At 43.3% G+C, this 144,179-nt stretch overlaps 6 protein-coding genes and 1 long non-coding RNA gene across 10 annotated transcripts in view; 3 read left to right on the forward strand and 4 right to left on the reverse strand.

The window, feature by feature from the left end:
• Positions 1 to 18,771: 18,771 nt before the first annotated feature.
• Positions 18,772 to 26,987, reverse strand: gmppaa (GDP-mannose pyrophosphorylase Aa). Its single transcript, XM_035604405.2, has 12 exons — positions 26,832 to 26,987; positions 25,708 to 25,805; positions 25,301 to 25,404; positions 24,952 to 25,144; positions 24,717 to 24,776; positions 24,487 to 24,617; positions 21,604 to 21,738; positions 21,224 to 21,321; positions 21,070 to 21,116; positions 20,788 to 20,880; positions 19,813 to 19,981; positions 18,772 to 19,360 (listed from the first exon to the last, which is right to left on the reverse strand). Exons 1-12 carry the CDS (start codon positions 26,869 to 26,871, stop codon positions 19,260 to 19,262), a joined length of 1,269 nt encoding a protein of 422 aa, XP_035460298.1. The 5' UTR covers positions 26,872 to 26,987; the 3' UTR covers positions 18,772 to 19,259.
• Positions 26,988 to 28,510: 1,523 nt separating this feature from the next.
• On the reverse strand, positions 28,511 to 37,011 carry pnkd (PNKD metallo-beta-lactamase domain containing). The gene is made up of 9 exons (XM_035651519.2): positions 36,832 to 37,011; positions 35,620 to 35,735; positions 35,217 to 35,329; positions 34,251 to 34,309; positions 33,871 to 33,963; positions 33,274 to 33,437; positions 32,341 to 32,427; positions 31,985 to 32,100; positions 28,511 to 30,416 (listed from the first exon to the last, which is right to left on the reverse strand). The coding sequence occupies exons 1-9, from the start codon at positions 36,984 to 36,986 to the stop codon at positions 30,243 to 30,245; spliced, it is 1,077 nt and encodes a 358-aa protein (XP_035507412.2). The 5' UTR covers positions 36,987 to 37,011; the 3' UTR covers positions 28,511 to 30,242.
• A 67-nt stretch (positions 37,012 to 37,078) lies between these two features.
• LOC118320584 (protein lifeguard 3-like) lies at positions 37,079 to 42,888 on the forward strand. Of its 3 annotated transcripts, XM_035651522.2 has the most exons (12): positions 37,079 to 37,975; positions 38,597 to 38,876; positions 38,995 to 39,062; positions 39,212 to 39,276; positions 39,377 to 39,430; positions 39,582 to 39,632; positions 39,753 to 39,792; positions 39,991 to 40,028; positions 40,174 to 40,261; positions 40,631 to 40,726; positions 40,852 to 40,905; positions 41,873 to 42,888. In XM_035651522.2, the coding sequence occupies exons 2-12, from the start codon at positions 38,603 to 38,605 to the stop codon at positions 42,020 to 42,022; spliced, it is 978 nt and encodes a 325-aa protein (XP_035507415.1). In that variant the 5' UTR covers positions 37,079 to 37,975; positions 38,597 to 38,602; the 3' UTR covers positions 42,023 to 42,888. The 3 variants fall into 3 exon arrangements, with proteins under 3 accessions (XP_035507415.1, XP_035507413.1, XP_035507414.1); XM_035651520.2 differs by having other exon boundaries at positions 40,631 to 40,905; XM_035651521.2 differs by lacking the exon at positions 37,079 to 37,975 and having other exon boundaries at positions 38,391 to 38,876; positions 40,631 to 40,905.
• Positions 42,889 to 70,501, reverse strand: dars1 (aspartyl-tRNA synthetase 1). Its single transcript, XM_035651517.1, has 18 exons — positions 70,345 to 70,501; positions 67,593 to 67,695; positions 65,095 to 65,124; positions 64,786 to 64,843; positions 62,905 to 62,997; positions 61,701 to 61,803; positions 57,383 to 57,485; positions 56,726 to 56,806; positions 54,426 to 54,485; positions 51,514 to 51,625; positions 49,315 to 49,449; positions 47,923 to 48,070; positions 45,314 to 45,460; positions 44,968 to 45,010; positions 44,432 to 44,512; positions 43,922 to 44,033; positions 43,692 to 43,763; positions 42,889 to 43,510 (listed from the first exon to the last, which is right to left on the reverse strand). The coding sequence occupies exons 1-18, from the start codon at positions 70,365 to 70,367 to the stop codon at positions 43,419 to 43,421; spliced, it is 1,596 nt and encodes a 531-aa protein (XP_035507410.1). The 5' UTR covers positions 70,368 to 70,501; the 3' UTR covers positions 42,889 to 43,418.
• A 3,292-nt stretch (positions 70,502 to 73,793) lies between these two features.
• LOC118282861 (C-X-C chemokine receptor type 4) lies at positions 73,794 to 75,937 on the reverse strand. Its single transcript, XM_035604359.2, has 2 exons — positions 75,775 to 75,937; positions 73,794 to 75,500 (listed from the first exon to the last, which is right to left on the reverse strand). The coding sequence occupies exons 1-2, from the start codon at positions 75,778 to 75,780 to the stop codon at positions 74,388 to 74,390; spliced, it is 1,119 nt and encodes a 372-aa protein (XP_035460252.1). The 5' UTR covers positions 75,781 to 75,937; the 3' UTR covers positions 73,794 to 74,387.
• A 21,274-nt stretch (positions 75,938 to 97,211) lies between these two features.
• On the forward strand, positions 97,212 to 108,360 carry LOC118283157. Its single transcript, XR_004784439.2, has 3 exons — positions 97,212 to 97,384; positions 97,702 to 97,834; positions 107,693 to 108,360. It is a non-coding gene; the product is annotated as an uncharacterized LOC118283157 (long non-coding RNA).
• A 22,670-nt stretch (positions 108,361 to 131,030) lies between these two features.
• Positions 131,031 to 144,179, forward strand: part of thsd7ba (thrombospondin, type I, domain containing 7Ba) — a 165,477-nt gene continuing 152,328 nt past the window's right edge. Inside the window, exon 1 of one of the 2 annotated variants that reach the window (XM_047337196.1) lies at positions 131,031 to 131,646. The gene's annotated coding sequence lies outside the window, so the exon portion shown is untranslated. Of the gene's footprint in view, positions 131,647 to 138,385; positions 138,633 to 144,179 lie in introns of those variants that run through there. The other variant, XM_035603676.2, reaches the window with a different exon arrangement.

Raw genomic sequence — 144,179 nt, forward strand, 5'->3', positions numbered from 1 at the left:
AAATACCACGGAATAATCCACCCGACCCTTGTAGCGAAGAGTAAGGTGACTTCCGGAGTTTACACAAAGATAAAGAGGACAAGTTGACAATATTTGGACAAATTTATCATGGTATGTTTTCGAAAATAATATTCTAAGACCATACAGTTCTTTCTCCGAGTTGTGCTTTCAAGCTACTCGTTATTGATGTTATTTTGCACTTTTCTTACTGTTATTGACATTAAATTACATTACATATTTCATACACACATACTTATTGGAGAAAAAAATATATTATTCAATATGCTCTATATTAAAGGTCATAATTGTTGTACTTTGAAGTCATTAGCAACACGTATGATCCGGTCTCTACTGAACCAAATATGTTAAATACCCTAATGTTATTTAACAAGTGACCACTAGTCAAAAATGCAATGAACTACACAAATACTGTAGTTATAGCATCAAGGTTCTTGTTCTGATGTATAGTAACTGTCTTCACAGATAAAATTGTATAATAGTAGTCCAAAAATGAGGCAATGTGCATACACTCTATACTGGAGGAAAGGAGTTATATGAAAAATATATATATAAATAAACTCAATTGTCCATGTCCTATGAAACCAATCACACTCTGAAAACAGGTATAAAAGTCAGGGGGGAGAAGTCTTTGATTTTTCAATGCACTGTGGTTTGTATGCATATTTCCTGGTTTATTCACATCGCCCATAGAACTGCGAGAGCCTTAAGGCCAAAACCTCGGCTGAAAGGATTAAGTTCAAAGGCAAGCGAGAAAATGACTCTCAGACTCAAAGTCTTCAGCCGTGCAGCGCGCCTTTCTTAAAGCGACAAGACCTCGCCGTGTCCCACATGGGGTGAGCCGAGCGGTCAGACAGCCTTTTCCTGTCAAACTGGCCACAGCGTGGAGGCTATGCCTTGGTCTCATTGACATGTAGCAAAACTTTTCCGTATTCACCTCACACACAGGACGGGTTCTGTGGACGCTCTGCGCGCACAAGTCGGATCTCCCTCCGGCGGTCTATGTCACAGACAGCGAGCGCAGACTTTCTGAGAGGATTTTGTATTACAGACCGTAATGGGGGGGATGGTTTCCTCTGACACTACCTTTTCTTTGAGCTCGGTGATGTGATTAAACCCGAAAGCAGCAAACAATGCCGCTAATACTCAGGTGGACAAAGGAGCTGAGACACTCAATGAAAGCAACCGTCCAGAGGCATTGTGGACTTGCGAGGATCTCTTGTTGATGACACGCACCAGTCCACGCCAGGTCTTTGTGGCAAACTTGTGCTACCTCAATTCCACTCGATTAGTGCGGGAATCATCGGGGCAGGGGGCTGACTCTTTTCATTAAACTATCCACTTCACACAAACACGAGTTCAAATCTGTGTAGAGCATTATAAAAAGATAAATAAAAGTCCATGTCAAATGGAAGTTAATGAAATCTCCTGGTAAAAGCTTTCTTTTGTCTGAGTGAGTGTGAGGAAAATTTCCAATGCAACGTGGCCCCACTTGGTCTTGATAGAGAGGCCTGCTAAAGGTTCACTTATCGACGGTTAACTTAAATGTCTCCGCCACCGCAGCGATAAATTTGAGGGGGATTCAAAATGTACTTTTTAGGTTGAAAGCACGGCAGTAAAACACATTTGTGCTGTAATTGTTTTGTCTGAAAACAATGACAGCAGAGTGCTAATCATTCACCACCAAAAAACAGTGGCTTGTGTGTGTGTGTGTGTGTGTGTGTGTGTGTGTGTGGGGGGGGTGTGTGTGTGGTGTGTTGGGGGCGATATGCACAACAAACCAGCAAATGTCATTCCTTCCTCAGTCACTTAAATTAAGCATTATGTTCAGGGGACCTTAAATTTAGACAAAAAAACTAAATGCAATTTCTAAGTAAAACATATAGAAAAACATTTGGCAAAATGACATGAGCAACACCACAACATTATTAAAAACTGGTAACCAGTCTCAACGTTGAGGCAGATCAGTGTCTGTCGGTAAGGTTTAGGAAGAGAAAGTTACTTTCTCTACCATTAAAACCATCCACTCCTATGTCAGCATTTTGAAGTTGACGGACATGAGCACTGGTGGGATGTTCGATGTGCCGAACATAGAGTAGACAGAAAATATGTTTTTTGACCTTGACACCCTTGACTTGTATACGCACATCTGGGTTTAACTCACTTGGCTGGAGGCAACATGCTGAATGTCTCTGTTCCAAATGCTATAAACATCATGGCAGGCAGGAAGACGGCCATGGAAGTCGGCAAACCCAACACATCAAAAGACACCGGTGCGAGACCTGATCAACATATTTAAAGAAGTTTCATGAAAAAAAAATGATCCAAATGGTTTTTGAGGTCTATTCCAGAAGTGGAAGGATTGGAGACGACCACACGGACGCAGAGACAAAGTGACCACTTCATCCAAATGCATCATATTAGGGGGAGGGGCTAAAAATACAAACAGGTCTACACAGCACAATTACATTTTTGTGAATCGAGGCATCTCGTCATTTTTATTTATTGGTTCGCTCTACATACACATGAGGACCTGTTGGGTGGGGCCTCGGTGGCTTTAATTAGGTCTTAAATAATTCACAAGAAGATCAGGCAACTTTATCTTGGAATGTTAACTCTGGATTTAGGAAAATGTACTTTCTGCTGCACTCATTTCAGAGTTTTTAATTGAGTTTGAAAGGGGGGAAAAAACCAGTCCCCCTCTCATTGTTCCTGATAAAGCCTCTGGCTATCTCTCTGTGTCATCACAGATTAGGCATTTAACTGTCGTCTAGCAACACGAATTGAACAGTCCACTAACATCGACATGACATGTCAATTGTGTTTCAGCGAGAGACTCTCTCTCAGACCAAACTATTGAGTTTTAAGTGTGTTCAAAGTCTATGTTGAATAATTCAACATCACTGTCACAAAACTTTCAACTATCAGTATTTTGTGTGTGTGGCATCGTATCCATGCCATTGCCTATGTCAGCTTATTCACCAACATGATTATTACTTGTATTGTAAGTTCGTTATCTGAAGCAAGTCAATCACAAGCAGTGTTTCTGTGCAAAGACAGGATGTGCAGCTTCAATTTTCATTCCATTGTATAATTTATTGAATAATGTCAGGCCATCAGCGCTCATGAGCATACACTATAACAGGGTCTGTTAGACAAGGCGGCAAAATAGAGAAAAATAATATTCTGTAATCGTCTTAGTGTTTATTTATTACTGCTGCATAGTATTGTATTGAAATCACAGGATGACAATGGATGTTCATTAAACAGTGATAATGATTTTTTAATCTCACTCGATTTGGAATTCGTCCATAATGCTCCAAAATTACCCTGAACTAGCTGAGCAGAATCGGTCGGGGTTTTACCTCTTATCAACACAAATAGACTGAAAAACCATGTTCTTCCTTAATTAGTTTCACAAAATTATAACACTCTGCTAATTAATATTTTCATGCCTGTCCATGGTAATAAAATGATGGATTAGATGCATTACATTGCCCCCCCGCATGACTCATCTTAAATTACTATAGGGTGTACATATTGAAACTAAGGGGGGAAAAAGTATTAATGAATTAGCTCTCGAATCTCCTAAAACACAGATTACTGGAACCTAAAAATAACTGGAAACGTTATATGTGAGGTCAAAGACCAACTCTACAACCTGCACATTTGCCAGCACAAGTAAGATCTCCTGCTCTATGGGAATGGTATACTATGTCTTGCATTAACAAAAACATTGCCACTAAAATGTAAAAATGGCAAACTACTTGAACATTACCATAGGTACCATGGCTGGATACGTTTTGGGGCATCCAATAAGGAGTTTATTCACTCAGGGCAGACTTATAGGGCCACTCAATACACTTGGAACATATTTATATAATGTTTTGTGACAATGTACTGAATTGATTTTGAATCAGCAGTGCATGCAAGGATTTGTGGCAGTCCTAGGTTCATTTTATATTGTAATTAAAACTCCTGACCTCTAGATAGCAGTGTTGTAATATAGCTTCAGCCGACAGCCATTTGACCATTTCACACGAACGGAGACAGGACTTAGTGCACGGGCACAGTGCCGTCATCAACTCTGTGTGTTGACAAAACACCGTTCTCACTCTTGACTCTCGCCACCGGTGGTTATGCTTAAGAGGGGCGAGAAAGAGATTGACAAGAGCCAATGCGTATGCTAAATGTGCCAAATCAAAATCAACTACTGCTAAAACTACTAAAAGTCTGAGAGCACACTTGAAAACGCCATTCTACTGTACGGCTAACGGAACAGCAAACTGCAAACGTTAAACAATAAGGTTACACACCCAAGCTACCGTCAATACTTTCATTTATTTGCAAATACACGCACCCTCCCCGTTATGTAGGCTATAGGATGAAGGCTTCCATAATATGGTGAGTGCAAGGCTGCCTCGACCCACTGACATTGCTGTGCCCGAGTTGTACTCGGAGGTGAAGGTGAGTGTGTTGAAATCTCTCAGCTGAGCTGACATTGGGGGCCGCTGCGTCAGAAGTGACCATCACAGCCCAACAATTAATATGCAACACTGGAACAATGGGACAGCGTGACCTTGGACACCAGTAGAGGACGTGAGATCAGATGCCATGATGGTCAGTCCAAGCCTCACATACTTACCTGGTGGGCCAGACTTGTCGAACTGTGTTGAGCCATCTCAAGCTCTGTGATAGTTGCTTGGATTGCCGCCGGATCCCTGAGGTTAAAGTCAAAGACATTGCCTCGGCTCATGACCCGTTTCTCTCTGGCGGGTGGGATTGCAATGCCATCCAAAAAAGTAGTCAGACCAGTCCGCCTTTAGATTACTGGGTACATGCGTCGGTCCAAAGAAGTCTGGTCCTGCTTTTGGGGTATTGAGCCGCACACGCTGGTGAGGTCAAGCCAAAGCACAACTAGGTATTCCTCTATTAGGATTATCGGGCTGTAGTTTTGACATTGCCTTTGAGCAGAGTAAAATGGACCGAAATCTTTAATTTCTCCCGGTCCCACAGCACAGACTGCCATCCCAAATGGAAATTGCTGTATATCGTCTCTCAGCCTATTTTTTTTTATTTTCAAAGAGGACCATGCACCTAAAGTTTTACTCTATTCACAGAACATAAAAGTATGCAATTCTTTGCATTTCCATGAAAACTGTGAATGCAGAGCTCGTCTCTTCAGGATAAATTTATGATTGCTGTTAGAAAGTTGGTAGGGAGAATGGAAAGGGTTTTAGGCAGGATTCAGGCAGCAGGTCTTACACCTGCAGCACAGGTCATGATGAATTTGCTATTTGCTTGGGTGTTATCCACTTGAATTTAAAATGAATCAAATTCTCAACTCTCAGTATAAAAAAATGTGCAAAAACAGAGGGATTGCAGTTGCCATGCAATCTTCTCCGGAGCACTGGCACAGTCACAACACCAATCATCCAAGGTGCTCAATTATCCGGTGGTTATTAAATTAAATAACTGAAACACAATTTTAATTCTTTAATTTTCCCTCTAATCAAACAATATAGTCTCCGTATGCGTTTCCTTTTTTCTTATCGCATTAGGAGGTCACAGGTCATTTGAACTTTAGTCCTCTCTGTCACATGGAAATCTGTTATTATTCGTGAATCATAAGTGGGAGGAAGGATCTCTACCCATGTAGTCAGATTCAAGTGGTTAATACAACTTACTCCAAAAGGAAACCAAGTTTTAAGAGTTCATTGTACTTTGAGAGGTGCCCAGAGAATACAAGACAGTGTAATGTTTTATCTGCACTGGATTCTCAGATCAAACCGTGAACTCATCAAAGCCAACCCTCAGGCAAAGCACAAAAAAAAAAAATCAATATTCATGTCTATATTCAATATTAGTATTAACACCTCACAGTTATATTCCTCTACCAACCAATCAAGTTACAACCTACGTCAGTCCAGACTCACGACACCAGCGGTGAAGACCCTGAAGGAAGGTAAGAAAGAGAAATGAATGTTTTCATAATTAGTGAATGAATGCCCGAGTCATGGCCATAAACACGCTTTGTGAGGTCACAGTGACCTTGACAATTGCAATCTAACCAGTTCACCCTCGGGTCCAAGTGAATGTTTGTGCTATATTTGAAGAAATTCCCTTAGGGTGTTACTGAGATATCACGTTTACAAGTAGTAGGACGGACAATTGTCATTTATATCATTCTTGTTCACCACTAAACATACTACTGTATGAGTAGATACATGTATGTCTGCCTCAGAGGACACAGGTCACACTGACAATTCTCATAAGTCATTAATATACCCATCATGACTTACTCACTATTCAATAGTCCACAAAGCCATCTCACGTTGATTACAACTGTTTCTCAAGCTGCTGGTTAGAAAAGAATCAGTCATTCATTCCATTTGTTTTCCTCATTCAATCACCAACCCCGCTGGACTCCTGTCCCTGATCGGCAGGCGCTGGTTTTACAAAGATGACTTTTTTTCAAAAGGAAAAGGTTATACTCAAGAGAAAGGTCTCTGATGAACAGAGAGAGTAATAAAGCACGAACATTTCCTGAGGGGATCGAGTGATTCTGCTCAAAGTCAACGGCAGTCTAAGGTCCATCTTTGATCCAACATAGGCTCATTGTTTTTCTCTTTTCATTCCTGTTATTTGGGTGTACGATAAATCTCAATATATGAATTGAATACACTTAGGTGTAGGGCTCAAGATATCTAGCGACTCATTCCTGAGGCTTTGTGACGCGTTTCCCTTTAATGCTCAACAGAACTGATGAAGCTTCTTGGGAGGGCAGAAGAAAACTGCTGCACATTTAGACAGGTCAAATTAAAATAATGTTCAGTTTAGCTTTTTCAGTTTCAGCGTCCTTGTATTGTGCATGCTGACTAACTGGCATACTATCATATCATTTACTGGGACAAATGAAGGGAACGGAGCCATGGCTGAAGTTAGAAGTAAAAACAAAGATTTTCCTACAGAGAAATGTCTATTGTCAAAAAAAGGGGCCTATTCTGACATTGGGTCAACCAGTGTTTGAGTCAATAAACACTAGAAAGAAAACTGTGACTACATTGCCCCGGTGCTGGACTGATATTCTTGTTTCAAGTTGTGTGCTTATTCTTTACCCTGCTTTAAATCATTGTTTCGTCCATCTTAAATGTGCTCCTTTAGTCTCTCCGTCCAAGATACTGTAGATGAAATGGCTATTTGTTAAAAAGGCATGATTGGTGTGAGTTTACCCACATCTGAAGGGATAAAAAAAAAAAAAAGACAAGTAAAAACCGTCATTGTTGTCATGGTTATCTGGGATCATGAGGCCAAAGTTAGGTTGAGTGACTCCAGCCAACTCATCAGCTCAAATGTTGATACTTAAATTGCACTGAATCCATTTGGTCAACATTACTCACATTGTCACTCGCTGAATGCAAAAGTCAAAGGAGGTAGAGGGACGAGATCCAAGTGAGGCACCAATATTCCTTTATGGCCCACAAGAGGGTTTCAATGATGCTTTCACCGTCAGTGGATCACAGTTCTCAGCAGTGGTCATCATGTTCACGATGACATTATGCCGTTTATGAAATGGACGACTGAACTTTTTCATATTGTGGGAGAAACTAAAATGCACACTCTGTTATCTAGAGAAAGATATACTCTTTTAACCTGCTCATGTCCAGTAGGACAAAACTTGATTGCTGTTGAAACTCCACATGCCTTTTTGCCTATTTTGGTAAAAGACTGGGCCGTTTGCGACAGACAAAAGCAGCAGGTACAGTACATGAGCTATGGACTTTACAATTGTATCATCAAGTTTAACCACATACCCTCAGCTTATTAATGATAATGTTGAAGCTTCACAAGCAGCTAACGGCGTTCTCAAAGAACACTTAACATTTTACCTGCTCCCCTTTTTGCGGTCCGTGGGTTTGCTGTTGATTTAAAACTCAACTAATTCATTATTCAAGGGGATTATTTTCCACATTGAATCTATTTCCTGTATCGGCGATGCCAGTAATGGCTCCCAGAGGATTCTGGAGTGCCACGCTTTCACCTTCTCTGCTCGTGACACGCTGCCTCCATGACAGCGCTTCCAACATATTCGGCACACATGCGTGCACGCAGCCAATGCGTGCACGCAAATCAATGTTTCAAGGGCTTGCAGCATCTAGCAAAGCACTCCACTGAGTCATGTTCTGTTCTTGGCAAAGTGCAGGGTTGTGTCAGTGTGCTCCGTCCAACTGAAGTCATTTTCGAAGATTTGATCCACGACAAAGTCACTGAAGTTACACAATTTGGGCGAACCAGACGAGTTTTGGGAGTTTCGCCTTCGGTCATTGCTCTTTCAAAATGAACAGGTGAGAACAGCTTTCCGAAATCACCCGAACCTCCAGTCCCCCGCGAAGGACTTTGTTTTTCTTTTCAAAAATAAAGAAAGCACCAAACAACAAGCAACAATTTCAGCAACTTTATTTGCTATGGAACAGCGCGGCAGGTAGTGTCTGCACTGCAACCCTGAGCTTTTCCTGCCAGTACCCGGAGGAGCTCTGTGTGTGAATGCAAATGTCCAAATCAGTTGAACTGGACATTAAATTGACTTTACCTTGCCAGCTCCCTCATAAAAAGTCTGCGTAATGAGCAAATATAAAGCTGTATACTGTAATGTATTCAACCCAGGGAAATCCACATTCTCACAATACTTGCATTAGTATTTGTATAGCGAGTAAATAAGTTATTGCAGCCAATTTATGGAACTTGTTATCTTAGTAATGTGAGGCAAAATGGTACAGCCAATGTGATGTATTGTGTTCTTGCCAATCATCTGATATTCAGTGTAAAGTGTTTCTCCTATTAGATACACAGTAAATTGACTTCAGGAAGTAAATATTTTTCTCTCAAGACTTAATTGCTGTAACAAGGACAATTGATATAGCAATGACAGTTTAGCCACAAACATCTCACACAGATAAACCCCATTTCATTTAAATGAATGTGCCAAGTAAATGCAATTCCTTATTATTGGTAGCTGATAATTTCAGTGTTTTATAAAGATGTTTTGTAAAGCCAAGACAGATTATGCATGGCTGTCCCAATCAAAATGACATTTTTGCAATCATTAAGCCTTGACAAGCGCATTTAATATAGAGAGCAAAACTTTATTTCAATAATCATGGTGTGATTATATAAATCGGGGGGGGAAATAGATGGGGAAACCGGAGGGGACACCAATTATAAGAAATAAGTTTGCACAAAATCATTTGCAATAGGAGAATAGGAAGAGGTGGTAGGGTGAGGATAGAAATACAAAGATGGGTAGAAGAGAAAGATAAATCAGAAATTGCTCTGCACAAAGGATCCAAGAGACCATTAGTATAACTCTGCCTGTCTGCTTCTCATTCACACAGACAGTCTCGTAGAGGCTGATGAAAGAGGGGCGTAGCGGAGACTCACCTGTATGATTTCAAATGATAACTTTTTCTTTGATATATCAATTCTTATTTGCATCAGAGTCGGTAGAGTTATATTCTTATTTATATACATCTCAAATCTTATGAAACGTTCATTCTGCTTTTTTCGGACATTTAGTCAAACACTTGCATCTGTGCTGGTGAGGTGCCCATCCTCAGAAAATGCAGGAGCATGAGTCATGGGATATTTAGGTCTACGTGTCTGAATCAAAATCCAGTGATAAGACTACGTACACTCCTCGTGAATATATCAAAGCCTAAACAAACACCTGCTATTAAGCGCAGGCGTTCATCTGCATCTAACAGAGGGATCGCGACCATTTAATCCGCAGCGACGATTTGTGTGTTGTTTGTATAATCAATAAGAAATCGGATGGACTGCAACGTTGTGTGTTTTGCTGTCTTTGTAAGTGCAGACGGAACGCCAAAAAAGAAGTAAAGAAAAAGCCTTGAATGCTACCCCGCAGCTTATTTACTCTAAGTGCCACAAAGTCAACCAAACACAACACAGCTTTGCACAAACAATCACTGGGGGGGTCACACACAGACGCACAAGACATTGCCGGCCTCAATGAACACCCACAGTGCCCTCTACTGGGGACAGAGGAATGCACCTTTAAAACGTCATCTTCCACGAGAGTAATGCTGAACAAGAGTTCCAGTTTAGGAAAACAGGTGTTCACATCAATAAAGAATGAGAATTTTGTCCCTACCTGTAATTGCGCCGCCCCAGGCCTCAGCCGCAGTCGGAGATGCCGGTGTAGAACTCGACTGAATAGGGGACCTCTGGAGATCTGTGCAAAGAAAAACATTATTGTATGCATTTGTTTTGTTTATTTCCCAAGTGGCAATTTCAGTTTGTACCAGAGTGAACTTAGTCTACCTGGTATCAAACCTTTGGATTGTAATGTGGATTTGAGTGCATTAGTTATGGCAGACAAGATCAGGGGATGAACTTCAGATCAGCTCAATGTTTCTCCAAACTGAGTGTGGGTAGATTGGAGGAAACCGACTCCTTTCCTTTCTATGACAAAAATCTGTTCCGGTGGTTTTATATTCACGGTATAGTTCTGGCTAAGAATCCAACACAGACCTCCGCGAGTCATTGAGAACACTCGCATTCACAGGTCTATCGGTTGCAATCTCGTTTTGAACACAGTGGCATATCCAACAAAATGAGCAGCGATGCACACTGCTGCTGGTCGGCAACTGCACAGAAGACTTTATTTCGAGGGCACAGTGTTCGGTCAGTTCCAGCTGAGCAACTCACTTGGTTACAACTCCCTCAGAGGAACGGAAGCAGATGTGTAAGTGAGCATAGCAATACTTTGACAAGACATCAATAAACATAAGTCTATTTTAATGCGGGGGCTGTCTTGACAGCCGCTGCCAGCGCAGCAGAAGCAAACACCCCCCCAGGGTGGGGTGTTTCTCCGACGCTTTAATCTTAGATGCGCAGAATGTGCAAAATTATGATCTTATGGAAATGATGCAAATAATCACACTGCCATCCTCCATTAGTATGTGACAGCCCCGCGTTACGCAACGCAATGCACAGTGTTCTGTCCACCGACCACTATTGCATTCGGAATGCAGAGTGATGCTGTGCATGTCTGATAAATAATTCAGGAGGATACATTTGGACCATCTACCCCACTGCATAAATCAAGAAGCTTTCCAGCCCCACATTATCAAGGCTTTACTTGGCTGCATGTCTGCTTGGCCCTTCTGCTCTCCAGAAACTGTCAGTGGTTACTCATAAGCATCTGTGCGACTATATCTCCATGTGTGTCGGCTCTCTCTATGAATCGGGTTCCGCGCCACACTACATAAAAGCTCAATATTTAATATCTGTTGATTTTCTTATTCACTTTAGAAGGATAAAATCCTTCTTTTTTTTCTTCTTTTCAAACTGGCATATTTCCCATTGATATTGTGACTGAGTCATGCTGACTTTGCACTCACCACCTCCGACTGGAGAAACCGAGGACTCTCACAAAACACAAAGCATACCGGGCAAACCAGTGGGAGCCTCCCTACAGCTTTTCTAAAATAAATAGGATTTTAACACAAACCACTTCACACACTTATCTGATAACAATCATTTCGTGGCAGCCTCCCAAAAATGGCACGCAGAAAGAAATGACGGCAAATCAATACAAAAACGACTTTAACACAAATGAGCATCATATGAACACTCGGCCCATCTTCAAGACGGATGGACCTCGTATGACCTTGTTCGTGTCCCAGTTCACACATATTTTTGGAAGCAGATGTCTTGTTTTCACATTTCAGCACATTCTCTATAATATTTCACCTTTATCCATTAACCCCTATTTCTACCAAATGCAAAACATGATTAGGAGGTTAAAAGCTACTACTGGTTAGGGTTAGTTGCATAATGAATTATGCAACTAACTAACTATTTTTGCAACCACTTTCTAGAGCCAAAGCGTCACCGCAGCAGACAACAGTTTTTTTACGAGTCACATCCCTTTTGAAGTAGCTACAGGCCTAACATCCCACATCGCATTCATTGTCCCCGATGCCGAACAACGAAAAACGGCACGCTGGTCACTAACCTCTGTGGAATTATCCCTTACCCTGGTTGGCAATGAAAGAATATTCCATTGACACATGAGTGAACAAGTCCGAGACATAGCAACACGGTTTGCGAGGCGCTACTGAGACGTCCCGTCCCATTTTACAAACTTTTGGTCTGAATCTGAATCTCAGCCCTCTGGGACAGACTCCACTGACGGCAGCTGCTCAGTGGGTGAGTTTGATTGGAGGCAACGGGCTCCACATGGGGTCAGAGGGAACGGGACAGCGCTTTGCACCGTGATGCATTGAGCTGACAATGTGGCTTAATTTGGCACGTTTGGGACTTTTGGGACAAGGCACTTTGAAATATAAACGATTTACCAAGGGGGTAGGATGCCTTTTTTTTTTTTTTGCAAAATGGCATCCTTATTCAAAAGTTTAAAGAAAAGGCTTGATGAATACACTTGTGTGTTATAGCATATTTTTTGCATTCCTCTGATTTCATGCGTTTGAACGTGACATCTTGAGTCTTTGTAAATGTTTCCTTTGGAAACTCATGCAAACCAACCTTAATATTTACACATGAAAAATATCATCTCTCTTGTAATGTCAACGTAAGGGTTGGTTGCTCCTTCCATGCTTGTTTGTTTATTCGTATTACAGACGATTGGACCGCCATACGCTTTCGATAACGCTATGAACTGTGGGTAAATCCCCATCGGCAGAGTCCGCAAAAAATGCCGACTTATTGAAAGTGTGCAAAAAGGGCACGGGAAGTCTGCGAGAGAGCCCCTCCGCAGCCCTCTCGAACTAATCGAGAGCGGGGCCTCAAAGTTTGTGAATCCCGTGGGACTTGGGCCTTGGTGTTTGGTGTTCAAAACTCAGTACTTAACCAAACTGTCAGCAGGTTTCCATACGAACACATTCTGAAACGCAGGTCATGGCAAATCACTGCTCGCAGACGCTTGATTTAAGGTCATGACCAGATTGAGCGAGATGTGGACGAAACAGCATCACCCTACATTCTGTAAGTCAAATACAAAACTACTAACTTGCAGCTGCACAGCAAGTATTCAAATCTGGATCATTTTTTAATATTGAAAGAGAAGTCATAAACATGCCTATGCTATGTTTCTACTGACTTTTCCCTGCCTGTATGATCTCAGCGTTGGCTTAAGTGGTTTGCGGCTTTGAGGCCAATCGAAAGCCTCACGTTGAGCCGGGGAATCATGAAGTAAAGAGCCGCTGATGAAATCTGTGGAGTCGAAAAGCCACCGTCGAGTTGAACCTGAGACGTGCCCACGGTCAGGTGGATGTGGATGTTAAGAAGCACTTCAAACCAGAGGCAGCCAGCCAATCATGGTGAGGCGGACGGATAGCCCAGCAGAGGTTTTCACCCATAGTCGGCGCCCCTTGAATCACATTTCGGCAAGACTAGAATATTGGATTTATTATCATAATTCAAAAAAGTATGTGGAGCAAAAATCATGGATACAGAAAATGTACTTCCAGGGAAAGAAGTCATCCAAACACGATGTGGACAAAGCTATGGTTGCGAGAGACTTCAGCCGTCATTCACTGATGTGGGTGTGTTGTGTCGTTTTATCATTTTTGAACTCTATCACAGCGTGATGTTTTCTGCTTTATAGCAGAACACTTGCATCATTCAAGCACAAGTGGACGATTTGAGTGTTTTCTAACCCCGGAGGCAGGCTCAGACGTCGGCACCCTGATGGTTTTAGATGCAGATGCAGCTGGTGTGTGGCTCTTCTGGGCCGGGCGTGCGGAATACACTGCGTATCTGAATGATGGCCAGAAGTCTCCACTGATTCATTTGGACCACGAGGGAGCCAAAGTCACTCTGTACAAGAGCAGTAAACTGTAATGGATTCAGTGACCTCTTGCAAAAAAACAAACGCTTATTAAATGTCCTCTGTGATTAATTACGGAAATGTTTATTGTCTCACTGCTTGTCAGTCATTTATGAGTCATCTGTTGCACTCTGATATCAGCTAGGGTGGAACGGATGAACACATCGCATGAATCTATTTGCTGAGACAAAAATTGTATATAGCATTCATCATTGCATGATATTTCAAATGTTTTTGTTCCCATGTGTCACTGACTAATTGCCTGCTTACAGTAGCAGAAGAACACGTTATGACAGTATAAGCCCAACTTAAACTGATGATTTGGCTCTCATTTGATTTCCAGCAACACATTTGATCAATTTTAGTAAATAAAGATAGTAGCTTTGTGGAGGTTTAAATTAACATTGTGTGCACAGACATCAGGTTGAAATACTTAGTCTGGAATTTGTCGTCCAGAAACAAATACTGGCGTGAGAGATTTGAGGGGATCTTAATCACCAGAGTAGACTTTCTTTGTTCGGGTCTCATTAATTTACATATTGTACATTATTGGATGATTGCTGATTTGTGGGCTTTTGGTGGCGGGGGAAAACCAACCCCTTAGATGCGTTTCACAAATCCCTTTTATTGCATTTCTATGCCCCCCTCAGCGGCGGTTTGAAAAGGGCACAGAGATGTCAAAACACTGCACATTGTACGAGTTTATCACAACATTGCACTTTGCGAGGAAAAAAGCCAATTTCATGTTCAGTGCAGGCGCGCCGCTCCACGTGTAATGATTTCTCTTAGTTTCAGACACTGTTTGTGTTAAGTCCTTTGCTAAGAGGTATTTGACCAGCGACAGAGAGAGAGAGAGAGAGAGAGAGCGGCCGAGTTTGTGAAAGTTCAGTCTGCTGAGAAGTGGAACTAAGACTGTTTTCCACGTGGGGATTCAGACCGGGCTTAGCCCCTCAGAATTAAACTTGGCAAAGCACACAGGGGGGGAAGGCACAGCAATACGAGCGGACGGGCAGAACATGAAAACTGGGTTTTAAATCACACCGCATGGCAACTTTAGGACTTTCTGTCTCAAGAGGATGTTGCTAATGCGCCATTTGGAAAAGGCAGATGAACATTGTCGACTGAACGGGCCTAATCACCACAACGCAGACCCTGTCTTTTTTGTTGGTGTTTGGTGCTCTGGAGGTGTGAGCCACGGCGATATTAGTCAGACTGTCAGACGTTTGAGCAAAGATTTGGCGGTGCCGTATTCACCTCGCTGAAACCTCGACCCAGTTCGCCCTGCACACCGTGTCTACAACTCCTCCGAGGAGCGTGAGTTTCTGAGACGCATCCTCTTGATGAATAGAAAAAAAAATCGAAGACGACTACTTGACTTGCTTACCATGTTGCTTTGCCTTGTCCGAGTGCAACGTCCCATTTACAGCAATACTTCCATATTTCCATATATTGTTGTTCGTTTGTCTTTTCTCAACGCCTCTAAAGTGAGGCCCTTCTCACGCCGAACACTTTGAGAGGGAACACAGTGTGAGAATAGGGTTGTTTTCTTCATGATGGGTCTTTTGGGATTCCAAACATGTTAAAATGCACATTTCTGCACAGTGGCGACAGTAATCCACGTTTCATAACACGAGCGCGGCCGTGGAATCCCCAGCGTTGGGACCAAATTTGTTGCCTAGTTTGGCGTTTCTGTTTCAAAGGGTCGTTACGTTGCATTTGTCAAAGTCGGGAAGAGAAAAAAACACTCTTGACTTAACATTTCTGGAACGCAGCACATCTGCTGAGCGAGGAACAAAGCCACCTGCTTCGCCTCCCTTGTGGGATCCGGTGCTCATCGGTGTTTCGGAAGCACAGTTTAGCAAAACATTAGCATTCACCGCTGATGCGTGACAGCCAAATGCTTCTTCTTCTTTTTTTTCTCCCCCCCCCCCCCCCTCCACCGTATGAATTGGAGCAGTGGGAGATGTCAGTTTCTGTGCGACAGCTCATTTGTCAGTCCTTTAGGCTTCTGGCAGGCATCTTCCTCGCCGTGTACAGACGCGGATGCTCCACCTGTCCTCTCAGGTGGAAACGTCCCTGGATCTCTGCCCATATCAGTCGGGCCCCCGCCCGGCCTTCTCCGCACCGAGGCGCTGGGAGGGAACGACGATCACTGGAGCCGGATTTATTTTGTGTATCATTTCGTAATCGTGGTATTGTATTGTTTTTTCCAATTCGGCGCACAATTACCAACTTTAGACTATTTTGTTTCCACTAGAAACAAAAGGGGAATCTCAAGATCAGGTTGGAGTATAATCAAACGCTGTAATAATGACGACAGTGATGATAATGTCATCATCGCCATCCTATAGGTGGAACACCCGGAGTGGGTACCTCTTCCAGAATACTGTTCGTGTCTCCTTTCCTTTACATTTGAGAGACGACCCCCCCCCCCCCACCCAGGGGAACATTTTGAGGGCTAAACACGTTTACTTCTGTCTGTGGCCTCGACAGGGATTGATTTAGAGAAAGAGCCTCTCAACACACTCCCAATTCCGCAGCCATTTGACGGCGGCTTTAGTGTTTGCTTAGAAATTATTTGCACGCCTTAAGAACTTTCTAGAAAAGCGTTTTTCTCTTACACAACACACTATTCCCGACGTAAGCATTAAGTGGATGCTGAGTGGCACTGGCTCTGCCTCGCACCTCACTTCAGACAATCATCATGTTTTATCGGTACATTTTTTTTGTGTGTGGATGGAGCCGGAATTCTTCTCTGCTTGCTTACAGCATCGTCACCTCTTTGCCTGCGCTCTGATCAATTCAGAACTCTGACACGTGCCCACACCGCACAACGCATCCAGCAGCCCCCAAACAAGTACGGCTGTTGTGAAGCAATATTTTGTGGTTGCAAAGAGTTGTGAAGCCCCCGGTAACAGATCAAATGTTGTACCTCAGAGCCCTTTGTGATGGCACTTCCTTTTCATACCGTCCTAAGGAATCGACCACGTAAAATGGACCAGACTAATTCTTCATATGTTTGCCTGCCATAATTCAATGTGGGGTAGCTGGGACCTCTCTGGTTCTCCATACGAGACAATCTTTGAAATATCAGCGAGTGAAGACATGTAATCCATCACTGAGCAGAAAAGCTTCAGGGTCAGTGCAGCTTCATGTCGATCGGTTTTCGTTGTACAACATTTTCTTTTGTTGAACTGCGACATCTACGAAAGGGTTTACTGAGCTCGACGTGTTCTCCTCCACTGGCAGTGTCTCCTGAGGGTTTGCAACCAGAATCTAACACATCATAAGTAAAATTTTGAGGAAATAAGTATCTTAAGATGATAGTAACACCAGTGGCGATTTTAACTTCTATCGTGTAGTTCTCTCTAGTTTGACATTTCTTTAATATTCTGGAATTTCCTGATTTTTTTCTCCACCCGACATCGGTTATCATGTGCATCACTGTTTATTCATGTAGACTCCGCATATCAGCAAAGTATGTGGCCAATAATCCTAACATCTAAACTGTACCCTTGACATTTTTTCCTCTCAGCTGGTGACATAGACATGCACCACTGTGCCTTATATCAGTGCTAAGATTAGCCTATAAACACATTTCCTGCACATTATCAAGTTTTATCTTTTTTTTTTATAAATTCATAATGGCATCAGCACAACTCAAACAACTGCACAGACTAGAGGAGCAGAGATGCTTTTAAAAATCCATGTTGACTATAAGAGGTGGGTGGGTGGTTACACACACACACACACACACACACACACACACACACACACACACACACACACACACACACACACACACACACACACACACACACACACACACACACACACACACACACACACACACACACACACACACACACACACACACACACACACACACACACACACACACACACACACACACACACACACACACACACGCAGCTGACATATCATCCGATTCACTGAGCTGAAATGCCCTTTATGGATGGGAGGGATTTGAAGCCAACTTTTGTCACATGTCACCTTTGCTGTCTTCTCCTCCTGATAGCTTATGTCACTCTGACCCGTGTGTTTACTTCTTTTAATAGCCACATCCCAGCTCTTGAGCTTCCTCTGCTGACCCGCTCAGAGAGCGACATCGACTATGTTTCCCACTTAAAGAGGCAGAAGAAAAAAAGAAAAAAACCCTGGACAAGCTTTCAACAGCATGTTGTTGTTAAGTGTTCTGTAAATAATCTTGGAATTTAAATCCACAAACTCTATGCCCCCCATGAGAGCAGCTCCCTGCGTGGCCTAAATAAATTGTACGAGTCACCATTATGGGATTGGAAAGCCTATTTGATCTAATGAATATTAGGATTGCCTTTCATCTGAGGAGCATGGAGGTTTTAACCCAGTGGAACACATAAAAACAAAGTAATGAGGGGCTGTGGACTGGTTCGAGGCGTTTTTTTTGAAGCAGTAAACAGCACCTGAGTCTATCGGAAAAGAACCAGCAGCTAAATATGAAACTCTAAATAAAACCGTCATGAATAAAAATGTACATCAACTTGTTCATCTTCATTTGAGGTTAGTTTGTGAAGAGACGTGATTCAGAATATATTAAGCTGCAGTTGCGGCATCACGACCGACATCGCTCCTCAACAGACACACTCGTCGCAATAATTGGAACTAAACTGCCAAAGTGATCATAAGGGGTTGGGGGCTTAGTGAGTGGATGTTAATTTGCTCTATCCACATCAGTTGGAACAGTTAACACAAGTGATTGCAAATGCACAATTGAAGTGTCTTCTGTTGCTGCGTCTATGGTAGAGTCTTGAGGCAGCAATACTTGATTGCAATGTAAATCTGAAGCCCGCTGCAGATCGAGGGTCAGTTTCTGAGACGAACAATGAAGACGCTACAAGGTTTTAATCAGGGGTTCCGCATAAATAATCACCTCCAAAAATTAATCAGTGGGGAGCCAGTGACTTTTTGAATTTTCTAGTAATTTCCATTCTCATGCTCACGTAACAAGTCTTGGGTTTGCCAATGATGCCCTTTGGAATACATTATATTACATCCAACCAAATAGTGTCTGCAGTCATTTTACAGTTCGGCAACATTAATAAAAAAAACAATATAAACCTCTGGCATCACAGCGCTTTTCAAGGTGAATCAACATGCATGATTAGCCTCCCTGTCATTTTTGCTGACATCCAGTGATGCGTAAGGCCCGAGGACAAATATGTAAAAATCTATCTTTCAAAACTATTTAACGAATGTCCCATATCGTCATTTTTGACATCTTATATACAGTAACTCAGAGGCAGTGCCGGTGGCCGTTCGGCTGCATCCTTCATCGGTGACAGTAAGTGGACAGAAGCGCAGGGAAGATTAGCTAGAGAATAATTTGGTTTTTGAAGCTACGGTTCAGGTCTTTATGCGGGAGGACAATGGAGTTGAGTATGATCACCTCGGAGGGGATGCTCACGTTACAACCTGAGGAGACAAAGCAAAGTGCAGAGACGTAACATTTTACTTGTGAATCTCACTACGATCATTTCTATATTATTCTTAATATTTAGTTAATAATGTCCACCATGGCTAAACAGAAAAACATATAAAATCTACTGGAAGCATTGGTGACGTCTGAGAAATGCTCTGCAAAAGCTTGGAAAACAATAAGCACTTGGCACTTAAGATGGAGACAAATGTCTGATAGATCATGCAAATTTTTCAGCAAATGCTCCTTGTACCACACTGGCTTATAACTGCTGGTACTGATCTCGCACGGGCCACACTAGAACTAGAACCTTGTTTGCGCAACCAAAGTTCCAGCCATTAACTTTTCATTTCTTAGAACATTATTTACAAAAACACCGAACACATACTGGATATTTAACAATCCAGATGAGAGATTTAAATTTCACTTAAGGTAAGCGCACACTTACCGAGAATAGTAATCGAGGGTGTGAGTTTCCCATCTCTGAAGAGCGTCTCGCTGTCGATCTTTGCAAACGGATCGTTGGGGTTCGGGTCGCTCGGGGTTCCTTCTACTCTGGCCCACTTGCCAATGGTGCTATCCCATCCGACAATGCTGTTCAAAACACAGCAGTGATCCTTCAGGAAGAACAATGTGACAGAAAAGAGATTAAGATTTTAAATAATCAAGAATTTGTCGGCAGATGAACCTGTGAAGCACCTCCATGCTATATGTAACTGTGGTCAGACAAGAGCACTTAAAGGACCAGATTAAAAACAGGGGGTGTGTTTACATGGAAGTAGACCTCCGCTCATAAATTGTCGTCATAGGCAATATGCAATGAAAGGCAATAAGTCACCCGCAGCCTAAACTCATTTTCAGAGGCAGTAGTGCAGACATGGGATTAAATTATGCCAGTCTCCAAATCGTTAAAAATGACATCTTTGTGAGAGGCACGGGCAAAAAATATTTCTTCTTCTTGTGTGACAGAAGAGCTCAAAAAATAAAAAATTCAGAGAAGTCACTGCTGAAGTGTGGATAATGTCAGTAATAAAATGTGAAGATGTCACTGACAGTGAAGGGGCAGATCAGTTTGCCTTCTATTCAATTAATTTCCAGGTCCACTTCAACTCCAAACTTCATGTTTTGTACTATGGGGGAAGTGAAAAATTTCAAAGGGTTGCTCATATTTTACATGACCAAAAACCATATGTGGCAAAAAATGACAGTGCACAGCGAGGCACCGAAACACCAGACAATAACAGTTATCAGAAAAACTCATCACGCGGCCCAAGAAAGCGCTTCTCTGCCAGAGCAGACAGGCAGTTTGTGTGGTGTGCGTGCACAGATTCAGAGTCCTGTGTTGCAACAAGCTGATGTTCGCAATGGAAAACCTTCCTCGTTTAAACAACTGCATATTCAATATATATTCACACTGACTCACCTGTAGATTTGCGCCATGGAGGATGATAGATTCTCGAACTCTGACCCCAGCACCGATAGTCACTCCGGTGCCAATGGACACATTGGGACCCAACTGCACAGAGAAAAGTAGAATGTCCTTGAGTTATAGCCACTGCAGAGATCAACAAATCAACTTCAAGGAGGAGGAACGCAAATGACTAGTGACGCTATGTGATGAAGACATCTTTATCTCACTTAGAGGTTGCGCCGTTAAATAGAGAGACGTTTTTTTTTGCATAACTCAACATGGAAGGACTCTTACCATAGCAGTGGGATCAATGTTGGCTGTAGGATGGATATAGACATTACCTGGGAGGGGAAAAAAAGCATAAATAAAATTTTAAAAAAACTTTGGTAACTTGTGTTGATGTAAATATGAGAAAAGAACAAAGCTACAGAGGGTTAATGAATCTTACCACTTATTTTGGGCCCTCCTTCTTTATTTGAGGCCAGTCTTTCAGGATGGGTTTTGTGATACTGGTTGAGGTACAAGCGACTGGCATAAATTGCAGACCTAAAAAAAGAAAAACAACAAAAGGTTGCACCATTTAGTTTCAGGCGCAGTGCGTGTTCCTGCACTATGGGTACGGCCACCGTCTCGGCCCCCTAAACAATTACAAAGTAAACCGATGTCCGCCGTGTCAATGGAATTTAATGGCGATGTCTAAATCATTTTAAAGCCAGACCAATGTCTGTCCTCTCCTCTGGCATTCGGTCGGCAACGGGGTCGTGCATGAGGCAATGATAACTCTGTGTCCCGTTGAACCTGACAATAGTTTATGACACATTCACTCACCCGGCAGATTTAATCTGGCTCCAGAACCTGAGGGTTTTATACACGTAGAGTTTGCCTTGTCCTGCCAGGGCAGTGAAAATGTCCTGCTCCAGCCTGATGGCTTCTGCTCGGTGCCAGCCGTTGGTTGGCTCCTCTCTGCAAGAGACAGATTATCAGTTCATGGCACTGAGTTACAAACCCGGGGCCAAGGGCCTCATTTATTAAATTAAAATCGTGGAACTAAAAGTTAAGAGGTCGGAATGAAAATCCAAGAGGAAGTTGGGATTCATCCAGAATAAATGTACGATAGTCTAAAGATTGCTCTGAATTAGTTTTCATTTTAAGTATGCTATCATATGATGCAGCTAAATCGCCATTAGTGCAGTAATCAAGTATGGTGGAAAAATATGCAGTATTCTTAATCTATATCTTTCAAACTGACTTTTTTATAAATACGCCCCTTGGTTTCCCATGTCACCTAAATACTCAGTGGATGAAAAGACTCTGCAGTTAAAGATCCCTCCTACACAAATATGACGACTAACAGGATCTGCAGGTCCACGTCACTGCCTAAACCAGACATGCCCTTTTACAAAAGCTGTATTCTAACAATCCTTCTAACCATCTCATTTAAAGAATAATAACAATTCATGTATAAAGTGTATTGTAAACTCATTTTTCTTCTACAAGAACATTTTAGGAATTAGGGAATCTGTTTCCGTGGCTTTCTCTTCACCCCTCTTGTACTTTAATAGTTATGTAGAGTGCTTAAATATTTAGTGGAGTACAAAAGCTAACCCCGCGGCTCCGTAACCTCCTTCCAGTCTATTGAAGCTGAAAAACAACAACATTTATTGCCCTACAATCCAGGGCCCAGAATGAAACGGGAGCACTGAGTTAAAATGCATCATTCATACCAACTGTGATGGTGCCAGTAACTGGACTGAAACCAACGCTGATTACCTAGTAGAGAACCAAAACTCAAGGGGCAGAATCCATGTGTTCCATATTAATCAGGATCCCAAGATGAAACGGCGTGTTAAATATTGATGAAAAGAATATCTTTTAAAGGATTGCACCCATAATCGAAGTTTTGCCAAAAAGGAGGAGACGTGGTTTGAGGCAAAGTATTCCCCGAGAGATTTTGCAGTATAACACTCATAATTTCTATGAAGTATCTATGATGTGTTCAACAATTTTGCTGATGCAGTGCCCGGCTTGATTTAAGTGCTATTGGTGTCAGCAGATGAGTTATGCACAGCGTTTGACTTCTGGTGATATATCTCCGGTGTCCTTGGAGTGCCACCCCTTAGGTCTACTACACCAGTGTATGTGAAGTCACCAGATGCAAAAAAAAAAAAAAAAGTGTCAATCTCCAAAAATGTAAATAAAAATAAATTTCAAAAAAACAAAAAGAAAAACAAACGTATTACATGTACGCATGTGTTTCAGTTTCAGTGAGTGTCCAGTCTGTCCACATGCAAACTTAGGCAGTGATCAGACAGGAAGCTTCTTCTAATATTCAGATGGAATACTGTGCGGCAGCTTACAAATAAGAGAAAGAATTCATGACATACAAGACCATTACAAAAAACTGTCGCTGGCAACTATGAAACACGCATTAGTCTGTGCTAGCAAACCCAGAGCAACAACGGGGACAACATGAGAGAAGATTAAAACAGCGTCAAGACAAGCAGTCGATGCTCTGGTGGATGAACAGATCAGTGTAAAACACGCTGTAGAGCAAGATACAACTGGGTCGATGATTCAGGACAAAGATGAAACCTAATACTACACTAAGTATCTACAGATTACCTACAGGTATGGATATGTCTCAAGTGAACTTTATCTGTACTTCAGATCTTAATTAAAGTTAAAATGAGACGATCGCTACCAATCTCGTATCTGTCATTGGAATATGAAGCCACAGCTAAGCAGCTGGTTAGCTTACCGAAAAGTGGAAACGGAGGGAACCAGCTTTCGTGGCTCTGTTCCCAAGGTCATTAAATCTGCCAAGCAGCACAAAGAGAAGCTCGCTAGTTATATCGAATTTTGGGTTTGATAAGAACAAAACCTGAATTTCAAAAAAATGTGTTGGTGTTGATACCAGACTGTTTCTTAACTCTCAGCATTTGCAAAGCAACTGAGAAACAGTTCAGCACATAAGTGTAAAACAGTGAATTGTCGCTTTTATTACACTTTTTGAACAGATTAAACAGATAAGATGTCATGTGTTATTTAGTGACCTTGGCTGGGAGACAGATTTTGTTACAACCAAGCCAGTTGTTTCCCCTGTTTCAATCACGTGTGCTAAACTAAGCTTAACTGAACTAAGATAAACTAACCGTTTGCTGGCTGTAACTTCACATTTCACTCTTCTCATCTAACGGTCAGCAAAACTGTAAAAAGGTGTGTGTAAAAAAGAAAGAAAAGGAAAAAGGTGTATTTCCTAACATTTCAAAACTTCAATCTCTGACAAGCAAAGAGATTCCCTCACAGAACTATAAATTCCCCCGACAGTGCCCGATTAAAGGGCAAAGTTGGCTAAAAGACACATCTATAAAGTAATAAAGAAAATCAAAAATATATATGTATATATATGATGTATATATATTTCCAAAAACGTGCACAGAAAAGAGGCAAAGGGCAACATTCACAAAAGCATCCTACGCGACCTCGGCCTTTTCACTTCTAAAGCTCACACCCAACACACTAAGTGCGCTAATAACCACACCGTGCAGCCTGTACCAACTTACCCATCGTACGGAAATCTGACGAGTGTGTGAGGAAAGAGATCATGGCAGGGAGGAGAAGGGAAGGAAATGTAATGAGCAAAGAAATGGGAGTAAATGGCAATTCCCCTCACACAGATCCCCCCTGAGAAGGGGAGCACGTCCCACTCACAGTAACATGTCCTGTTGATTCTTCTGGAAGATCGAGCCGATGTGCTGGAAGATGTCGGGGTTGAAGAGGTACACGCCGCAGTTGATGATGTCGCTCACAAACGTGCTCGGCTTTTCCACATAATGCAGGACCTGCATGACAAAAAAAAGAAGAGTTGCGATTCAAGATTGAACAACACGGACAACGAACGGCTGACTATTTAGGGAGATAAAACTGGAACGGTTGAATACCTCGTGTGTGTCCTCGTTTTCAACAATGCAGCCGTAATTCATGGATTGTTTTCTGTTTGCCTGGTAAGAGAAAAATGGCAGGATGGTTTAGCACATATGAAATCCCACCGCAAAGTTCAACAAAACAAAAAAGCAACTAAAACCATGGAGGAAAATCTTCTGCAGAGTTTTACTTTCGCAACACTTTACAAGTTCTACTCAGGACATTGAGCAACTGCCAAGGACGAGATCTCACCGTTGTCCCGAGGATAACAAAGCTGTTTGGTTCTCCGTGTTCTTTCTGGAAGCTGAGCATCTCTGTGAGGGGAAACGCTGAAGAGACATCGGCATTCAGAACAAAGAAAGCCTCTGGACTGCCAGAGACTATCTGATCTCTGAAGTGATATATTCCTCCTCCGGTGCCCAGCGCCGAATACTCCTGCAAATACCTGCAGTGCAGGGTCCGGAAGAACAGCATACCTACAGTCAGAGTCAGTCAGCCCCCCGAATGTACAGTCAGAAACTAAAACTGTGTTTGTCTGTGCTTGTTCAATGAGACAGTCAAGAGCTATTCTGTTCACCTGTTTTAGAGCTCTGCTTTTTACCTGATGGAAATTTTGAACTCCTGCTGTGCGTTAAAAAGGAATCTGGTTAGTTCTTCGTTTGGCTGATAAAAGCCGATGAGCAGAATCTCCTTCATGTTTGGTACCTGCAACATAAAAGATATTCATTTTGGACTGACTCCATTCAAGGCTTTTCTCTGCAACACAGTTATTAACGCTGACCAGTGACTGGGAGGACAAGCACCATTACAAATACGTTCACAAAACACGACCTGAGAAATATTTGACGATCCCTTACTTGAATAGCCGCATCATAAACTATTAAATGATTCATCATTAAACATATTTAATATGTCCAAGGACCCACCGCTGCATAAACTCTACATATTGCTGTTATAATGTACAGTGTTTGCCGACCAATAAGACAGTGGTAATGCAAAGACACTCACCTTGGCACATGCTTCGATGTGGTGCTGTAACATGGGCACGCCGGCGACTGGGAACAAGGGTTTGGGAACTTCAAATGACAGCGGCCTGAACCTCGTGCCTGCAAAGCAAAGCAGTTCATTATTTAAACGATAACAAAAAAAACCTTCTAAAACCAAACTCTTAACTACCTTATATGTGATTTACTGTAAATATCTTATATAAGAAATATTTTTGGAGATTTGATGTATCCAATAGCCATCTTTGTGGACAAGAAAGTGTTCCACAAAGCATTAAGAGTCTAGTTGTAAATTATATTGATCTCTTTATGTCAATTGACAGAAAGATAGTCGATTCATGATTACAGTAATTATGCAAATTTATATAAATATAAATAAAGTTTTCAGATACATTTTTTTCTTTTTCTGTGTTTTATATCATATGAAACCAGATATCTTTTGATTTTGGACTCTGGGTTGGACAAAACAATGTTACAAACTAAAAAAAATATGATTCAATCAATCTGGAAAATAAACGTCAGGTCAGTCAATAAGTAAAAATAATCATCAAGTGCATCTACTGTAAATTACACACAGAAGAGATCAGACATGGGGAACATCGCTTGTGTTAAGTCTCCACTTGGTTTCAGCAAATCCCTCTTAAGTAGTTATGACAAATATAAGGCAGCTATATTTCAACTTGGATTTATGAGTACCTGGAATGAATGCACGCCGAACAGTACTCTGTATCATAACTCTATGAGAACACATATTCGTTTACTTATTCCGACAGTGCTCTTTAAAAATAATCCTGGAATACTACATTTTTAAATCGGATTACGTTGACTCGTAAGGTTTAACACGTGTGGACCAGTAACGCTACTGGGTAGTCAACAAGCAGCTAATCGAAATCTGTGCATAATAACCAGAAGTTGAAAATTGCTAATGTTTACAAAAAAATAGTAGGCTGTCAATTATTGAACGCTGCTGCTTGTGCGGTGCCCTCTCATTGTGCCACGTCAGTGATACAAACAAGCGTCAGCGTCCTTACAGGTCCTGTTAGCATTAGCAGCCGAGCTAACCCTCTAACCACACACACAGCTGACTGTAAAAACAAGATATAATGACAGTTGTTCTTTTCCTCTCACCTTTCTGAGGCCCTCCGATTAAAATAACCGCCTTCAACATCTTGACTTAGAAGCTGTGAGGTGTGTGTGACAGACGAGACCTGCCGGAGAACAACTACTACCTGCAGCTGTTTCCTGAATACTTCCGCATCCACTTCCTTCTTGTGACGTCGACGGGATTACCTTGAAAACGTGGAGCGGAGTGACGTGACAGCGGAGGAGTGGTAAACAAGGTCCAGTGATGTTGTTTTATTTTATTTTAGTTTTATTATATTATAATAAGCGATTATGTCCGTGTGTTCCTTCGTGGGATCTGGACAGATTTTAACAACTTTTATTGGGAGAAGGGGCGGGGCTAACCCCAGCTTCTACGGAGAACTATTTCCTTTGTTTACAGTGATTGGTTGACAGGTAACCTGTGTGCAAGGTGCGTTTGTCGTTGTTAAATGACATATTCATTATCATTCATCATTGTTCTCTGCAGCTTTCCTATGAATTAATCTTAATAATTAATTATTGTCTTTTAAATGCACCTTTATTGTTATTAAGTCTTGTTTTATCGCTGTGGTTTTAATATCTATTTTAATGTATTGCTTTCATTTTAATGTCTCAATATTTTGCTTTTATTGTAAATTGTAATGTCTTTGCCTTATTGTATTTCTATGCCCCCACAAAGAACTGAGTTGCCTTGTGTATGATGATGATGCTATACAAATAAACTTGCCTTGCCTTACACATGAGCATGAAAATCAATCAGTCAAATCACAAAGACAGAAATAGATAGATAGATAGGAGTTATATTGTCCGGTGATTGTTTGTCATTACCTCTGTATAATTATACATTTACACAAATTATACAAATCTGTGATAAAGCCTTATTTCACATCAGACATGATGGACCAAAGCAGCCAGATGGGAGTTCATTCATCAAATGTTTATTATTTATATAATATTCCTCCTTTAAAAAAAGTCTAACTGGATAAAAATCATACAAATTGACCTAAGGACAGTGTCTGTTTTATGCAGGCAGCTTTTAGTTTTAGATTGTGCTTGTGTTAGAAAAGGCAGTAGCTTTTGGCTATTTTTTTGTTTTTAATAATCTGCTGTGATTTTCAGGAGCAAACATGTGTCTGAGTGTGTTCACAGTTTTACACTTCAGGGAATTATAATGTTTATAGGCAAAATCAAATTGTAATACCTTTTTTTCCCCTTTTATCTCTTATTTCCAGTAAATTACTCTTTCATCAATGTTCCTCATTCGTACAGACGACACAAACCCCTCGTAATCCTGCAGTTTGTTCTGTTGTAGTGCTCTGCTTTACCGACAGAAAGTTTGGCTCTTTGTTTTGACATGGTGCCTTTTAAATGTGCTTTAAGTAGGTTATGCTTTTGAGTTGTGCGAAGTTACAGCGTTGGGGGAAAAATAGCTCGGCTGTCAGTTTTGAAGATTCATAAAGACGACAAATAACACATACACAGCTATAATGGAGGAGTTGGCTTTCATATTCCCCTCATTAAAACATCACCTAAAGTAAAACAGTCTAACGTGTGGTGGTGTATCATAACTCAAACATATGCAAATGAGATGCAAATCTACATCAAACAGACAGAACAACATTTGAGTCAACGATCACCGGGGGACACGGGGCTTTGGTACAAGCTCTTCTGCAGGAGCAACGAAGGAAACTGAAGCACATTCATGTATTCGCCAAAGTTTCAATGTTTATTACTTCGCATTGTGACCCATCACCACTGAAACAGAGGCTGCGTTTAATCTCTTCCCAAAAAAAAAGACATGCAAACAGCAACAGATGACAATGTTTATTACACTGGAATAATTGTCCTATGTTCTGTCACAGTATTATAAACCCTACAATATATTAAAACAGGTATAATTTTGGTTTCAGATTGGTTTACAAACATTTCTTCATTTGATCGTCAATGTCAAATGGTATTCTCATAGCAGAAAGAAAATGAAACAATATTAACATAAATATGACATATTTCAACCATCAATTAAAATTAATTGCTAAACATAGTGTAGAGTACCTCAATTCAACATCAGTTGGTAAGTTTAATCATCATCATTTTAACTTTTGGCAGTCATGAGTAACATATCAAAAACATATCAATTAAAATTATCTCTTCAACAATTCAGTCATATTAAATGTATCGCAACGCAGTACGTACCAACAGTCTGTACCTTCTGTACAGTATGTTGCTGTCCATGTAGTGCCACAACAAACACTGGAAAAATACAGATCGAAATGTGCAAATTCTCAGCAAAAATGTCTCGAGTAGAAAACGTGCGGTTCGGCTTTGGCTCACCAGCAGATAAATTCTTGAATTTCCATGAATTATAAGATAAAACTCTTAGGGGGAAACAAAATGGTTAATAGACAAACCACATCCACCATAAAGAAGTAAAGATAATAACCCCTTTGTTTAGTTTAAAGCAAAATTGTCTCTTAGATACGACAAACACATTCACATCTACAGTAGGCAAGTGGACCAACAATTTCCCATTTTTCCCTTTCCAAAGAAGGACCAACTGGTCAGATAGTGGCGCAGTAATTAAGGCCCAAAAATGATGGAGGGTCAAATGGCAGAACGTTGAGCGTGAAATTACTAAAATGCTGCAGGCTTTGTGATGATGAAACAAAGTTGCGATTGGCCTCACTCTTTTAAAAAAAGAATTTCACTTGCTGAAGTTACTTTTCTCGTCTTTGCGAAGCCTGAAACTCGCTCTCGCTGCTTTAATTTTTACTGAGCTTCTTCCTTTTGTTGAGCACACAAGCACCTGAACATGGAAATTCCGCTTTGTGGCTATGATTATAATAACAGCTTATTTGACAATTCAGAAGTATCCGAAAACAAAATACTCAAGTCCAAAAGGAGAAGGCAATTACTCTTCAGTAGCATGTGCATGTCCAAACAGAGGATCAAATATAGAGATTTTCATGAAATTTAGATTTTTAAATGCTAAAAATAAATGAAGCTGTGGAGTAAACAATACAGTACCTAACGTGGCTGATTAACCCACGCAGTGCGCAGACTCACACACCCTGTGTTTCACAACCCGGAATGAAAAATCTAGTAATACCTACTTTTAAAAACAGGGAGGTTTTGTTGTTTATGCCCCTTTATTGAAGAGGCAATAAATGAACACCACTCTGTCAGGATTGTTGATTAGGATTATGTAAATAATAAAAGGTGTGGTTTTGTCCCTGGTGGTGAAATGAAACAGGTTTATAAATGGTAAAAAATTAATTGCTTAATATGGCCCTTTAAACATTCAAAACTGGTCAGGCCTTTATACAGTACTACACCTCAAAGCTCAGCTTTTGTGTTTTATCACTACTCCTGCCGATCGTACCACTTTCCAGCGAGCTCACTGCTGGGTTCCCTGTGGTTCAGTTCTCGCTTGTTGTGCTACCTCCTGTTGTAGAGGTCTTTGCGTTTCCGCAGCTCCTCCAGCACCCGAGCCCGGAACTGGGTCCAGTCCTCGTCCTGGAACTGCTGGAGGCCGAGGGCCAGATGGAGCTCAGCGGAGTGGCTGCGCAGGAAAGGATTGTACAGCTTCTCTTCCCCGATAGTAGAGGGACTCTGCAAATGAAGTACATGTCAAAAAGAAACTCTTCAAAATTGATGTGCAAAGCCTCTCTCTCTCTCTCTCTCTAGTGGCCACGATGATTCACGTGCCATTCATTCATTTGTGGAATTGCATTGTGGGTAACGAGGGACTCCTGCAAATTAAACCCAGCACAGCTTTGTCCTTCAGCCTCTCTGCCCCAATTCAACTGACACAAAACTTCGACACGTCAACAATAAATCATCTCTGACCTTTCCATCTCATGCAATTAGCAGAGAATGATCTACAGCGTTCACTAACCCAGATGCTAACCTGGCTGGATCACAGAAGTTAAAGGGCGACTTAAACAATGAGTTCAGGTGTTGAGGGGATTTTCTGCTATCATGTTATTTAGTGTGAAACTATCCTACTAGCCTCCCATCAAGCTAATTCAAATATGTAGCTGATTGATACCCAGCAGCACTCAAAAAGAACTACCAAAGGCAGAGATACAAGAGCGAACTATATAATCCATTGTAGTAGCTAATTTGTTGTCATGTGAATTCATCAGATTTTGGAGTAATAATAAGGATAATAGGATTTTTCCACAGCACACACGTCACAATAGTAAAAGCAAAGGTCTATATAATTACAGAAATTATGGTTGAATTAGCTGCTTCAGGGTCCTGGTGTTGAGTATGCTGGTTCACCGTAACACTGGCTTACTTTGGACACTTGAATACAACACAGCCATTGTTAATGTTGATCAGTAGCACCAGTGCTTTCCCCACAATAACAAGTCAACATGTCCGTCAGACAAATCAGACTCTCTTTCCTTTCCAGTAAAGTTCATGCGGCATCGGTGAGTAAGAGCTGGGATGGGAAGTGTTTTATTTTTATAGGATTTGAAAACCGTAGCAACTTGTATTACAAAGACACTCTGTCATCAAACACAGGCTGAATGAATTAATAGAACCTTTTTTAACCTACGACCTAGTGATTTTTAAAGGAAACTGTGTTCTTCACAGAACACTTCTCTCACAGTAGTTCATCTTTCAAGTAGCTCTGCGATCTGCGTAAATCTTTCTGTGCTGTTTCTGGACGTGTTTTTTTTCTTCACTGTGCAGCTGATCTGCTCATCCTGTTCATGTTAAAAAAACAACCAAAAAAATATCACAATTTGCCAAAGAATATTTGTGAGGGAAAGATTCAACATTCAAAGAGAACAAGCTAAGATCAAAAAAAAAACTATATTCTCACTGTAGTCATTCAATAAGTTTTGGGTATGAAAGTAAGGTGCAAACTTGCAAACACCGCGTCTATGCCATGCTGTATTGATGCCAGATAAAAAACAGAACTAAATTCTGTATAGTTGCTCCGCTATGCAGTGACCCTTTGCTCTGCTGCAGACGGCATCATAGATGAGACTCAACTGTGAGAGGCCGAGAGAGCGGAGAAGTGGGAAAAGGGCGAGCACTCTGGGCTCTGACAACACAAACACTGTACATGGGTGATAAGCCCTCCTTCGCAGGTGCTGGACAACGTGATTTCTTTCTGGGACAGCGTGCTGTTCGGCATAACAATGGCGATGTATCATTCTTACCGTGCACAGCTTCTGGCCTCGCTGCTGCAGCACCCACTGATATTTGTTTTCTCTGGCAGCGTTGCGTGGCTCAACCTCAGCAGCAAACAGAAGGTTGTCTTCTGCATACTCATGACCTGAGGGAAAACCAGTGGACACAAAAATAAAAAATCATGCCCACTATCGGCAAAGCCACACTCAAAAGCTTACACCTGACAGAACTCCGTGCCGTCCCTTTTCCAAACTTTGAGAGGAACACTGTAGCATCAATGAACCTATTTACAGTCAAAGTACATAAATCAGGGCAATGCACATTCAAATCACATCACACAAACACTGACACTGAGTCTGTGACAAGGGAGAAGATTTTTTCTTACCGGGCCACAATAGCGTATCATCACTTAAGGAGCTGACTGTGTCCAGAGATGACAGCATTGTTGTTGAACTGCCTTCAAACATCCTCCCTGGAAATGGAAAGAATAGGTTTTTACTGTCAACTGATTTTGAAGTTAAAACAGAGTCTGCATATGAAAGTTTTAGAAGGTCTTTCTGCATTTTGAAGTCAATTCACACTGTTTAAGAATCTTTTCATTGCTAGTTAAAACTTAAATTAAGTTTTTGAGTTTTAAATTGGTCAGTTGCTGAGAAAAGCAAAAAATATCTGACTATTAAGAAGCTTATTGATCCAGAGTGCAAACGGGAAATAAACATATTTGCAATATTATTATTTTTTTTAAAGGTGTTTAGTAAAACTGAATGTTTACATCTATCCAACTAATTCAATTCTGCAGGGCACCAAAGCTGCTGGCATTGATTAATGAACTGAAGAAGACCTTGAATAACTATATTAAAAACTATATGTTGATAAATGTGTTAAGGATGTAGTCTCCCGGTCGATAGCTTTGTCGATACGCTCTTGTCCCACAAAAGCCTCACTGGTCGGAAAATCGCCGGTGTTTCTTTCATAAGCACAAAAGTGCAACATCAATAGCCTTCATTTATTTATCTATTATTTACGGTGGTAGAAGGGACATGCTACTGTACGAGTAAACAACGTTGGACTTGTCCAACTTAATTAAGTCATTTAACATTTACTTGGAGTCAGCTCTGAACATTTTGAAACCATGTCAGAGAAGTTGTCGGTAAGGGTTAATTTTGTTAAAACAGGTGACCAAAAAATCAAGTGTAATCAATAAAAACAAATATTAACTTGTTATTACAGTAACAATGTCAGCTGGGATTGACCCCAGTCCCACTGTTTCTTGGGAAAAAATATTTTTCCAATGAATACCATTCTCTTTGTAACTCACCACAGCCTGAGAGGAACACCAGGTCACCAGAGAAGAGGCTGGATGGGGCGCCGACCGCTTGGCCGTCCAGGAGGTAGATCATGTGGCCCACCGTGTGCCCAGGAGTGAAGAGTGCCTTAAAGTGCATGCGGCCAACTGTTACACAGTCCTTGTGTGAGAGAGGGCTGATAGCACGAAGAAGAGAAAAAAAACACACCACGGAGTCAACACTAGTCATGTCATTCAATCATTTCTAATGCTTCTGGTTATTTTTGTCATTTTGAAGTGTAAAACAAATAAGGGAGAAAAAGACATTGACAACTGAAAGAAATTGTGTGATGTGTTTATATGGAACAACAGTGAAAAGCATCACTAACAATAAAAAATGTCCTCTTATACAAGCCATTGTTCTAATATCTACAGTCCAGACGGACTCTCAACTTCAGCACATTCGATTTGAAATAAAAATAATATGTTTTCCAATATCATTTTGGAAAATGCACTTTTCCACAACAGAGCAGTTATTCATACCACAATTCAGCTGCTTCGTGCGGCGACAGGACTCAGTTAGACTGATTCCGTAAGAAGCGGCAATGCTACCTCCGAACAAGGACTTACTGCGTGAGGCTAGGAATGTTATCAGCTGCGTTTCCATACACTCGGCATGAGCCGTGAAGCTTTTTCAACCCTTTGTTTCCCCCACTGTGATCCCTGTGAATGGAACAAAGGGCACACACACAGTAGAAAATTGTGTACATGTTTTGGCCTTCAGTGTAAAAAAAGTATTTTCAACTACATACAGTTTATGTATGCTTAAGTCTGAATGGTTATGTTTGAGCTATATGTGTCATTTGCATATATCTTCAATGTGAGCAACAACAATTGCATGCATAAAAACACTCTTCACATAGAAATACAGTTCTTGTAATCTATCACTTCTTGTATTCAAAGTACAAAAGAAAAAATTGAAATATATGTGACAAAACTATAAACCTCACCAATGCTTGTGTGTGCACAGTATTGCTTCCAACATCACTCCCTCTTCCTCCAGGGCTGCCTGGAAAGTTACAATCACCGTTAAAACCACCAAGCGCCATGATGAGTCAACGCGTCAGCAGTCATTTGCACAAAAGCCCATGAAGTTGCACAATGCTTCAGATTGTTGACACGGTGTGGCACGTACTTTTAAGAATTACTCCACGGTTGACAATCAATAGCTGCGACTGTTAACGAAAGACACGATTTGTAAAGTAAGAATGAAGAGCACTGAAGGTGATGCTGAGAAAACAGAAGTCATTACACAAGAACTGAGTGGAGTGGGAGAAAGGCATAATTATCACAGAACCACTTCAGAGTCCGTGGGCTTGGAATCATGTCACTTGAACGCCAATCACACACACATACGGTTTTTGATTCTGAAATCCAATTATAGATACATTTTACCTATCTGCTTGCACCCAGCAGCACTCAAAAAGAACTACCAAAGGCAGAGATACTAGAGCGAACTATATAATCCACTATAGTAGCTAATTTGTTCACATGTGAATTTGTGTGTTGAGTATTGTTCACCAAGCCATTTTTAATATGAATGTAATAATAGAGCTTCCACGGAATTAGGTGTTATCTCATTTTAAGTCCAATATAATCCTGATATTGATTTTAGTTGTTATTTGGCCTTTTTCAAGTAACATGTATATCTTACTAGGGCAAAGCAATGATAAAAAACTGTAATAACAAAAAACTAAAACAAATAATTTGAAATGATGCTGCGATGTTACATTCAAAACACTTGGTGTGTCCCTTTTTCCGCAGCACTGTGTTGTGCAGCAGCAAGCCAAGTCAAGCCGAACATGCACAAAATACCAACCGCACAAAAAAACGTGTCGGCTGTTTTCTGCGTATCAGTTAAAGTCATTCACAAACAACGAAAAGACTCGGAAGCGACTCCTCAATATTGCGCTAACCTGAACCGTTTGAGGGTCTGCCGGGTCCACAGCTACTGCAACACTGGAGGCGGTGTCAATCACGAGATAGCTGTAGTTGTCTGACAGTACTGAGATGGGAATAATTTTCATACCTGACAAAAAAAAAAGGACAAAATATGGAGTACAATATTAAACTCTGTTACCCAACGTGGTAGAAGTTGATAGGCAGTATTAAATGTGTACAGGTGTTGTGTTCATAGTGCGTCTGGTAGAACGGACGAACCTTTTTCATTGATGGTAATGACAACAAACATATGAGAGCATGCACAATGTCTGACACGGTCAACAGGGCCTCCCTGTGAACAACGCGGGGGGGGGGGGGGGGGGGGGGGGGGGGGGGGGGGGGCTATTCTGCATTAACAGAGTAAATGGTGATACAGACCATTGAAGTCCATGGGTTGAGCTGTGGAATGTCCAGCAGGGTAACGCTCCCTGGCTTTTCTCATTTGCCTCTTGTAGTACATGTAGCCAAGTCTGGTCCTGGTGTAGAGTGTGTACCTGCAGGCAGCAGTTAGCAAAAGGCCGGTGTTATGGCCCAACTGCTGTTCGATTTAACTGGTTCCCGTACCGAATAGCTGCATATCGTCTTCCGGTGGCCGCGCGTTAGCAAGCAGTTATTTGTGTGTGTTTTGACAGTACACAGTGGAAGTTAGATAGGTACATTTTAAATGTATTTTTGTCAGTGATGTGGGGGTTGATGTGGCGGAAACATTGAGAAACACAATTTTGATGTGTTTGTGTGTCTCCTGAGAGGAGCAGAAAGAAACCGGTGGATTCAGGTATGATGTCATCCATCTATAGGTGACGGACACCTGCACCTGGTGGAGTGGTCGTGGCTCATGGTGATTATCGAGGGATTTCAGTCCTGAGACTTTTGCTGTGGTGTGATCGAATCCTGCTCAATGCGACCCTGCAAGAACTCGATTTGCTTCACGTCGTTGTTTTACGTGGGTGGCTGTCAATCGGTGCGCACTTGTACGATCATATTCGCCGCAGTAGATACGAGATGCGACATGCAAATGTCATTAATATGTCTGTGGACGAGTGACGAATCTGCTGACTGAGACGGATCACATCTGCAGCCGTTAGGCACGGGAACCAGTTGAATCAAAAACACAAACAGCTGGGCCGCAACACCGGCCAACAAACACTCATTGTCTGGTGGCAGGCGGCGACAATGCTCAGCCCACCACAGCACTGACAGAATACGCGAGACAGGTGAACACGGAAGCAAAACAATGTCACGTGGAGTCATTTAAATATCAGGGCAAAGATAAGTTGCACCAAGCAGTAATTTACTCGATGGCAGTTTCGACATCTACAGCGGATTGGCATGCTCTTATAAACAACAGTGTCTCTCCAATGAAACCGGTACATTTCAAACAAATGCCTCCGACCAAAAATAAAAAAATAAAAATGCTATGCTGCTAACCCTAACCCTACGTTAGCTTTAGCTTTAAAACACAACATTTCGGTTCGGTGCGACAGCCCTCCCCGTCGAGGATGGCTAGGTGTTGCTAAGCTACGTGAGCGTGAATCACACCGACGACAGCACAGTGTTGTTGTATTGTGCGGCGCTTCGTGTCGCACTCACGCGATCCGGAACAGGGGCTTCTCCGTGCGGGCCATTATCTCGCTCACCAACGTCCTCCACAAGGCTTGTCCCGGCCGTCGGAAGCGAACACACACACATAAGAAGCACAAGAAGGATGCGGCTGCTATCAGCATCGTCAGGTCGTGAAGCGGCATAGCGCAGCGTGATGACGTGTGCGGCGACGCGCCGACACCGGAAGCCAGGACGTAATAGAGCGTACCGTAAAATTAACTGTAAAAGAAAAAGAGAAAGAAACAAAAAAAAGGCCAATGTGTGACAAATTACGTTATTATAAATAATAATATACGTAATTTAAATTATGTAAATTAATGATTGTGACTTCATTTTAAGGTTAATATATGTTTTAAGTTTTGAGGTTGTAGCCCAGCATTTTCCTTTTTGTATCTTTGTGACACCTACTAGTTAGTTCCACATTTATCAATTTATGTATATGCCGTCTACATAGGAGCCAGTATTAGTCGACTTCTAAACAATCTAGCCACGCATAATGTCCTTGTCACATGAAAACGGACAATCACACTTTAATGCTATCAGCCATGTGGACTATTTAATTAATTGTGTCAATCATGTATATATTGATTACTACCTAGTTTTTGATTTTGAAAGCAATTTCACTTTTGACTCAACACAACTGAACAGCTCTTTTATTTAGTCTTATTTGTTGTTGTTGTTGTTGTTATTGTTGTTCTTTATGTGTGTCAGTGCATGTGTGTCTTTTTTTTGTTTGTTTTTCACTGCCCTAAACCAAATTGCCCGTGTGGTTATTAAACTTGTATTGGTTTTTATTGTAAGATTACACAAAGTGCAGTAGACTGTGTATTATTTTAGAACATTTGAGTTAACTTGGATGGAAAAATACAGTGGGCCTGTCACAGGATGAAAGCTTAAACAAAGCAGCTCAGAGCTCACTATGAGCGTTCCCTAATATCTAACTAACATAATTGTTCTTTTTATTATTCTGAATGGGAGCCAGAGCAACCAGTCTCCGTGACACACCGGTAACAGTGTGGGTTTCAGGGAGCATATCCTGTTACAAAGACGACATCCCCCCCGAGGTAATGTTAACTTGCAGGGAGAGAAAGGACCGAAGTACAGTGCTCACATCTTGAGCTTTAGCTGACAGGTAAGTAACATTTGGAGTGTCATTTGTGTTAATAGTTGCTCTAGACTTTTCTAGGATAACTAGGTTGTATTACAGTACATGTGAATGTATTCGTTATACAGTACATAGATGTGGACTTTTTTTGCCAACAGATAATAATAATAATACAGAACTTGGGATTGTACCATTGTTACAATGTGGTTTTGAATGTGTTGTACCCCGCCCCCCCCAACACACACACACACACACAATTATATAATAACCTCATTATATTTAGTAGATGTGATAATAGTACATAACAATTAACTGGATCACTGTATGTAACATATTGACCAGTATGCTTTATACATGAAAACTGTTTACTCTTAAACACTTAAAAGTGCAATATTCATTTAATTCCAATTGAGTGCAATTATCAACCGTGCAATATTTTTTGCTTCATTATTGTTACTGCTGCTCTGTATATGGTATTTATATTTTGTTCATATTGCTTATTGCTTTTTAAAAAATTCCAACTTGGCTGCTGTAACACTGCTGTTTCCCCCTTGTCTTATTTTATCTTATGTATCATCTTCTCTTGTCAGTATGTGGCACCAGTACATTATATGTACAGTATGAGTCACCACTTATCCTTTCTTCTAGGTGACCATGTCATCTAAAGAGGACAGTCCTCCACCTTATGAGGACGCAGTGCACCGCCCTAAGAACGGAAACTACCCCCACCAGGCACAACATGGCTCCCCGCATCCACCGCCTCCGTCCTACAGCGCCAGTCCACGCATGTTCCCCGGGCCGCCTGGCTACTGGGGCCAGGAGGGTGTCTACCCACAGGCCGGCATGTGGGCAGCCCCTGGTTTCTCTCCGTCGGGGATGCCCACCACAATACCGACTCTGTCTGCTGGAGTGCTTGCGTCCAACTCAGGTTCTGAGGAAATGCCGCAGGACTTCAGTTGATCACATCCTGCATTTTGATCATATTTAGCTCCCAAGACTGACAAAGAAAATAATAAATCACCACTTCGCTATTCCCAATTCTGCAGGAGACATGGAGGATCTTCTGAGCGCCCAGTGGGAGAGCACATCTGTTCGACATGCCTTCATCAGAAAGGTAAGGCTTTTCAACGTTGGTCAAGCCTCAAACACAGGTTCAAACTGTTTTCTTGTTGTCTATAACAACCCTGTTAATCCTCATCTACACCTACTGATCTGTTTTCTTGTGTGCTCAACAGAACTATTTGCTTTTGTGTATTTGGGCAGGTTTACCTAATTTTAACGGCACAGCTCGCCGTCACCTTTTCAGTCGTTGCCGTCTTTACGTTTGTGTAAGTGTTGCCTCTGCATCCCAGCACAAATATTCCAGCTCACTGCTTAACGTGTCTGCCGGGGGATGAAGAACAGTCTGTTGTGCCTGTGCTTTCATAGTGACCCAGTGCGGCTGTTTGTCATCAGATACCCTTGCATCTACTGGGCATCCTTGTGAGTTACACTCTCTAGGAACAAAACAAAAAGATACTTAAAGTTCAATTTTTTAAGAGCAGCTCCCCGTAATCAACAATATCTCAGTGCGGTTATTCTCACGACACAATGTTATATACACTAACAATCTGAAGGATTTATCTCTCCACAGTGTGGTTTACTTTTTGGTGTACTGCATTCTCATCTGCTGCAAAGGGCCAAGGTGAGCCTGAACGAGACAGAAAATAGTTTTGTTGTTACATCTTATTCCAGTATTCAAAACCAGTTATACTTTCATTCGTGCACCTCTTAAAATATTCATCACAATTTTTTGTTTGCCCAGGAGACGTTTCCCATGGAATCTTGTGCTGCTGGGAGTATTTGTACGTATTGTTTATTAGATTATGACTCACAAGCCAATATTGATTATGGTATCGCCGACAATTAGTGATCATTTGAGTTGCATGAAACAAAACAAAGGCAACCACATTGAAAAAAAAAGACAGAACCCTGAAAAAATAGAACAAGCTAGAACCCACTCTGTCCTTCATGACGCATAGTTTTCATGTTTTCTCTTGCAGACTCTCGCCTTGTCTTACATGTCTGGAACAATCTCAAGGTTTGTTTGTTTTTGGCTCCAACTCAGGCAATTCAGCCAGCGCGAAACAGAAAGTCAGAGAGAGAGCATTTTCATAATGACGTATCATCATTACCGTTATTATTGACCGATGTTTTGTTTTAATCACGACGTCTGTCTTTCACAGCTATTACGACACAAAAGCCGTGTTCCTCGCCATGGGAATAACGGCATTAGTTTGTATCGCCGTCACAGTCTTCTGCTTCCAAACCAAGGTAGACGGAGACTGTAAACTGTGTCTCTGTAGCCGAGTGGCCTGTGGCTCGTCAGAGAATGTCTTTGTTGTCAGTGTAAAAGAACGCCTTTGTCTCGCATTACAATGGGGCACTGAGTTCCTTTAAATATTTATAACATTTTGGGACAAGAATTCAACTTCTCCGTCTGATGCAACCCAAGATGAATAAGTTACATTTCTGGCTAGTGCATGTCCTCCCCCCTTTTGAAAAAAGAATTATAATTTCTTTATATACATTTTTTACACCCTTATTTTGATCCTCTTTCAAATGATCTCGACTGCTCTTTCATGTGACTTGAAGCCCATTAGCTCCACTTTCATCCCGTTAATGACTCGTTTCTCATCACAGGTGGATTTCACCTCCTGCGGGGGCCTTCTCTCCGTCGCTGCCGTTTTGCTCATGATCATAGGGATTGTTACAGCGATCGTCCTCTCCTTCCAATATGTGAGGACTCCGGTCAAAGCTTTTGAATTCGTTCTCTCGACTTGTGTTTCTCAGAGTGAGGAGCAGCGGCTCGGCGGGGTGTATCTGTGTTCACATTCAAAGGCCTTTCTTCTGTCACTCCACAGGTCCCCTGGCTGCATATGCTCTATGCCGCAATTGGAGCCATCGTTTACACTCTGGTGAGTCTGAACCCTCATGGACTTAAGCACGATGACAAGAGGCAAAATAGTCCTGACACCCTGAAATACACAATTATTAATTAGACCGAATAGTTGACAATTTAATATCTATAGTCTGAAGTCCCACAGGTTTGTCTTTACCGTGGCACCAAAAAAGTTGCTCAGAAAATGACACGGCAATGTGCTTATCATATGAAGTTGTATAATTTGTGGTATATCGTTGTTTTGGTCTGAGAATTGTGCAACAGGCTGTGAATGTGGACCGACGGATATAGTTCATTTCCTGGGGATATTGAAAATGATCTGTGAATTTCATGCCAGTTTTCCCCTTTTTATTCTTGGTCACGCTATAGCTCACGGAAAGCGGATGTTGGTTGGTTCACCACATTGGTCCCAAGTATCTCAACAGCGTACAGACGGATAGATTCATAGTCCTCAGATGATGTTTCACGTGAATTGTACCCAATTTAATGTTTCCCTCCTGTAATAACTGGTGATCCCTTAACTTTACACTGGTCAAAATTGTCCATATCCAATCCTTATTACCAAATACTTGCAAAATGAATGAAAATTTTTTGTCACGCCACTAAAGATCAGCATACTAACACTGTCCTTGTGAGTATGTTAGCATTCTGTGGGTGCATACACACGTTTTACAGTTTAGCTAGCGTGGCTGTAAACTCTTTTCTTATTTGTTGCACTGGTGACAACTTTGGCCTGATGGCGGCTCCCAAGAAAATGTCACGGGTTATGAAAACATAAGGACTGATTCAAATGGGGAACATGAAGATCACGTCCAGTGTGGCAATGCAGCAAGTTGTTGAGCTATCTTTTGTAGGCAATACTTTATTTGAAGAGAACGAAATGAAAGCGTATTACTGGTTTTCCTGTTGTTGTACTATTTGATGGTCTGACCACATCTCGATTGACAACTCTGCTTCATGTCGTCTCTCTCCTTCCCCGTCAGTTTTTGGTATACAACACGCAGCTACTAATAGGGAACCGGGAGTTGGCCATCAGCCCGGAGGAGTACATCTACGGGGCGCTCTCCCTCTACGTTGACATTGTTCACATCTTTCTCTTCGTCCTTCAAGTCAGCGGAGCTGTGACTGAATGAACCTTGGGTTTACAGCGCATCTCGTCATCTGAAGAGTTTGTACGCGCGGTATATTTTATTTGTCATTAAACGTAATCCTGCTTTCACACAAGTGAGCAAATTAGGAGGCATGGTTTTCAACCGTCAATGGTAAACTTAATTAATTCATCAACTATACTGTAAACTGTTTATATTCTTGTGGCAATAACACACGAGCACTGTGATCTCTTCTTGTACTGTATGATGCTGGAGGTGGATTTACAGCTCTCAGTTTCCCAAGTGTGAATGAGGAGAGATTTTAAAGCTTTTGCAGTCTGTATAGTTGTAAATATTTGAGTAGTATTTTAGTAGATAATCCCTACAAAATGTGCATGTTTTAACAGTGTAGTAATTATGTCTATCAAACCTTAGCAATAGTGAATTAATAAGTAATAGTGTGTGATCCTTATTGAGAGGTTCAACAAAAATGAAAAGGGCGATGCACACCCTGCTGTGCACATGCTGTATATACCCCAATCACACATTGTAATAATGCCATTTCATAGTGACATCCTTCCTACCATATGATCATAAATGTTTTTTTTTAATCTATATATGATTTAGGTTGTGTCTATAGTCCTATAGGATGCAGAGATACCTTGAGAAATTCATTTTTGAAATTTGTATGATTTCATTTTCTGACTTCTTTGTTACTTCTTCATGAAATATGAGGAATAATTTTCTATATAATAAGCTCCAAAAGTGAATTATCTGGAGATATCCGCCTAAGTACTTAGCTCATTGAAAATCCCTCCATGCATTCTTGTTATTTTGTGTACACACACGCGGGCGAAAAAATACCCCACTTACGGTGGGATGGATAAAAATCAACAATGGAGACAAAACAATTGATGGTTTGAGTATGTTTTGTATTTCATGATTTGATTTTAGTTCCGTTGATTCCTTACAAAACACCTGTAGTTACTTGCATACTGCTGGAGACCTCAATCATTAGTCCTAAATCTGTGCTGGTAGTAGGGGGGGCGGGGCTCTTATCTGTATTAAAGCCGTTTCTTCAACATCTACATAGAAAAGAACTTAGACAAGCACTGACTCATTATTAAAAAAGATTGATTATGTTTGTGTCTCTAGCAACTTCCTTAAATCTCAGATCAGCTCCGCTTTCTCTTTAATCTCTCTCTTTAATCTCTCTCTTATTTGTTGTTGGACAACTATGCACACCAATCAATAAAATATACCCTACTGTTACAACTCCCTTATTCTTTCATCATAATGGTTAATCACAGTGGCACGTTAGTGTCAAAGTAAGGAGCTCGCCCCGATACCCTCTCCTTTTCTGGATTAGTATTGTTTCCCCATCACCAGCGTCTGTGTGTTAGTCCAGGATGATTGGGTTTGTCCCCGCGGTGGAAGGGGTTCAAGGTGTCAGGCGCTTGGGGTCACGTGGGAACATGGAGGTCTGGCGTACGTTATGGAGACCAAGGTACAGCATGCAGACTCTCTCCAGGCCTGTGGAGGACGACAGTTCAATCACTCAACACATCTTTGTTTCTGCCATTGAAATCCACCAAGACATCAGACCTGGAGTCATATTGAACTACAGTCTGAAATGATATGGCTCTTAAAGCACAGCATTATCAGCTAATCAGAAAAGGTCTTCTCTGGGTTCACCAAAATTGAGATTTCTTACCAATGCCTCCACCGCCATGTGGGGGTGCTCCATACCGGAAGGAGTCAATGTATGCCTTGATCTTCTCCAGGTCTATAGTATCATGAAAAGAATGAGGTTACATTTTTCGAAAGTCACTTTTCAAACCATCAATCCCACTGTAATTCCCACTATTCTCCAATAGAGGGAGACACAAACCACATGTAAATCACAATGTCCCTTCACACAAACATCTCTACACTGGCTCTCACCAATCTGGTGATGGGTGGCTCTTTCAGTCAGGAGCTGGGCATCGTGGACTCTCTGAGCTCCAGACAGGATCTCCTCGCCCCTCATGAACATGTCGTACGAGTTGGAATATTTCTGATAAAAAAGAAAACAAGACGACATATCACCTGAGATGTGAAGAATCAAGCGATACACACATCTTTCAATGAAAGAAAGGGAGAGAGAGAGAGAAAAAAAGACCCTGACATACAAAACTAAAAGATGTAAACATGGAGACAGAAAAAAAGTCGACTGTCTTGATCAAAGAGTAGACGATATTTCACAGAGATTCCACCAAGACAAGATAAACCTAACTAAAGCCAAAACAAAATGTTGCAGTTCCACTTCTGTGACACTGCTTGCAGATTTCACATTATGCTATAAAAATTATGGTACTTAAGACAAACTGTTCGTGTCAATTTTTTATGACCAAACTTCTAGGAGTTTTGCTTACACTGTGCGTGTGTGTGCGTGCGTGCGAGAGAGAGACTTACGGGGTCGCTTGGATCAGGCATCGTGTAGAAGGGTCTGACAGCCAGTGGGTACTTATCCAGCACATAGAAGTCAGTGTCATACTGAAAAAAAATGATACAAACAGCCATCAGTCGAGTAACTGAGGATTGATGAATGAAATATAATAAACTGCTTAGTAAACTTTTCCTTTATAGTCGTAGTTCTTCACCGTAACGTCCACCATGCTGCAGGATGTCATATGATGTAACCATCATTTTTTTTTTTTTGAAAGTACATTTATACAAACAAATCTGTCTCTGCCTTTGGCTAACACTCCTCAGTGTGTTGGTTTGGCCATGGGCAGTGCTCACCAGGGCCTTGTTGTAAATAAACTCAATATTTACCATTCTAAATATTAATTTTAACTCAAGCCAAGTGGAGAATTCACTGTGGCCCAGGTGTTATGAATTGATAACTAGATCACTTTGGTTTCTCGGAGCAATCTCATGAGCCTGCTGGCACAGTGGTGTCCAGTCAGGCAATATTCATATTTTGACACTCCGGGCCCTGAACGTACCTTTTCCTTGACGAGACGGCCAAGCAGCTTTTCGTTGGGAGTACTGCAGAACAACAGACAAGGGAATTATGTGTTTGTACTGATAACTTAATCTTGTTGTGTTTACCTGTAACTTGCCTGCAACTGTATATTATAAAATGATATAAGTGTCTATTAGTGTATTTATGCTTCTATGTACATTATGTCCCACACATGAGAAGATTCACTTGAATCTTACAAAGTTGCTGAGTCTGATGTTTCACTTCTCTTTAGACTCGGGATATTCAATTTTTTCTGCTGTTATCTAATGAAATCATCTGACAAGATGAGCTGGAAGTGGGTCACAGGGCGTGTGAAGCAGTCTGACCTGAGGTCCTCCTCGTCCCCCATCTCCACCCCTGCCTCGCGCAGCATGGCCACGCCCTCGGTGAACTCCAACCTTAGAGTGGGCTCCAGGAACTTGAAGGGCTCACTGGGAAACTGCTTGTTCACCGTCTGGATCTCCGTCTGGAAGCTGACGCAGAAAAACATAAACACACACACATTGAAAAAATGACTAATCAAGGCACAGAATTCCAACCCACACGGACAAATTGGCTTTTGGTTGTTAACACAACGAGGGTCAAAGCCCACCCTGGACAGTCACTTTGTGAGATAACATTTCAGTAACCTAAGGCCTTATCGTCTTTAAATCTAAATTTCTTCGACCTCAATCATCTCCAAGCCACTCTACATGCTCTCTCTCACCAGAACTGGAGCAAAGCACGGCTAGTGGAGGCCGAAGAAATACTTCAATGGAAAAGACAGTACCTTTCAACTCGTTATGTACTGAGCGAGTAGAGGACGTAACGTACCTCCACCAAGGCCAAACAATCCCACATGTCTGTCTAGCTCTTATAACAGAAAATAGAAGAAAGGGAAGATGATGAGGCACCAAATTGTACAAACTCATAGATCTCAACACCACAAATGTGTGATCAAATCCAAGCACCAATTCCTGATAAATTGACAAAATTGCAATTTTTAGTAGTGCGGGGAAAAATCCTGGATCTGCCACCTGAAGCAGGATCTGCCCCTGAATGTAATGGGTTCTCCCCAGCCCAGACCACATCCTCCTACAGGGTTTCAGTGTTGGTTCAGTACTTTTTACCTTTCCCTGGTGACAGACAAACAAACAGACCCGAGTGAAAACGTTGGGTATTTGGTGGATAAAATTAGAAATACAAAGTGTGGAGACAGAACAGCAGCATTTATCTTGATTAGAAAAGATATCTAATAAGCAGAACTTGTTTTGAAAACAACACGAGTCAAATAACAGAAACCTGAGAGTCATCCGTTGACTGAAACGCACACGCAAAATCATTCAATGTGTCAAGGAGAAACAGTGTGGAAAGTCCTGAGAACGAATAAAAAACACAATCCTGAAAAAGAGGAACAAATGGTCATAAGTTGAAACTTACCACAAGTGACTTTTCAGTTTACAGTATAACACCGGGGCTGCCATCTGCAGCCATCCTGGCACGTGGCCTGATCTGACTCATCTCTGGATCCGTGTTTCAGTGAGACAAGGGATTCTATTTCAACCATCTGAGCACATGGTCTTAAAGTGCATGGGGAAAGAGCATGTGGGGCGAATCAGACGCCAGTTCAACGGTGGAAAAAGATGTTGAAGGAAGGTGCATGGTTTACAATACTTATTGTCATAATACTCTGGCTCTTTGTTAAACTCTGGGCGTGTTTTTGTTGTAACGTGCAATAATAAACCGATGAGAGGGGAACGCCAGGTGCCCTTGCACCGAGGTGGATTTCAATTATAATGGCAGATTTTGCCTGGTAGTAAGAGCGAATGAGTAGACCAGCTTTTTGTTGATCAATCGCCTTCCGCCGCTTCAAGATATGCATATGCATTGTCGGCGCTATCACACCTCGTTTTTAAATCCAACATGCCTGTGGGCACTCAGACGGGCGCATGTGCATTTGCTTTTTGAACAAAGTGGGCGCTGGATGGGAAAATGATCTGTGTCGGTTTTGAAAGAAGCAAAAGAAACTTGCGTCGTGCTTTGTGCCGGTTGTAAGACGGAGCACATTTGGTTAACCTCGCGTTCAAAGAGGTTTTCTTATGAGCTAGTACAAATTGACGGGCATGTGTCTGTCCTATCTGTCAATTCATACCAAGAGCGTACCAGGAAAACAAGCAAACAATGGACATATAGTTGGACATCATTCAGAATCCAAAGTGTGTGAGCAAAGTGAGAATCAAAAGAGGCAGGCACCAGAAGCTTATCTTTCTTTTTTTCTACTGAAGTGGTTTTCTATTTACACAACAGAGAGCAGGTGCCGTAAATATAAAATTAATGATTTCTTTTTTTAGAGGTCGGCTTTGACTACGCGGGACTTTACAGCAGGAGGAACAGACCTCATCCATGCGCTGCCCGCAGTCAGCAATTAAGCAGAAGAGGAGATGAAACTGAAAAATAAGATTGAGGCAACCTGTGTGAGAATAGAGAGGAGTATTCTTCAGCAGTGCAACCATGATGGGTAAAATAAAAAAAGGAAAGGAGTGTAATACTTAAGTCTAAACAACACTGTCATCCATGGGCACAAGGCCAGAAATGCTGCAGGTTCCATACAATAAAATGAGTTTTACCTTCATCTTTTTTTTCCCAGTCATCTCAGCTCATTACATGTGCACCACTCGTTCAAACCACTAGGTGGCAATAGAGCCACATCATTACATTGACCGAGACAGCAGCGTGAATGATGATGTATTTAATCTGGATTCAGCAGATGAAATGGCTTTTCTGAGACATACAATATTTAGACCTTTTGCCAACCAGGACATTTCCACACCAGGAACGGATCCTTTCAAACAGTGTAAAACCTGAAACGTGCAATATACTGTACATTTTGTTCCTTGTGCAAAAGTTTAAGTCCAACAAAAGAAAACAATTTGAGCTTTATAAACCTGAATCTTACTTGTCTCTCAGGCCCTTGAAGATCTGAACCATGGTGTCGGTGATGGAGTCGATCACCTCGTGGTAGTGGTAGTTGAAGGCCATTTCAATATCCAGACCCACAAACTCAGTCAGGTGACGGTGGGTGTTGGAGTCCTCTGCCCTGAAAACTGAAACAACGCAGATGTAACACAGATGAATGAATACATGGAAGTAGAGGAGAAGTGGGAGCTTTCAACACATCTTTTAATAAAACAAAAAAAATCTGTATCATCCCATAACCGGGGCCGATGCATCACTTTAATGAACAAAGGAGCAGGTCACGAGGCAGGGGTCCTTGTGAAGGGTCTTCAAGTTCAAAATCTGCCCTCTAAATTCTTAGAGGGCAGAGGGGGCAGTCTTACCCCAAAAATATCTCGTGAAACAAGGATGTGTCGCCATTCACATTTGTGCTTCATCGAAGAGTATTATGTCACACAGAAAAAAAACTCATCTTACGCTAAAGAGTTAAAACTTAAAGAACTTTCACGTAATGGATTGTAAAGCACTCTGTGTTTTTTGAGTCCTATAAACTAAACCAGTGCTGATTACCTTATAGGTGATCGCTGAGAGATCACGACCGATGATGGTTTGCAGGTATGAATTAATGGCATGATGATTCCTGCATATGATAAGCTGCAGACAGCCAGAGACTTGTGTATGAGCCTGACAATGTCTCACGAATGTGAAACCAAGCTTCTGTTCTGTTCATTTCACAGGTCCAGAACTGTTGGAGTGATACAACTACACGCAAACCTGTTGATTCAATGTATGTCAACATCCACAGTTGAAATCAGGGCCGTTCGCATGCACACTATTTCTCAATGACAGTATGTATGCCATTATAAATGTGGATATTCACAGGGCCAGACGTACACACGAGGTACCAATTCTCCTTACTTGCTAAATCAGTGCGACTGTAACTAAGGCAACAGCAGTGAGCACATTGGTGCCTTAGAAGCAGTGATGACCATAAAGCCCCTTGATTTCTTTGTGTACAGTAGCTACAGAGGAGAAAACAAGGACCATGTGTCCGCCAGTGGAATCCTAGATGTGCATCCTTCTCCTAAATGTTTTATTTTATCTGGAGTGAGATTTTTTTTTTATCAACTTTAAAAAAAAAAAAAGCAACATACTGTTAATATTTAATCAAATGGTGGCAGTGTTAGTGCACCTACAGAGCTGTGAATACTCTTGAATCCAGTACAGCATCATAAAGTCTTTAACAAGTCCCACTCTGTCAATAAGCTACATTTTTTAAAAACTGACATCTCAGTTAATAGGGTCCAGAGTTTTCACAACAATCCGGCTGCTCGTTTCGCTCTCATAAGTGAATGAGCGTATACCCAGGGGACAGACGGAAGGTGTTTCTTACCTGGCCCCACACAGAAGACCTTTTCAAAGTCGGCACAGATGCACATCTGCTTGTAGAGCTGGGGAGACTGGGCCAGGTAGGCGCTGGTCTTAAAGTAAGACACGGTGAAGACATTTGCTCCACCTTCACTGGCAGCTACAGGTGACAAAAGAAGACAACTTTTAGACATGAAATTATATATTTTGAAAAAAGACCTGATGGAGGGTTTGACAAACACCCTTGACTTGAAATAACTTGACTCACCACCACACTAGTGATGATTTACCTTATATTACACTTTCACTGAAAGTTTCAGTTTAGAGTATTTACAGTCTTTTTTAGATATTTCTCAGTCTTTTTGCCTGCAAACTGTTGGATGATGGCAAAATAATATTTTTTGAACCTCCTGATTAAAGACTACAGAAAGTTTCCTGGTTGTGTTTTTCAAAACAAACGAAATACAGGTCACAGAATTATATAACATAAACCAGACTTAAATAACACATTTGTGGTTCCCTTTTTGAAAGACGTCAGTGGGCAATATCTGACATTCTCATGTCGTCAATAATATTGTTAGGGTGGGGGTTTGCATGGCACAAACTGTATGTGCTATGGGTGGTGGCACGCAGGCAGGAAGGTGTGGGTTTTTGCAAAAAAAAAAGTACACAGACGATTTACAGGTGCCGCCAAAACAAAAGAGCAGGCAGTTTTGAATTCAAATACTCTGGGTGCTTGGCGAATATCATTGGCTCTTTGAGAAAAGAGGAAGTGAGAGAGAGGTTTTGCCACCGTTTGTTTCAAATCTGAGAGGCACGTGATAGGCCGAGGACGAGAGATTAGTGCAGTGTGGAACACAGAATCATATTCATCTTTTATTATTCAATATAACATTGAAATTGATGATTTTAGAATAAAGATGTGTTTGTGTACAACTGTCATTATCATAAAATAAATGAATTTCAGCATAAGAATGTATCTCAGACCTGGCGCCTCACTTATAACCAACAGGGCCTGAATGAGGTCTACGCCACTTCTCACGCAAAAGTTGGGATCTGTAAAACCGAACTTGACGGGACAATGTGCGCATCTGTACGAAAAATCTGACCCACATCTGTACAAACATATTTGGAGACATTTGTGATGCAGATGGTGAGGTGGTGACTAGAAGCCAGATTGTAGAAATGAAATGTGAGAGGCGTCATTATACGTATAATTCATTAGGGTCTGTCATCGGAATATACCTCTTCACTTCAAACCACGTCAGATACAGAAGTCCAAGATACCATCAAACAGCATTAAAGATGAGTCCAGTTGATAGTTTTCAGACAGAGTTTTTGTGTCAAATCGCTGCAGTGACCACGACTGTGCTGTCAGCTTTCGTCAGAAACCTTGAGTCCATAAAAATTATTTTCTTGGGTTTCTCAGCCACTGATCACCGGGCTCATTTCTATGCATCAACATTCACAAGGTGCTTTGTATTGACCATTTATGCTTGGATGTGGGCGTATAGATGGCAGAGTGTGAGGCTGATCCACATGCGCGCATTTGCGATGATTTATATAAGGGATCATTGCCTGCAGGTGTCCATGCGCACGGTTTTATGAATCTCGCCATTTTCTGCGTTTGTGAGCTTTACACCTAAAGTATGGATCCTGCGCACTGTTTTATAAATGAGGCCCCTGCTGTTGAGAAAGCATTTCAAGGACGAGAGGGGCCGATGCAGAGAAAAGCTAAAATAACTATGTTCTGAATGTTGAGTCTTCCCTTTATTCAGTGATGTGGGATAAGGCCTTTTGGGAGCAGGCTTAAGGAAAAACCACCCCTGTCAAATTAGAAGGACGCTGTGTGGAAATATGAGAGTTGATCGATGTACCAAAATCCCCAGGGGTCTGGATTACATTTCTGATTCGTCTGAAACAATAAAACTCTTGTCTAATACCTTCTTGTGCAAGACTGTTTTTTGTTTCAGAAACTCCCATTAATCACTAAAACCGTTTTGTCAGCTTCAACTGAACTTCAAGTTTGGTTCCTGAATTGAATTGCCGCCTAAAAAGAAAGAAGAAAAAAAAAGGACAACCCGAGCAGGAAGTTTAATTTACAAATGTCACACGATGACTCACTGGACACCTGTGGGCGGTGTTATGGTAACAAATGTGCTTCCATTGTTATCTTACTTTTCCCCATGAGGCAGGATCAATGTGACAGAGATAGTCTTTGTACCTGATATGATTTTCGGGGTCTGGATCTCCACAAAGCCCTTTGTGGTGAGGGTGTCTCTGAAGAGCTGGCACACTCCTGACTGCAGCCGAAAGATGGCCTGGCTGGTGGTCGTCTACAGGAGCGTCCATAAACAAACAAACGGACACAGACACACACGCGGCAAAAACCAGGATTAGCATGATTCATCTGATTATTTTACACAATTGTAACAAAAGTGGCCTGAAATGTATTCAAACCCAGCAAAGAGCCGCCAGGAATATTAAACCATTATATATTGAAGTTATAAATATAGATATAAATGTTTATACAGAAATTGAGACAGGGAGTAAAACTACTACATAAAACAGCAGATAACTGTAAAAAAACAAACTAATCACCAAAATCCTCCAAAGCAGCAACAGTTAGGCAACAGAGCATGTGAAAACGTAAGCGAACACTGCCAAAAGATCCACTGACTCATCTCAAATGACCACAAGGTTTCTATAAGTGAGCTTTAACGGCTTTCAACTCCAGTTATTATACATCTTCTCGGAGAAGGGCGCGTCTCCGAGAGAGCAATACAAGAGCAGCTCTCAGGTCTGTGCTAATTAAGAGGTTTCCTTTCTCCCCCTCTTCTCCATCTCCAGTGCCCGTCCAGTCCTGAATAGAAGTCTGACGAACAGGTGGCAGACTGGAAAAAGTGATAAGGTCTTAATACTGGCAGGCTCATTAATCTGCAGACAATGCCTCAGGGGCCTTCTGACAGAAACTTCTCCAAAATTTCCACTCAGAATACTTCAATATACTGCAAAAAAGAATATGAAAGATAAACCCATGAAACTTTCCTGCAACAAAACACTAAAGTACAAAAACCTTTAAAAAGCAGTGAACCACATAAACGACTCTGCCCTCACAGCACCTTTGACTCATTTGTGCCTCGTGTTACACCAGGGAAAATGACCTAAAACCAGTGAAGGGCCACGTTCAAAAAAGATTTTGAAAGCACTTCCTGTTTACAGCAAGTCTACAGCGTGTAGGTACAGAAGGGGGAGGGTGGCTAGTGGTTGGTATCTATAGAAACTGACAGTTCTTCTGATGGTGCCACCTTACAGTGTGTAGAAGAAGAAGAAAAACACGCGACCTCATCTGAGGTACCTTGCAGTGGCAAACGGTACTCGTTTGAAACCGTGCTGCGGTGACGATCCACCACAGGCGGGTTTCGGAGCACAAAATTGAAGTAAAATTATTTTCCACCGGCTGCTGAGGACAGGTCCTCTTGCTGCTCCGCATTTGGTTAATATACTTAGAAAGTGTCAAAATTCTCCTAGTGACGCGTGGAATATCAGGAAAATGAAATGAACAACTGCTGAAACAATTTGAATGAATTCAAAATCTATTAGAAACTTTCTTTTTTATAATAAATTAAGTGTTGAAGTTGTGCTTGCCCACTCACTTTGTCATATTTGTTAATATCCATTTGTTTCTCCATTGTGAAGATTTCTTGTTCTTTTTTCTTTCGCGATAATAAAATGAAGATCTTTAGATTCTGGACTGTTGCTGAGAGAGAGAAAAAAAGCAACTAAAGCTCATACTCATTCTCTTATACGCTTACAATATTTCTTACATGTCCATAATGCTACTCGACACCAACTAACCCAGCAGGATAACTGTCCAGAGACGCACTTACTATAGGTCCAGCTGTCGAATGCAAGCTAAAGAAAAATGGACTGAAGTAAACTGTGTCCACAGAGTGTAAGTGCGAGGCTCCTTATTTAAAGATGGCGAAGTTCCTTAGGAACCACATTATTATTGGATTGGTTTTACGGTTCACTTTTGGAGTCTCTGTCTGCGAGTGTGGGAACCACTTTACAGCTTCACTGGGCTCGGGGTGTAAAACTGATGACAGTGTCCACGAGCTCAAAGTGCACAGAGCTACAGAAACAGGTGTTGCTGCGAGGCCTGTGAGCTGCGCGGTGTCAGATCCTTCCTGCCTGTCGCATCATCAACGTGGGAGGCACAGATCAAAACAATGAGACTCTTTGTGGCTCGGCGTCTTCTGCTGCTCGCACGGACTCTGCACATCTCCCACACATCACAAGACTGACGGCATCAGACAATTAAATCACAGACCATCTCCTTTCACTCTTAGCGGTGTAGTGGTTGGATTTGCATTCAGGATGCTTCCGGTGGCTCATACAGTTTTCTGCTTTCCTTTTAATGTGAAAAAGGTTTAACATTTTGTCCTCTAATGGCTAAGACCTTTCTTTCTTTTTTTTTAATCTGTAAAGCAGCATCATCGCATAAAAGGTGTAGCGTGTGATTCCTAAGCTGTTTTCAGACATGAACATCAGAAAACATCAGGAAAATTGCGTCCACAAGTTTTCTGCAGTTTGAACGCAGCAGGAGATTATCTGAGTCACAACAGAAGGAAAGTTTCCAGAATATTCAGGTGTGGGGTGGCACCTGGGTAGAGTGCCGACTCGCTTGCTGTGAATCTTTCAGTGATTTTCCTGCTGATAAGAAAAGTTCTGGAAAATGTCTGGAGCAACATTTGCATTTGTGTTCTCACATAGGGAAAATGCAGGAAAATGTTCCAGATTCAGTGCTTTTATGGAAGCGGTTCCATATTACTAGATAACATTTACAACATTACCTTTGTAACTGTGTAATTTCTAGGATGTTGAAATGGTGAATAAATAGTCCTGAGAAGTCGAGGTTAAAATTGAAGGTGTGGCTTCAAATGTCTGATCTAGCATCTTTTTATAAATCTCACCAGACGATTTCACAAGCCTCTAACGAGGACATGCCACTTGTGAGATTAGATAAATCCGGAAACATATTGTGCAGGCTTTGTCACGTATTCAGGCTTTTTTGTTTCTTCTCTTTTTTCCTCTTTTCCCACTTGTTTTTCCTCGGCTCTGGGAGCAGCTTACCCTGAGATCGATCACCCTGTTGTCCAACTTGGTATCCTGGTTGACTGTGGCTCTGCCTTCCTGAGGGCAAACAAAAACATTATCACATCACCACAAGTCCTAAAAAAAACAATAAAATATTCAACTACTCTTCAGTCCCTGTTGTGTGTCGTGGCCAGTGATGTGTAAACGTTTTTTTGAGGCTGTTCAAACCTCACACCAAAAAGACAGGCAATACTAGTCACACCATTCAAACTAAAAACACTGGCGACCATTCAAGCACCGTGTTCTTTCAGCCATAAATGACTTACAGTTGATTTGTTACAGCAGCACATGTTTCAGGGTCGACTACAACAAACAACATCTGCAATATGGGACCATAAGGCAATAATAGAGAAAAGAAAAGAAGAAAAAAAAAAACACTAAAATGAAATTGTAAATATTTCATCACAGGAGGAGCCGCTGCTTCCAGGGTCATGGATGTCAGGCTTCCTCATAGGGCCCCACTGGGGTTTGAGCTAATAGGCTGCACAGCCAAATCCTGCCCCGCACAGAGCAACAAAAAAAAAAAATTTGGACAGGCAGACAGGCAGACAGACATGGCTAATCGACGGGGCTGTTAAAGGCCTGAGTCTCTCGGGAAGACAGGTGCTGTGACAAGTGTGAGACATTTAATCCCTGAAGAAAACACCTGGGACTGACTTACTGGATAAACAGAAGGGCTCTTAGTGGTCGCTCATCTGGTGACACCCATATATTCTTTTTTTCTTTTTTTTCAATAATAAAAAAATTGGTGTTCAACAGCTACACAAAAACAATAGCTATTGGTGTGTGGCATTAAAAACTATGCTGATCTGTCTGGGAATACAGTGGTTTGTATCAAATAGTTGGGGTTTAACAAAACAGCCAATCTGCATCATTGTTTTAAAAATTTATCAAATGATAATTGCAGCTCAATAACATCTCACAGATGAGCATGATCGACAATGACAGTAGTATTTTTGGTGTTTTCTTTGATCATGATTTTGAGGTATGGTAACGTTTCAGAGCCACTCTCAAAAACACTACATGCTGAACTTGCTGCAGGAGCAGGACTAAGTAAACTATCCAGGCAGATCAACTATCTGATGACATGTTGAGTTCCACGTTAACCTGCTTGTCGTGCAGGTTCATTCGTTTGAGAAGAATCTATTGCTGTGGATATTTGTGCTGAAAGGTTATTTTCATGTTTGTTTTTTTCAAGGTTACACAGTTTTGGCAAAATGTTCTGTGTATCTTTTTAGATAAAAAACTAAGCTATGACAGTAAAATTTAAAAAATAATAATCTTTTGAATTGAATTGGTAACCAATTAATTATTGAACTGACCTGCTGTCAAGACAGTGGCTGACACCCCCCCCCCCCCAAAAAAAACCCAGCATCCCCAAAGTTTAATAACCGCTAATGACCTCCTAAACTGTAGGTGGGAAAATAATAGCTTCTCTAATGCATCGCCTCAAATGAGTCTGCATGAATGCATAACTCTTGGTAATTGGAATTCAGAGAGCTCCCCCAAACCGTGGCTGCCGGCTCTTATGAAGACTGTGCGATGGAATCACATTTTGCAAAACAGAGTTGAGTCAAACGAGGTGATTGTACTCGCTGAATGAGGTGTTAATCAGTGAGCCGTTCTGTTACCGTTAACCAGGAGTCAAATCACAGCATGGTTATGCCACTTTCTTGCTTCTGATATTAAGTATTACGATGAATTGGGGCGAATTTAGTCAGTCCAAACGTTTCCATGTAAGACAGTGAACTCTCACGCACACCGACACACAGTTCCTCTTTCTCACACGGAGAGGTTGATGTCAGAAGTTTTTTAAATAACAGTCGAGTCTGGACTGGAGCAGCGTCTACAGCTGTAGTACACCACCACCCCCCCACACCACCACCCCCCCCACCCCCCCCCCCCCCCCCCCCCCCCCCCCCCCCCCACCCCCCCCACCCCCCCCCCGGCTGAGACTGAGCTGTCTTTTCGGCATTACAAGCTGATATTTTTACCTGACAGTAAAAAGTTTCACCTCGAGAATGTGCCACACATGGTATTTCATTCCAGGTCGCCTAAATTGTCAGTGTTTGGGGGGGGGGGGGGGGGGGGGGGTGTTCAGCCAAAACACAAAACTTACAGACCTGTAAGAATATGAAGCCATTTTTTTCATGTTGCTAAAATGTCCTATCGCAAACTTCACAGTGCTGTTTTATTGAAAATATGGAGTACAATGAATCAGCCTTGGCTGTCAGCAAATATTTCACTTGGGGTTCCATCCCTACGTTCATCCTCACCTCTTCCCCTACTGCCTCGGGCCTGACGGCATCGTCCAACTGCAGGGGAAGACGAGCCTCTGCCTGGCTGACGACGAAGATCTGCGGGGGAAGAAAAAAACCGAGAGCATTAATATTCAGAGGGTGACAAACCACCAACGTTTTTCATCACACATTTCTGACATAGGAAAGTACCCAGACTCCACACACAAGCTCAAGGGTGTCTAAAAGTGAAAGACTGTGACAGTGTAAACTGTTAAAACCTCATCTGCGTATGAGCAGTTGACTGTGTGTTACAACTACTGGGTGTCTGTGTGGTTAACGGTCGTGTTCAGTTGGTGGGTACAAACTGTACAAATCTGACGCAGTCCACTGAGCCATGTAGTAAATCTGACATCTATGTTGTTTGTGTGCTTGTGTGCTCACTACAGTGTAACAAGTACAGTATGTTCCAATTGTAAAATAAACACAATGTTTTGGAGTAACTCAAAATCACACACTGTGTTGACTGAGGAATTGAAGGTGCATTAATGTGTGTTGCTGTTTACATGACACCTGTGTAGCGCCTGTGTGAACAGCTGTGTGTTTTTATTTAGATGTAAAAGGAGCATTGCAGTGCACAAAAAATAAATAAAGAGAGTACATCATCTGCGACGACTGTGGTGAAATTATGCCCACCCTCTCAATGTGGAGCTCCACATCCTGCTGGGAACAGCTCTCGATCTTCTGCTCCACTTTCCTCACTGCTGCCTCCACGTCTACGATGCTCTCCTTGGTGATGCTGGACGAGACGGTTGGGAAGAGTAGTAGGGTAAACAACAGACAGCACTTAGAAAACAATGTTGTGTGTGTGTGTGTGTGGGAGGCCAACTGTGTGAGGCCAACTGAACGTTTCCCTTAAACTCTTGACGGATGCACGCAGACATGCGTTTTCAGTTTACATGGTGCGATGTGCGGGACGGCGTGCGGTCGAGTGATTTAGATCCTGAGAGAACAAAGGCTGCGCTGACATTTGCTAACGCCGAAGGTAAAGTGGACCAAGATCCCACGAGAGCATATGGCTTTCGTAAAAAAACTGCAACACCACAACCACCAACCCCTTTCTCTTCTCAACACTAATGTGTCTACTTTCATCAGGTTCACATCAACAGGTTGCAACAGCGCAGAAAACATTTTGCTGGTTTCACACGTCAAACTGCAGACAAACTTGACTGTCATGAAATGACTCATACTGTGGGAACAGATTAAGAATACGCTATTGTATGACAATTTTACTCACTTTAAAATAAAATCTGGGGCCGCACAATGATTCCTGTCACCCCATTAATCTGTTTCTGCTATAAAGTATAAATTGACCCAACTGCCTGTTGAATAGGGTATGTGCTATTAAAAACAGCACCAGCTTTTAAGGCCCTTGTCACTGCACTTTCTTTTTTCTTCTTCACAACTTTCAGTTACTTTCCAAATTTCCCCTTTAACAACTATATATTTGTTACAAAGGAGAAGTAGTAAATAAATACAAGCAGGTGAATAGGAGAAAGATTGTCGAGCTATGAGAAAACTGATTGACAGTTTGTAGCAAAAGGGTAGCAGCTTACAGAGAGAGCTCGTGGGAAGTACCCAGCGCTCCAACAACAACAGTTCGCTATAGAGAGCAGGCGTACAAATTCCTATGAGGTGAGAGTAAGCTACTAAGTATTAAAGGGGAAGACTTTGTTAAAATTTAGTTGCAATGTTTTTTTCAAAACAAGGTGCCGTCTTCCTACACAAACTCCTCGCTGAAACTCGGATAAGAGATGTGAGGGACAATGCCGATCGTCATGAAGCAACGAGGCCAGATGGGAAAGCCGCCGAAATCCTTCATTCCTCCTCATTAAAACGCAGTAATGAGGGAAGGAACACGGGGGAACCGCTGTCCCTTCAGCCCCACGACAGCTGCCGCCGTAGTCCTTCCCTTCTAGTCGGAGATCAGTTAGATAAATAAATGCCCACGTTAATAACCTCCGCCGCAGGGCGGAGAGTCTGTGCCAACACATCCAGTGCACATGGAGGGAAACAGACTTATTAACTCAAGACTTAGATGAGTAATACAACTGAAAGAGCAACGGGAGGGAAGCTTCTTTCACATTAAATCTTTTTTTTTGGGGGGGGGGGTTAATACTGTCTGGAATTAGTACAAAAATGTGGAAAGTTGTGAATAAAGTAATTATGTGATTACTGGAAATATTTATGTAACTTTGGTTAGATTTACTATAACTTGGATTATGATTATTTTGGTAAACCCGCACTACCTTTAAGGGGTAAAGTTAAAGAGATACTGGGCCCTTTGCACTATTACTCTGGTCAACAAAAACACATTTAGTCAGAAGTCATGAGATGCTGACGTATCACAATGACAAGAGAGGAAAGTAGAGCTGACTGGAACAAGATTTCCTTGTCATGTATGCAGTGGCCGGCCTTTTGCACACACACCACAGGTCACACTATGATTCTTTCAAACAAGTATCATCCAAATTAGAAATTTCTATAAAAAAAAGAAGAAAAAAACCCCAGACTGAATCCGGCAACTCAAAATTGAACCGCAATTACAAACTTCCCAGTGCATAAAACTGACATGTCTATTGTCTGCGTCACACCCAGACCGCCTGGGGTTCCTCGAGTCGAGCAGCGGTTGCCGGATCTGAAGATCACTTAATTAAATAGTGAGAGTGAGAGGACGACGTCCTGGATATACAACATGTGATATTAGACTTCCTCAGCAATGTCATCACTGCCCTCGACATGATTATGAGAGGATTTACTTGTAATCCAGGATTTTACTAATGATGTCAATCATCACACCAGTGTGTGGAGTTAGACTGGGGCCAGAAAAGCCACAGGAACTGGGAGCACCAGCTGTCTTTTAATATCTTAATAGAAAGAATTACCACATAACAGCAACGTTCAGACATCATCTTGATAAATCGCTATGCTGCAGCGTGACTATGCTATTTTTTTCGACAAGACCGTGTCATGGAAACCATGTCATCTCTTTAACTCGCTCTGTTGTCAGGTGTCGATGTATGGCTCAACTGTCCAACTGTCCGACCACAATATTGCAGAACCAGATTTAGGAACTTCTGCACATAAAAGAAGTTGCAGAAACGTATTGAAACATAACCGATGCCTAAAACCCACAAAAAAACAGTCTCTTGTGTGACTCACAGTTAACTTTTCTACAATATTAAGATGGAAACACAAGTCCTTTCACACTTGTGGAGCAATGAAATGCTGCAGGAATACAGAAAATAAAGCCGAGCCTCGCTGACGGCTGGTCAGGGCACCGCAAAACTTCTACCACAGCGGGTACCAGTGTGCTCGGGCAGCAGAGGTCAAGCCTCAGGGCCCGTGCAGCAGTGACCTTGGGCCTCATTAGAAAAATGTACGCGTGTTTGAGACTCGTGAACCTCGACACATCGCAGCAACCACAGACGGAGGCTCCGAAGGTCTAATTTATGAAACGCGAGTATAATGAATGTCAGTGAAACGGTAATTTATGCACATTTGGATATTCATCAAACACTTAGTAGCTCCCACTTGTTTACATATGACTCGGGCTGGTGTGTACATAAACCCTATCATTCATTATTTACTTCATTAAGTCTGTGCTGAATGTATGACTATATTTACTCAGAGCATTACAAGAACTGTTTATTGTAGATGTTATCTAATATAATAACAGATATCGGGCAGACTGTTGCTCTTCTGCTGCTCAGTCCTGAGTGATCTCAGGGAGTGAGAAGTCAGGGAGACGCACTCATCCTCCGGTCACCCCGACGTGGTCTCCACTCTGGGTATGAGGTCATTGTCTGGAGCGATGATGGGGTTCGATAAATCTCCATTGATGTTTGACACCGCCGTCTCTGCTCTGTCAGTGGTGTGCTATCTAATTAAAATTCTTAATGAAGCGGAGTTCTTTCAACTCTTGTAGGTTTCTCTGGGAGGATGAACCAGCAGACACTTCAGTTCTCTCTTCAGTCTTAATGGCAACTTTTTAAGGGGCAGTAAGCGATTTGAATCCAATACACGGTCCTCACGGTCTCTAGCTGCCGGTTCTGTGCGTGCACCGGAAAAAAACAGTTTCTTTCGGCGCAGCCCTGGCTCTGTAAATTGAAATGCATAAAAGTTGTGCGGATCGCAACACACAACACTGTGTGCAGAGACGTGCTAACAAATGACAACACAACTCAGGGCTTTTGGCCTCGTGGTTAGCACGTCCGTCTCCCATACCCGAGCCTGTGACTTCAAGCTCCGACTGATGCAATCCAAACAATCAACAACAAGTCTTTCTCCAAAAATGGCTTACTGCCCCTTTAATAGTGGGCTTGTGTCAAACTGCATTAAGCAACACTACATTGCGTTGCTTGTGATCTTTATTATCCAATGTTATAACTGCCATTCTGGTCTGGCGGATTAAGAAACTCATCAAACAACAGGAGTACTGGGAAAAAGTTATTTACTTAAGCACTATATGTTTTAGTTAATGACCTGCATTTCTTTGTGAAAAAACAATTTTGGAATTATTACAAAAGTGAGCCCCTCTGCGAACATCAGCCGTATTTTTCAGCATTATTACGAGCCCCCCCCCCCCAGCTCTTTTATTCATTTAAAAAAAAGTGCACTTTCGCTGATAGTTGTGTTCATTTATAGACTACCAGTAATGGGCTTCAGTTTAGCGGCTAACATGACTAATGGTGCTTGGCTCTTAAGTATTTCTTCCACCTCTGATCCAAGCTGCAGTATCTGCCATCGCAACAGGAACCGCTCCATTAAAGCGCTGCTGTATCCCACCCCGTTAACAGCCCGCTTTTGTTGTCAAGTGAAAAATGATTGATTTCCACACCGTCCACCTCACTAAGAATGTGTGAAAATGGAATCGGCCGGCGAGTCGGGCCAAGCATTTTCCCACCATTGTTCTTTGCCCCCTCCGACAGGAAGAGCAGTCTCCGTTACTCACTTTGCGGCAAACTTGACCATCTGCTTGCTGGCACGATCTCCCACCGCAACGAGTGCCTGCACGTTGAACTGCTGCTGACGCAGGACCAAGAAGCATTGCTTTCCTGAAAACAAAACAACGACAACATTTAGTGCCAGGGTGTTAAGAGCCCTTTCCAGCAAGCTTAACAGGCTTGTCACGATAAAAGCTCTGGTGCTCACTCAGGTAATGTCAGTTTGTGCCGTCCAAAGGGCCAAAGTGTTACTCAGGATGAAGAGCGGTATCCCTCAGCTGTAAGGACTCTTCTTGTAATCTACAGGTAAACTGTCAAACATTTGTGAACACAGTCTTCTCTTTGAAGAGCACTGTGTGGCGAAAGGGTGATTGCTACCTTCCTAACAAACACACACACACACCTTGGGTCAGGGTAAACAAACTAGCCAACAAAAACTCGGGGCAGTAGGTGGTGGGACCACCCGGGTACTTTGATGTTTGTTGCCTGTGAGAAGGGGGCGGGGGGTGGGGATAACAGTGATGCCAAAATCCCACCAACAGATGCGACTCATCCCAGACTAAAATCGGGATGTTATACAGCACACAGGGACATCCTTACATCGGGCAGAGGTTGAAGTTATCATGAAAGGAAATGGCAACAAATGAAAGATAATCACAGAGACCGTACTTTATTTGTAATGTCAGATTTAGCAAGGCAGTAAAAAAGCTTGATGTCTCATACAGAGATGCAATAACCTGGCAAACTCCGCGGGGTTCATTTTACTGAAACAGAGCATCTACGTGGCTGCAAGTAGCTGTAAGCCAGCAGAAATCTGAAGTTATCTGATCTTTCAGTTGGCAGTGAAGTCGGAAAATGATATCAAAACACACCCTCGGATTGTCAAACTCGGTCTAACATGGAAGTATGGGCCAAAAAAAAAAAATACACGCCAGAAAGGAATATATTGTAGACATATTCTCATTTCACAATAAGGTTTGATGAGTCTAAAGAGAGTTCTGTCAATCATCTATGTCGTGGGGAATCGAACAACACAAAGTTCTACTGGTTCTCTTGAAGGGAATGGGGTGATGTGAAGCACTGGCTCAGGACGTTTTACACATTTCAGTACAGCACACTGAGGATTAGCACTAAGGTCCGTCCAGTCCAATCCGTAAGAAAGTTGTGCTTAACCAAATAAAGGGTGAACAGAGACAGGGGGGGTGATCTCACCTTTGGCTCTGCTGGTGTGGACTCGGGCACGCAGCCAGATCAGCTGGTCAGCTCTCTCGGGAGTGAGGTCTTGGACCCGTACCAGGGCTCTGTCTGCACACACACACAGAGATTTCTTAAGGGTTTTTTTTACTTAAAAATAACTTTTCTGTCTGCCCATCTCTGCATAAAGAATCCCACACCCACTCTTTAGCTCTCTGCACACCCCCAAAGGCAAAAAGACATGTGGATAGTCATGCAAGTGCATATGTGTGTGTGCGCGTGTGCGTGCGTGTGGACGTACGCACCATGAAATGCTCAAATTTCAGACGTGCCTAATAAATATGATACACTAGGAGGCCTGCTGAAAGCTGTCGAACTCCCCTATTCTCTGTGGGCTTTATGACAAATTGACTCTAGTTTCACCTGTGCATGCGTTCGCTTTATTGTCAGTGAGCAGTAGAGGCAGACACCGAGGCTGCATTGGAGAAAACAGAGCCGCCCTTTTGGCTGGGAACTCTGCGTCAACCCACATAAAAGCCTCCCTCCAATTCCCTCCAATCCCCTCCACACCCCATCCCTATGGCTGGGCTTGGCACGCAGGTGAGGGAGGCCCCACTTTGTTTGCTGCCACTGGAGCAGAATGAGCATCCAGACAGACAGACAGACGGACGACTGTGACAGGTCCGCCCGCCCGCTGCCTCATTCATCCGGGGGTTATCGCACACTATTAGTAACCGCAACGATCACTGACGCTGCTGCGATTGCAAGAGAGAAGAGTCTCAAAGCATTTTTTTCACAATGTTTATCAGCTGTAATCGTGTTACATCAGTAACGTTCGACAGCCAGACAAACGTAATCTGAGACGTTCTGGATCAGGATGTCACCTTGCATCAAAACATGAAATTTGAGGGATCTGCACGTTCTCCATTTCATAATTTTATTGTCATTCCTTCACTTCTGCCAAGTCGACTTGCATTAATAAAGATGAAGGTTCATAAGCGACGGCCGTGATCTTGAGCCTATATTGTTACTCAAGCTTAATTTGCGTTTGTGCCAATCATTTTTTCTTAAGCATGCAGTCATTTTAATTTTAAAACATGCATCTTGAAATCAGCGATCACGGGTAAAGCGAGAGACAAACTAACATTGTAAGATGTAAAGCGGTGAATTTTCAAAGAGATTATTTTCTGGGGTAGACTTCCACTTCTGGCGTCAGATGATTGAGAGGAAGCCAAGTATAATGCAGAGCAAATAAGAAGAAAAAAACAACAAAACTCTGAAAACTTGAAATAATATTATAACAAGAAATTTGTACCAACCAAATGAGTCATTGTGTTCACGGCATAAACTTTTTATTCTGGGTGTGAATAAATAAATGATGAAATGAAATGCATATTTTTCCCTCAGTGTGCTGATAATATGCAAAAGGCACAAATGAAATATACATTTTTTTAAACACCTAAAAGGAAGCGATCCAGTCCAGTTTGATGCACTGAGACAGGTGAAGGGCGAATTGTTCATGTCACCAAATTTAACTATTTCCATCTACTTCAACACATCACAGAAGTGTGTGTGTGTGTGTGTGTGTGTGTGTGTGTGTGTGTGTGTGTGCGTGTGTGTTAGTGTGTGTGTGTGTGTGTGTGTGCATGTGTGTGTGCGTGTGTGTGTGTGTGTGTGTGTGCGTGTGTGTGTGTGTGTGCGTGTGTTAGTGTGCATGCTTGTGTGGTGATTAAACGTATGGTCACATAAAGGCAAGTTTTTATCCCTTTCACATTTGTTCCATTACAAAAATTCAAGAGCGGGAACATGTCAAATTAATCTTTGTTGTTTTTCTATTGTTATTATTTCTGTGTTTTCAGCAGACAGTGGGAATTTTGTTGAGGTGGATTTCATACTAACCCAGTTTTTGTTGGGACTGGACCATAGCCGGCATGCCATATCGGTCCTTGGCAAAGTCCTGAAAAGACAAAAGCACGACGTCTTAGCGGTCGAGATCAGTCTTTTCTGCTCTTCATGTACACACATCAACCACTTATTGGTCACAAAAGCAACTCGACCAGTTGATCTTATATGCGTCAGTCTGTCTACTACATCTGAGATAACACACACCGAGAGGACAGATAATGAAGCTTATCAAGATCTTAGAAGAAGAGTTACGCCTGCTGGTTTCTGCAATTCAAACCGTTCAAACTACTGTTGGATACTCACATCTTCCTCTGTGCTTTGTTGTTCGGCAGCCTGAAAGACAAAGAGTTGACGGGTGTTTAAAGGGCAGTGCCAATAGCTAGGAAGTAACAACACCAAGACTGTCCATTAAATTCAAACATAAAGGAAAGATGTTCAAAAACACTTAACTTCCAATTGCAGCAACTTAAAACATTTTGCTACAACAGTCATGCAAATTGCATTTTCATCTTTGCTATCAGGGATTTGAATAAAATGAATAAATCATGGCTCGGCGCTGGAGCCAGGCCTCTGGAATATAGAGCTCTTCTACACATTAGTCCAACATATCATACACAATGAGCAATGGCAGCGGGGGATATTGCTTTGTAATAGAAACAGCGTAAGTGGACAGATATTCTTTATCTCTGCGCTGACTTCTCGGCAAATGACTCCCAGAGCGCGATGAGACCCGAGTCTTGGCAAAGTTACAGTTCCATTTTCTATGCAAATTGATATTGGAGTCTGAAATGGCTGGTGGCAGTGGAGTGGATTGGAATCGGCCATCCTTGATATGATAATCCAGTCACATGATGGATGGTATTGCATCTTGCGATCAACTGAATATGGACCCGCTCTTGCCATGATGTATCCGACCCGACCGACACCAGAGCGTGACGGGTGTCGGTCGGGAAAAGTGCACAACACAAAATAACACCGTTAACACCTACTCAATAAACATTCGACTAGGTAACGCTTACTACACCTCACAAATACAGGCAGCAACAGCTAGTGTATTAAACAGTGAGAATGCGTGCTTCTCCCATTAATCGTGCTGGAGTTTATCCAGCTGGAAAACAGGAAACTTATATGCGCTCACCTAAAGGCACTTGGTGCATGACAAATAAAGAGTCTCATCAGTCGTGGTTAAGTCAAACTCAAGCTATACGACACATTTTCAAACGAAGGACACCGATTTCCTCATTTATATCCAATAAATCTGGATACTGACCTTATTGAATGCATCGGTTAATTGGTTATCAGCCAGATGTCACATTCTTACTCTATATATATATAAATATATAAACAAACATATATATGCCATGTACAGTAATTGCTCCAGTGAGCTAAATGTGATGCATTACGCAGCACGCTACTTCTGTAAACAATTACTTTCTGCGTGTGCTTCACAAAAATACATTTTAATGTGAATGCAAGTGTTGAATGTTCCATTAGTGATTAGATCATGTCAGTAACTTTTGATTAAGTTTTTCAACAAATGTATTTTTTGCACTTTTTGTCTGGATATCGTTTGGAGACAATGCTTTGACAACGCTATGTTAGATTAGTATTTTGTCATGTTCAATAAGGTTTCGGGAGAGCAGCTCGTAGAACAAGGACTGATCAAGAACATCTCATTAACGGTAACTGGAGGAGCTAATGATAGTTTAGTCTGAGAACAGACAGGACAGGAGAAGCAGCATTGAAGCTGATCACCACAGAAGCTCAGCCTGTTTGTCAAGTGTGTAAAGCTGCTTTCAGAAATGCAATGTAGTACAGACATTTTCCTCTACTATTCCTGAGGGGCTGTATGTGAGAACAAATTGTACACAAATGTTGCTCAGGACATTTACTTGTCCTCCCAGCCACCTAGTTAAATTTCCGGTAGATGTCCGAGTGCGCCCATGAGAGAATACAGCAGGAAAATCTCAGAAAGATTCTTAGCGGTTTTGTGGGCGCTGTACCCAGGCGCCACCCCTCGCCTGAATGTTCCGGAAATGTTCCTGCTGTTGTGAACGCTTCTGACTCAGAAAATCTCCTGCTGCGTTCTTAATATTTGAACAGAACATATGCACCAAATTGTCCAGAGATCATGTCTGAAAACCATGTTTGTTACATGTATTAGACATGTTTAAGATAATTTCTATGACCACATAATGAAAATAGTCACATTGTCTAAAAAACAATTGAATTACTGAATTACTCAGACTTCACGTTATCTACTACAAGGATCACAGTCACTCTCAGGAATTATGAAAGTGTTATACAGATTCAGTATCAGATCGGTGCTCAGCATCAGAAGATGGCATGAGTGTGGTTGTTGGCATTAGTATCGAAACAGAAAAAAAAAACTGTTTATATTTCATAACTCTTAACAACCATTTGCCTCTGTGGTGGTGAAACGCCTGTGTTCGCTGTGCTGTCACTTCTGATGTGTTCAGTATATTCGTGATGATTGTCGTGAATCTGACCTTTTCTGTGAAAAATGCTTGGAACTGCTCGTTAAGAGGGGCCTAACGCGTTGTGTGCTCAGTGTAGAAGAAAATAGCACTTTGTTTGGGTGGACCTAAACAAAGCCAAAATGACAGGAATCCTTAAACAATGGATACTCGTGCCCCCCTGCCGGCTAATCTACCCTCCTGGACCCAAAATGCCCAGCAGGCCTGCACGTCGCAACCTCACCAGCTGTAAGAGAGGGGGGGGGGGGCGCGACGGATGTTAAAAAACAAACCAAAAAAAGGGGGACAAAACACAACACTGACCAGCTTGGCCTGCTTCTCAGCCTTCTTCGCAGCTTTCTCTGCTTCCTTCTGCTGTTTCTTCTGGCCTTTCTTTGACTGAGCCTGCTGCTCCTCCTCCGTCGCCCTGAAACAGGAAAAGACACTCAACATAAACATTCAAGTCAACTTCCACCTCCTATTTCTTCTGCATCCCACGAGGAAGTTGTTGACTGCCTGGGAAAATTAATTCTGAGCCATGGCCACCTCTAGCTTTTAAGTCTGTGCTACCTTTAATCCCATTGTGGGTTTTTTTCTTCCGACAACAAAAAACAGCTGTAGACTTTGTGAATGGAGGGATGGGAGTTTGGGGAGCAGCTAAAAGCAGAGATGCCAGAGTGTCAGATTGGATAAGATAAACACAGATGTTTTGAGGGAACAGTAGACTCACCAACACTTTTTCTAACCCATTATCCAGGATTTGTGAAGAATACAGGTTATACGATTATGATAACATTTAGTCTTATCTGAAAGTAAAGGTGTCTTTAGTTGCTAAATCCTACTGTCACACCACACAGCACAACACAATGTCAGACCTGATAAGAATGTGACACTGGCCTTAAGTAAAGTTGGTTTTGTCACGGCAACAGGACAGTAAATCAATTCAACACTCCACTCTTATCTAGTTCACAATAAAACATACAGGGCAGCAGTGGAAGCTCTGACTCCAACTGAGTTCAAACATTTTTTTTTATAACTGCTACAACAATTTACAGCAGTTGCATTAGCAACAACTAGGCACTTGGGCATGTATAGTATATAGTATTTAGGAGCTCTACTTTAATGTTTCATGAATTAGAAATACTTCCCTTGAAATTGAAAATAAAAATTATAATCAAGTGACTTGTCTACATCAGGGATATTAAAGTATTATCAGCTGCTTCCTGGGAAAGTGATGGACCAACATTTTAAGGTCTAAAAGGCTGTAAAAGATAACACTGCAATAAAACAGGGGGGCCGCAGACAACAATAAATCATCGGAACTTTGCACGTCTTCAGATCAGAGTGTGCCAAGATCACAGGGGAGCGATCACCAGGTGTGTGGACCTGGAGGAAGCCGATGGGCAAGATGGGAGCTGCTTTTTTTTTTTTTTTTTTTTTTTAGTTACAGGAAATAACAAGCACCAAAGGACAACTATGAATAGCATTAGAGTGTAAACAAGACGCAAAAACCCGAAGACATGATGACTTCCGAGGGAGCACTGCAGACCAAGATCAAGAAAGAATTTTTTAATTAAAATCATATATTCTGAGTTTGAGGTTGAATAAAATATTGTGCATGTAGCCTCTGCATCTATGGAACAACCAAATAAATCAATACCAAGCAAACCGCTGTCATGTCAATACAGCTGCGTTATGATCCTGGACTACAACGGAATATGAATGAGATCAATTAGACTTGGACTGGTTTCCATGTGACCCGCCAGGCAGTGAAACCTGTTAAGCTGGATCTACAAAGTGTATTAACCGAACACGTACAGTCTGCTGCCAAATCAATACACAAACAAACTTTGTGGCTCAATATTCTGTGCCGTACACAGCTAATTTAACACAGCGCTGCCACATTATCATATGTTCTACAGTTACACGAAAAAAAAACAGTCTGTCCCCCTTTTGGCAACTGCCACCAGCCAGTGAACTCTGTAACACATGTCATGACGACATGTGTGCAACAGGTGTATTACAACCCAACCCTGGTCACGGATCGGTTGAACATAAAACTTAAATGTTATCAGTCCTCGCCAGGACATTTGCCATCAAGAGTACACAGAGTCCCCAGATAAACCGAAAGTAAATTTGGCGGACAAAATGTATTTTTTAAACCTTTTAATATCCTGTCTCTACACATACGTGAACATTTTAAGGAAGGTAACAATCACTGCATGGCTGATTATTAGATTATGAGTGTTATCATCAATGAATTTGAGAAACTAATTCATGAGAAATCTCAACCAGTCCCTCCTGTCTTTTGACTCCAACATTCAACTAAGAGCAAAGTGGTCCATGACCAGAGGGGGAACTGCAAGATCACAACAGTGGAATGTGGAAAAGCATGACCTGACAGGTTGGGATGTGCACACTCATATGTTAAAGAGTGTGCTGTGTGCAGCAAAGCAATATAGGTGTATACGAATATGCAGCTATTCAAACTCCCTGTTCAGCAATTCCTTCACATGCCAGCTTTGAGTCTGCTGCCTGGAACTCGGTACAGACGTTGACACTTCCTTCGTGTTTAAACATATCAATATCCATATATGTTTAACCATATCAATATCCATATCCATATCCATATATATATATATATATATATATATGCTTAATTCACCAGGAACATGCAGACGACGTGTAATAAGAACTTCTCGTGTATTTCTGGCAATGCAAAAATCGCAAATGATGCAAGGCAAACTCAAAGTAGCAAAACTTTTTCAAAGCTACTTTGCGTGTAAACAACACTGTCCCTGCAGATGAAGTTAACGTTCGTTTGACCGCATAGTTTGGGCATAACTTTAAAAAAGAAAGAAAGAATTTACTTTAAAGGTTTTCGCTCATGTGGGTAAACGCAGTGACTTATTTTACTGTAACTGTCAGGTGATGCAATCCGCTGCATGTTAAGGCAACAGCTAGCTAGCTAGCCAGCTAGCTGCTAGCCTTGCTAACTGTACATTACGGTGGTCAAACAGCGCTGTGTGCCGGTGTCACTGTGGGACGCGAGTTGTGACGTGCACGTCGTTCTTACCCCTGAGCTTCCTCTTTAGTCATGTCGAGCTTTAGTATTTAAGAATGACGAGGAAAACGGTTTCACGACTGCCTGACAGAGAGAGTGAGACACCACATCAGCTGTGCTGAGCGTGGACGAGGCGCAGGAAGGAAGGACCCGTTTTGACGGCGCACCAAATCCCGGATGCTTTGGGCTTCCGGCTAGGAACTGCTGACTGAAGTGTCGTTCCGACTATGGTACTCTGTTAGGACGTTACACGGTGTTGACAAAGTAATGTAAACATATTATAGTTCACAGCTAAGAGGTATACTATAAACACTATAAAGCAAACACACCATAAAGCAAACAGCTTAATAGAATTGGCTTTATTGGCCAAGTTTGTGAACACACAAGGAATTTGACTCTGGAACAAGGACGACAACAACAACAAAAGAAAATTTAAAAACAAGTTAAATAATGGATGAAAATGAACTATAAATACTTGATAAATATGCAGAGTGGATATGTTAATTGCGTGAGTTTATCCAACACACTGTCAATATAAACTGCACGCACGCACGCACACACACACACACACACACACTCACACATACACACACACACACTTCTCTGTGATGTGTAGATATAGACATTAACAATTTGCCCTGCTGCTGACAAAGTTTATCAAACTGGACTGGATCTCTTCCTTTTAGGTGTTTTTTAAGTATATTTCATTGTGAGAATTTATCTGCATAATATCAGTAAAGTGAAAGAAATATATGCATTTCAAAATTATTTATTTATTCACACCCACAATAAACATATTCACAGAATACTGTCCAAGCAGTAAACACAATGGCACCTTTGGTTGGAGCAAATGTCTTGTCATAATAGTATTTAAAAGTTTCAGAGTTTTTCCAAGCAGCAGGAATATATTTCCAGTAAAACCAAATCCTATGTTCAGACAGGATGTGAACTGTTTATATAAAATTATAATAATATACAATGCATATGCAGTGGTTTGCATAGAACAAGTGGCAGTGTGAAGTATGTGTGTTTTGTGTATTTCTATATCTCTAATAACAATATACGGAGATACAAAACATACAATACAAACTGTGGTCTAAATAGTGATTTGTTTGTGATACGTGCTGTGCACAGAACAGTTTTACTGGTTGCATACAAAAAATCAATTTTGAAACACATGGACTAACCAAATAAATATAATTCAGTCACAACAAAATACACACAAACACCAGTAACAAGTGATCACTGTGTGTGGCCTTTTTTTTTACACATCCACATGAGCACGACATCATGTGAGCTGATCTCCATGAAATTACTTTCACGCCTTTGGTTGAGTGCACTAAGTACATCCAGGTATCCAATGACCTTTGCAGGAACGGTCATGCACAGCAAGTGATGGTGGCTTGAATACAGTGGGGGTGTCAACAAAGCTTTTCTCAGGCTGTTGGCCACAGGAGCTCCTGGTGCAGGAAGCAGCCTTCCTGCTGCTCACTTTTCCAGCCTAAACAATGCAGCCATTAGCGGAGCAGGTCACTGCCCAAAAGGAACCTGTTGAATTTGTATTCCCCTCATGCTTAGCCCTTTAAAATAGTCTTTGCACTCAGTGGTACTCATACTGTCACTCATAATCTAAAACATCTCGACAACAAAACCCAAATGAGTTCCTTTACAGACTGGACAATGGTCTCCAGCACGCTGGTAATGAATGACCAGCAAGGACTATTTCCTGTCTATTTCAACAGCTTTGGCCTTTAACCCAGTAACGCAAACAAGAAACTCTGCACTGCTATGTGCTGCAACATACACATGTGAATTTGTTTGTACAATAACTAAGCTGTCAGAGATCTGGGACCTTTTTTTTTGCAAAATTGCACAGGAAAATTATGTTGATGTTTTGCAAGAGATGATGGCGACAGGATCATCTTCTTAGACAGGCTTACTGTGTCTACAATGAACACACTTTGGCACTGTTAGATATGTGTGTGTGTGTGTTGTTGAGCAGCATTCTGTTTCTCATCACACAAAGAGAACAAAAGCCTTAATTATGAATGACAGAGGAACTCCTTGAATTCCCAAAGGGGCTATGGGTACTTGGAATCTGTGCACTTAAGTGGGCACTCAACAATTTGGTGATGAGCGTCATCCATATATATTTTTTATGATGATGGGGATTTTGGTTAGTATTTAGAAAGAAAAGGTCAAACAAACACATTCAACCACGTAAAAGTCAAATCCATGAAACGAGTGACGTGGAAAAAAACACACCCAACCTCCTTGCATTGTATCAATTCGACATCTCCTTTTCAATGCACGATAACAAATATTTCATTATATATTCCCATTTTACTCTGTACCTATATGATGTGCACGTCAAACAAATTTCTGCTTATATGTTGGTCGGTATGATCCCAGTCCAACAACAAGGCTTCCCGAGGACGCTTGAAGACGCAGATGAAAAGGATCCATTTGAGCCACAGTGAAGTGTTAATCACAAATATCTCCCTGCACACCTCTGCCTGCTGAGGCAACGCAGCTCATATGCTAATTTGGAATCATCTGGAACATTTCCAACTGAAAAAAAGCGCCTCTTGTTTCATCTTGTTTCACTGTGAGAGGCCGCGGCTCCAACATGACCATTAACCTTGGGGCTTGATGGGGGCACTTCTCAGCCTTTTAACATGTAAAGAAATGGTAATCTCCCCCGGAGTCTTGAATGGATGCCAGCGCTGCTCTGCAATGCAGCCATTTGACGACTTCATTCTCCCTGACATCTATTGTTGCCAGCTTCCTCTGGTCTCCAACTTGAACTTTGAATTTGTATGTAAAACGGATAGAGAGGTGTCCACAGAGAGACTGATTTGAGTGTCTTACGCTGTCACTATGTCATTCCAGCAGATTTATTACCAATGATATATTATCCTCAACAAAGACTTTGTCTGCGTATTTGCATTTTCAGAATATGTCATCTCAGTCCTGAACACGACCTTTTCTGTTTTGTGAGTCAGGGAATAGCTAAACTGACCCATTGACCCATTCCGGGAGGTGAATGACAATACAACTTGTTTGTCATAAATAATGGAGGCACTATTTCTTGCAAACTGAAAAGACAAGGAAAGAAGTCAAAGGAGAACATAACGTGCTATTTTCTTTGTTAACCAGCCCTATGGGTGCTAATTATAACCAAGGATTTTAGCCTTTGTGTAATAGCTGCTTAAGATGTAAAAGTGCACAGATGTTCTTGCAATTACAGGGTCTGTCTGCTCAGTCCTCCCTCCGCTTTATAGCCAGATCAGGTGGAGACATTTGTGTTGAGAGCCCACCTCCCCCAAACACACACACATGCGCGCACACACACACACCCACACACACACACACACACACACACACACACAAACCTCCTCCCCCGTCCCCAACCCCTGAGGGGAAGAGGAGCTGGTTTTAGGTGAAAACACACACCACACTGTCATTATGAGAAGCATCAAATCCTTTTATTTTCTTTACATTAAAAATATCACAGGTTTACAATGGTAAAAAACAAACACACAAACACACACACACAGACACACACACACACATCATGCAGTTTCTTTCTTTTACAAAACTTCCAGTGTGAATGACAGCAATAAATAAAAGCTTTCAGATAATCACACAACTTAAGTGCGAACACACAAATTCTACAAACTATTTACAGGTTTTCCAAAAAGCAGCTACCATCCCATAAAAAGAAATTGGGCGTTGTGTGACTGGCTTTGATACAGCAGCACTGGTTGATAAGATGAAATCGAGGAAAATGGACCATGATTGTAAAGCTGAATGAATGGAATTGAGGCATTGCCTGAAAATACAATCTGCTCCGAGGAACACAAAAATTGCAATAAAAAACCCTCACATGACACAATGGCAGCACACAAAGCAAACAAATCAAACAAATGAAAATGTATTTAAACATTTTTTTTTTTTTACATCTGTACAGAAAAATGTAGTTCTTGAAATTAAAGCTTAATTATTTTCCCTCCTGAGAGTATGAAGTCACAGACTCTGATGCTCACTGTCGGTTAACTTGACAAAACACTCGAAGACTCAGACTCAGTCGACACAGATGAAATGGCCCCTCGCTTTTTCGTCATAAGATTCACTTTCTGGCTGGATCTGCTGCTGACTGTTAGTGCGGTCCTGGCTGTTTTCTTAAACTTCACTCCCAGGAAAGCATAGAGGATGGGGTTTAGGCAGCAGTGAAAGTAGGCCAGCGCCTCAGTGACCGAAATCCATTTCTCCACCGCTTGCTGCAGTTCACAAGAGGAGCGGATCACGTTCAGCATCATGAGAGTGTCCAAGAAGATGCCGAGACAGTACGGCAGCCAGCAGCCGAAGAAACACACGATGAGGATAACCGTGGTCTTGAGCGCTTTCTTCTTCAGCGCCTGGGCCTTGGCGCCTTGCGACAGCTTGGCGATGATGATGCAGTAGCAGATGAGGATGACCAGCCCGGGCAGCACGAAGCCCACCAGGATGTGCTGGAAGCGGGAAGCAGCTGTCCATTGGAAACTGGTCTCCTGCGGGTAAATGCGCTGGCAGATGGTCCTGGATTCTGCAGTGTCCATGCTTGGGTCTGTGAAGTGGTACTTCTTGTGCACCCGTGCAAAGACCATGTCGGGCACAGTTAGCAGGGCGGCAGGCAGCCACACTCCCACATAGATCACTCTGTTCGCAAGCAGCTTCCTTGTGGCTTGGCTGTTGGTGGCCCGCACGACTGCCAAGTACCTGTCAAGGCTGATGAACGCCAGGATCAACACGCTGCTGTACAGGTTGACCGTGTAGATCATGTGCACAGACACACAGAGGAAACTTCCGAAGTACCAGTTTTGGGCTGCATCCACGGCCCAGAAGGGCAGCGTGAGGACGAACAGGAGGTCGGCCACAGAGAGATGGAGCCGGTACTTGTCCGTCATGGTCTTGACCTTTTTCTGGTAGCCCATCACGACCACCACTAATCCGTTGCCAATGATCCCCAGGATGAATATTATTCCATAAACGGTGGGGAGGAAGATCTTGTTGAAGTTGCTGCTCAAAACGCTGCTACATGGCTCCTGGAGGTTCAGCTCAAAGTCCCCGGACTCCTCGGAGATGTTGTCAGTGCTGTTCTCGAACATGTCAAACGAAATTTCATACTGGAAAGAAGAAGGAATTGTACAGTTAGAAAAGCAATTGTTCAACATGACTTGACAAACAAAGAAATCTGAGTTTGCCCTGTACTTTCCTCCACGCTGTAAACTTCATCATTGGAATAATCTACTTGAAATTAGACAATCGGGATGGTGAATTAAACGACTAGCAACGCGTGCGATAAACTATTCATTTCTTTGCCACTAAACCGCCTCAAGCAACAACCAAAAAAGGAACACAAGTGAGGCAAATAGAAGAAGAAGAGGCAAAGGAACTCACATCCATGTTCACCACTCAGTGAGCGCTGCGCGTGTCCGTGCGTGCGTGTGCGTGTGCGTGCGTGCGCGTGCGCCCTCAGCGTCAGGAGAGGACGGTCGGTGAGTTGTGTTGTGTGTCAGACGCGACCCACTCGTTAAATACCCGAGGGTCTCTTGACCCCTCCCCTCCGGGAGGCGGGGCGGCGAGGTGCGCTCGTCTCCAAAAACGGCTTGGCTATAAAAGCAGCTGCTCCGTCTGCGGCGAGGGCGTCAGTTTGTGAAAGTCTGTCTTCTCGTTAACTGTAGGTCTTATTTATTAAAAAAAAACAAAACAACAACAAAAAAAACCCGCGCGGCAGTGCGTCACTGTCATTTGGCCCCTGCGGCGGATTGTTTCATGACACAAAGTTTAGATGGTTCCCACAATCACATCCACACAGGTGGATTTCTGGTGATATTTGGGCTCCTCGTCGAATCTATCTCCCTTCATGTTATGTTTTTCATACTGTATACGAACCTTGTCCAACAAGAACTGATCCAGTCTTTTTTTTTTGCTTAATGTACAAATAATAAGTCCAGACAAGTAAAGTCGACTTTATTGTGCAATATTGTTCCAGACATACAGAGGTATTGAGAAAGTGTTTATCTCGGACCCGCGGTGCAATAGTACCAAACAAAAAAACAAAACAGAAAATAAGATAAGTAATATATACAATTAATACATTATAAATAGTGCAAAAGTAAGAGTAACACGGTGTAGAAAAACTAAAGAAATTGAAAATGTGCCATAGAAAGGAAATACTGTAGAGTATGTGTAATATACAGGAAACTAAATAAATTGAATACATTGAAAATGTGCAATATAAAGGATATGGAGTGCAATTTAAATGTAATAAATGTTCCTCAGAGACATAATAAGACATAACTCAATCAATAACACTTTCTCAGATCACAGAACAACCCGAGTGAACAGTGTGAGCTGTAAAGTAAAAAAAAAAAGCACATTTGAATATAGAATCAGAGGTAAATTCCTACAAGACTTTTATCGAGTTATAAAAAGAGTCATATCATATTGCACCATGGTGATCAACTCATTGAGATGTACGGAAGACCCCTACAGAAAGCAGAAATGTTGCTATTGTGTCTCTACAGCTTACAAATCTCCCTGGTGCATATTAATACCTACCATGTTAAGTCCCCAAACTTCCCTGGAAACAAAGAGGTATTTGGAAAATTAGAGCAATTTCAGCATTACACATGCTTCTCTAATAATATATCTTAAACTCTGCAGCCCCTCATTCAGCAGCCTCCCCAGTCTGCACAGAGCGAGGGCTGACATTAACATTGGTCGTTCGGGGGGTCTCCTCCCATCCTCGTATTTCTCCCCACAAATCACTTCATAACTGTGTCTTGTGACAGGTTTCATCAGCCGGGGTCTGAAATCTGTCCTCACCTTTACACGCACGCTGTCACTTTTTCCAAGTGCTGTTATGTCTGCGCCTCCCAAGAGCTCAATGGCCCCCAGTGGATTTTTGAAAAGGACCCACGCGCCCTATAAATGTGGGATTTCTATCAAACGTCTCTTGAGCCCCGTGTGCGTTGGACGTGCAGTCTCTTCACATAAAGCCCCTCTCTGATTTCAGTCTCGTTAGTGATGACAGGGCCGGGGCCACACGGAACCCCCCCCCCCCCCCCCCCCCCCCGAAACGTTGTCTGAAAGTGAATATCCTCCATGTGGCATGCGAACACTCCTTCATGTCTTTGATATATGAGAGAAGTGATGGACTCAGTGAGTCTATCTTCATCATTGATTCGACTGATGTCATCTCCTTGTCTTAAACGCTGCACAATAACAAAGGACATCACCACATTTTTCATAGGACAAAAATTTGTATTTATACTTAATGTTTACTTGCATTAACAGTTACAAGTAGCCTTTTTTTTCCTTCTATCTGGGGTAAACATTTAAAGCACTTCATGCTCTGCAATTTCTCAACTGGTTATTCCGACATCAGCAACTCCAGGAAATGAAAATGTAAGACTCTTATTGAAACCCACTGAAATTTGTGTGGTGGATGTTCGAGGTGACTTCCTGAGTTTGCAACGAACATTACTGACTGGCACAAGATATGATAGCCCTGCGGGAAGCTGCATGTGGTTATGAGATAATTTTTTTGACACATACACGCACAAAAAAAAAGAATCTGAAAAATAGAGAAAAGTGATTCAAATTTCTCTTCCAAACACCTGGGACATATGGTGAGGCCACAATCCCACTCTCGGCCATTTTCAGTTTGTTCAGAATGAGGGTAGTCGGCAGGTGAGCCAACCACAGAAATACAGAGCAATCTGTTGAAAATGCAGCGCTGAAACACCAGAACAACCCGACAACAAATGAGTGGTCTTTGTTTCATACAATAACACAACATCACTTAGTTGATAATCTAATGACTCAGTGGTTCAGCTGTGGCAGACGTATCACTCGCACACGGCCGCATTTGAATTGATGCAGTAATCCCGTGTTTTGGCCCCCATCAGAGTGGCCGTGGACTAATCCTGTGTGTTGGGGCGTCCTCGGGGTGCACCTGCAGCCGGACTCCTGAGGAGAGGAACAGGGGGCAACCTGCCGCTCAGAGAAAAGGCCACTGTATTGGTATGACGCTCTTATCAAACGGCATTCAGACGCAGACAGTTGCTCTGTTATCTGTCTGAAGGCAGAACTCCTGCATTTCATCTGCGTGCTGAATAACATGCATACGTTTGTTTTTTTGACATTCCCTGAATCACTCTCAGCACACGGGGAAAATTCCACAGACTCACTGTTTGAAAGTTGTTGTTTTTTTAAAATTCTTATTGACATGCTCAGAAGAAGTATTACGTCTGAAGCCTTCATGTGTTCCTTGAAAGTACAATGTTTGCTCATCTTTTCCGCAGATGTTTCCAAAAACCAGTGTTATATATCCTTGGAATTATTGAAGTACTTTGGATCTTTTTACTCACGTGAAACATTTGTGTTCGGACAGTTCAAAAAACAAACAACGCGATGACCACCAGCAATGCCGTGTTCATAGACACCTTGTGTAAGAAAAATGTCAATCCAATTCGAGGTTTATTGTTTTATATTCTTATTTATGATGTCATTTAAAGAGGCTCCCTCTGGATGATTGAAATATTGAGTCGGGCGGGACACATGGAAGCTAATGCTGTCACTTGGTACAAATGTATTGAGACGACTTGTACAGTTTTTTTTCTTCTTTTCTTGGCATTCAATTTGGTGTTTTTTAGAGTAGTAATTGTCCCGCAGCATGCTGTCCTTTAACATACGGTGCACGCGATACCAACAGAACACGCCAATTCCAGAGGAAAGTTCAGTGCAATCAGTGCACTACAATCAAATCCACTTTTTTTTCAGCGCACCTCTCCCACCTTCCGTGCGAGCCTGTGTGTACGCGGAGCTCATTGTTTTTGCAGGCTTTTCAACAATAGAGGTTCCACTCCTCACAATAAATGAGACCTTTTTGTCTTTTTCACTCCAGCAGGATATCTGCGGCCTCCACTGTCAGCGTGAGGATTCGAATTGCTATCGGGCCCCCGGAATACAAAGGATCCGTGAGCTACTTAGAATACAAATCACAAGAAGTGTGAACGACGGCGAAGGGGGCTCTTCGGTGAAGAATGGCTATTGAAATGGAGCAGAAGAATGCCAGCGAGATAAAGAGAAGAATGAGCGGTGCTGTTCAGTCAACACCGGCCCTCCCGTTCCAACTCATCCCGGCCCCCCTCAGCAAGTTGGCAAGGGATACATTTTCATAATGATACCTCTGCTCAAATATCACCTTCACTTTTCCCCCACCTCCTTTAAAAAACAAAAAAAGAAATAGCATCCAGCCTTTGATGCTGACTTTGGGTGTTGCCCATAAATGCACAAAAGCTTTTTTGAGCAACCCAAATACCTTTAATCACTTGTCTGAGCACTGAAAAGTGGTTTACGTGTATTTCACCTCAACAGCCCGCATGCACAGAGGGAAGAAGTGTGCCTGTCAGTGCACTGCAGACTGCGTTGTGCAACGGCGGGAGAAGAGGCTTATTATGCGTGGTGCCATGTTTGCCGTGCTCCCTTTTCACAAGCACTTTGAGTCGGTGCGCCATGAACTTATTAAGAGTGCTGTTTGTTCGTTCACAACCTGCGACCGGCACCGCTCACACCGTCACGGTGATCTGTGGGGGATTTCAAAATCTGTTTCGTGGCATATATTTTGTGTTTCCGTCCGTTTCATCGTAAGCGCTACGACCACTGTGATGTTGACGTGTGGAGTGTGAATTGTGTTGTTTTTAAATGCCTCGAGATGATCGGAATGCCTCTACACGTTTGTGCATTGAGTTATGTTCATTATTCACCCTGGAATGAAAAACCTCCTTATCTATCTATCAGCGGAGGCTCTGGCAGGGGCGCCTTTTGTTTTCCCATCTCCCCACGGTTGATGTGTACGGCATCATTTGGAAGGGGAGGAGGCCGGCTGCGGGCGGCGGGGGGTGGTCCTCCGTCGAGACGAGAGACCCATTCCTCCATGCCCCCCGAGCCTTTGTTTGGGTTTCGCCATGTGTCAAGACAAGACGAATCAAGCCTCAGTGAGTCAAACATGACACCAGAAAGATGATACACAACTTATCATACGAGTTTCCTCACGGACGCAGATATCGTGCGTGAGTGACCATAATTTTCACGGCCTCTGCTTCATTTGAGTGACGTGCAGGAGCGGTCGGTGCCAGTGGAAAATTTTTCACAAAAGTTGGCAGGGATCAACATTGCTGATTATATTTCCACACAGCAAAAAAAAAAAGAGAAAAGAAATATGTATATTTGTAAAAGCATCCGGTTTGCTTGCTTGCTTAAATGTTTGTGTTTGACCAAAAGAGCTCGGATTCGAACAATAGACCCACTTTAAAGACAAAGCTTGCTCCTTATCTTTGAACGACACCCACTTAAACTTCCTACTTTTGCTGAAGGGCTGCAAGTGTTTCTGGACCTTTTTTTTTTTTTTCTTCTTTTTTTTTTTACAAACTCCTTCGCTGACCTCAGTCAAGGTCACAACGTTGTGATTTCCGGATGGAATGCAGCGGGTGTGAAGAAACCTCGGGCTGCGGCTCGAATGTCTCAGTTGTGTTACAAAGTAACGTGCAGCCATAATAATCCAGCCAATTCGACGAGTTTCTGCGTGAAAGATTTCTGTCTTCGTGTAAACTAGGTGAATGGACACATTGGTTTGCTTCAGTGGTTGGGATTTGAGTGGCATAAGCAAACAAGTGTCTTTTGAACACAAGTTTTTCCAATCTGTTAAATACTCTCAGGAGTCAAACTCTCACTGGAGTCTCATCACCCGATAAAAGTGGTTTTAGTATTCACCTTAGTATACAGTGTACTGTATGTGCACAGTCAGATTAACTGCAATCGTTATTCTGACTTCCTGTCGTGCTGTAGCTATTCTGGGTGCACAGCGGGATGGTGATACACACGGGTCTTGCCTTCAAAATGAGCCCCATGTGATTTATTTTCCTTTTCTTGACTAGTGACAAGTGCCCTCCCCAGCCACTAGTCTGACAACGTAGGTGGCCAAAAAAACTGGAAGCAGTCGGGGATTTTTGTTTTGTTTTGTTTTTTCTAACTTTTTCACATTGATTACCCGGAATCCTGCTGCTGCCTGTCCTGACATGGAGTCCCTGCAGAATTCGACAGCAGGGCACGAACCAATAAAAACCGAAATGGGTGACACGAGCCTCAGGCGGTTATGGGGAGAAATATATATCCTGCACGTGGCACAGATCCAAAGTGGGCCACACGGCTGTTTGAGAAATGCGGCCGTAGTTGTGGCATAGGAAGGGTGTTTTCTATGAGTCCGCGATGAATGCAACCGGGGTTCCCTTTCCTTTTCCACCAACGTCTCCACTGCGGTTTTGCCTTGCAACAGCGTTACACCAGACGGCCCCCGGTGCCTCCTGGAGTTCGCCTGTCATGTGGACACAGTGCCCGAGCGCAATGCAAACCCCCACCTGCCTAGAGTATTTAAATATATTCATTTGCATGACAGTTTAGACATTCAATTATGAGCCTTTCCCTTTTCAGGTTTCCTTGAAGAAAAGCGAGGTTGAGATACATCAGATTCCCCGCTATAGAGGGAATTTCAGTCACGCCGTCAACCAGCTCCTCCGCTTGCCATTTCCCCCAGACACTGGGAGAGCCGCAGACTGTGTCGCATTTCCGCGCGACAGAAGTTCACAGCGAGCGTTCTTTCAGGCTCTCGGCAGGTGGAGCTCCTCCATCTGGCCCCGTGCGCCCCGGCGGAGGAGACCCTCAGATGTGAACAGGGGCTGATCACCTCAGATAATGGGAACAATGGGCCAGATGACAGCGGATAAGCTTTCCAGAGTCGAGTGACCGGAGGAGCGAAAGAGGGGGAATAGACCTGCTGTCAGGCCAGACCGCCTCATTACTGCGAGCAACAGGAGTCTCGAAGGAGAGTGTCTTGGAGAGACAATGTCAGCAACAGTTTTTGACCGACTGAAACATTATCTTTTTGAATCTCTTACACATTAATTGATCACCATGAATTAAAAAAAAGGCAAATTTAAATCTGCATCCATTTAGTCATGGCATGCGTCACAATTTCAAACTTCTCACAACGGTGAATAATGTGTTTTACCTCGAATATGTTTCGCTAGCGTGGAGACTCACGCCGTGCCAGCAGGCAGGAGACGGTCAAAGAAGTTCATATTATTTTGTTCCTCAGCATCTTCTTCTTGCGGAGCATCCGATTCAAAATGGCGACACTTAATCATTACCTTGCAGAGTCGGATTAATGAAGCCGACCTCACATTTGAACCTCTCTGCCTTTAGTGCTGATTTATAGCACCACTCAGCTCAAAGGGGGACGGGCGTCATTTATTATTTAAACGCCAGCGATGGGAAAGTGAGGAGCCGGATTTGTTGTCTGGGAGCATCCCCGTCGCTTGGACGGCGCTTCTGGCGCTTCCGGCCGACGCAAGGCCCCTGCGTCTGGCGCGGGGGGGGGGGAACAAGTGTCCGGCAACCAGACCAGAAACACCAGCACCAGTGGAGCAGACGTCTATCAGCGAGAGGGAGACGCTTCGCCGCCCCCGCGGTGCCTCCTTGTCTGAAAGATGACACCGTCTGCATTGGCCCGCCTGAAGCTCAAAGAAAACAAACAGTTGTTTTATTTTTCTCCCTCCTGCAGTCTCCAGGGAAAGGGGCAGAGGTTACAATAAACCATCACTGTCATTAAACACAAAAGGAATTTTTGTTTTTCCGCGCTCGTGCCTCATTCTCTGCGGATGAGTCACGCGAATTAATCATGGTCTACTCCTCCACCGAGCTGGAGCCTCAGTTGTGAGGCAATTCGAAATATGTATCAACTTGCCGTTTTACCTGGCGTTAGTGCAGGTACACACACACACACACACACACACACACACAAACAGACACAAACACCCATTGTTTTGCTGAGCATTTTTCGACTGACAGTGAGAACGGGGAACAGAAGGGAAGCTCCTGGTCTAAAATGTGTATTATTTAGAAAAGAAACAAAGGAAGCGCTCCACAACGCCGCCGAAAGGAGACTCAGGTTGTTTCTCTTCATGTTTGCGTTGCATGGAGTGCCCCTTGTGTTTTCAGGAGAAAAAAGAAACAACAGCAAAAGAAAAACGGGTATCGATAGCTAAACAAACCAACCCTCTGTGCTCCCTCAGCCCTGTGATAGAGTTTCCTCCTCGAGCCAGGTCTTCGGCCGAATCCTAAAGGTGCTCGCTTGGGACCACCGCAGCCCTTTGTACTCCGCGGCCTTTGGGTTTATTTCCTCAGCACAATAGAATTCTCTGCAAAGTCTGTAGATCCCTCCGCTGATACAGAGTGTTGCCTTTCCTATACAATCCCCCCCCCCCGCCCCCCACACACACACACACACACACACACACACACACACACACACTGCCCCGAATCTGTGAGGATTATTGTGTTATGTGTAAACAAAGATGCGGAGGGAATAATGCGTCCGGATTTTGCCGAGATCGGCAACCGGGCTTCTGACATTTCGATGAGCAGGACCGATGCGCTGAGAGATGTTCACGGCAGGAAATGGGACGGCCGCACGCCGACAGCACCGCGTTCCCACAGGAAGGTCCATAGATCAGGATGTGACAGGTGCTGTTTGTTTTTTGAGTCTTCAGTCCTCATCATTCCTCTCGGACGCGGCCTCCTCTAAGCCTCAGCAGGCCGATTTCGGGCCCGAAACACGTTCTCCCGCTAAACAACAGATTGGCAGGAAGTAGCTATTAATTAATCAGTGAGCCGGCACGGGACACTGGATGCGGGGGAGGCGTTTGCCTCTTTCGCCGGGGACAGGCGGAGGCCTTTTTCAGGCCTCAGGTGGGGAGCGGGCTCCGATGAAGTCATACTGTCGAGGCCGATTATTACGTGTCAAGCGGCGAGAGACACTTGGGTATTTGCTTTGAGCAGCGGCGGCCGGAGAGGACAGCCGCGAGGCTGCTGGCAGAATGAGCAACTATTGTCAGGGGTGTCCACAAAGCTCCCGGGTTATCGTCATTAACATCTGTGTGGCAACAAGAGCAGCGTGTGTGTGTGTGTGTTTCAGTTAGCTCCGTGTGCTGCTGTGATTCACTGTTGACTTTAGTCTCGTACCGAGATAAAACCGTGTGTAGTTTGAGTGTTTATTGCACAGTGACCAAGCACCCACACACACACACACACACACACACACACACACACACACACGCACACCCACCCTGCTTCTTCCACGTCCTAGTCCCCGAAATCTCCTTTTCACTTTTTATTCAGTCTTCATCTTTTGTGTGGCGAGCACCCTTCAGGGAAGTGAGAACTCACCTGTCAGTCAAACTGTGCGGACAGTACTGCATTATTTCGTTTGATTAGAATGTTTCTCTCTGTCCCTCACTGTTTGTTTCAGACACATTTCAGTTGCAAAACAAATCACTTCCTGCACATCACGGGAGGTTTTCCCAGACATTTTTTCCAAAAGTAGATGAAGTAAAATCTTCTGGTCTTGGGCCTGCTGGAGTACTTCCATTTTACTGCTGCTTGCTGCTTTACTGTGACCTAAACTGAACAACATTGAGATTGAGATTTCAACATCTAATGTTCTCGATGAGTTGATTTTTTTGTTTGTTAGTAAAGCTCAACTTCCACCGGCTACAGTGCAGCCTCTGCTTCAACGGTGAGGCATCTGTAACTGGAATGGAACTGTTTGGCCTCGGTGAAGCGCATGCCTCCGCCGAGGCCAAATCTCAAATACGTCAGATAAAAAATTAAAAAATGCGTTCAAGAAATGTACGAAAATGTAACTAATAAGAGACAAAAGCAACTGTTAACAATGTGGCAAAGCTAAGCAAAGTGATATATGCGGGGTCCGCACCCCCATGGCCTGTGGCCCGTCCTTTTACCAAGCACGGGGGGAAATTCATTTTGTGTGTAATCCTGCTGACAAATAAACAAACAAGCAAACAGACAAACCAACCAACAAACATAACTTCCTTGGCAGAGATAATAATGATAATCCGGCAGCAAAACAAGTGCCACGGGCCATTGTGCCGAATGAGTACTTCAACTTTTGATCCTTTCATACATGTCTGCCAATGACTCTCAGTTTGGTACACCTGCTCACCGCTGCCGGAGAGATAGACGAGGATTCTGCTTGGAAGTTGTGATTCATCACTTTAGCGTAGGTGGAGAGAAGACTTCGGGCAAGTAACCCAGCCCGGCAACATCGTTTTCATTACAGGTAAACAGAAGCACCTCGGGTAGGCGCCGGGGCGCTTTCCTCTCATCCGAAACCAAACCTAAAAAAGGCGGTGGAGAATCCGTCTAAAGTTTTTACAGAACCTGCTCTTTACTGCCTTTTGAAAAAAAAATGATTTACATATCTCAGTGTCGTCTTTCTTGAACTCAAAGCAGAGAACACATAAACAGTCGGATATTCTTAAAAAAATAGAAAGGAATAATTGAGTCGAAGTAAATTCCACCTAAGACGTGGACTCATCCAGCAGCCGAACACACGCGCTTGGTCTTTTGAACGACGGGGATCCAACATTGCCCGGAGAGCTTGTCCGACCACTGCGGCACAAGTTCCCCACGAAAGTGGGGCTCAGGACAGACAGAGCGTTTTTTTAAGTCACCGACCGAAGCCGAGGCGAGTTCAGGAACTGTTTCACATCAGTGCCCCTGGCTTCGTTTGAACGCCCATTGCTGCAGGAAAGCTGTAAATTAACCGATTTATTAATCCCTGAAAAAAAAAAAATAAACAGTTTTTCTATGAATTATTCATTACCCTTTTGTCTCCTCCACCTTGGGCACTTAACTGCCAACCTTCGTATCATTGAACGTTATTGGCTGCACTCCAACTACTGAGGGAAAACTGGAAAAACCGGGGGGTGTTCTACAAAACCTTTGACCAGCAGTATATATATATATATTTGATGAGATGGCGTGGAAAAAAAACAAACCAAAAAAACCCCATACTTTTACCACATATTCCGCGTGAGTCTATTTGTGGTGTGGCGGCGCAGCAGACGGCAGCTGGCCTTTTCTGTTTCCACTCGGTGAATCAACAATTCATTGCCAGGCCGACCCGTACAAAAGGGGTGATTGTTAGCAGCCGCTCCGGCCCGTCCACTTACAGTTTCCCTAAGTGAACCCTCCAGACAGCCATTGCTCAATCACGCTTCACCTCTCTGGCAGAGGGCACGGACGGCGGCTTTCACACTCACTTCAAATCAAATCAATGTCTGATCCATCACGGGCCCCCTTGCCTCCAGGGCAGCGTCGGATGTGTAAGAAGTACCCGCTGTGGTTGCAACGAGCTGCTTATGTCTTGGAGTGATGTGTGTGTTTGTGTGTGTGCGCGCGCGCGCGCGTGTGCGCGCACACACACACCGACTAATAGAATTAAAGAGGGGGGCCCCTGCGCCCCTTGGGAGCCTTCCATCTGGTTTTTAGATACATACATAATGCATATATGCATGCAGTGACACACTTATGAACGTTTAGTGGCGAGAGAGAGGATATTAAAGAAAGCCCTCATGTTCGGCGACCGTGGGTCTTCCGCTGTCGTTTGCCGCATCTGCTGATGAAAACAGAAGAACCCCGCACGCGGCATTTCACTGACATTTGGTCTGCGCAAACAGAAATAACATCAGTTCCTCTTTTTTCTCTCCTCACGACCCAGTGTCCTCCTCGTCAGCGGAGAGCGCCATGAGGCGAGATGGCGTGACGTCAGTCGGATTTTCCCCTCGCGTCGAATCTATTTTTCTGCTGAAATTTCACGAGTGCATGTGCGTTATACGTAGAGATGATGTTGTCTTTGGTCATGAATCTAATGCGCACTGACTGACCTGTTGTGTGTAGGCTTGTGGAGTCTGTACAAACATAAAACCCCCCGTACATTTTGCACCTGGCTGCCATAAAAGTGACGCATAACTTCCCCTGAAAAAAGGTCAGTGGGCGTTTTTTGAAACTTCAATAGTAGTACGGATTTATCACATGATCAAAACTCCATGTACCGTGTGGGGAACTGAGCTTCACAGGTTGGTAGAGGTATTTTGTTATGTTTGGACGGAGCTTACTGCTAACTGGCTCCTGGTGGTTGCTTCATCTCCTCATCTCTCTTCCTCTCTGCCGGAGAGTGAACGAGCGTAATTCCCCAAACGCCGGAGCACGACTTTTTCTCGCACGTTCTTTTTGGCGATTGTAATTTTTTTGAAAAAATCAACGATGAACGGAGATGGTGTCTTTTGGTCTAAACCTGAGCGGGCGGATAAAAAAGGGGAAAAGGCATATGTCGACGTGGAAATGTTAGCCCGCTTCATCGTGTCAGCCGTCAAAGAGGATCCGGCTCTGCACATGTAATCACACGCGCTGAATAATTGCCAGGTTAAACGTGAAGCAGACTTTCGCTTGCACCTGTAACCCGACCTCGCTCACCTCTGGGTCGCTCAGGCTTATTGTTAGTCTTACTCACCTGAAGCATCATGGAGTGACAAGGCTCCGGCGATTGGTGACTCACGCAACACCCACTGTATTTATTTATCTCTCTCCCCTTCCCGGCATCACGCACAGCTACTTTTCGTTATCACCCCCCCCCCGTGATTCATTACATTTACCGCGTTCGAATGCCCGCCGGCTGGCTGCCATCGTAATATGCTGAGAGAGATCGTTTTCTTCCATCATCGCGCTTTTAAATCGTCTGCTGGGTTTTTTTTCCTATTTCTCCTGCGCAGATAATGATAGCGCAGCGGCTCTGTAGCGCAGAAGCAGCAAGATGACATAAATCCAGGTTGTGCGTGTCTTTTTTTTTCTCCAAAGAATCCATTTTAGATTCTCCGATAAGGGCGCCGATCTGTCTCCGAGCTGTGCGTTAATGCACGCAAACTTGTGCACAGCTGAAGCAGGAGATTCTTGACTCTATATTTTGTGGTTTTTCCTTTTCAGATAATCACACAATAGCTTTGACTCCAGACAGGACAACGTGCGCACGAAACCTCTTCTTTTTTTCTTTCTTCTTTACAAATATACGATATGTAGCCAGCCCGCGGGGGTTGGCTGCACTTTCAGAGAATGCAAAGAATCAGCCCGGTGCTACGTTTCGTTGGCACCGTCCATGATTTTTCTTGGCCCAAGCCAGCCCATTTTCCACCGCCTTGATAATTAAATGATAGCTGCAGATGCACCACTTATCTCTTTCACCGCTTCTCCCCTAGTTCGCCGATGGATGCTGTTAACTCCTCGAGTGCAAGTAAACACTTCAGTTCCCTTATACACACACACACACACACACACACACACACACACACACACACACACACACACACAGACAGACCGCGTGGTGGTGAGAGAGAGCGAGAAAGCAAAAGGGACACAAACAGAGCTGGGACAGAGATAATCAAAAACAAGTTGTGCGTGTTGCAGACTTGCAGACAAACGGGCTGAACTTTAAGTGAACCTATTTGTCTTGCTGTTGTTGTCGCCTGCCCGCTCCATCACACACACACACACACACACACACACACGCCACTCTGCCCTCACTTCCCCTCTCTGATGACTGACAGCCCACCTAATAGATGCCACAGATGTCCACGGTAAGATCAATAACCTCCCACACCTCCCCCGCCCTGCCCGCAGACCACGGGACTCTCAAAAAGGCGTGCGTCCTCTCCCGTGCGTCGCACTTCCCTCATCTCGGGTTGCGTGAGAGGTTTCGAAAAAGATGAACTATCGACTGCTTGCTGAGAGGGCTTGTTTTTTTTTTTATGTCTCCTCGTGCTGCCGGCGCTTGGCGTCAGCCTGTGTCAAAACACCAGCTCTGTCTTTTGTTGTTGACATGGCTACAAAGCGTTTCGTCATGAATCCCGATGCAACGGAACGGGTCTTTTCATGCCCTGGCCGGCACACAGTTGACCTCTCCGACGTTTTGCGTAAAGAAAGAGCCCCGGGTGATTAAGTGATTGGTACCAGAGCAGTTGAGCCGGTGCTTTGGAAGCAAACAGGCCGGCCTCTTTTTTTCGAGACCAGCCCTGGTTTGCGGCCGCAATGTGGCTGCCGAGAACTGCAGGCCGTTTGACAGGCGAGAGGCGGCCAAATGCAATGTTAACAGCACTAAAGTCTTCGCTCGTCCGTCGACTCATCTGATCTGGCCATTGTGTCGCTGCTTCTGAGGGCAGATGGCCGCCCGTCCATCGGTGTAACGGGGGAGGGCGCGCGCGTGTGTGTGTGTGTGTGTGTGTGTCAGTATTTTATGTTTCTTTGTGTGTTTCTGCATCTGTATGGGTGTGTCGTGTCTGCTTGGATCTGGTGTGATCACCTTTGTGTGTGTGTGTGTGTGTGTGTGTGTGAGTTGACATGTCATTGGCTCAATTATGTGAAGCCCAGGTCTGATTTCCTTGTTAGAACAGGTGAGAAGACCCTGACAATTTAAGCCGCTTTCAACACACACAACAAACAAACAAAAAAAACAACGTGTTTGAGAAATCAACTCGACTTAAGTGCAATTTTCTTCGACACCAAAGCGTCTGCCATCTTCTGTCGAGACTGTTGACACTCAGCTCTCGTTAATTTGCTCAAATGAGGGCCACTGCGCCACGGAAGACGTGGAATTATGTCGCCCCTGTTGACAGATTGTTCTTGTTTTGAGGAAAAAAAAAAGCCTTAAACACGATGAATATGAAAGTAGAAGAGTGTTTTGTGGCGCCCGGTGTTGTGGGCGGGCCGGCGAAAGGGGTACAATAGTCAGTGGCAGTGTTTCTCATTGTGAATGTGAATACCCATACGAGTGTTAAGCCTTGTGTGTGTGTGTGTGTGTGTGTGTGTGTGTGTGTGTGTGTGTGTGTGTGTGTGTGTGTGTGTGTGTGTGCTTTGTTGCAGAGAACAATACAGAGTTGACAGCACATCTGGCATCATAGCAGGGCCGCAGTGTTTGTCTCCCCCACCAGGAAATGCCCTCCGCACCATTAGCTGCTCACCGGGCAGGAAAAGACCAGCTACAGCGCTGTCCTGCTGCTAGTCACTCATGATACATCACTTAACACCCTCGGCCCACGTCCGCACCAGTGCAGAGGAAGAACCTGCGTATCCAGCGCTTGCCCGTCCTGTGATCCCCAGTCAGCGGGATTACAGGACGGGGCAAATACCATCTTTAGAAATTTTAAAAAAGTGCAGAATATTCAGGCTCATTTAGACCAAGACATGATGTTTTAAAAAGGGAGATGGAAAATTGCCTAAACACAAGATCAGAAAAAAGAGGAGCTAGCCACATAAAACACATAGTCACATCACACAAGCAGGCGCAGCAGTAAAAAGAAACAAGAAAATCACAGCTACGGACGGAATGTAAAGACAAGGTTTTTGCCAGATGTTTTGCCAATTGAGTAAAAAAGACTCGTGACTCGTGATCCACTGAAATTGTAATTGTCCAATTCCAAAGAAGAGCATTTCCACAAAAAAGAGACGCTTACATCCTCTGCCAACCAATCTTTTGGACGCTGAATTGATCATTTTACCGTTTCTTACTCTGACTGGTTTGGGCTCTTGCAATGTGCTTTCCATTATATAAAAAAAAAACCCTCTCAGTATTGAGGAGCACCAAATGGTGCTGCGTCGGAAACAAAGAGGAGTTTTCACTCAACAAAATGACACAACGACCCATTTTGTTCGTCAGGTCAGAGGTCACGGACTGAGGCAAAGTTGACGTCATTGCCTCATTCTAAGCCTCAACCGGGTTAGGTACATCTAAAACTTTTTCATAATGACCAAAAGTAGCAATTCTGACCAAATTGTATCCTGCCCCTTATCGCTGAGTTTCACTTTAGCCTGAAAAAAGTATAATCGGAGGTCAAAACCACATCTACAATTTGTGTCGTCTCCCTACATCAGGATCAGGTTGACGTGTTTCTGTGTCAAATGGGTAAGAGCCCTTCAAACAAACAAACAAAACCAAGCCGGGAGGGAAGGGGTGAAAGTGGAGCCGTGTGACCCCTCCACTGACCGTGTTTGTCCAGGGAATTTCAAGTCATTAAAGCTCAGAGCCATGAAAGGCCTGATAGTAAGTAGTTAAAGTGACCCACAACTAATGGCTGAAAGGGGGGGTTGGGGGGGGGGGGGGGGGGGGGCGTTTCGCACAATGACTTTGTTTGCGCCCGAGTCTTTCTACACAATCAGCGCAACAAAGCAATTCCAAATCGTTACGTGGCTTGGAGCCCAAAGTCTATCAGATGATTAGGATTCGGCGCACGGGCCCATTGAGTGCAGTTATGTCTCTGTAATTTTGAAGTGATGCATAATACCTCACGGCAGTCACACTGAATAAAAGGAAAACACAGGGCAATTTGGAAAGGTGATACGGGCAACACGTAGCAGCTACAACACATTTTGAATTATTAAAGTGTCTCGAGGTTAATACCACCACATTATTACTGAAACAGCACGGGGGGGGGGGATCATATCAGATGTGAAAGATCGGGAAATATGTTCGTATGGTAGCGTGCCGCAAAACGCATTAGCTACGGCTTTGACTCTCCGATGGTGTAAAAACCCAGCGTTGTGCTCTCACCATACCTGCTGCAGCGGCCGAATTTTACCGCCTAGTAAATTTTGTTATGTGCCCGCTCTCCAGAAGCTTGGCGTTTTTTCAACGTGCGCCACTGGAAACTGCTGCTGTGACCCCCTGTCAGACTGTTGTGTCTTTTATTAGTTAACAAAGACAGATCAGGGTCACAGACGCACGTGCCAGTGATATGACTGTAGCCCATTAAAGGTCGGTGCCACATGCAAACCCACGTGCATCAACGATCAACGATCAGCCTCCGTCAGCCGGAGAAAACTGCAAGAAGCCGAGCGGTAGTTGAACGTTTTTTTTTGGTTTGTGTGTGCCTCTCCGTGTATTGCCTTTCTCTATAAATAGAGCACAAACAGCCCTGAAGACAAAAGCTGTCAGACTCTGCTGGGTGGTATTTTATTGCTGAACATCATGTTGTAAAAGGGAATCCTGTCTGAGCACTTAGTGACCTCTGCACGCTCACTGTCCGCTGATTACAGACAGATAAGCTCTTGGAGCTTGTCGAGGTTCTCCTCATCACACACACATACACGCGCGCACACACACGCGCACACACACACACACACACACACACACACACAGCGTGAATATAAGGGAGTTAAGACCAAACAAACAAACAAACACAAATAGACGAACAAGAGGAAGCAGAATTTCCTCTAGATGGCGCTCATCACTTTGACCCATTGTTCATCTTCATGTAATCTTTTATTAATTTCAGGGCAAGCGTCAGTCTCACCTTGCAATCCGCTCCCCTCCTCCTGCGCGCCGCCCCGCGAGCTCACCCTTTGGCGCCGGGCGACAGGGATTGTCAGCGTTCTTGTTTCTGGGTCGACGTGTCTGCTTTAATGACTTATTGACGGACGACTGGCCCTTTCATCTGAGCGGGCCTTTCTTGCCCACTGGAGTGTCCAGCCGTTCCCATGTCTAAGGTTTCGCTCCAGACTTTCTCCCTATTTGATCATCCCTCGGCCCTTTTCGATCCGTTTCAAGTCGAAGGGAGCCCCACATACCAACTCCCTGCCGCAGTGTCTCTTTGAATTCTCTGGGAGGATAAATGCGTTGAAAAGAAAAGGGGGCTAGAGGAGGGCTGACAAGCTTGTGTTACCGGAGAGAGATTTACATGGGGCCATAAAAGCCAGGGTGAAAGGAGAGGAGGTGCAGCCCATACTAAAAGGTCAGTGTGTGGCGACAGAGAGGTAAACTGACCCAGGCAGGATGAAGGCCGGACAGCCCACACGCACACCACCTGCACACACTCCCAGTCACGCCCTGCCCTGCAGTCGATGACTTTTTGGCTTTGGACAAAACACCCCCACCCCAAACCATCCTCCCTCCTTCTGACTTAGCTGTCTACGGTTTCCTTTAGAAGAAGTGTTATTTCATCATCATCCCCGGCCCATAAATCACCAAGAGCAATGGTACCAGCGATACCAGTACAGCTCGGCTTGTGCCTCGAAGCTACGTCAGGGCTGAGCAGTCCTCTAACACCCAGTGTCCCCATGTGGGCCCGTGCAGATGGATCCCAGGGTACCACGCTGCCAGAAGAAACAAAAGAAACCTTGTAATATTGCTGGTGAGAGCCCACAGGCGGACTTGCGAGGGGGGAGCAGAAGAAAAAAAGCCGTTCAGCTCTGAGATGTTTATGAGAGGCCCTGGGAGGCAAATCCATCATTGCGGAGGGAGCGATTTATGTCCAACACGGGAGAGTGACTGACACCTCCCGTTCCTGCAGAGACTTTTGTGGCTTTAGAGCGTTAAAATCGTCAGTCACGGCACAGGCCGCTGTTCATTGGGGGCAGGCAACTGCCGTTGGTTATTTTTTTGCGCGCAGGCAGACGATTACAAGTCAGCTCAGGGGAAAAAATGATTTTAAATATCTGGCACTGGGTGAAGATTGCGTGTGACACAGTCCCGTGAGCAAACCACTTCCTCAAAAAGGGGTAGAACATACTGTACCCTGCATGACACCGTTGTTGGTGTTGTTTTTCAGTCGAGGCGTCTGTTTCTGACTTCTGACGTAGTTTGGCGCGCCTTCACGTAGGAAGCAGGTTTTTTTTTTAAAAAGCATCTCCATCCATACACTGTACTTGGCACAATTCTATGTAAATTAGAGCTTTCGTTTACTTTGAACACAAGTAGGGTACTTCAAAACATTTCAAAACCTACTGCAATTCTAAAAAGTAATGAACAGTCCACTTAATATGAGAGATAATAACTTTAGAACAAATACATCTAAATAGTTAGTTGCACTCGGGAAGACTGGGTCTAAGTTTACCTTCTGAATTAGACTACTGCTATCGAGGTGACTCTAAGGTCACATACTGGGAAGGTTACATGTTACTGTTGGATGTTTTCCTTTTGTCTACAGCGAGAACTCAATTGTAGTGCGGCTCAAACATGACTCCTGGCGAGGCAGCACAGCTGGGTGCAAGGGTGCAAGGGCCATCTAGTGGAATCATGCGTGTCATTACACACGTGGATCTTTTCTTTTTTTTTCACTTTGTAAAGACAGCTCCACGCGGGACGGCTTGTCAACCAGTCATCCATTATGTCAGACTGGCCCCTCCGCGAATCAGCGACGTCCACTTCAGAGCGACTGATGAAATATTCAATGCTGAGGGAACTGGTCCATTGTCAATGCTGTCTTTGAGTCCATTGTGTTCCTCGCGAGGCCCATAATTTCCACTCCCAGTTAAAAGGGGATAATGGTTTGTCGGGACTAAATAAGGGGTCTAAGATGAACGTGAAGTGACTCGTTTTGGACGGTTGCCATGGGTAGTCTAATTGCTGCTCTCCTCCTGGGCACAATGTCAAAGGAAAACAAAAGGAGGGGGGGGGGGAAATGTACACGCAAGTCAAATTTTCAGGGGAAATTGATCCGCTGTGTACTGTGACTAATGAAGAGTCCTTTTGCAAAACGTCGTTGGCATAAAGGGAGGAGGAGAGAGAGATGGTTTTGTGCTTGGATGGACCAATTTAATCATAATACACAGGTTGGAAACACACATTAGTGTCAGGCCAGAGAGATCCTTTAAAACACTGGCTTTGTCATTTGTCTTTATGCTTGTGTCATATCTGTCATTTGCTTTAGTGCCAAATATCGTTTAGGAAATATTGAAACAACGACCTGGACTGACACAATGACAAGTCTGAAGCCACGTCAAGAGATCATTAAAATCCTTTGTGGACATTTCCGCTGGGTACGTGTGTTTTGGCATGAAATTGATTGGATGTAAACGACGCGGCCGGGGTCCATTTCTGCCACTATTTCAGCAGATGAGTCGTTCGCCCGCAAGACAGTGATTTTCACTTGTTCAGAGAACAGGAAAATTGCTCCTCGCTGGGTCAGTTCAGAGCGCTTTTTCGTCATTCCCACTTCATCAATACAGTTGAAATGAAATATTGTTTCTCATGAGTAGGCTGCAAAAACAAAAAAAACAAAAAAAAGCCTTAACATTAGAGCAGTCTTACCCGGAAAGTATCATCCACCGTACAATTTATTTTCAAGGAACAAGTCCATGTGAAAATTGTTGACTGGGTTCACAATTAATTCTCTAGTGCAACCAGGGAAGAGAAACGTTGTACAGGTATAATGTAGTGCACTGTGACCATCATAAATGTAATTTTATTGACAAATTGAGACTGAAACCTGAAATAGAAATGGTATGGCTAGATAGTAGTCATAAAAATCAGAGTGGATTTCAACATCTTCGGGGCATATCAATATCAGTACTCTTTTTTAATGGTGACTACATGATGACTTGTGGCGTGTCCAAAAGCAGCAGGTCAGAAAAAAAGGGGGTTGGCGGTCACTGTCACGGTGGGGGCTACACGGGGCCTGGCGATGAAGGATCCGCCGTCCCGACCTCCGCACTGTGCTGCGAAACGTCTCAAAATACTCGCTGCACATTTTAACATGTTGTATGAATTGGGACAATCCCGGGTTTTGTTCCCGTTTGGTTCTCTTGTAAACATTCACTCCAGGCACAGCCTCCGGCTAATCAAACCGTAATCCCGTCATGGCGCCATTTCTGTTTTGCTCTGATTTACAGTATTCTCATTTTTTTTTTAAAAAGAGTAGATGAGAGAGAACATGAATGTGCATCGTATCACGAGAGAGAGCGGCTGACTGAACGAAACGGGACGCACCGGAGGGAGAACTGTGTGACCAGAGGTTTCGTCTCTCGAGCTCTGTGGCCTAATCCCAAACTCAAACCACGAATGCGTTGTCAACATGAACAGTTTTCTCGCCGCTCCGTGTCACCGTCCTCCCCGGCTCCTCTCCTCTCTCTGATCTTTCCGTTTGTTTGTCTCTCTGCATCGGTGCATTTGGAGCGACGCAGCCCTAGTTAGCCGGAACAAACAAGGACGAGCCTTGTCTTCCTGTCCCCGTCCCCTGCTCACACAGTTTGATTAACAAAGCCCGTTTTAAAGTGAAAAAGGCAAAGGCACAATTTTAATCCTGTCGTCGTTGTTGAGTTATGGCAAGGTAGATGAACAAGGAAATTAAATGTCAATCGCTGAAATTGAATTCATATTTCCTCTTCATCATGGAATTATTACATTGCGATAATAAACTCGTTAGCTCATTTTGTGTTGTGATCACTTTTTCGGGCCTGAAATGAAACGCAATTGCTGATCTGCATTTTCAGTTTAGTTATTGAGTATGATCCAACAATTGGAAACAAATAGACAGTTACATTTGTTACTCATCCAGTAGTCCTGAGGCCCGTGGTGCACTTCCTGCGTCACTCACTGCTCTGCAGATGTCACATGGACAATGTGGCGCTCTGGTAGCAATTTCAAAAAGCAGAAAAAAAAACTAAACATTTACAACACATCACGACATCACAACCCATCTGAAACATTGACAAATCCTAAGTGGCTACTGTAAGTGGGCCGCTGACACGTAATCCAAGCGTCTTCCTGGGTCTGATTCATTGAGGGCATTTATTCTTGTTTCCACAAACAGTTTTGCGTTTATCAGCTCCAATTGAGATAAAGTTGTCTCATTGTTGCTAAGCATCCTGGAGGACTAAAGACCTTAAGTACATAATGACACCCACATCCATGATTATTTACCTCCTTTATTCACCCTACAGGACAAGGGAACGGCCCCTGGATTAACTCATTAATCTCTCGGCAGAGGCAGTTTGTCCACGGAAATGGGTTTACACAAATCAAGGTAAATGTAAACCGTCCCCCGTCCCCCCCCCAATGTCGGCAAAGCTATTTGGGGACCAGTTGGTTTACCGGACTGCTTTGTCAAAGGCTACACCAGCTTTTAAATTGCACTGTCAGCATTTATATCAGTTGTTGTTGGTGAAATGGCACTCATTCCTCCTGCTCTTAAACCCTGTCTGGGTGCTGCCTCCATTTGCTAAACTGCCATAAAGTGTCCAGAAGGAGGGCGAAGTGATGAAGACAGGGTGCTGGAGGAGCAGCGGGGGCATCTATCTGAAGGAAATTGAAAGGTGACAGGTATGTGCCAAAGTGACTGTGCAGTAAACCACACATCAGAGTGTATTGCGTAATAAAAGTCATCCCCTCGCATCGCTCGCGCCCGAAATCACTGGTACGGGATATCAGGATGTTAATTTTCATATTCCCCTAATTAAAGCGGAATGTCTGGACACGACTTTGCCTTTAATAGCGCCGCTCCTTTCCGCATGGATCGAGATGCCCTTAACGGCGTGGAGAGGGTTGGAGTGTGGGCAGGTCGTGGAGCACCGCGAGCCGAGCCGGGTCATTGGGAACAAATTGACAAGGCCATCTCTTCTGTCTCACTCTTCGTTTAGACCGGAGCGATGCCAACCAGCTGGCCGGCAGCCAATTTATCTGGGAGAAGATGAGGATGTGAGGGAGGTTCCCGCTGGAACGATTCCAGAGGACATCCTGGAGTGCGATGAGACCCACCGCGAGAAAAACTAGGTGGGGTTTTTTTTTCAGCCTGGTATCACAACGTGGTGTATGAATAACATGAATTTCTCGACTGACGAACCCTCTAACCCAAACTAAATTAAGGCCCGAAGACACGCCGAAAGTCTCGCCCAATGTTAGCTGGGATTGGTTCCAGCCCCCCCCCCCGTGACCCTTAAATGGATAAAGCGGTAGACGATGAATGAATGGCACCGTTCAAAAAGTGTACCGCTTACCGTCGCAAACTTTTCCCACACTGACAGTATTGTTTAGAATGATTTGGACGTCGGTGAATCATTCTTGAAATGCTTACGCTGAGATTTGAGGGTAATTTACAGGAGCCATCTGTCTTTGCATTAAGGCTTCAGAGAGTAGTTGTGTGAGTAGGAGGGGAAGTAAAGAGCTGCCGGTGGACTGCGAACGGGAGGGTTTGGCTTACACCGGAGGCAGAATGAAGCACGGCGGAGTCGCTGATAAATTATTGGTAGAGATTTTTTCTTTTCCTCTTGGTTTGTTTGCGCGTGTCAAGCACTAATAGGTGTCTCTGGCAAGTTTGGACTCATCGACGTCCAAGTACCTTTTTGAACTCAGCAGCGGTTAGCAAAAGTTTGCCTCAAAGAAAGAAAGTTTGAAAGCCATGTCCCCCAATGGAACGGCATTGAAACAACAATTGTTTCAATGCCGTTCCATTGAAACAACAAGTTTCCGGAGAGGGCAGCGCTCAGCAATTGTCCTGCACTTTTGACCGGGACACGCGACGACACTCGCAGGCTGAGAAAAGGTTATTCAATTTCATTATTGGCCTATTACATATTTAGAGTTGTACGAGTGGAATTATTAGCCTGAGAGCGAGGGAAGAGAAAAAAAAATACATCCTGTGTGGATGATATACGGTAAAACAATAATCTGGGATGAAGTGACAAATGGCTAGTTTGACAAATTGACTTGCTGAATGACCGATATGGCCAGAACCCCCCCCCCCCCCCCCCCCCCCCCCCCCACCAAAAACAAAACAAAAAAAAGAATATGGGTATCTCTCAGGAGATTGTCACAATGTCCAAAATAAATTGTTTATTCACCTCACTATCAAGAAGGCAGCTCAGTTTTGCAAAGCTTCTCCCAAATATATTTGTCCAATTATACATACCTCTGCACAGTAATGCAAAAAGTAAGACAGCCTCGTCTGACACCATTGTTTCTTCTATTTCCAGCATGTCTATTCAATCTCAATAAATTGACTTGTGAACCTGTGCAAACACTAGTTCTTTATTAAAATTGGAAATGATAACTTTTTGCATGTGGTTCTTCGTGTTTTTGGTTTAATGTGCCACAACCTTACTGTTTTGTTTCAACGTTTGGATAATCCACTGTATGCACAGAACCCTGCAAGAAGATTGACCCAATTTAAGACTAAACTAATATCTTGCAATGTCTGATATGACTGACCATGATATTTTGTGCTATCATCTCTAAAGGTGGTTGGTCTTTCCATCATGATTCTCATCATAAATGCGGCCCGTTAACATCATTAGAGAACACAATGTATGTTTCTGTACGCTGATGACACACAACTGTCCATCTCTGCTGAGCCCAATGATGCAGCAGCTGCAAGATCAATAACTACCTGTCTTTTTGCAAAAGGTAGATGGATCAGCAACAATTCCTTATATTTCTTAATCAAGGACAAAACTGAGATCCCTAAAACAGAAAGATAAATGTTTTTTTTAATAACCGGGGGACATAAATTCCCTGAATTAAATACGAGACCATAAATCTTGCAGATCTAAGCTTCATGTCCCAAATTAGCGAGATGATGAAAACAGCTTAGAAAATAAAACAACAGGACCAAGAGGAGAGAGAGAGAGAGAGAGAGAGAGAGAGAGAGAGAGAGAGAGAGAGCACACATTTGTCCAGCCTTTTGCTGCTCTGCACTGGTTTAGCCATAACATTAAGAATTGATTGTAAGGTCCTCCTCCTTATATACAGTACAAAGACCCATAATGGGCTACGGCGGCCGGGCCACATTGCAAACTCCCTCGGTAACTATTTGCTTTCAAGAACACTACGGTCACCTGCTGCTGGTTTATTGGAGGTTCGCAGCGACAGCTGGAAGAAAATCAAGGATGAAGCCTTTGTCAATTACGCCCCAGAGCGAGAGTATAGTGCACACTACCCACAGATATCATGGAGAGGCGGCTCTCAAAGAGCTTTTTTTGCACTTTGTTACACACTTGTGCACTGCTGCAATGCAATTTACAAATGATACCATTTACTTCATTGATGGGTTTTATCTCTTATTCAGCTGGGTTTATTTTCCATCTTATACTATTCTATTTTCATCCTTATTGCCCCCTTATTATTATGTTCAAGTGGGTCTTATTTTCCGAATGACCTTAGACTCCATCAATTATGGCATTGTATCCCCAATTGTATGTTTGATGAAAGTCTAGTCCGATTTCCTCATCGTCATCAAAATAACAGACAGGCAGAGAAAGTTGGTGACGAGCCGATGACGGAAATTGAAAACCTTTGCAGCTAATCCTTGGGTTTCTCCTCGGGAGTTGGTTTGAGACCAAAACAGAGCTAAAGGGAGAGTGAGATATTAGACTTACATTCACCATGTGGTCACACACACACACACACACACACAACTCCAGATGAATGGCAATATGATTCTCCGTTGGCTGAATTATTGCAGCTTCAAAGTGCACAGGGCTGTTTGAACCTGGGTGTAAATGGTGCGGGAGGGGCCGGTGGTTTAGGGAGAAGACCCTGATAGAATACACTCACCCAGGTACAAGGTAAACAAAGCAAATGGCACCGTGAAAGGTAATAAATTCCATTTTTTTCCTATATTTTCTTTGACCTACTTCCAAGATTACGGGTGTTAAACCCTCGTGATCATCCACACAAAGGATTATCAATTCTCCGTTTCTAATTACAAGCCCAAAGCGTTTTTACACTATCGCAAGGCTCTTAAATCTCCTGCCCATTGCTGAGTAACGCCCTTATATCATCGGTCCCCGGCGAATACCAGCCCACCGTTTGTTGGCGCGGTTGAGCAGGAGCGAGGCTCTTCACGCAGGCCTTGTTTCTGTTTTCTGACTGTTGATGACGACCTGCCCGTCATCACGGCTGATCAGAGCGCCGAATGAGCTTTGCCTTCCTGTCGTTGCCCTGGAGTATGATTCCCGGCTCCTCAGGCACTTACGGCTCATTTGGCTGCATGCGAGGGAAACCGCACTGCCCTACTTCTCAGGCTCTTCGGCTCTATTAAAAGTTGAGGACGCACTGTGCTTAGAATGTCCTATTCTAGTCCGCTCTGTTCAATTCCTTATGTCGGTAGCCTAGTCTGGCCATCCATGCACTGCGCTGATTCAAAGCCTGAGGAATGTATTTCTTCATCAAACGATCTCTCTCTCTCTCTCTCTCTCTAGCGCGGGGGGGGGGACGACACACAAAGTATCAGCCTTTGTATCTTTGCCGACAGTGTTATGAGTTTGCGATTCGACACCACGCAGTATTACATTTCCACATTCAGAGATTAAGGAGTTGATATGCAGAGAATAGATTTCGGCAGAGCTCCGTGGTGTAGATGTTTGCCACGCAGCCGGTGCTGCGTTACAGGGAGTGCAGCCCTTTCTGCTTAATGACAAAAAGGTTTATGTGCTGCCTTTGTCCCAGCTGCGCTGAGGTTTGTTCCGGCGTGTCTTCTTCCTCTCAGTTCGTCCCCGTTGTAGGGTTCCGCGTTGTTCACCTAACTGATGTTGGTCCTCTTGACGCATGGGAAATCAATGATGCTGCTCAGGGTCCAATCGGAGTTTATCTCCAGGCCACGATCCATATTAGCAAACCCCTCCTGCCCCTCAACCTTTATTGTAATGATGCTGTCATTTTTAGAAATTGCAGCCATTTGTAAAAAAAAAAAAAAAAAAAGCTACGCCAGATTGAACTATGGTGTTTACAAAAAAAGGAAAGAAAACGTATCCCTGATCGATCATGCAGCCCTCCCGATCCCCGAGATCCCCCGGATAGATATCCGCCCGTCACGGCTGCCCTGTCAGACGAAGGAGGGGGGGGGGAGTCAGCGCGCTGTACTCTCCGATGTCAACTAATTAATCTGGACAGCTTCCAACAATGTGAGAGGCCCACTCCGGCTCCCAGCTCGCTGCATGAAAGTGAGGCCCGACTGTCACTTTTCCACACAGTTCTGTGTGAAGACAGTCACACTCTTCGGCCTCGCCCGCGTCAGCCCGGCTCACTGCCGAATTCTCTGAGCTCGCGATGAGTGGGCAAAACCTCGTGCCAGTGGAACGTGACTACATGAGAGAGTGACTACATATATGCCATATTATATCTAATCCAGCAGAAAGAGACGGAGATGTATTGTAACACACACTCCTTAGGAGACGTCAACATGGTTTCCGTTGAACATCATTTCATCACCTTTCTCCCCCCCCCCTTTGGTCCTCTGGAAAAAAACAATTTTAGGGGAAAAATCCAAAGACACTTTTCAGAATCAGAGGGAAATCCTCCTCCGGGCTGCAGCCGCAGCACGTTTCACGGCATCCATCTAATTCAGAAGATTGTCTCCGTTGAGGTCAAAGACGGGGACGTCAGTGTAGATTCCAGATAGGAATTGTCAAAGGGCTGAAAGGCAAACTCGACAATGAGGAACGCCACAAAGTACCCCGGGTCCGCGTTGCCTGGCAACAAAGAGTCTCGGGTAAGATTTGAATGCGGCTCAGACGTGGCCAAATGAAAAGCCGCTTGAGGTAAATATCTGCCTCAGCCGCGTCTTCTCTGGGATGTTGGCTAATTATAAAAGGCAGCCGGGCTGCGGAGGAATATGCACGCTGAGTCAAACCAGCAACGTTGGCTCATCTTCCCCGCTCACCTCGGCTGCTCACGGGGAAGCCACTCGTCTCCATCTCACAGAAGCTGGAGTCGAGGTAATTGGCTGTTTGTTTAGGACGCTTAATTAGCATTGTTTAATCACCTCCATTAGATGTCACGCGCCGCTTACACTAACAGATTTGGCACACTTAGTTTGCAGTCTATCCCAGTCAAATGGACCAGAAAAGAAAAAAAGAAAAAGAAATCCAAGTGTGCAGTCAAACACAAAGCACAGGAACTCCTTCATTAATTTAAATGAATTAAAGAGGTCACAGTGCCAATGTCTTGATCTTTACAAAACAAACACCGCGCTCAGGATTAAATACAAACTCTATGAGGGCCGTTTGCACCAGAAGCCTTCATCGGCCAACAATAGAAGGGGGAATCAATTCTTTGCTTACAAGCAACAACGCCGGAAAGAAAAAGAGAGAAAGGAAATATAAAGGATAAATTCGAGGTGATGAAATACAGAGGAAACCATCTTCGCAGACAGACAGAGACCGATCCGCCCCCGCGCTTTTCACATTCTCAACCACGCTGACAAATCACCTACGGCTGCATGCAGAGTGTGAATCCCCCCGCCCGCCCGCCTGGAGCTTTATCACACACTGAGAGTCGGCCTCAGCAATCCACTCCGCGGAGCAGGACGCCGCGTGTTTTTGAGTCATGCCCCGCGGTCACACCAGCCGCGACGAGCCAGATGCAATTCTCCATTCGCTGCTCATCGATACAATTAGAAAAGCAATTAACATGAAATATGCACGCTCACCTGAGACACAACACAGGAGGCGGGAAGTGTATGGTCTCCTCTCCACTTGAGGGCCGAAGTGTCTCGCATTCAGACATCGTAGCGGAAAAGAGGTGGCCTCCTCTCCCATTTAAGGAAAAGAGGATCTTTTGTTCAGGGAAAGGAGAGCACGTGTGAATAGAGTCCCCACTGCCAGGCTTTCATTTGACTCAAATTGGAAGCCGTACAAAGGAAGTTGACATGCTGACAAAGGCTAGCTACAGTTTCTCTGAACTGATGCCAGTGTAATTCACTATTATGTGACATAATTATCTTTGGGTGACGACCGATGTAGATGCTCGGTCAGCAGAAGCGAAGCCAGTCAGCATGTGCGTGTGTCAGATAGCATCTTGAGGCTCCAGGTCTCCCATCTGCCAGTCCCCTTATTATATTCTACCTCCAATTTGTCCATTGGATTTTATCCACATCTCCATTAGCCCCGGGCTGAAGATTTGCCATGATTGCTAATTGGATGCACCGACCGGGCAAGGTCTGCCGTCTATTTCTGTGGCCCAGGTCTGTCTGCTGCCTCCCATTAGAGTCTTGTGGGATTAGTATGGGGAGAAAAGGAATCAGGCGAGAAAGTGTACACCGTAACAGTTATCTTGCTATTCTATATATCCTAGAATTCTCCTATGTGTCCCGCACTCCTGCAACTCGACAAACAGTATTCAATTTAAAGAGAACATGTCCTGCTACCGCCTCGGCATGATGCGCAATTTTCACCCACTGCACTATGGCCTGGTAATTAACCAAATGAATTGCCTCCATAACCCTTTAGTGCAGGACCATTGTCCGCGCCTCGCTCTATACTTCTGTTTGAAACATGTTTCACTTCAAAGCTGATCAAAAAGGGGCCAGTAATTCCTCCGGATCGCCTGAGCTCGGCGGTGAAGAGAGACGCAGAGCCGGAGGTCGGCTGAAAGTGTAAGATCAAGGTTGTGCATTATTGGTAAGCAATATGTACTGCATATATCTGCGATGAATGGAAACCTGGAAGCCTGTTCCTTTTCCTTCAGCTAGCCACAGACAGGTGCACATTAATACAAAGCATACATAAGTTTCAAATTCTGACGAGTAGATGGGGTTCTGAATAAGCTCTGCCTCTCTTCCTGCCCTCTGCTCCGGCCTCATTGCACCAGTCAGCTGTATAATTTAGTCTTGTTTGGAGAGACGGATTAGTGTTTTGTTTTGTTTTGACAAGTGGCTGGTAAATACATTTAAAGCCTGTATGCACACAGCTACTTGTTTACCTCATTATTGAAATTTTGAGTGTCCCAATGGTGCTGTTCCCCCATTTGTCCGCTAGATGGCACAGCATCTTCTCATTATGCAGCAGCGGCGGCGGCAGCAGCAGCAAAGGATTCAGTGACAGGAGCCTATAGCCACATGAGACACCAGTGCAATCCAATTTCAAAAAACCCTTTGTGTACGGCTAACTTAGTTCCTACAGTCTTGCTTGCGGATGAAAAATCATTCTGTCACCATCTGGGCTCTATCATAACCAGATCTCAACTACAAAAAGAAAATCTTTGCAACCTTTATAGCAATGGACAACTGATGAGTCAGGTATGTTTTTTACATTTGTAACAGTCACGTGTTACAGTGCCCCCTTTGTTGCAGAGCTGGTGTGTGGAACGGTGAGGGGAAAGAGCCCCAGTGCAGGAGTAATGTAGGAAAGGTCCGACGTGTCTCACAGAGAGCGTTTCTCTCTGTGGGCAGTTGGGTGCATTTACACAAACAACATCTGGAGCCAGCCGCCACCGTCTCTTTTTTTTTTTTTTTAATTTTCCCTCAGACTTTCGGCTCCAGCGAGGAGACATTATCCTTATCGCATTGTCAGCCTCGCTCAAAGGCTTGGCGCCGGTTTCCGGCTGTATGAATTTGCAGGAGAGGAGGAGGAAAAGTTTTCATTCAACTGTGACATGGAAACAAACTTTCCTTGTTAACAATGCAGCGCGACATGCAGTCAAGCTGTCCGGGTCCACTGTCTGTCCTGTGGCCAGATGTGTCCGAGACTTTCTCAAAGACATTGGCTGTGGAGCAGCATGAGTGCATGGCATGTGGCCGCATCTGCTTCGGCTGGACAGTTGGGTTTTGGGACCAGGAAAGAGCAGACACGTCTATTTGACTCACCCACTCACGACAGATGACATTCATCCCCACCTTTCCATTTCTCTCCCGGTTTGAGCTTCTCATTTGCTTTTTTCCTCCAAAAGGTGCCAGCAGCAATATTGTGCACTGTAATCCTTTGGTAAGTACGCGGCATTTTAACAGGCTTGGCACTGGATTGTGGGGAGACACACTGGTGTCTGCCGGTGTCTTCCTGCTCCAGCTCGGTAAGCCTCCGCCATATCTTGTGTAATTAGGAGATAATGAACCCCCGCCCCCTCAACTCCGCCGCATCGCCTTCCGCTGGTGAACTGTCAAATCTACATGGGCGACTCCGTTAGATCTTCTATGCCGCTTCGCCCGGCTCTGACTTCAAACTTGTCAAAATGTCTTCTCCTCTGCATTTATTTGAAGAAGAAAATGCAATTTTTTTGGGGGGGGGGGGGGGGGGGGGGGGGGGGGGGGTTGGGGGGATCTCGCCATACAAAATGAAACCTTGCTTCAAAATGTAATCATTGTGTTACTTGGTCATCACAATGTTCATTTAATACTTACTAAAAGTAAAACCAGTAATGGTTGCAGGGCTGGTGTCGTCGTCCATCCTGCCACGTTTCGCTCTGTTGTTCGGCTCCAGGTCTTCGGAGCTGTGAAGTTGAGGCTGTGGGTTGAAGCAAAAAACTGGCAAGATTACCTACAAGAGAAAGCACTACGCCGCTAATGCAACAATTAATAAAATAAAACATTGAGGAAAGAAAAATGCTCTGGGCCGACAGCGGCTGGCTGCCCTCTGACCCGCTGAAGTGTCCTTGAGCAAAACACTGAATCCCTGCTGACTTTGACTTCTGACCTCCACATTTCTGTCTGATGGAACATAATTACTACTTCGACTTTCCCCGCACTCTTTCACTAGTGTGGGAGCAAGAGCAACTGGAGCCTTTTTTTGATTTAATATTAATAGTTAATATTTGCCTGTAAACATTTCCTTCATTGTTTCAAGCTCATGCCCATTCTACAATTGTTTCGATCGGACACAAAATTCATCATGCGTGTCTCTGATTTTCTGTTTTAAATCACACAGTAAATTCAAGATGGATTAGTCAGTTTCAGTTTTGATATGTCTCTTCAATCTGTGTGGTGAATAAGTGTAAGCTTGAAATCAGTTCAATTGTGAAATGGCTGTAAAAACATTAAAACTAATTGGAAAGTGCTGTTGTAATGTATATGACTTATGTATAAGCATTTTTTAACTTTCAACTACACGTGGCACAAAAGTTCATGCACACACACACACACACACACACACACACCGCTATTAGGCTTCTTCCTGCTACCCAAATAACTGATAACCTGTCAAGCCTCTACGAAGGCAAATCACCCTTTCTTGAATAAAAAAAGGACAATCTTTCATCTTTGCACTTCACAGTGTACTTCCACAACACCACCGCCACCGCCCAAGCAGCCCCGGCCTCTCTTCTGCTGCGATGATGTTAAAAAACTGTCAGCATATGGCACTTTGCAATTTGGTTTGTGACTTGTTTGACAAAGAGCGAATGGATAGTTGCACTGCAAAATCAGGTGTTGGGGGTTTTTTGGGGTCTGAGTAGAGAGTAAAAATGTACAGAATTTTCAACACTTCTTAGTTAATTCCACTTCAAGATACTTAATCCTCAAAAAGACTCTCATGTCGGATTCTGCTTACGACTCGACAGTGTTGATTTCACACCATAGCTGGTGTTACTCCCAGTCGTCCATCGTGTCCGTTTTTGCCAAAAAACGAGGCCGGAGACCAGTCGTCCACTCTTGTTTCTTGTGACTGGACATCACTCCTGGCCGTCTGACACCTCGTCCTCTGGGGCCATCTGAGTCATCAGATGCAACGGTGATCCTTGAGAGAAACAGTCGAGTCAAAAGAAGACGCGATGGTCAGGAATCGGCAAAAGAGATCATGCAGCTACTTCCATTGTTGTAATAAAAATGGGTTATTCATCCTCAACTGCAAAGCCATTGTTCTAATGAACTGTTGCGTTGCAGGAAAAGCCCAACATGTTGACTACTGCTGGTTCTTTATATTTTAGATGGTGAGATGTTCTGCTGCCGGGGAGAGAGAAAAACCTTGCACCAATATGACAAAGCAAAGACATTGATGGACGTTGCATGGCAACAGATGGTAAACCCTCTGGTGGATGACATGGTTTAAGTTGATGGGGAAGCATTGGATATTCCCCTTGGTGCTAGTCATGTTAACATCACGGTATGTAAATGTCTATTTTTGAAAGAGTTGAGCTAGAGGGCGTGTGCATATCAAATCACTTGGTATGATCAGCTGTCATCTCCTGCCTTGTAACGTGTCACTCCCTGAAATGGAACATTAGCAGTACATCTAACACATTAGCAGGAGCCAGGATTGCAGAAATGCAAGTTAGTTCAAAAAGATCACAACTGATAGGAATAATGCTCCAAATATATATCGCATTTTCTTTTAGGTTGTGCGAAAATACAATAAAGCACAGTTGAGACATAGAAGTACCAATTCCTCCATCTTATATGGATAGGGAAATGGTCCATGCACACAAAACCCAAACACATTAATGGTGCAACTGAATGGCCTATTTTCATATTAACATTTGGGGAATTTTAGATAAAGTCTGTATTAAGGGATTCCACCTTTTAAAGGTTGTGGTAAAGGGCAGCAGCCACAGGGGTGGGCAGGGCCCCAGCTGATATTGGCAGCATCTCTAAGTGATGTCTCCAGATCCTTCATACATTATGCAAGCATCGACTGGGGGGTGGGGGGTGGCGTGGTGGTGGGTCGACTCTTCCCAACTAGACCTCCCTCCGAGATTTCACGCTGGAGTGTGTCTGTGTCAGCTTTGTTTAGGCTAAAGAGCATACCTGGGGGGAAAATACACTATATTTTATCCTTTACATATTTATTGGAAGTTACCGCTGAGAATAAACCACCAACAAAACTGTATAATCAGTGAAAGAAGAAGCCTGGTATTAAAAGGAAACTGCCATCAAATATTGAACAATATTTTTGGATTCCTCTCAGTAGTCTATGTATTGCCATTATTAATGCTCCTCTTTAAAGGTCACCTTTGTGCTAATTAATATAGATAAACGAATGAATAACCGCCCTCATCTCAGACACCTGGTAATTAGGTATAATAGCTTAAAATTGCGTTCATCTAACATGCTCATTAAAGGCTTAGCATTTATGATTGCCTCACCGCTTCGATTTCGTCGAGAGACAAAAAAAACAGTCAATTTTTTAGGCACTTAGGTGCCCAGGCATTTTTTTCTTTAGATCATTGTTAGTCTTTCACCAATTGATGATCGTTTGGTTGCCACACACACACACACACACACACACACACACTTCTCAACAAGGGTGATGGATACAGCTGACCTTCTCCTCCTTTGTACTGCCAAGCTGTGCACAAAGCAGCCTGCCTCTCACTGAACTGTTTTTTTTCCCCTACTGTAATTCTCCTCTTTCAACCCTGCAACTAAAGGTTGAGTAGAAACAAAAACAAATACCTTTACAGTTAGTGGCGGGGATTTATACAGTCAAGATGTGGTACAGTAGATTTGCGTCAGGCTAAAAAAATGTTTAATACTTGATAACTGTTGTATAAATTGTATAAATCTTGTATGAATTTTGAGTGGTGAAGTTCATCTATAAATAAAGTCAAAACTTTGAATATCTTAACAGGGTGTTGTAAGAGAACTTAGATGTACCTTGGCATCGATTGTCTCGTTTATGAACACTGCTGAACGAATGAATTTTTCCGAAGAGATTCCTTAATTTTGTGTTTTTATATGATGGTGTGAGCCATCGAACCGTGGTCCAAAATCCCCCATAGGTGTTCAAATGGACATATCTGGTGACTGCACAAGCCAAAGCATATCATTTAGCATGCAAGAACCCCCCCCCGACCGGCCAGAGACATGCAGGTTGGATTAACTGGTGACTCTTGATTCCCAATTGTTCTGGATGGGATGCGATGCTGTCTGCCCTGAAATTCACTGGCCACCATTCCAGGGTCCATCCCGTCTCTCACCCAAGGTAAGTTGGGCCTCGGCTTTAGCGCTGCAACAATGCACATGACAAAGAAAATGGATGGAGGGGGTGAGCTTGAAGGGTCAAAATAAACTCCAACAGACTTCTCTTAGAATCAGGGGCAATGAATTGCATTTTCTACATTGCTAATTGGCAAATGTGCCTACACATCAGGGAATTCATCTTTTCTTTAAGGATCCGTGAAACAAAATCAGCGATTGCATCCTCCCCGTAGGCAGCTAGAGAGGCTGCATGGGACCATGAATGACGGGGTTCGGTGAGCCGTCGCCCTCTTCAGGCTGTAAATGATCCACTCACCAGATCTGACTGGCACACAGCAGCATGTGGGAAATCAAAGGGAGGAGGTCTGCGTTTTTACATAATTTAAAACTTGGATGCAGCCAAAACATACCAAGCACAACTCAAGTATGCCGGCATCAGTGTTGATCTAGCGCTAAACATACTACTGCCTGGGGGAATTCTCATCTCTCATCCTCACAAGTGTTTAGACCCCCCCCCCCCCCCCCCCCCCCCCCCCCCCCACACACACACACACACACACACAAGCCCCCGTCCGGGAAGCATGACCAGCGAGTGTTGTGCTCCTCGGACTGAGCAAATTTTCTCTGCGGATTTCTTTCGGTTGAACTTGGTAGTTCTTGTCATGGGAGATATCAGCTTATGTAATCTCTCATATCAACTACAAGCAGAGCTACAAACAGCTGGAGACATGTGCAGCTCTCAACGGCAATACACTGGCGCACTTTTGCTCAACCATCAAATATGCACACAGCTCCATCCCCCGAGCCCCCCCTTGGACACTCAGATCACAGCATCATACAGATGGTCCAGACCCGCCGACAGCAACTGAGGAGGGCTAAACCATCCACGACTGCAGTAAGTAGATGGACTGGCAACAGACATGCTTCAAAGCGGCATGGAGTCCACTGAATGAAAGGCCAGGTGTCAAAGAGGAGGCATCCAGGGAGGATAATATGAATACATTCAGGCTGGCAGAGCAGATCCTAACGAAGGCCATCCAACCTACGAAGGAGTGCAAAGGCAGGCTGGAGTATGATTTAAGCATGGTGCCTGTTCCACCAATCTGCAATCACTCCAAACCTCTGGAGCGGCTGACTAACTCATCACCTTTTACATTGGGTTTAAGAGTTCCCCCTATCTCACATGCACGGATGGCCCATCATCTGGGATGAGCCCATCACCTGAAGACCATCAATCCGACCCCCTTTGACGCACTGCGCCTCCCATCTCTCCCCAGTTTTGTTATGCATTTTCAATCGGTCCATCTCTGAATCCGATGTGCCACCTTGTTATAAGGCCTCCACCATTGTTGCAGTTCCAAAGAACGGAATTGCAGGCCTGTTCCCTTGACATCATAGTAATGAAGGCCTTTTAAAAAAAAATCATCCTGTCCTTCCTCAAACCAATCACAGACGGCTCCCTTTTGGACCCTCTACAGTTCACCTACAGAGCCAATCACTCCGTGGACAACACTGCTCCTCCACATTGACCTGCCCTATGTCAGGGCTGGACAAGTTTGCCCATTTCCCACCTCATTGCCCACATGCATCATCAGTAATGCCTCAGTTGCACCATTGTGATGGCCACAAAAGCTTTTAAACGTCGTCAACAGGTTGCTCTGCAAATTCATGAGTTTAGGATCTTACCGGGTACTTTTCACTCTCACATGAAATAATGCCACACTGTACAACACAAATTTTGAATTCAAACGACTTAACACAGTTGAGGTTAAGAGCCTTCACCTCACAGATACCAACACACGATCATCACTAAGTGTCCAAGAAGGAAGAAGCTCTGTAGATTAGGTGACAGACAGGGTTTTGGATGTAGTGGGTCTGAAGGAGAATACTGTCATAAATAATGTTAGAGACTACTTATAACACACAGGAACTATGTTCCTGTGTGTTATAAGTAATAGCAACGTTTTCATAGCAGGCGCTGTTGAGAAGAGTTTTTTTTTCTTTTTTTTTACACATTTCTTTTTCTGTTAGTGCCAACTATCCAACCTGAATGGTTGATGTTAAACTGTCTGTATGTAATAATTGATGACATTATGGTGTATACGTGGAAGATAGTAAAATCACTTCCAAATTCCTTCTTGGAAAGAGAAGTGAGAGACCCGGAACAGTTGAGTGACAGTTGTTTAAACTCTGTCAGACTGATTCTTACGATGACAATATTAATACTGACATGTATAGATGACATGTTCTTGTTGTTCATAAGAACACATTAAATGCTGATGATAAATTACAGGGCAAAACTGATGATAATAATACTAGTGACAGATTTGGATGCTGCAGCTCTGGAGTCAGACATACCTGCACTAGGGGAGAGAGAAGACACTAAGTTAGTGACATGTAGTGTAAATACATGGGAGGGAGAGAGAGAGACTTGGTGCATGATGGGAGTTCCTCCAGCAGTCTAGGCCAATAGCAGCATAACTAAGAGATGGTTCAGTAAACACATTGAGCAGCTCGAACTATACGCTTCACCAGAGAGATGTGGAGAGGGTGTCTGCCTCACGGACACAAACTGGGAGCTGGTTCCAGAGGAGAGGAGCCTGGTGGCTGGAGGCTCTGCCTCCCATTCTACTCCTACAGACTCTGGGAACCACAAGTCGTCCTGAGTTTACAGAGCAAAGTGTCCTAAAGTAAGGAACTATGAGTCTTTAAGATATGATCAATAAGCTTTGTGTGCAATATGCATTTCGCAGCCTCAAAAACAGTATGACGTAGAGTATTTTGGTGATTTGGCTATTTTGAATTATGCCCATGCTATAAAAAAAAAAGACAACACCCCTTGGTTAAAAACAACAAAAAAAAAATGTCGGTGATGGCCCAATAAATGTGATTTGTGCTAATGTTGCTAAGAGACACTCCATCGGTGCTAGCTCACAATGACAGTTTCAAAGTTGGATTCTAGTATCCGAAAAATATATTTATAATGAACAACATAGTAAGATTACATAAAGACTGCTAAATGACATGCAGTATCCTGTCATACATGCTACGGTAACTCAAGCAAAAGAGCAGTTATCTTCCAAACAACACTGGTTTCGTTCAAACCAGTCATGCCAACATTTCATACATTTGGTTGTAAACCCAACTGGTGCCGTCACTAGATTCCAAAAGGATTAACCGAACAAAGTAAATTACGTTACGGTAAGTTTAAAGGAAAACACTGGTAAAGATAGAACAAAGGGCCTTAACTCAATAAGAGATAATCCTGGAAGGAATGCCACTGCAATTGGTTTACTGCCGTATGAATTTAAATTGAGAGAATGAAGCGCCTCAAGTGCCACAGCAATAAATTTCCCCCTAACACGTGTAACAACTGCTCACAAAATTCAAGGTGACAGTTAAAAAGCAATATCAACTAATCCTTGACTTTGACTGTCTGCTTCAGGCTTCAACGGTATTCGCCATATCATGCTCTTCGTGCGAGTATAATGCTTGTCAATACTCTTCATTCTAGACACTCATATAAACAATTAAGCTGTGGCCAGATGTAATTAACGAACTGGCCAGAATTGAACACATTGCCATTAGCAGACTACAATACACTTACATTTTCAAAATAATCACCTTGAACATCTGATCAGTAAGGGCCCACTTTGACCATATAAAATGAACTCACGTCTGCACCTCTCTTTTCTGTTACAGGAAACCTGGGTCCCATATCCTCCAAACCCCACGGAACACTGTGAACTTAACAACAGCCAGGCAAACTTCAACCGTGTCGACTGTGGAAAACACATTTCAGCCTACTTCTCCTCCAGTGTGTCTTGTTAACCCAAGCTACAGAAGTGCAAACTCAAAATAACTTCCGTTACCTCGAATGTCCCGAGTGTAAGCAATGTGTGTAGAACCACAAGTGAGCTAATGTACACAAACTTCAGGCAACTTCATTCAGGACTATTCAAAAGCCCAATTTGGAACGGGAGATAGACATTTTTTCCTTAAGAAATTACCATCACCATCCAGTAAAAAAGACTTGTAGAGAAGCATCATTTTTATCCAACAAAGGTCCCCCTTACCGCAGTATTGGCCCTCGTCCTTCTTCCATTTTTTGCGGATTGCCATCCGCAGCCATGGCCCCTATTGTTACACAAGGGATCACCTCTAAGAGGCTGAAAATCATGAACCTGAATATGAGCATAAAATGTCTCCTTCAAGGGATCTGTGAAGGACCAGTGTACGCAAAAAACTGGGGGAGCAGGTAAAAGTGGAACAATAAGGGTTTTACACACCCAGAATATTTACAGTATTTTAGGATGGGTAACATAACCAAGCAAAGTGACAAAATAAGATAACTGTATACCTAACAGAACTGCAAATTAAACAGAACTTCAAGTGACCAAGAGACTGTCTTCATCTCCACACTGGAAGTTTATATAATCTATGCTTGCCAGTCCATAGTTATTGCAGGGGGGAGAAGGGATCCCTCTTGTGTGGCATAGATGGAGTGTCTCCAAGAGAACAACCCCCGGGCTGTGGCAGAATGGCACAGGCCAATTATCCAGCTCCGCCTACTTAAGCCGGTGTGATGCAACAGTTCAGTCTTTTGCCAGATTTGCCAGAAGGACGGTCGACGACGGGACACTGGCGGGGAAGTTGTTAACACACTTAACGGAATTCAGCGTGCACTGAATCTAGAAGAAGAAAGCAGATCTAAAAAGTCTCCATGTGTCTTGTGTTCATGATGTTGAACAAAATACCTGAAACACATCACCTTTAATATGCGTAGGCTGGCCGTTGCAGCCGCCACAAGATCCAAAACTCAAACTTTGGCAGAAAAGCGGCAAAAACAGAGACAAAACGAACAGGACCAAAACAGACCAAGTGACAAAAAAAAAAACCTCAGGAACAAATGTCATCAAGATTGTTGGTTTTTCTGACATTGTCGCCAGCATTGTGTGCGTGTGGATGCAGATTATGCAGACAAAAGAAAGGTTTGGATCAATTTGACTAATGCCCTGTGCCCCTGTGTGACAGGTATGGATGCCCCCTGGGCAAACTCACCCATACTAAAGGTCATCGTCGACAGCATTATTGGGAGTAGATAATATGTTGGGCCTTTTTCATTATTGAGTGTTGATCTTTTCCAGGCTGGCAGATGTATTTGTACTGCAGGCGCGTGTGTGCAAAGAGTTTAATAAAAGAGTGAAAATCAGCAAAGCATCATCCCACAAGGATTTCCTGATGACGATGTACACATGGGGATTCTTTTAAATGTAATAAAAATGATATTACTTTCATTTTTCTATTCCGCTTTTGCTGCTGTAACACGGCGAATGTCTTCATTGTGGGACTAATAAAGGATAATCTTATTCCATCTTAATTATTGCTCAGGTCTTTCCGGATGCGAATTTGGTTAAGACGGCAGTCGACCGTTGAATGGGTGTCAGGAGCACAGAGGTTCTTCCGGTCCTTAGACCAGAGGGTGACCGCCTGAAAAATGGAAGATGTCCTGGCTGTAAAGTTTTATGTGCCATTCCAGAAAATGTGTTAATGGACTGTCTGCCACCTGCTGACACTGGTTCCTGCCCAGGGCTTCATAATAACTGGTTAAGATGGAGGGTTGAGACTTTATTACAGCATGTAACCCAGGAAGCCTCTGTACCCTTGTGACCATCCCTGTGTCTTCTGTTGCTCATGTGCCTCCCCTTATATATACTCTTAAAAAAGTATTATTGTGTATTATGAGGCACAAAGGCTTAATATAAGTTTATTAGTGAAATATGTCACTACCTGTATTGTGCCCCAGTTGTAGCATGTAGCTCAATTGGCTGGGCACAAGGTTCACGTGTGATGAAAACCAATCCCTGGAGGTGGAGTTGATTTTGCAGCTGCTCAAGAGAAGATACCTTTCGACCATCTATCCCAACGTTACGATCTGATTTGGACAAAAATCTTTGTACTTTGCAAGCATGCAGCATTTATAACAGTTTAAGAGATGACTCATATGACTCATTTTACTTGCAGTTTTCAGGAGTTTAAAGCAACTTTGATGGAATTGGGCAGGGTCACAGAAAATTATGAATTAAATTAGTAAGGATTAATGGATAAATCATTACATTTTTCTTGTAACTTAACCAACACTCTTCTCCTTTTACCCATCATTGATATCCACAACTGTGACCTAGCCTGGCGTAGTCAGACTAATACTCAAATACTTATGTCTGGGACCCCTTTCGGTTCATTATCGATTTTCAGAGAGGCCTTACCAACGGACGCAGACGAATCACGTGACGTCTGTTTTTTAGCGATGCGAAAAATGTCAACAGACTAGAGCGCACAGAGAGGAGATGTCTGCGATGATGATTCCACCATGTCTGTGAACGAGTGTTGCCGCTTTTGTGGGAGAGATTGGAAAATATCGCGTACTTTAAATCAAATGCCAGTTCGTCAGCGGCAACCTTGGTTGTTTTCAGAGGTCGCTTCCGTCTGCGTCGTGGTATAGGGCCCGTGATGACGTTTTTCTTACACACAAACCAGCTTAATTGATGGAAAAAAAAGAAATGGCTACTGATGGACACAATTAAATTAGAGTATGTTTTCTTTGCAGCTTCACAATAATGAAATTTGCAGACATGTTTCCAGATCCTCTATTCCTGCATGGCTTCCTTCATTGTAATGGTGGACACAGTTCCTTTTGCGGGTGCAGGGCTGACATTAAACCAGTCCCCCTATCTCTAGGGGGGAACTACTGGTGTATCTGTGCTTCACATTTTCTCATGCCTCTTCCTTCAACTCTGTCTGTGGGGCCTGCACTTATGTGCGATGTTGATGGGGGGGAGATGGCCTCGCACTGAGAGAGAAAAGAGCTCGCGCTGCATTGAAGGTTGGGAACAAAAGGCCTGCCATAGTCACAGCCCCCTCGTATCTTGCCGCGACTCTTAAATAGCTCTTCTGGTGGCTATAGACTGTTATCTTCCATTCACTCACGCACACCCTCTTCAGCAGCTGTACGGGCCATTATCAGGTTTAGATTCAGCTGTTTTCATTTTCCTTTATTGCGAAAAACATGAGCAAAATTAGTGCTGAAATGCTTACCGGGCACAATCCCAAATGACCGGCGACGCTTGGGGGTGTCAAGGTTGCAGAGAAATTGAGAAGAGGCTCATTGTTTCCACACCATTTGAAAAGACCAGAAGTGCTCATATAAAAACATAATTGAAGGCGGGTCCCTTTGTTGATAAGGTGCTGAGGTCTACATCTTTACCCATCCTGCGTCTGAGACTCATCAACATTTTAATCAGTTATCCACTAAAGAAGAAGAAATGCACTAAAATGGAAACAGACACTTTCAAAACTGAATGTGAGTTCGGACGTGTTATTATGATGTACCTGTCATTTATTTCTACACTATTAAGCAAAACCTTGAATATGTCCACTTGTGGTCAGTGCAGGCAGGATCCTTTTCAGTTAAAGAAATTCCACACGCTCCACACAAAATACCGCAGCTGTCCATGTTTTAATGAAGTGAACGTGAAACGCCTTCATTCACCCCTGTCACCCCTGCAATTTCAAATTGCACTGATTTCCTTCTATTGGGGAGAAACTGTTTCAAACTGAACAGTGCCTTTCATGATGAAACAGAGTGAATGGACGATAGTTTAATTGCATCTGCATTAACCATACGCCAACTTGCATTCCCTTCGTTTGATGAGTCATTAAAACAATGTCTCAAAATTTAAATTGCATCATCTTCGAGCTTCAGTAGACTGTAATTTGAGACAATTACGCTCTTTCCAGTGACTAGTTGATGAATAATGAATAGGTGGACGAGTTGAGAACTGCCACAGATGGAGTAGACTCATGGTTGTGGAGCATGGGTGACCTATGTCAAACACCATCTGCCTCCTGTCACCGAGATTCATGGCGCCCAGCAACGGAGAGCTCATCCGAGCAGACGCCGAGGAGGGAGATGGCTGGTTTCACGGGTTATTCTTTCTTTTTTTTCTTCCTTCCACCCTGTAGTGGAAGAAGACCCTGTCTGACCTGCGAGCTCATCAAGGGGCGAAAAAGGTGATGAAGGCCCTGATCCCACCTGGCATTAACATCCATCTCAGGTGATCCATTCACAAGTGGACAGCTCCAATCACAGAAGAGAACGCTTTGAGGAACGTTTGAGGTCATAGGCTGTCATATTCTTTTCACATTGCTGTTATCCTTCCCATGCTGCAGTTCATCCACACCGTTGCCCGTTTGTGTTTATCGCAGATACAAATAGTTGTATCTCACCTTCGTCGGGTACAAATTCACGGCACATAGCCCTGGAAGTATCTGGGAGGTAAATCGCTGCTTTCCGATTTTCCTTCGGAATTGGACTGTTGTTATTGTTGTTGTTCTATATAGTAAAATTCGACCAATTTACTACCAATCACTGCTGTTATTACTACTATTGCTATTACTACTATTATCGATACTATCAGTATTATTTGTATTTGTATCTTTTTTACCATGATTATCCGTTGTTGTTGTTGTTGGATTGTAATTGGGGGGGGGGGGGGGCAACAGCCCACTGTAGCACTGAGGGGAGGGAGGAAAAAGGGGGGGAAAGAGATGGGCATTGACTGTTGATATCACATCACTATTTTTATTATAATTGTTAAAGAAACCTCGATAAAATTGTATTTTTAATAAGGAATAGGTCTCACTGTGCAGAAGACAAATATCTAAGACTTTAAGTGTTTAAGAGGCTTATTTGTACAGTTCAGGGAAAGAATATGCAACAGGCTAACTGAGTTTCCAAACAAAGGCAGAAGAAGAGACAAAGGCTGGACGTGGCTGTTGGCAGGCAAGTGATCCTGAAGCATACGGAGAGATAGAGTTACTTCGCAAACAGACCGACAAGAGAGAGTGAATCTTCAAGGGCACAGCCGATGCCGCGCGAAGCGACTGAGCGATCTGGCTCGGTTCGGGCGGAAGAGCTGCCGCTTAAATGCTGCAATCAGGAGGGCGGTTGACTAACAGATGAGTAACAGGTGCCCAGGAGGAGCTGGCAGAGGACACCTGTAACCAGTGCCCAGCGCACACACACACACACACCCACACACCCACACACACACACACACACACACACACACACACAGACACCGAATATCAAACGGCAAGAAAGTGAACAAAGACCTAGGACAGACGGATTGAGAGATGTGCGGCCCCGCTCGGTTAGCAAAGGCCGACAGACAGAGGGAGATGCGCGTCAACTTAACATTTGGCCCCCGTTATTTGCTGACATCAAGCGTGGATGTCAATGTTGCACTAATCGCTGTTTCCTCAATTCAAAAGATCACTGGAATTCTGCACGAAGGTCAAATGTCCGGGACCCTATTTCCCAGAGTTTGCCGTTTGCAAAAACAAACATTTGTGGACATTTGCATTCTCACATATAATAACAAACAGCTAGGTACAGCTGCGCCTATACAGTGGGGTCCAAAAGTCTGAGACCACTTTCGTATGCACGAGAGATACTTTTCAAGGAGTAAACAAACGGAAATTCCAGAACACCTCAGAACACAGTTGGCATTTTCAAACAGCAACAGTGAACAACGTTGTCCTTCTCAAAATAATCCACGAGATCTCCCTCGGCCTGAGTAGTTTTTGTCAGTCAGCTCAGTTCTGTTTTTCTACTCTGTGTCTTTGCCTTTGTCCCTCCAGCCAAATCATATCAACAAAATTCAATTAAGCAGGTCTGCATCTACCCACATAGTGCATTTTTTTTCTTTTAAAGGAGACATGGTACGCTTTTTTCCGTTTTTACCCTCCCTCTAGTGAGTAATATGTGTTTTTTGTGGTTGTAAAAGTCTCCTGTAAAGCAAGCTCCTCCCCTCGACAGAAAACTGCTCCTGAAACGCCCCAACAGCAGTGCGGCTGATACTTGCCTAACATTGTGGTGTCACAATTTGCACAAAAGTGCACAAGGCAGGCCCCCGATCAAAGCCAAGCAAAGCGAGAGCGAAGGCCGGCACTTCCTGACCGATCACAACAGAGTGAGTCAGCTGGCCAATCAGAGCAGACTTTGGAGACAGGAGCTAAAACCAACCGTTACAGAGAGAGGCTGAAAAGAGGAGCTGCAGGAATGGACAGTCCGAGGACAATGGTGCGTTTACTGAGCATCAGAGCATGTGAACCTTTCCACCTTCTGCTGAACTCAAATAGCTTCTGCACACGGAGAAATACTGGAAATACATCACTCCGATTATAGGCTATTTTGAGTAAGTTACAATTATTCAGCACTGATTCATACGCTTACATATGTCAAACATGTGGCGTTGTTCGTTTATACCAACCTTCAACACAACATAACCTCAGTAACCTCAGAGGGGATTTCTAGCTGTGGAGATCCGCGAGATTCAAAGTCAGATCTACACTCCCAAAAAGCCAAGCTTTGCGAATACATTCTGTCTCTTTCAGGAAATAGAGTGTGAGTCACCCGCAAAAGTTACACCGCGGAAGACATGGTGTCCCTTTTTTAAACACAGCTGGAGTCGATGGAAGCAGCTTGCGCTTCCTTAGCAGAGAGACGAGCGGGGATCCGTGTTGGTAGAGTTGCCCTGCCTTGCTCTTGTACTCCCGTCAGACGGCCGAAGGTTGTCGGATGGATCCTAGTAGAAGAAGTTGCAATTTGATCACAGAGTTAATGGGAGTCCCCTGATTGATGTCTCACATGCCGACTCTCAGTCCGCGAAACAAAAGAAAGTCTGCCGCCACCAGACGGAAGGAAATGCCAGAGCAAAGATGATTGGGACAAATGTAGACTTGTCCTTTTGAAGAGGGTGCTGCGGTCGGGAGATTTCCTCCAGTGAGTTGTTGACACATCCCAGTCATAAGAAGTTGGCTCGTTTCCAGTCCGGAGGCATTAACGGGACGAACCGAGCAGTGCTCGGCTGCACTTCACAAAAGGGCTGGAGAGTTTTAATCCCCAGGATGAAACAGCTCAGAATACGCTCCTTGTTGTCTCTGATAACCACCGCCGACAACCAGAAATCCTACAGAATCGTTTCCGAGATATCCTTAGACAGCCTGCGCCCTGAAAATGAAACCAGAAATATTCTGTTTGTGTGTGCTTTCTTATTCTCTCTATCTGACAAACTTTTTCTATATCCTCTGCAAAGTGTAGGATCCTTTTTTTTTGTTGGGCTCCATCACAGCGCATTTGGAAATTTGGGGATTATGAATAATCCAGATGATTAAAGAGGGATTATTGACGGTGGAATAATCAAATCAAACTAAGCTGTGTGGCTATGCAGGCAGCTGTGCACACGTGGCGATCAGTGGAGAGATGAACGTAGGAAACAAGACGGAATGGTGGACAAGTGGTTGAACAAGTCCGAAATTAAAATTCCGTCCAAAAGAAAATCAAGAGTGAAGAGACCCAGTCAACAACAGTTGGCTCACTGAGAAATTAGCATGCGGGTCGCCTCAGGCGAAATGTGGAATAGTTTCGATGCTATTTCCAATTAGAACGTGTCCGCTGCCAGTTATGTGTATGTAATATTTAGAAGTGTTGAGACAAAGTGTGTCCAGTTGTCTTTGACTTCTGGGTTCAAATTTCTGCAGAACCAAATTTTTAATAAAAAAAAAAGTGAAAAGAAACAAAACTTACAAATGAAAGTACAGTATCTCTCCACGACTCCATGATTAACTGTCTGGAGTTATTTGGTGATCATTGTACACACACCCCCCCACCCCCCCACCCGCTCCCATCTTGCAAACCTAATTCACTGAGGAGGCAACGGTAAAACAGTGCGAGATGTTTTACATTTACCTCAATTGCCCAATTTGAATTCCAATCTAAATCTCAGACTCCAATCTGTTGCCTGAAACGTCCTCGGCTCTCCTTTCCGCAGAGAGCCGGTTCTCAACGACGTTTAATCTCTCGCATCTCGGGTCTCTTTGGCCCTTTTCCGAGCGTCACAGACCAGCCGAGGCAGACAGCTTTAGCATCCCGCGTGCAGAGTGATTGATGGAGCTGCGAGCGACTCTGGGTTTAGATCATTTTAAGACCCTCCCTGCTGGTTTCCTTTGTGCGGAGCCATCAAAACATTACCGAGCTTCGATCCGAAACCAGGCACAGGCAGCGCTTTTGTGAATTCTGTCTTCTGTTGTTTTTTAATAATTTGACATATTTTTGCGATGGCCACCTTCTCGGCGGTCCCGCCTTGGTGTCTTTATCCAGGCGCTTTAATTTACGGTTCGGGATTTCACGCCCCAATTGTGGACAGAATCACTCCAGTATCTCATGTCTCCTTTTAACAGCATGTTGGTGTAACATCGCCGCCTCAGCACATTAACTATATTTACTACCAACCCTTTGGGCAGGAAATTGCCTCGGCAGGGTGAAGAAGCCCTAGGAGGGCATTTTCCTAACTTCCTAGGGTTGGTCCACAATTTATAAACGGACATTTCCAGAATTGCGTGTCAATGTGTTTTGTTTTTTTTATTCCAGCTCTAAATGTTGCCTTGTCACGGCCGTAGACGATGGCTGCGAATGAGACACTTTCCATTGGGACCTGGAGATGCTGATTGTGAATGATGTCAGGGGCAAGATACACACACACACACACACACACACACACACACACAGAGCTCTATGATGTTGACTGTGCTCAAGAAGCAGGCCACTTTCAGGGACGTTGTGCGAGTCACGTGTAGACATGACATGAATGCACATGAGAAATTGACGTGTGATTCAGAGCCCGTTTGGAGATACCGGGCTGTGAAAGAATATCCATCTGTGGTATTTGGTTTGGTGCTCATTCCCTGTCATCTTATAATTGCACCTTGGACCTCGGGCTCTCTCTCTTTCACCTGTCCGCCTCTCTCTTTTCACGTCACGCGCGTGGTCAAACTAGTCGCAGCCTGCTCGGTGCGGCGTCATGACAGAGGCGACTTTGACTGCTGTGTGCGTTTGGATGTGGACCGGTCCGACCTGGGAGCAGGTATCCGAGATGACGCAACGATGCAAACCGTCGCCCCAGAAACACTCAGTTGATACGGGGAGCAGCTGGATCTGCTGATTTGACTTAAAATTCCTTCAGGACATTGATTAAATAATACCCTGTTCCGAACGAGCGCGGTGGAAGGAGCGAGATGGACAGTCTTTGTGCTTGTGCGGACGGTTGGGAAAGGAAAAAGCTCCTGCTTTGGTTTTTCAGGAAAATCTATAAATTAGTCTTGGCTTTCACACTGCATGTGTTCCCTTCCACCGTTCTTGGTGTGATTTAGCTGCTGATGCGCGCTCGACATTGCAAAAATACTGCAGGCTGTCTGTGTGATTTCAAACAAATTACATCCCTCTGTGTGAGGTCTGTTCTCGCCGATCAACGAACATCAAACCGGGAAGGGAAGCTACTTCTTGCGCCTGCTGCGGGAGCAATCCGATGACCCTCCTCCACATTTTACGGCTAAGAGTATCACACGGGAGAAGTCACCTTGAATCTGCAGGCAGCGTTCTGATGTTTTCACTCGAAACACGAATCATACGGTCCCGACAGAATTTTTTAATGCACAAATGCAACTGAATAATTCATCCGTATGGCATTTTTCTTTTGGCCTCATTTCGGTGTTTTTGTTTGTAATTTATCCGCGAGCATTAGCACAGTGTTACACCGCGTGACGCCACGCCTCTTTGACAGCCACTGTGCTTTTATTGGCCTAAAAAAAGCACTCTGCAGTAACACTGCACACTCATAAAAGCTATCCGGCAGCACGTTCCTTGTGGCAGCAAAACAAGGGGTCAGCAACCGTTGCTATCAGCAATTTTCGACAATAAAGAGAAGAAAATATCGGAAAAAAACAACAATATTTGAGCCTTTTAAATGGAAGCGCCACATCCTATTGATCTAGATTGGCATATGAACATATGAAATCATTTTTAGATCTATTAATAGATTTTTTAAAAATGAGAATAAATTCATGAAATTTTACCACAAGGTTGAAATCTGATCAATTTCTAAACTTTTGATAAATTTGATAAGGGACCTGCTACGCTTCTTTGCAGCAGTCCATAACCCGCTCACTTTCTGTCATCCGCATCACTTTATACCAAAATGCAGAAGTGCTTGTTCTGGAAATGGCTTTCAATATTACCTCTATTGCTAATTTTAATGTTTTTGTTGCTTACGTCTCAACGCAAATCAAAAGTGAGCCCACAGTAGTGGTGGGAAAGGCAAAAAAAATGTATCCGTCCATGCACTATTAAATTTGTTTAAGTTTCCCTCCAAGACTCTTTTTGGGGGGATTTTGAATCCATACAGCTATGTTAGGAGAACACCCATTCAAGCCACCGCTATTTGGTATAAGGTCTACATGTTTTTACAATTGGGTAAGGATGACCCTGGACATAAAGCAATGATAGCAAACTGTAAAAAAAACCAACTTGTTATTCATTTCATATTCATATATTTGACAAAGCTCAAGCCACTCGAAAGGGTCTGAAGGGCCATGGCTGGCTGACCTCTGCTTTACGAGAAGCACAGAATTCAAACCTCGATGCTAAGTTGACCCACTTGAAATAAAAACACAATATCATTGCTTTGATAGTTGACTTAGCAAAGGACTGGTGTTTTATAATGGTATTATAGAAGAAATATCCGTCACTCAGTTCATGGTCCATTTGTTTCTTAAGACATTTAGACAAATCTTAACGTTGACATTGGATTAAGCGAACGTACATGAAAAATATTCCATAATTATCCTCATTGGTATATTTGTTAATTTTTTTCTGAGTCCATTTTTCATAATTATTTTGTGAATGCAATGGGCTTCATATATTTGAATGGATATCAACATATAATTATATTTAATTAGTCAGATACTAAGACGAGGATGGGGTTGTGAGTATGAGTTTGTTTTTCAACATGGTGCGTTGAGATGAAGCACTTTAATTATGTCACTCATGCCCGCTGAGAGACTCTCATCAAACTTCAACGTGTCTCTCAGGTTTCCCCGAGGAAAACCGGTCGTCGTCGGAACAGAAGAACACATTTCTGATTCAGAACCACTACCCATGCGAGTTGGGCAGAGGAGTTATTTAATAGAAGTTGTTTTCTGGTACATTGGATGAATTGGAATGGCCACAGCACTTTCCCTGTAAACACATTTGTAATTGCTCTCACTCAGAAAAATGGAGGAGTGTGTTTTTCAAATCGCAGCTCACCGACGGCACCCAGCTGTTCTCCAATGTCCGACCGCGGCGGTACGCAAGATCTCAATCTTGGTCTGGATCTTCAAAGACAAAGAGCTGTGAACTGCTAGGACACATATCATGGTGTGCACAGATGTTATGTATGCTAAATGTGCAGGTCCGTGTTAGTGTGCCATTATGGAAGACTGCAAGTGGAACTTGAGAGTATCCATTATTGCTCTCTTCTCACAAACAGCTTCTTTCATACCCTTCAGTCTACCTAAGCCATAGACATGAAATGATACAACCATAGCAAATGTCTTCCCTGAAAAACAAAAATCCAAAAATCATGCACGCGTGCACTGGATTCCCACGGTGCACCACGGATTTGTGACTGCTCCTCCTGAATTTAACAAATATTGTAATAGTTTCAACGCAGGAAAAATGCAGTTGCAGCATCGTCCCTTCAAACAGCTCATGCCCGCTGTGTAAATGCAATAGAACATAAAACATAATGACCTCGTTGTAACGGCCGTAATGGTTTACAGTACAGTAACCCGAGCCTGAACCGAAGGGGAAATTAGAACTTGTGATCATATGGGTGTCAACCTCGCCTCAAATAGAACAAAAACACAACACCAGTGTTTTGTCAAAGTCCAAAGCTAATGTGGTCAGGGGCTGAAAATATGACAAAATATAAAATATCTGATGTATAACGTTAGTTAACAGTAAAATACAGGATAAAACACATTTGGGTGTGGAAACCGTGTGATTGACAGCTAGTCAAGTGTGTAGTCCAATGGGTGCATGCGTTTATAAAATAAAAACCAATATGCCGCTGTTCAAAATGTTAAATTCGGGGTTTCAAAATGTCAGTTCACAAACGAATGGGTGATGTACACAAGAACATTATGGCATGTGATCATGTGACATGTTATAATCCACCTATTTTATGTATATTTGGTGGAACATTGGTGAGAGGACACAAAGAGAACAGGACAATTGATCGGGGAGATTTCATTATTCAGTTTAAGTTGGGCAACGTGTTGAGGCTGAACTAGATTTAGGACCCAGAATGCCAAAATCATTGGACACAGGAGGGCGTTTACATGTCTCTACTGTAAATTCACTGGATGGGGATGTGTGCTGAGGGGTTGAGACGCTGAGCAGGCCAGCAGGCCGGCGGGCGGAGGAGCAGGGGCGAGCCAGGCGGTCGAGGGCAGCGGTGTGTGGAGAGATGGAAGGTGTTTCGGGCCGAGGCTGAGCTCCAGGTGGGTCGGGCAGAGAGAAAGGCTGTTGAGCACTGAGCAAAATCACAAGCTTCACAAAGTATCGAAACAACAGTCGAGGCAAGAGCGGGGCCGGGTGTAATGTAATATAACAGGCAGAACGATCAAGCAGGCGTCGATGAGCTGGTGAAAAACCGGTGTGGAGCCGAGCCAAGGTGTCAGGAGAGAGCGGCCGATGTCGCATTGTCAAATTGGCTCAGGAAGTTTCCTAAATCTTGACGTGACCTGGAAGTATTTGATCAGCAGCCGTGATAAGAGCTGTTCGGATTCTCTAAATACGTAGGAAAGGAGCTTCAATGCTTCCTTTCCTATCTCCTTTATCATAGGGTACACTGGACCTTCCTCTGCGAAGGGAAAGGAGATATAGACGCCCCACAATTCATTGCGGCAGCGATATTTAACGTGACGCGCCACGCACCAGCATAAACGATTCAATCCGAAGTAGAAGAAGAAGAAGTAGGAGAGTATGAATATGAACCAAGAAGAGACGCACGTCATCATGAAAGTTAGTGTTACATCATTTACATCTGATGTCACACGGTGGTCAAACACCACGGTTTCACCACGGCAGACGCACGTCAACAACATACGCCGTCGCGTGACGACGTAGTGTAGCGAAAGTCGATTTGGATTCTCTGAGCAGCGCTGTCGGCTTTTCCTTAGTCCTGTCAGTCCTCCTTTGCGCCTTTCCTTGACCTCATGACGTTTTCCGCTGAGGTCAAGGAATAGTAGAGAGGAAGGATATTTCGACCGCATCCAAAGCCTCTGGCCGCACCTGCTGACACATACGCACGCACCCACCCGCCCACCCAAACACACACACACACACACACACACACACACCCACGCACACACACACACACACACACACACACACACACAAACTCAAGCAAGGCGGAGAAAAAAGGGGTGTGATCAGGAGTCACAGCGGGAGCCGTGCCTCAATGTTTACATTTTTGGCAGAGTCAGGTAGTGAAATAGTGTGTGTGTGTGTGTGTGTGTGTGTGTGTGTGTGTGTTGGGGGGGAATCACTATTTCTGCTGTATGTGTTCGCAATAGAACTCATAAAGGATTGAGGAAAAGCCCCCTAGATAGCCGCCCAGTGGAGTAGAAGAACTGAGGGCAAAGTCGAGAGGAGCCATAAAGAAAGAAACCCAGCTGTTGTACCGTGGAACCACAAAGAGACATTCAAGAAACACCAAGTAGGGAGGGTGTTGGTGAACATGCATTTTATCATCCGCTCCTCTCACTCCAAGGTGAGCGGTTGAGTCAGCCGTGATGTGAGTTGGAAGTGACTTGATTATTAATAATGTTTAAGGTATTTCAGGCTCCGGTTTACTCGTGGACAGAGAGTCGAAGGTTTTTGACCACGCGCACATGCCGTTTGGTTTCGGTCAGTGCAACATTGTGCGTCTGGTTATTTTCAGCACGTTCAACTGTCGCCTCAATGCAGCAACAACACGCACCACTGCTGTGCACTGGCTCTGATCAAGGCAACATCAAGGCTAATTGCCTTGTCGTAATGGAAGCTGATATGAGAGCAAATTCTTGTCTTTGTTGTCCTGAAAGCATTTTTGTATTGATTGGTCTGCCCAGCTTGAATTTTCTGCGTGTGCACTTCAATTGGTTCCAGATGGAGTGGTATAGGGACCATGACCATTATATGTCCTTTTGTCGTATGCTGTAAAATGTGGCGACAAGGCTCAGGACTACCAAACACAATCATATTTCGGCAACAAAAAAAATGTGGCTCATCTTTGCCGCACGCCACAACTGTGCATGATTGATAATCACGCGGGAAACCAACTGAAACTGTAACGTGCAATCGAATGCCATCCATTAACAGTGTATATTTATCATATCTTTTACCCCCCAAATGATTTGGTCCAAAATCAGTTGTTAGCTAACTAACATTTGAGGTCCTTTGGCGTAGTTTGACTCTAAATAAAGCTGATAATGAAATCATGTGAATTGCCCTTTCCACTTAAATGTATGGAACATAAGTAAATACTGAGAATTGGGACAATTGATTTTGTTGAGTCCCCAATATACAAGAAACAAGTTGCATTCTGAAAAGTGCAAGGTGACGGTCTTCACAGAATCGTAACACAACCCGGAGAACAATAACACGGTGCCGAAAGAACGCACCGAGCTGTCCAATATCACGGCTGGGTTTAATTTTGATGCGAGGGCAACTGCGTTGAATATGAATAAGCTTCTAAATAGTACCTGGGAAGAAAGAAAAAAACCCGTAATGATGGATTGCATTCAGCAGCCTCGCAGTACAAACTCTGCAGGATCCTTTTAATGTGTTTGTGAAAAATGATAAAAGCCTGTGACTTGCAGAAGGTGAGGAGAAAACCGACTTCTTTCACAGCCTTTATTACTCTCAGCAACGCCGCCGCCACTGTGTAGACTGTCCCGAACCTTAGCTTATTAGTCACGTGACTTTGCCTGTCAGCAACAGATTAAAAGACTGTTAACCCTGTCACGGGGGAGTGGGGTTTGGCATCAGAAAGAGGCTTGTCTAAATGTAAATAGGAACAGCATTTCTGGGTGAGCCTACCCTCCTCCCAGTACTCTCAGCTGTAATGGATAACACTGCCAAGTCTGCAATTACTCACTGTCTCTCGCTGGCACTGTTTTCATCACACCCTTTAGAAAGGGGGAAAATAAATAAATAAATACATTGAAAATTATTTATGTTGATGTTGTGATGAAGAAAGACCAAACCTCTTCAGCCACAGTTTTGGCTTTCCACGTTCTCCTTGGTGGCTACTGCTGGGACTGGGGACATACAGATTGTAAATTGAATTGATACATTTAAAACACAATTCAAGATACAATTAAGGAAATATTACACTGTTACATGGGATGAAAATGCAATGCATGTTAAAGAATGGGGGAAAAAAAGTCATGGTTCAAAAACAAATGTATTAATAAAGTATTTTAGCTGCCACAATAAATGCGCACACTATTGTGACTTCACCTTATTGTGGGCTGATTTCTAGTTAGCTGCTACAGTTTTGATCATTTGATAGCATTTAGGTGATGGTGGTAGTTCCGGGCTTCTGGGACTGCGCATGCCGGCTCACTGCCATGGTTTACAATTGATGAAACTGAGCCTCCATTAATAGAAATTTGTCTCACCTCCGCTTCTCCTGCTGTGACGAATCAGAATGTCTGCTGTGAAAGCGGGTTTTGAGCCAGGACCCCGAAACCAGAAGGAGCTCAAATTCAATTTGACAATTTGCTCTCGTGCACCGTGTCAAAGTGTCTTCAGAGAAAAAACAAAAGGGCCACTTCTCAGAGGTATGTGCGTGTTACGTGTGTAGTGAATATAGACCACAATCATGAAAATAAGGCTGCTCGCTGGAGGCCTTCTCAGCTTGCTCCGCTGCTTTGGCTTATCTTCATGAGGAAAAGATAATCATCCTCAAAGTGCTTGTATCTTCACAGGAGTCAGATTTCAAACAACACTTGCAACACAGTTCTTGGCAAATAACACAGGTTTCGCCGTAGGTTTCAAAGGCGTTGTCCTTAGAAGATTAAAACACACACGCAAACATTATTAATATGCTAATTGGCATGTCGCCACTCTATATTAAAAGCAAATCAATGATTTGATAAACACATTCTCACTTCCAATATGCAAAACACATAGACTTAAACTTTAGACACACGATGCATAATAAAATGGTTCAATATAAAAGTAAATTTATAAGATAGATAAAAGAACCCAACACATGGGCTCACATAAAATACAAAGTTCAGCTACTAACAGTAGAACAATGGAGAAAAAACAGCGTAACTGTCCAAATATGTAGAAAACACCTGCATGTACCATCTAATAACATGAATGCTATATGGGATTGGAGAACATCCATCCTCCGGACCCAAATATTAAATACAAAAAAAAAGAAACAAAAAGAAATACAGTAAAAAGAACTTGTGACTGCAATTCATTTTAATAAGGTGATGCAAGGAAATAAAGACAATTATCAGTACTTGTCTTTTTTTTTGCAATCGTCTACCGTTGTTAGGTCAAACCTTAATGCTGCCTGAAACTCACTTTCAAATTTGTGAAACCTTTATCTTATTTGTAAAAATACAAAAAAGGGAGCTTTCACAGTTTATGTAACACACATACGTCACTTCAGACCTGTCATTTTGCTTGAACTTTTCCACATCCTGCTGAATTGCAAAGGTTTGATAGTTTAAATAGCACAAAGGTTTTGGGTGAGGTATGTTTCAACACATCAATAAAGGAAAGGATACCTAACACTGTGTAGGCTGGATCGGCTGACATCAGGCTGGATCCTGTCTGTATAATGTATTTTGTGGCCAGTGCCATCTTGGTTTTTTAAACCAGAAGTAACAATATTTAGAGGAGGACCATGCACCTATTGGACGGAACCGGCTGTCAATCACGCTGTATCCACGCTCCAACACATACCATACTTCATGGTCTATTTTGCTCAAAATGGGACCATAATTAATAAAATGAACATCACTCTGTATTGAATAAGACTTGTAACTAGAGTTTGAGACCATGAACTCATCAGGAAAATACGCAATAAATCAAGTGAGAAGTAGAGTCATTTTATCATAGACTTCTATAGAAACTCACTTAATATTGCAAACTAGTGACGTCGCCCTCTGCTGGTCATGGGAGGGAGTACAGGTCAAGGCACTTCTGCATGGCTTGTCCATTTTAATACATACAGTCTGTGGGAAAAAAAACAGTGAAATGTCCCTCATTTTTCACACATACAATACATGTTAATAACAATTATAAAGTGGTTTTCAGACAGCAGCGAGGCTTTGCCTCAACTGTCGCGAGAAAATAAACGACGAATCCTTTTCCTCGTCAGATGTAGGTGCAGTTCCCCATTTCCTACCCAGGGGGCGTCGGCGCGTCGTGCCCTGTGGTCGTGCCCGTGCCTTCTGGGCTGTGCTGTGTGCCTGTCAGGCCACGGGCAGGGCGAAGGAAACCCACAGGTAGCTGCCTGTCACGTGTCGTCGCAGGACAAAACGAATTAACGATGATTACCGCGCGTTTCTTTCCTCCTTGTTCTTGAGAGAAATAGTTGAGACAAGTCGCCGTGTTGAGTTTGCAGTAAGAGTCACTGCGATGGTGAAAGAAGAACCCTGAGAATCATCACAGCAGTCTCTGCGTGTACTGACAAACAAACAAACAAACAAACACCGAAGGACACTACAAGAAACGTCCAGTTTTTCCTCTGTCCTGCGATGGAACAACACACTCGACAAGCGCTAGTTATGTTTGTCTGTGGGATGTTATGGGACAACTGCTGTCTTTGCATCCATCATCATCATCATCTGCATCATCATTATCATCATCATCTGCATCATCATCATCTGCATCATCATCATCACCATCATCAACATCATCATCAACATCATCATCATCATCATCATCATCTGACATCAGGTGCCTTAGCCGAAGGGAAGCAGTTCCGGCCATCATCGCATTAGAAAGGTTGGTGCCATATGTGCATTTAAATAATTGAGTGTTTTTCAAACATTAACTTTATGGCCCTTGATGGGTGAGAGAGGTTCCCCACCCCCTGTTTACTGTGTGTGCTCACAGAACTGCTTGATGAGGTCGAGATGAGATATAGATATATAGATATAAATATATATAGATAGATGTATAGATAGATTGTTTATTGGAGTAATACATTTGAAATGTTCTGGATTTTACATCTCTTGCGTGACAAATGTAAACGGAGAGCTGGAGTGCATTGCAGCGCTCCTCGCCTCCTGCTCATTGGGCCAATCATCACTCGCAGTGCAGATGTCTCCTCTGACGACCAATCGGATTCTAACATTGCGTGTAAATCGCTATGGCGACATTGAAAAAAAGTAAAACAAAGGCCTTATTGTGCAATAGCATTTTTCCGTCTTTCCTATGTCATTTCCCCTCGTCAGTTTATTATGAGAATGTATAATTACAGTCGTTACTCTGCCAACTCTTACTATTGCAGTGCCGCCACTGCAGGTAAGTAGTCTACCTGAGGGGTTAATGTATAGTGCTGCTAAATCATGTAAAATTATACATGAGTTGCAATGCGTCCAGGGCAGGAATGGGTGACGGACTCGTTTGGAATTTGTGCATAACGGTCGTGAAAATGAGCAGAAAAAAACAGTGGGATGTCGCATAAAGGTTTGAAAGCTTGGCTGAAGTGAATGTGTAATGACAAAAAGAACATCCGGATAGCTCATAGAAACTTTGGTGTCTGCCGTTATGACTTTGCTCTATTGCAAAGCCCAAAAACCACGAGGGTCCCTCCGCCCCGCCAGTCAACAACTAATATGATTGGAGTAAAAAAAAAAAAAAGATAACACTGAGTGGACAGTGAATGACTGAATGAGTGTTTGTGTGTGAATGCTGCCCCTATCTCAAGGTGAGTGTAGTAATTGAACAAAGTAAAGTATAAACCTGTATGGTTGGATGACCATATTTGTGGGGGTCAAATTTCCCACTAGTGTTCTTTGGGTGGGGGGGGTCCCGTGGTCCGCCATGGGAATCATGTGCATGATTAGTCTGTAGTCTCCTTTGTTATATACTGTAGGCCACATTTGACGTAGTACAGCTGTGACCTCACCTCCAGAATACTAAAGCGGTGACTGAAAATGGCAAATCTGCCGAATGAACTGCCCAGCTTCCCAAAACAACCTCTATACTTATCTCTGCAACACTTTCCGGGTTCTACTTAGTACTGCTCAACCACTTCAGGTCCGGTGCAAAGTAACGCCATTAAATTTCGATGACGCCGAAAAAAGTGGGTGACAGCAGTTGAGGGCCTGATGGAGGGTGGGGTCTGTTTGAATTGACAGTTCACGCCGTCAAAAGAATCTCCACATATTGAGTTTTGGGACCAGTTAGTTTTCGGGATCGTGGAGCGGTGGCCATTACCAAACCAAAAGCCCCTTTGAAATAATGTTTATGGTGTGTCCGCTGAAGATGTTCGACCTCTACAGTCGAGCACTGGTTCAGTTTTACGCCGCCATAAAAGAATGAATCATCTCCTTCACCATAACTGTCCAGTTCAAGGACAAAATGCAGCGCATCGTTTAGCACGGCTCAGTTGATCTACTCTTGGGTCCTCCCTCAACGTCACTGAGCCCAAAATCTTTGACCGCCGTTTGCCATTGGTGTTCTCGCTCAATCATGGCCAAATCATGACAGGCACACATGTTGTGGCCTCTCACTAACTGGTCACATCCCATTACTCACGGGTCAAAGGAACAATGAAGCCTATGCACTCAGTCCATCAATCATGTCAGCATTTCCTTTACACTTAATGTCCGCTACAAGTGTGCGGCAGCATTACGAAAACAAAACACTAATAATATTCACACAAATCCACAAAAGTTCTTTGTCGGGCTGATTGATTCTCAACTTTGCATATCACAGTTCCACATGTTAAATTGCTAATTATTATTTCCAATATCCATTTTCAAAACCAATTATTGCTTTTAATTTACAAAGGTTTTTGAATGCTCTTAGGTCGCTCTTGTGCTAATGTTATTTTCTCTTATTCATTTTTTTCCATTGTACTTTTAATGCAAATATGTGTTGCGCTTACATGCTGCCCTTTTATTAGTTTAATTACTGTTAAATGTCAGAGGATATGCTCTAGTTTGAATAGATGATAAACTATCTCCCTCACAATAGCTTGGGTATGATTAAATAAGATATTACATTGCATGAAGAAAGTAAATGGAAGGAGTTCCAATGCCTGTGTAACATACAAGATAAGTTAATTTAACCACAACCATTAAAGATTTGGTTCCACGCAGGGGCTTGCCTCCGACTGTCACTGACATGTGACGTTTAATGCTTCGAAGGCGGACAGACAGGCAACCTGATGGGAAAACCCGATTGGCACTTGGAAAGAACCGCTTTAAATAAAATGCAAAAATCAGATAGCAAGCGGCGGCCAGCCAGCCGTAGTGCTCCCTGCGACTACATGGATGGGAGAGAGCATCCAGAGGCGGAGATGCAGAGAGCCAGCTATCATCTCCACCTGCGTAAGGTGATTTGAAATTTACTGCCAGGATTAATGCCATCCGCAGATTTCGATTTGGTCTGCGGCTTTTCAGTTTGTGACTGATTATTCAGAGTGTTTTCCAGTCTGTGTAGCTGGGGAGATTGTTATAGGAGTTCTCTCGGTGCGCCCTTTTGTGAGGGGAGGGAGGGGGTGGGGGCTCAAGAAAGTGATGCCTTGCACTTGTACCACAGAATACAGCCTAGTCGCATGTGTATCTCAAAATTGAAATAATGAGAGAGGACACCACTGCAAGTCCGCTGCGATTCTTTATTCACAGCATGAGGATGAAAGGTTTGTCTTTCCACTTGGTAAATTAGCAAACTCGCTCTTTTAGGAAAATGATAGAAGCAACCTTTTGGCCATCTAAACCTGCAGAAAGAAAAACAGGCTCATTGGCTGTCAGATTAATTAGCATGATCCTGTTTTGATTCGGGCTTTTAGATATGGCGCAGTACACACACAACTGTGTGATGGGTCAGCTGCTTTGTGGCTCCTGTCAAGGAGAAGTTTCTTGTTTCTGAGGAGCAAGGAAAGCAAGTTGACAGATACTGAAGGAGGAGGAAAAAAGTCCCAATTATACTTGGTTATATTTCTCTTTGAATGGAAGTGTGGTGCGGCAGAGGGTTGTCAGGGCAGAATGACGGGAACTCAAGGGGGTTTATCGCTAGCACAGCCAATTATCCCACAGTTGGTCAGAAAGAAGAAGTGTGGGTCAAACAAAAGGAGTCCATCAAAAATACAATAATGGAGGACATGGAACTGCCAGCAGATAGGCTTGTGTCCCTATAGTGAAATATTCCGGTGCAGTGCAATTGATACAGAAATAGGACAGTGGTGATGAGTGAATGAATTGTAAAATATGGACTTAAGATGGAAGGGGGAGATTTTATAAATTTCACTAGTGTCAGACACAGGCCAATGCTTTATGTCATTCATACAGTTGAAATGGAATGTGGCGCATTTAGCCCCAAAGTGGCTGCACAGATTTAGTGCATCATGATCAGTTTACTAGTCATGGGGACTACCACTTGGCTTGTGAAAAAAAAGAAGCTGTTTCATATGACAAAATAACCCCGCATAATAGTAGTCATTGTTGTTATCTTGACTTGGACTTGATCCTGGAGACCAATTTCTTCCGCAGAGTGCCTGGACCTGGGGTGTGGAGACCATAGACTGTATAGAAAGATGGATGTTGTACAAAAAATTTCCTGCATACGCATCTTGCATTTTCGATATCATTTGGAGCTAGAGTCTGTGCAACATTGATCGATGTGTGCAGCCGGGATATAGAATAACACACACTCCAATTGAGAGTGAGTCTCAGTTGTCAATAATGACGTTTCGCCCTGTTTTTATAGCATCAAATATCTAATTGAAAGTAAACTTATCGGAAACACAAACACACAATCATACATGGATGTAGGAAGACCTACCTAACAAACCATGGGTTTGTGACCTATACTGCAGCCAGTCACCAGGGGGCGATCCAGATGATTTGTCTTTACCTTTGGGTCTATGCTGGACTCTGAAATAGCGACTTAAAATTGGCAACTGCCCTATTTGGAATCACTTTTTTGCTGTATTTATAAACAATGGTTATTTTATGTGTCATCTGCATAAAAATGAAAATTGATACCGTCTTTGTGGATGTTTTGTCAGATAGATGGGAAATACAATTGGTGCCAAACTAGTATTAGTATGGAAACTCAAGGGTTGGGGTTGCGGTTAAATAGACTTGTCATGCAGGCTGTAGGTGAAAAGCAATCGGATGTTAACAAAATTCAATAAGAGTAAAATGCAGCACATTCTAAAATAATTGATATCTTCCCTGCATTATCAGCTGATAGCAAGTCAGGAGTTGATGTGGATTTTGTTGTGTGTAAAAAAAAGTTGCAAACTACTACTAATACTGTAAGACCTGACATCTATTTTCGGCTTTTTATTTATCTGGGAAGTTGTTCATGCTCAATATGCAGACTATTTCCCCCGCTTTGCTCCAGCTTCACTTTTCATTTGGACAGTCTGCTAATATCACTGCACAAACATGCTGCTGCCGCCGCGCATTTCACTCCAGCTCTCTATTAACGGTAAACTGTAGAGTAGAAATCGGCTTTGCATTCTGTGGGCTGGAAAATGTCCAGGGTTTAGACGTAGTGCCTGGTGAGTGTCAGTGTATCTTGGTGTTCATGAAACCTTGACTGTGTTTTGTAGCGCTTCCACACAGCAGTGAGATGATGTGATCACTGTGGCTGCCCAGTTGTGGCTGCCTGGAACAATGCAGATCCTGCACAGGGTTGAAGAGTTGGCAGTGGACATTTAGGTTTGCAGGTATCCTTATGCTTTCTAAAAATGAAAACCCTCGCGGATGTAGATAATCCAGCCCGTACACTCCATTGTTTTGGTGTGTTTCTCAGCACAGATTTGTCCGATGTGTGAAACTTTTAAGGCTGTACATCTGCGGCAGGTTAGGTTTAGGCTGTTTATTTCTGAGCCATGCCCTTTTTCCATTTGTGGCTTTGGTGTAACCGAACAATACTGTGGCTGAAAGTTTGACCTCTTTGACTGACGCGGCTAAATTGCACTGCACATAACATGGCTTGAGAATGTGTTTAATCACTATTATTTTGTTTTTCATAGAAAGACAGACAGATTATTCTAGGATGGGACAAGAAAAAGAATAAGACAATAGAAAACAGTTATAAATTCAGATTTACTCTACTAACTATAACACACCTTCCTCACTTAAACCTGCATAAATTGGACAGTGGGGGGAAATCCAACAAACTGTGAATACACCGCTTATATATTATCGAATCCTAAAGTTGATAGGGCTTACAGGTTAGCAAGCGGTTGCCTATTTGCACAGAGCCACATTAATTGGAGCCAGTTTCTGGTCACGTGGCAAATATAAGCCCAGTATTAACAGTGCTTTTAACTCTGTTTTGGTCTCCACCAACTCCCAAAGAAACATTTCTGACCTTATAATTGATACATGTTTCATATTTGCTTGTAAATTGGTTTGTGAAACTAGTTTCCATGAATACAGAAAAATGGGGGAAGAAAAACCACTGAATATTACAACTGAATTTGTGTGAACAATATTAATTCACCTTAAGGAAGATTAAGACAGTTTATGTTCACTCCAATTATTCATGTTATGTCTCAAACACCGCGCAGCAAAAATGTTTCGTTATGAAAGGACATTAAAACATAATTATTCCCAGATCCACCGACAGTTGCTCAGTGAGTAGGCGACAACATCTCCTGTATAATTACTCATTATAGTCAATGACACTCAAGAACTTCAAATGATGTGAGCATTCATATCAGGCTTTCCATTCATTTTTACCACCCACACATAAAAAAATAAAAAAGCAATGGTGGACGATTAGTAATGGCAGCAAGAACGTGCTTGTAGTGTAAAGTATAGTAAGTTTAGTGATTAGATAAAACAAATGACAAACGAACAAACAAAAAGAACATTGGAAACACTATCACATCTCGCGCTTTAAGTATCCGTAGATTGGATATGAAGACAGTAAGTGCCTTCTTTCTAAAACGGTCGCTCGGAGGGATCATGCTCATTATATACCAAGAGTGGCTCATAATAGCTGAAAAGTGACATACTTCATGGGGGTGGGTCTATACATTGTGTAGAATGTGAAAAGCCATAAGCATTGTCATTTTTTTATTATTACAGTCTTGTACGCTATTGGTTAAGGGTGGGAAATGTATTCTAAATGAAGGCACAACGGAAGGCTCAAGCAATTTTGAATTGCATGACAAAGAAACACTTCCTGCAACAATTGTGAAAGAAAAAAAAAACAACCTGACAATGCACATATAGGAGAGGACCGGGGAGAATAAAGAGACATGAAAGCGCCAGGGTCCAGAATAGGAAGAGGAGACAAAGACAGTCCTTATAGGCTGCTCAGAAAAAAGAAAGTATGTGTCTGTGTGTGTGTGTGGGTGGGTGTGTGCGTGCGTGTGCGTGCATCTATGTGCAGTGGGAAAGAAGGAGGGGGGTGTGTTCACTTGGAGACAGCGGGGATGGCTTATTAGGAAATCATCTCTCTTAGCCAATGGTTTTTAAGCGAGAGGCAGATGTCGTTTGGCTGAGAAGTACCACCTCCCAGAGCCAGCGTATCCCCCTCAGTGTAAGGCAGAGCTGCGTGCGAGCAACACTGTCGCTGCTCCCTCTCCTCAGTCTGTGCTGTCCACAGACACTTTCTCGCCGTCCCCCGGATTTCTCTCACCCCCCCCCCCTCTCTCTCTCTGTCTGCGCTCCCTCTCCCCGTCCGCCTCTCTCTTTCCTCTCTTCTCCTCCTCTTCCCCGTTCTCTCCGACTCTATCCCATGAGCAGAGATAGGATCTGTTACAAACAGCGGCAGCTTCACCAAGAGCCCAGGTAAGACCTTTTCTTTTTTTTTTTGTTCATGATTTATTCACTTTGCACTGAGGAGCTACAACAGAGAAATCAGAAACCCCTCGCTGCTCACGCTCCAATGTGCACAAATTGGAAGTTTCCCCTTGCTCTGTTTCGCTGCGACGCATCTGAAACGTTTCATTTGTGAGGGCGCTCGGAGAGAGGTGCACTTTTACTGCCAGTCAGCTGTGCCAATGGCAACTTCCCGGCTTCAGTCAGAAGAGTGTGCCTGAGAGGTGCATGTAGGACAATGTGTAGCTCAAGACAAAACACACGTAGAGAAACAGAGAGATAGAGGGAAAGAAGAAGAAGAACCCCCCCCCTGCAATGGCTGAATTGGCTTTCGCTGATCAAAGCAGGTGGTAGGAAGCGAGTTAAGACTTGCGGGAACATGAGCTCAGGTGTTCGTTCACACATCGGCAGGTGACGATTGGACGCTCTATTGATCTGGTGCTGGCGTCCCCCCAGAACTAAGCTGAAGCTTAATCTAGAGGAGCTGATGGGAAAGATTGTCTCGGTGGTATATTTATGCAGTGTTCAGATGGGACTTCATACGCAGGCGGAGAGGACCCGCCTGGGGAGTCTTATCTGTCTGTGCGGCGCAAGGATGAAGGGAGCAGGACAGTCGCCCCCATCCTCCGACCCTCTTGTTTGTCTGAACAAGTGTGGCTGTATTTTTTTTTAAATGGTTTTTCTGCTACTGACTAATTGACAAAAACTGTAAATCTCTGCGCATGGAACATTAATTGTAATGCACTGCAAACTGCGAGGAAGAGTATAATTAGATTCAGTCCTCGACTCGGTGATACAGCAAAGGGTTAGGTCATAGTGGAGGTTGTGTTGTAATTGTTATTCATTGATATTTATAGCACTGGTGAAAATGGCTCCCCGTTGAACTGCGAGCTTCAAATTAATGTGAATTTGCATTAATGACTGAAGTAGCCCTTTGTTCTTGTCTCAGTCATTTAGTATAAATGATTTTAAGATTGGCCATGAGAAATATTCCGACTCTGAAGTCTAAATAAACAATAGGACCATGCAGCGTTACATCTGCAATGCAACATTGAAACACATTAGTGTCACTTCAATCGTGTCTCATTGTCGGCTTGGTGGATGTTTGCACTGCCGAAGAATTACTCAATGGGGCCTCACGAGGAGGCGTTTACTATCATGATTGATGTGGACATTATTGGCCAGTTGAAAGGTGGTCGTTGCTGATAGGCAATCTCTGAAGTCCATCTTCAGCCAATATTTTCCCGCGGACTGACGCCCCGCATCTGCGGTATGAGAAGAATATTCATCACACTGATGAATTTAAATGAAATCTGAAAATAGCTCAGAGCAAAGTTGCGTTAGGTCTCATAAGTAATACAGTGGTGTGCTTATATTTCTTTCATGACATAGTTTGCGGCGCTCTCCCTTGGACTGTGGAGAGGAATGCGAGAAATGGCTTTGTGATGTGAAAAAGACGAGGCCGTTGATGAGCGAAACATCCAGACACGCTGCGGTGGAAACATTAACAGCAGGAGCTGAACCATCAGCTGTACTTTAATCGTGAGGATCTGCACTGAAACTTGCTCATTTTCAACCGCGCTGGCGACAGCCACAGTGCTGCAGATGGGTTGCCTTGATTCCATTTGGTGGCACACACTGCACACAGTACCTGCAAAAAAAATATCCACAGCTGGCTTTTGTCTGTCACGGGACTATTAATGGCACATTTTTCACTTTTTCAGCTGCACAGCCACCAGCCTAGAGATGAATAGCTACTGTAGTGCCGCGCTTTACTCAGTATACTGAGCACCTGGTTTACCATGGTTTAATGTAAAACAATTTTTTAATGTTATCTGGAGCAAAAAAAGAAGCTGCCTCAGCTACTTGCCTGACACAGCCTCTGTCATTAACCCAGCACTCAGCCAGGGACCCAGAAAAATATCTGCGTTTTTGAGGAAATTAGAGTCGGAGAAATGGGAGGGGGGGGGGGGGGGGGGGGGGGGGGTGGCGGCTGGTGCCTTTTCCGTCCGCTGAGGGTTCTCTACTGACAGCTACACTCAGTCTTTTTTCCCCATTTTTTCTGGTTGGTTGTGAGCTGCCCCAGGTGTGACAGGCAGCCGGAGTAATGGTGGATGTTTGACAGATGCATATTTCCAGCCTTGAATGCTTCATATAAAGAAGATAGACGGCGTGGATTCCGCCTGAGCGGGGGACAAACTGTGGGCTGTGAATCACCGCGATGAGTGTGCCACCCCTGTGCCTGATTGATCTGTCATGTGACTCTTACATTACATTGCTTCCAAGTTGCTAATAGCATTCCCACCCCGATTGAAACACGAGGGTGGTATATTGGTATACTGGAGGTTTCTGGAGCCAGGCGGTGGCTGACCAACCCTACAAGTACGTGTTCGATAGTTTGATTTCAGAAAACAAATATTTTGAATGAAAAGCATGTCTCCTACTCGGCTCGTGTGTGTGTGTGTGTGTGTGTGTGTGTGTGTGTGTGTGTGTGTGTGTGTGTGTGTGTGTGTGTGTGTGTGTGTGTGTGTGTGTGTGTGTGTGTGTGTGTGTGTGTGTGTGTGTGTGTGTGTGTGTGTGTGTGTGTGTGTGTGTGTGTGTGTGTGTGTTGATTTTATTCCTACAGCATCAGTGGGGATGGTAATATTGGAGATTATGTGATAATTAATATTTTATAAGCCTATCAGGGCACATAACCAGGAGTCAAGGCCAAGAGATTACATTACAGTTTGTACAGTAGAGAGCAGTGTCTCTTGGCAAACAGACATCATCTGGCGGCCGGAGAGGAGCCAACGGAGGGATGAACTCTCCCAGTTACTCTGTATTTGTCCCTTGTGGGCCCCTGTATGACCTCAAAACACTGTACAATTTCACTGTACGGATCCATCCGGGAGCGCCCCACATCCGCTGGCTCATTTATTATAAGCATATACATCTCGTCACTCTTCATTTACTTTAATTCCGCCATTGCAGCGTGTCAAATACTGTTCAATATATAATGTTATATTGGTCTCCAGCCTAATTAATGTCAGCACAGACTAAAATTTTCAATATTGTCTACAGGAGTAGACCAATGAATAGTCGAAAACATTGCAAGTGTCTCTGTGAGGCTCCACTTATACTGTATCACAGCAGTGCTTTGAGCTTATGCTAACATCAATGTGTAAACATATTGATTATATGTATTGATTGCCATGTTCACCTTTAGAATTTAGAATGCTAACATTTGCTAATTAGCACTTAGAATGATTAGTAAAGCGAATGTCATTAGCTTTGCTGGTATTAAACTAGCATATTGGCCAAATGATGCAACCTCTGGGAACTGAGATTGTCTGTTAAAAATGTGTGCCAAGTCCCATGTAGTAGATTTAGGGATATGTTCCTGGGTAAGAAATACATTCGGACCTGCTGATGGCTGTGGTCGAAAAGTCAGAGGATGACTTAAGTCTTCAGGATTTATTTTATATCCTCTGGGGACCATAAATGTTTGATACAAAACTTCATTGCAGTCCGCTTAACAGATGTTGAGCTGTTTTGCTCCGGACCAAGTGCTTCACCAACTGACCCAAAGTCAAACAGGAGCCGCTCCACTCGCATCATGGCTACAAAAAATAAACGAACCAATTATTAATTATGACTTTAGCTGGCCGACAATTGCCACATTCAATTGATGGAACATTCTTTTTTATACATGTGTCAACATTTTTTTGTAGACTTCTAGTTCGACAGTAACTTTAATTACCAGCCAGATATTGCTGTAGGCTATAAACAAAAATACCAAAATAAAAAAAAAACCCTGTGTGAAATGAAGATTATAATACAAATTAGATAACAAAATTAAAAGTGCACAACATTTTTCTATATATTTACATTTCACCCAGAGTTGCAGCTGAACCACATACTGTATTATTACATCACCCACAACCTCTCTGTGCCTGCAACTTAGTGCATTTCTTCACATGGCGTAGGTGTGTGTAATCTTTTAAAGACCTAATGGTATTTCAAAACAAGGTCTAATGAAAGTGATTTTATAAATGAAACGTACTGTACGGCACACTAGGAGTTTTCTTTCCCACTCTTCTAATCACTGACCCGGTTTCTTAGTCTTAAGAGCAACCACTATAAGTTATAGGCCATAAGTCATCTCTTAACATAACGGTTATGACCCGATGTTCTGTATTGCAAATGATATGTTACACAACTGTTTTTCTTTTCTTTCATGTGAGAGCTTTGCTTGTTACAAGAAGATGAACCAGGGACAAATGGTTTATTTCACACATATTTAGCACCGTGGGTTTTTCTATTTTATAGAGCATGTGTGTCCCAATATGATGCAATGAAAGGACAGAGCAAGTGGGAGGCTATTTGTCAATGCCATCCTTATGCTAATAGGATTAGATTCATCTGCAAAGAACTCAGAAGGGCTGTATGGATTGAATACATCGCTGCAATAATACTTAATAACAGATAGAGACCTCACACAGGCAATAAATTCTGAAATGATTTTTCTCATCAGCTCAGTATGCTGTTTGGAAGTGTAAGGCTCAATATCCGTTATCAGACTGTACATACACACAAGAATCTGTCAGTCTGTCTGTATAAAGCTGGGGTGTGTAACTTTTTCTCTTTTCAAGTTTTTAACTGAAATATGCTCTCAAACAAATCTTCAAGTGGAGAGAGGTGCTGTCACAGGCCTCTGCGATTCAAGGGGTTTGTGCAAAGCCTCGCTCTTTCAACCAATGAGAGGAGGCCAACGTCGGGAGTGGGAGCCATCAATCAGCACGTGAACACGCTCGTACTTGTCTTTTAGCTGCTGGAAGACGTCACTGTGCCTGACTCGCAGGCTATTGCGAACTCTCGTCTCCTGCATTAGCGGAGACGCTGCGCGTGAAGAGGACGTCGGTGAAGGAGGGAAGAGGGAGGGAAGAGGGAGGGGTGGGAGGAACGGAGGGTGTGCTGTCAAGTCTCATTGCTGGCACTACATCTTGAGTTCCAAAACTTGCATATTGTGGCTTTTTAGAAATTACACAAGTAATAGGACTGGCAAAAAGCGTGATGTTACACATTGTAATGGAAACACTGATGCAGTTAGATCAGGAAGACGGAGGCCGTACGCAAATCTGTATGCAAAATCATATAAACATGTTTGTTTTTCATTTTGGTTTTTTTGACCAAAATTTGATTGAATTCTGTGAGTCGTTTATATAAACCTTATATGATCTTTTTGCAATATACTGTTCCAGTTTCAAAGTTCTCCCAAAGACATCGTGCCTATTTCCTCTTTAGTCCCAATGCTCTCGACAAGATCATCTTCTGATCAGTCTGAGCTCAGTTCACTGACTAACTCCATATTCACTTCCATGATAAAAAAAAAAACAGACAGAGGAAATTGACTCGGGCCGTGAAATGGAAATACAGAAATGTCATCCCTATCAGAACTAAATTTGAATTTTGAAAATATGCCTGCCAGTGTGAAGTGAGACTTGTTAATCAGTCATCTTTTGTCCCTGATCCAAA

The sequence above is a fragment of the Scophthalmus maximus genome, chromosome 14, assembly GCF_022379125.1.
Source record: "Scophthalmus maximus strain ysfricsl-2021 chromosome 14, ASM2237912v1, whole genome shotgun sequence".
In the NCBI taxonomy this organism is placed as follows: Eukaryota; Metazoa; Chordata; class Actinopteri; order Pleuronectiformes; family Scophthalmidae; genus Scophthalmus; species Scophthalmus maximus.

Coding starts and splice junctions, on each gene's coding strand:
- dars1 (XM_035651517.1), bottom strand. CDS start 70,367: ATGACTAAAGAGGAAGCTCAGGG. Junction 57,486..61,700: donor ATGGTCAAGTTTGCCGCAAA/GTGAGTAACGGA, acceptor CGTCTCGTCCAG/CATCACCAAGGAGAGCATCG. Junction 43,764..43,921: donor AGCCACCCATCACCAGATTG/GTGAGAGCCAGT, acceptor ATGATACTATAG/ACCTGGAGAAGATCAAGGCA.
- pnkd (XM_035651519.2), bottom strand. CDS start 36,986: ATGCCGCTTCACGACCTGACGATGCTGATAGCAGCCGCATCCTTCTTG. Junction 32,428..33,273: donor GGTGTTCCTCTCAGGCTGTG/GTGAGTTACAAA, acceptor TTCCATTTCCAG/GGAGGATGTTTGAAGGCAGT. Junction 30,417..31,984: donor GAGGCCAGAAGCTGTGCACG/GTAAGAATGATA, acceptor CTTCATTTGCAG/AGTCCCTCTACTATCGGGGA.
- LOC118320584 (XM_035651520.2), top strand. CDS start 38,603: ATGTCATCTAAAGAGGACAGTCCTCCACCTTATGAGGACGCAGTGCAC. Junction 40,029..40,173: donor ATGTCTGGAACAATCTCAAG/GTTTGTTTGTTT, acceptor TGTCTTTCACAG/CTATTACGACACAAAAGCCG. Junction 40,262..40,630: donor TCTTCTGCTTCCAAACCAAG/GTAGACGGAGAC, acceptor TTCTCATCACAG/GTGGATTTCACCTCCTGCGG.
- gmppaa (XM_035604405.2), bottom strand. CDS start 26,871: ATGTTGAAGGCGGTTATTTTAATCGGAGGGCCTCAGAAAG. Junction 25,145..25,300: donor GAGTTCAAAATTTCCATCAG/GTAAAAAGCAGA, acceptor CCTGCACTGCAG/GTATTTGCAGGAGTATTCGG. Junction 21,322..21,603: donor AGCCAGATTAAATCTGCCGG/GTGAGTGAATGT, acceptor TTCTTTTTTTAG/GTCTGCAATTTATGCCAGTC.